The following is a 108,269-nucleotide window of genomic DNA, read 5'->3' as shown; positions in this document are numbered from 1 at the left end:
AACTGATACATCATATCGTGCTGCTGTCCTTCCTGTTTTCTCTCATCGCCTTTTAGGTCAAGAGAACGGCCGCGGGGGAAAGTCTGAGGCGTCTCATGCAGGCTGTTGGGATTTTCCTATAAGATGGGGAACCTTTGGATCCCAGCTTTTGTTGAACTCCACATCCCAGCATGCCCTGCTACAGTTTTGCTATTTGGAGATGTTAAAACAGTTGCAGGGCATGCTGGGATGTGTAGGTCAACAGCAGCTGCAAAGCCAAAGGTTCCCTATCCCTGTTCTATACAGATGTGTTAATCCAAGGTCAGTAATTTTGAGTAAAGATGACCTCTATTGGTTTCTCCCAGTCGGATGGAGAGCCCTTTCTGATGCCAGTAGGAGCTCTGTTTCATCCACATTGGGGGGGAGGGGGGGGGGGTGGCACAACAGAGGCCGTAGCTGTATCTACTACTGGAAGCCGAGGCGGGAGGCATGGAATCTGCAAAGATGGCTTCCCAAAAAGCTGCCGCCTTCGAAAAGACAGACACTAGTCCTACTAGGCCTCTAGCGTCTGTCAGGGAAAGGCCAGCACTACCTGGAAGTGCAGATTCCCAGGGCACTGTGCATTCTGAGCAATAACCGAAACGAGCAAGTAACGCCTGGCAATGAGCATGAAACCCCTGGCAATGAGCACGAAACCCCTGGCAACGAGCATGAAACCCCTGGTAACAAGCATGACACCCCTGGCAACGAGCACATAACTCCTGACAATGAGTATGAAACTACTACCAATGAGCACGAAACCCCTGGCAATGAGCACTAAACCCCTGGCATTGAGCACATAACCCCTGGCAACGAGCACATAACCCCTGGCAACGAGCATGTAATAACCCCCTATGCAATTTACCTGTCTACACCAGGGTGCATGTATCACGATGATAAAAGGCAATACAGAGCTCTGTACATACTGTACATTGGTTAATAATGTCCTCAATTCCTACTAACGTTTCTATTGGAAAATAATGATATCACTGGCAAATAATGACATCACTGGCAAATAATGACATCACTGGCTAAATGTCAGGCAATGTATTCCTTCCCTGTATCTTATACTGTAAATAAGATTCTTTGTGTATTTGTCACCATTGTAATATACCAATACAGTGGCGCGCACATGGGGGGGGGTGTTTGAGTACCAAGAAATCACTCTGCACCCAGCCATATATACCAGTGTGTACTGTCACCATTGTGACATAGCAAGGGCCCAGTGTAACGGGGGCACAGATTTCTTTTCCCTCATATCTCTGTTACTGCCGTGACAAACTTTTATTTTGGTACCTACCTGGGCACAGAAACATGTAAGCTACACTGCCCGGCTACTGCTTCATGTCACTGGAGAGACCATACCCCTGACTATTGAGTTCAGCATGTTGCAGCGTACAGTACTTTATAATTTATGGCCTAATTCAGGTTAGGTCGCTAAGCAGTGGTCATTCACTGCTTAGCGAGCACCTTAATGCCGCACCACCAAAAGGCCACACCCCCCCCCCTTCCCCGGCACGCGAATCTCTTCCCTGCCATGCAAGGGAATGTGATTGCCTTTTATTTCCTCCGCAGATCGGCAAAGACAGGGCCGAATTAGTGCATACAACACTACATGCAACTCTGTACAAAACTGAAATCTCCATCTCTGCCTTGTCTGTGGCGCACATTTTTAAAAGACGTACAAACATTATTGTTCTGTGAGAGTACTGTATTTTATTCAGTATATATAATGTGTAGAATTTTTCAGTGGTAACTTGTGGCGTTTTCTGGGGGTATTTTTGCAATTTTTCTTTGCATTTTTCTTACTATGTTTTCATTGATTTTTTTTACTGTATATTGAATTAATCTAAAGCAGTCACGAGACACAACATACAATTTAAAACAAACTTTGCTATGTTTAAAAAAAGCACTGTGACTATGCTAAGAATTTAAAGAATGACATTAAATTATAGTGAAAAGTCAAAATGTTACCCAAGATGACGGATAACAGAACAAAAGATAACAAAAGAATGCAACGCAAAACACAAAGGCCCTTATTCAGGTTCCCTCACAAAGGCACATTCCTTCTCAAATGGACAAAACCATGTGCACTGCAGGGGGGTAGTTGTAACATGTGCCGAGAGAATTAGATTTGGGTGGGGTTTTTCTTCAAAGTGAGATCTATATTGCAGTGTATAAATACAGCAGCCAATATTTTCCCTGCACAGAAACAAAATAACCCACCAAATCTAACTCTCTCTGCACATGTTACATCTGCCCCATCTGCAGCGCACATGGTTTTGTCCATTAGAGAAGGAGTTTGCGTTTGCAAGCGAACCAGAATTAGGGCCACAGTGTATTACTGGAATCGTAGCCAATATTAAGGCATTATAGCATATTTATTTATTTAGAGTTTCTTCTATAGCGCAGCAAATTCCATTGCGCTTTACATTTGGAAACAACAGTGATAAAACAGACTGGGTAGTAGCAGACCGATATAGAGGTAGGAGGGCCCTGCTCGCAAGCTTACAATCTATTGGTAACAGGTTACGAATTCTGCGATGCAGCGAGATCTCTGTGATCAAGGTTGTAGATATAAAGAGGTGATTATATAAAAGCCGAAACAAGGTTGTGTCCATTATTCTAAGGAATCTATTAAATGATATATTGTAAATCATTGCCATTTTCAATATTTAAGTTATAATTATGGGAGTAATTATACTTTCAAAAAATTTCCGCATGGCGGTTTCACTGAGTTTGCACCCTAGTAAATATACCTCATAGGGGAGAATTCAATTAACTTCACAAATGTGTACTGTGTTTTTTTCCCCAATATATTCTTTTTCGGACAATGCAATTGTAGCCAGGGCCCCCAGCACCAGGCCAGCGCAGCAAGCCTGCAAGGGACGGCGTTGCGCTCGCCTCCTGTTGGGATTGTGTCCGTCGGGATCCCAGTGTTGGTATTTCAACTGGCAGGATTCCAACCGCCAGGATCCCATACCGAACCCCTGTGTATAACGTATGGAAATAGGTAGCCTACAGGTGATAAATAGTTGATATCTTGTCTCTGCTCCCCCAATGTACCTACAGTTCTGTGTGCGTCACACCGATCCCCGCTCTCCTGTCACATACACTCAGGGATATAAATGTCACACACAGAGACCATACATCGGGGAAAGGTCAGAACACAACACAACAGCGTAGTAAAGGTTACACAGGTAAAATCACAGACAGGAGACATTAGAAAACGGTGCGACGTGTCATATATCTACACAACTGAATAACAAAGTGCGGCTGAGATGTCACGGATAGGAGGTTTGGGGGCACATCCAGAAACTGTATAACACAGAATTTCTATTTCCAATTCATAAAATAAATGCTACGGAATATGCTGGTGCTTCTAGCTAACAAAGAAAATGTCATGAAAGCAGGAAAATAAACAAAAATAAAGGGAGCACAAAATATTACTGCCCCCCTTGGTGTACAACACCCGCCTGCCAGACCCGGCCAATTATATATCTGCCAGCCGGGCATCGTGGACACTTAGCAAAACAGTTTTCAAACTTAACTAAGTGTACAATACAAAAGAACTGGACATTTAAGTGACTTTTTTTATAAATTGGTCTTTAACCCTTTGAGAGCTCCGTGAGAGATGTGCGAAATAAAAATAAATAAATAAATAAAAATGCCGGCGTCGATCCCATTTATTATATAAATTCAAATAAAAAATGTATAAAAAAAAGAATATATTTCCCATAGGGGGTAAACATTACAGGTCATTATTAGGAATAAAAATGTTTGCTTGGCAATTTTCGCACCTATGCTGACAAATTCACTTGGCACTTAAAGGGTTAATGTTTTTTTATTTATTACTTTTTTATTGTACATAAACCGAGATGTGTGTAATGTACAGGAGATAATTGGTTCTGCTTTTTGCTTGGTAAAAAGTTGATCTTAAAATATAAAAGGGCATTTATTATTATTATTATTATTATTATTATTATTATTATTTAAATATGAATAGCAGAGAAACGGCTTTATTTCTACGACTTATACCATGATGACGTTGCCTTAACTGAACATCATAAACCAAATGAAAGCTCTCGGTCTTAGAGTTACAGAAAAATATTGGTGTTGTAATCAGTTGCTTCATTTCAGAGTTATATAGCGAAACGTCCACCTGCCTTTACAATTCATCACCATTGTGCTCTGTAAATTGTGACACTGTGACTCCCTGTGCACCTGTTGAGTGACCAGGAACATGTGACCTGTTGGGTGGTCTTGAAACTGTGACAGTTATTTGCAGCCAGTCACTAAGCAGGGATTTTTCAAAATTCGACTCCTAAGCAGGTGAAAAGGGTAAAATGTTCCACCCAGAAAACTTCTGCCTGGTTAAAACTGGGCACATCCAGGGCGGCACTCGAGAGCAGGTCAGCGGTGGTTGCACAATACCCCCCCTATGAAGCAAGGTGACAAGGTGAGTGGTGCCCGCACCCCACCCAAACCCTCCCAAAAACCAGTTGAGCCCCACCACTCACCCGCACCACGGGGGTGGGGGGGGGGGGGGGTGTTGGTCGTACTGCTGTCGCTGACTTGCTCCGGTGCCCACTCCCCACTTCGCATCCGCCTGGGGCACTGAGGTGCCTTGCACCGGCCCTTGGCACACCAGCTAGTTAATATTATTTTTATCATTCAGAACTTTTTGTGCCACGTCACTGTGTTTGTGTATAAACGTTAAATAATGTTTTTGAGCATTTCAATCAACAATATATTTTGACTCATTCCATTGGTGGTACTAAAACTTAGTGATTTATTATTATTATTATTATTATTATTATTTTTGTGGCAGCACAAGGGTTGTACATAAACAGTACATAAAAGTAGTACAAACAAATCAAGAAAAAAAATTACCGTCGCAGTCCGGACGTAGAACATTTGTGTCGGTCGTGTTTGTTTTCTAGAGTGCGGGATGAGTTTATTAAGTGGTTGCACACAACCCAAGGCCAAATTATATTCTGGTCTGTCCTCACCCCCATTGCCTATTACTTTACATTACTATAGACAAGACAAAGACATCTAACTCAAACCGGATGAAGTCTGAAAAATCTAAAAAAAATAAAATTAAAAAATCTCAACTGTTCCCCAACAATTGTTATATTATCTGTCCCAAACAAACCCATAAGTCTCTGTACTAACATTTAGTACAGAGACTTGTAACATTTGCTTGGCAATTTTCACACCTATTTCGACAATCAAAGGGTTAAGGACCCAGGTGATTGCATTATTCTCAATTTGCAGCCATGTCTCTTTTTGCATCTACCCCCGGCCTTCTTTGAATTAAACAGTATTCATATTGTTGCCCCAAATCCTGGTGTATCTGGTCAGCAAGTCATGAAACTAATCAATTCTATAGCAAAACCATCCCTGCAGCACATACTGTACATTCCTATAGATTAGAGCACAGGTTCTCAAAGTCGGTCCTCGGGACCCCGCACACTGCATGTTTTATAGATCCCCTCGCAGAATCAAGGGAAATAATTAGCTCCACCTGTGGATCTTTTAAAATGTGTCCGTCAGTAATGAGTGCACCTGTTGGGTGACCTGGAAAACGTGAACTGTGTGGGGTCCTGAGGACCGAGTTTGAGAACCGCCGGATTAGAGCTTTCGTTTAAGTTTGTAGAAACATTTGCAGATTCCACCGTCACCTCCTCTGAGGTCGCAGAAGAACCAGGAAAGTCAAATACAAAAATAATAGGGAACTAACAATGAGAAGTAGAAATCGTCAGCTACAAAGATGGATGAAATAAACTGTCGGGTTATCTTTGTGCTTCTTACCTGCAGGATCTGGGGCACAGATGTCTCTGCTCCTTGTAGTCTCTTCCCTTTGGGTTCTCATCTTTTGTCTCCTCCCCTCGCTCAGCGGAAGCATCTGATCTGGGGCATCACATCGTAAGGTGTAATCTGACAAAGTATCTGCAGAAACAAAGTGACACTGACAAAGTTGTGAGATGCACCAAGAAATTGTTGAAACTTTGGGCAGTATTCAATGAGGCTGATCCGCCATGTTCTACGGCAAATGTGTGCTATTTTCATGCTCTAAGGTGAATCTTTTTAGTGAAAAAGTGAATCACCCTATTCAATGTGCAATATTCGCCGACGGCGAACAGTGAATGAGGGACAATTCGCCGTCTGATAGTCTCCGCAATTCGCTGTGGTTTTTCAATGGGTTTTTCAATGTGATTCGCCGTGAGTGTATTCAATGAGAAGATGGTGAATTGCTTTCTAAGTGATTTTCGCTGTGTGTCACCGTGTAGCAATCGCCATCTTTTTATGGTGAAGTGGAATGTGAACTTTTAAAATAAAGGGGGCCGAGAGCCGCTCATTACATATTCATATATTCACTGCTCCCGATCATTACATATGCACGATCGGGAGCAGTGCTAGCAGCTCCCTACCCGGTCCCCTGCTAGCTCTCCCGGGGGGGGGCAGCTTGTGCTGCCTGGGTCCCGGGGAGCCCTCCTCCCCCCCACATACATTCTGGGGCAGGCAGGGAAACTTCCATCTCCCTGCCTGCCGCCGTCCCCCAGCTCCCTGCGGCGCAAAATTCTCCTGAGTGCCTTCCTGGGGTAACAGTACATTCCTAAATAGCCACAATTAAGGAGCAAACAGCTCCATCAGTTAGGTGTCAGCCTCCAGTATGACAGGTTCTGGGTTCTAATTCCAGGTATCACACTTGTGATTCATATCATCTATATGTTTAGTGTCCGTGAGTCTCCAAAACACTGCCATCTGCTGGCAGAGAGTGAAGCTACATCTCTTTCTCACACACGCACAAACACAGAAGGTAGCAGACTAGCTTTCGAAGCCTCTATAATAAAGAGGTTATGTGCGGAGACTAGAGGGGGAGCTGGCACAGAAGCAATAGTCCCGGCTATCAATTCATTAATTGTTAAAAAATATTAAATAAATGTTGTAGGAGAGGTGCCACCCGTGGAGCAGGAGCCCGGCGGCTGCTGACGTTATTGCCTCCTAGACCGCACCTGAGGACCACTTTAAGCCCATGGCAGAACCCACTTTTTGGGCACATGGATGGCTTGACCACGCAGGAGTCTTGATTTGATTATCTGGGATGTTGGGAGGCGGCATGTAACATTATTAAAGGATTGCAAGCACAGCTGCCCCTGCACAGGTGCAATAATCAATCGCTTTGGTAATTAAGGGGTGATTCTGGTGTGCTCTCACAGTTTACTGAGCACCAGAGACGCCGCCCTGTCGTATACCCAACCCCCCTGCCACCGCCGATTCCCCTCGGTACCATGCGAGGGGATGTGCATTGAAGACACGCCCCCTCACATGTGCAGAGCCCCAAACATGAGAACAGGCACCACGAATTCACCCCGTTCCAATCAGATCAGAATGAGGGCCTAAGTATCCACCAAGGGGTATGGGCAAAAACCAGACCAGGACAAGACCCCCGGACCACAACACCGGACATCAAACTCTGCATTTTGGAGCTTGTAGCGTCCGGTCCGGGGGTGTCCTGTCCGGGGGTGTCCTGTCCTGGGGGGCAGCCTGTCACTACTGTCACCAGGGAGAAGAGGAGGGGGACAATAAAGCCTCCCTGTATGGTCCGGGCATGTAGCAAAAACCGAACGGTCCAGACCACGCGGGGAGGCTGTAATCTCCCCTTCCCCATGATCCTGGTGACAGCTGTCACAGGGACCCCCCCGAACAAAACACCCCCCGGACGGGACACCCCCCGGACCAAACACTACAAGCTCCGGCCTGCAGATTTTGATGTCCGGTCCGGCGGCCCAGGGTCTTGTCCCGGTCCAGTTTTTACATAGTCCCTCCACCACGCCAACTCTGCTCCTGATGTAGTATCACAAGTATCTAATAGTAATACACTCTATTAGAAAGTAAGTCTAATGTAGGATGAGATTATATTTGCACACACACACACACACACACCAAGGGAAAGGATTATGTGCCCAATATTCTATATGTCTACATTATTATGTAGCACAGGACATGTGACATTGGTAGAAGCTGCACTCTCCTGTCTGCCAGCTGCTGTCATCTGCTCATTCCGCTCTCGTTTATTCATAGGATTAAAACCAAGATTAACTGCACTAAAATCATTAGTGACGGGGAGCAGCATCGCTGCAGTGTAAAGCAGAGACGAGCCCCCACAAGCCGGCCAGTAATTAATTGCAGGAACATCCAGTTTATGTGAAATGCGACTTAATTCATAGAAACTCCTCGCCATCTGCCCGTCTCTGGTTCCCCCAGCTCGGTCCGAATGAAGCGCTTGTTCAAGCACATTGATGCTGATCCAGGTTGTTTTATTTTAGCTCACGTTAAATGTCATGAATCATGTTGCACCTCATTTTGGAATGACAGGATAATATTATAGATTTGGCTACTGGAGTGTATCTTATCCTATGTATACATTCATTTGTCATATTCCTAGAAATATATTTACAAAGCCTTTTGGCTTTGCAAATGTAACAGGCCTACTTGGGTGCAGTACTTAGCTGCTACCGCAGGGGGGTGTCAAATCCCCTATATCAGTAGTTCCCAAACTGTGCGCCTAGGCTCCCTGGGGTGCCTCGGAGCACTTGCAGGGGTGCCTCAGGTTGCTGGTCCAGAGTGACCCAATTCAAATTGTTCATGGTCAATGTAATGGGCAAAATAAATGCTTGGGGCTTCCACTTATAAAATATGTGGATAAACAGAAGTGAATCATGTTCCTCACCACATAACTGGACCTAAGGATAACAATTAAGCACAACTTATTTCATTTAATTTTTTATTTTTTTTATTCTTTGTAACAAACTTTTGGCCTAGGGGTGCCCTGAAAAATACTCTAATACTCTAGGGTGCCGTGATTCAAAAAAGTTTGGGAACCACTGCCCTACAGTATATGAATACGGGAAAAGAAAAAAGAAAAATTATTTATGATAAATTGGGTATCACAATATTATATTTTTATTTTGTTAAATTAAAATACAAAGTCGTCTGGCAGAACGAAACATGTCAGGAAGCACCAGCACTTTTTGAAAAATACCTTGTTGTACTCTTAAGGTTTTATTGGACTACCTACTCCTAAGCAGCCACCTGAGCTCACTCCTGAGTACTTTATTGGGACTCCACCACCTGCATAATCTGGATACAAACACCGCAATATTGTGAGGATGCCAATATCCCAATAACTGAGGACTACCATTACCCTCCAGCGGCCTACCCTCAGGGCCACCACTTGGCAGGTTTAGCCATTTGCCTAGGGCGACAGCCACTGGAGGGTGGTAGTGAGCTGCAGGTCAGCAGCAGCAGAGGAGAGCCAGAAGAAGGAGGCGGCATCTACCAAGCACTTACTCACAGCTATTCGATAAGTGATTCAGTGCCCGGCAGCATCGCATCCCCCCCCCTCCCCAGAGCAGCATGGCAGCCACATCGCGGACCCCCTGCCCCCCAGCAGTGCGCCGGCAGCATCGCACTCTCCCCCCCCCTCCAAAGCAGCATAGCAGCCGGGTGGCCACATAGCGCGTGCGCACCCCCCCCCCCCAGCAGCACGGTGGCCACATCGCGGAACCCCCCGGGTGCCCCTCCCGCCTGGGGCGCTCCGGTGCCTAGCACCGGCCCTGCCTACCCTGCAGGTTTATGGACCACCCTAAGAAATGTCCTTTTTATTAAGGATACCCAGTGGAAAAGTGAGACAAAACAAGAAAATAAGATCTGTGAAAGTGGGACTCCAACTCAATGAGTATACAACCTTATTATACCTGAATTTGATTATTTCAATTAGTGCACTTGCTATTGTCATTTGACCTTTTCTTTCAGTTTTTATATATATATTTACAGTGTTATTATATTTTATTTTAATTTAAAAAAAATATATATATTATTATGATACCCAATTTATCCTAAATAATTTTTTTCTAGCGCTCCACCATCTTTTTTCTTTTCATTTGTCATATTCCTCACTGTCCCCAGTTCTTTGAAAGGGGGCACCGCTACAATATCACCTATCCCAGTGACCTCGTTCCTCCACTTGCAGCCCCCAGGTCCCAGCGGTGTAGCTAGGTGCCACGGTGCCCGGAGCAAGGGCATGTTTCGCGCCACCCCCCGATTTGTAGTAGGCGGGGCTCTTTCGTGGCGAAAAGGGGACGCAGCCTAACATTATACCGCACACCGTAATGCCCATTGCACATAAAGCCACATGCTGTAATGTCAATTACACATAAGGTCACACATGATGCCCATTACATACTATATAACAAACCGTAATGCCTATTACACATCTGACACATAAGTGACACTTACCTACATGCTCATTGCTAGGAACTTTATGCTCGATGCTAGGGGCTTCATGCTCGATGCCAAGAAGCTTCATGCTCGTTGCCAAGGGGGACTAAAATTGCTCGTTGACTAAAATTGCTCATTGCCAAGGGGGGCTAAAGTTGCTAATTGCCAAGGGGGGCTAAAGTTGCTCGTTGCCTAGGGGTACTAAAATTGTTGCCAAGGGGGACTAAAATTGTTGCCAAGGGGGCCTAAAATTGCTAGCAGGGAGTAATAGTGCAGATCAGGGAGGGTGGGAGTGATAGTGCAGAGCAGGGAAAGAGGGTTGGAGGGAGTAGTGTGGAACAGGGAGGGAGTAGTGTGGAGACCGCCCCCTCCCCCCCCCTGTCAGGGGAAGTGTGCGGTCGGCACCCCCACCCGCACCCGGCTCCCCGCTGTACCTGGGAGACGTGCACTGCTATTTAAAATTCACATCTCCCGCTGAACTGCGCTAGCCAATAGGCGTTCGCGGTCCAGCAGCCACCAGTTGATTGGCTGCTGGACCGCAAGCGCCTATTGGCTAGCGGTCCAGCGGGAGACGTGGATTTTAAATAGCACCAGGCCGGGAGCTAGCGGGGGAGATGGCGCGGCAGAGAGAAAGTGCAGGGGAGCGGGTGAGCTGGCGGTGCATGATAGCTTCCAGCGCCCGGAGCTGATGCTCCACCGGCACCGCCCTCGCTACGCCTCTGCCAGGTCCTTCCTGGTTTATTGTCAGGTCGTTTTATTATGTGACCTATAGTAAATTATTGCACAGTTGGGAGAGATTCAGTGATCACCTCTGCTCTGCACATGCCATCTATCAGAGCTCGGGACACTCTGGGCACACCCACAAAATAATGAAAACAGGGGGTTGTGGTGCTTGACCACACCCCTTCTATCAGAGGTCCCGCCTCTCCTCCTGTGGCGCTGCCATCTTACACAAGAAGACACTGCAAAAACGCCAATCCATGCACTGCGAGGCTGATCTTCTTTGCTAGACGTTCAACGTCTGCTGATCCACTCTGTCAGTCCCTCCATTGGTTGCCTATATTCCATAGTATTCAATATAAAATACTTCTACTCACATACAAAGCTTGACTACAACGACTTTTATCTCTTTGCTTAGATCTGCGTCTGTCATCCACACTCATTACTAGATCCCATTCACAGTTGCAGGAATTTCTTTGGGCAGCACCAGGGCAGCCGAAAGTTATGCCGGGCCCTGGTAAAAATTTTGGAGCGTGGCCTAATTGCGGGAGGTGTGGCCAACTCTGTGGTTGGGCCACTCCCAAAAATGTTTAGAGGGAGTGAAAAAAGTCGAGGGGGGTGTTATTGGTCTGATACGCCCCCTTCCCCATTTGTCCCTCCCGGGCAGGTGCACACACCTACTGCATGTGCTGTGCTGACAGCAGGCTCAGCATGAGTTCTCACACTGTCAGTGAGAAGCTCATGCTGAAACTGCTGTCAGCACAGCACATGCTGCAGGTGTGTACTCCTGCCCGGGAGGGACAAATGGGGAAGGGGGCATATCAGACCAGGGCCTGGGCCCGGGTAATTTGTACCCACTCCCCCCCTCTCTGCGGCCCTGGGCAGCACCCACCCTGTGGAATGCCCTTCCATGCACAATGAGACTCTCCTCTAGCCTCTAAACTTTCAAGCGTTCCCTGAAAACTCATCTCTTCAGGCAAGCCTATCATATTCCAGAACCCCCACATAACCTCCAGTAGCATTTATATCTCTATATATCCTGGCAGATGCTCAATTAGTTTATTGATCACTCAGCTGCTTGATAGGGCGGGGTAATCTTGAGCAAGAAAAAAAGCATTTTGTTTCCCCCACTACACTGAATGAGATCAGTAACCAGATTTAAATCTACATGGTAATATCATTCAGAGATCTTGGTTACATATATTTGCAAATACTGTATATGGAAAGCCCACAAGCCAATCGTCAAGGCTTCCCTGAGTATAGGGGCTCGTATTACTATATATCTAATTGCAAAATTCCAAAAATCTCCAAATTCTATTACCATGTAGATTTTAATCCTGGTTTCTGATCTCATTCAGTGTGCTGAGGGAAACATTTTTTTTTTTTACCATTCATATCCCACCAGGACTGTCTTGTAATCTGGTGGGACTGCCATGCTATGGAATTCTAACCTTATGTATCCCTCCTATTAGCCCTATAGATTGTAAGCTTGCGAGCAGGGCCCTCCTACCTCTATGTCGGTTTGTTTCTACCCAGCTTGTTGTATCACTGTTTCCTATTGTAAAGTGTAACGGAATCTGCTGCGCTATAGAAGACACTGTAACGGAATCTGCTGCACTATATAAGACGCTGTAACGGAATCTGCTGCGCTATATAAGACGCTGTAACGGAATCTGCTGCGCTATATAAGACGCTGTAACAGAATCTGCTGTGCTATATAAGACACTGTAACGGAATCTGCTCCGCTATATAAGACGCTGTAACGGAATCTGCTGCGCTATATAAGACGCTGTAACGGAATCTGCTGCGCAATATAAGACACTGTAACAGAATCTGCTGCTCTATATAAGACACTGTAACATAATCTGCTGCGCTAAATAAGACACTGTAACGGAATCTGCTGCGCTATATAAGACGCTGTAACGGAATCTGCTACGCTATATAAGACGCTGTAACGGAATCTGATGCGCTATATAAGACCCTGTAACGGAATCTGCTGCGTTATATAAGACACTGTAACGGAATCTGCTGCGCTATATAAGATGCTGTAACGGAATCTGCTGTGCTATTTAAGACGCTGTAACGGAATCTGCTGCGCTATATAAGACACTGAAACTGAATCTGCTGCGCTATATAAGACAATGTAACGGAATCTGCTGCGCTATATAAGACACTGTAACGGAATCTGCTGCGCTATATAAGACACTGTAACGGAATCTGCTGCGCTATATAAGACCCTGTAACGGAATCTGCTGCGTTATATAAGACACTGTAACGGAATCTGCTGCGCTATATAAGATGCTGTAACGGAATCTGCTGCGCTATTTAAGACGCTGTAACGGAATCTGCTGCGCTATATAAGACACTGAAACGGAATCTGCTGCGCTATATAAGACAATGTAACGGAATCTGCTGCGCTATATAAGACACTGTAACGGAATCTGCTGCGCTATATAAGACACTGTAACGGAATCTGCTGCGCTATATAAGACACTGTAACGGAATCTGCTGCGTTATATAAGACGCTGTAACGGAATCTGATGCTCTATATAAGACACTGTAACGGAATTTTCTGCGCTATATAAGACACTGTAACGGAATCTGCTGCGCTATATAAGTAACTGTAATGGAATCTGCTGCGCTATATACGACACTGTAACTGAATCTGCTGCGCTATATAAGACGCTGTAACGGAATCTGCTGCGCTATATAAGACACTGTAATGGAATCTGCTGTGCTATATAAGGTAATGTAACGGAATCTGCTGCGCTATATAAGACACTGTAACGGAATCTGCTGCGCTATATAAGACACTGTAACGGAATCTGCTGCGTTATATAAGACGCTGTAACGGAATCTGATGCTCTATATAAGACACTGTAACGGAATTTGCTGCGCTATATAAGACACTGTAACGGAATCTGCTGCGCTATATAAGTAACTGTAATGGAATCTGCTGCGCTATATAAGACACTGTAACTGAATCTGCTGCGCTATATAAGACGCTGTAACGGAATCTGCTGCGCTATATAAGACACTGTAATGGAATCTGCTGTGCTATATAAGGTAATGTAACGGAATCTGCTGCGTTATATAAGACGCTGTAACGGAATCTGATGCTCTATATAAGACACTGTAACGGAATTTGCTGCGCTATATAAGACACTGTAACGGAATCTGCTGCGCTATATAAGTAACTGTAATGGAATCTGCTGCGCTATATACGACACTGTAACTGAATCTGCTGCGCTATATAAGACGCTGTAACGGAATCTGCTGCGCTATATAAGACACTGTAATGGAATCTGCTGTGCTATATAAGGTAATGTAACGGAATCTGCTGCGCTATATAAGACACTGTAACGGAATCTGCTGCGCTATATAAGTAACTGTAATGGAATCTGCTGCGCTATATACGACACTGTAACTGAATCTGCTGCGCTATATAAGACGCTGTAACGGAATCTGCTGCGCTATATAAGACACTGTAATGGAATCTGCTGTGCTATATAAGGTAATGTAACGGAATCTGCTGCGCTATATAAGACACTGTAACGGAATCTGCTGCGCTATATAAGACACTGTAACGGAATCTGCTGCGTTATATAAGACGCTGTAACGGAATCTGATGCTCTATATAAAACACTGTAACGGAATTTGCTGCGCTATATAAGACACTGTAACGGAATCTGCTGCGCTATATAAGTAACTGTAATGGAATCTGCTGCGCTATATAAGACACTGTAACTGAATCTGCTGCGCTATATAAGACGCTGTAACGGAATCTGCTGCGCTATATAAGACACTGTAATGGAATCTGCTGTGCTATATAAGGTAATGTAACGGAATCTGCTGCGCTATATAAGACACTGTAACGGGATCTGCTGCGCTATATAAGACACTGTAACGGGATCTGCTGCGCTATATAAGACACTGTAACGGAATCTGCTGCGCTATATAAAACACTGTAACGGAATCTGCTGCACTATATAAGACACTGTAACTGAATCTGCTGCACTATATAAGACACTGTAACGGAATCTGCTGTGCTATATAAGACACTGCAACGGAATCTGCTGCGCTATAGAAGACGCTGTAATGGAATCTGCTGCGCTATATAAGACACTGTAACGGAATATGCTGTGCTATATAAGACACTGTAACGGAATCTGCTGCGCTATATAAGAACCTGTAACGGAATATGCTGCGCTATATAAGAAGCTGTAACGGAATCTGCTGCGCTATATAAGACACTGTAGCGGAATCTGCTGCGCTATATAAGACACTGTAACGGAATCTGCTGCGCTATATAAGAACCTGTAATGGAATCTGCTGCACTATATAAGACACTGTAACGGAATCTGCTGCGCTATATAAGAACCTGTAACGGAATATGCTGCGCTATATAAGACACTGTAACCGAATCTGCTGCGCTATATAAGACAGTGTAACAAAATCTGCTGCGCTATATAAGAACCTGTAACGGAATATGCTGTGCTATATAAGAAGCTGTAACGGAATCTGCTGCGCTATATAAGACACTGTAACGGAATCTGCTGCGCTATATAAGAACCTGTAACGGAATATGCTGTGCTATATAAGAAGCTGTAACGGAATCTGCTGCGCTATATAAGAACCTGTAACGGAATATGCTGCGCTATATAAGACACTGTAACCGAATCTGCTGCGCTATATAAGACACTGTAACGGAATCTGCTGCGCTATATAAGAACCTGTAACGGAATATGCTGTGCTATATAAGAAGCTGTAACGGAATCTGCTGCGCTATATAAGACACAGTAACGGAACCTGCTGCACTATATAAGACTCTGTAACTGAATCTGCTGCGCTATATACAACACTGTAACGGAATATGCTGCGCTATATAAGACACTGTAACCGAATCTGCTGCGCTATATAAGACACTGTAACGGAATCTGCTGCGCTATATAAGAACCTGTAACGGAATATGCTGTGCTATATAAGAAGCTGTAACGGAATCTGCTGCGCTATATAAGACACTGTAACGGAATCTGCTGCGCTATATAAGACACTGTAACGGGATCTGCTGCGCTATATAAGAAGCTGTAAATAAATACATTTGCATAGATACACCTGAAAACATATGGAAATTATTTTTAAATATTTATTAGCATATGTACTATCAAAGATGACTTATAATGTACATATAAGGCCCAATTCACACCTGTGAATTCATAGCCCAAGCGATTATCGTATGACTGCGTAATCGCGCGATACGCAGTGTTTGGGAATGGGGCATGGGGTCATTAGGGGCCTCCTTCACCTCACAGCCATCACAGTGCTGAGTACGACTTACTCAGCGCTTATGAGCAGGGGAAAACCATTCTCAGCCGCCTACAGGGGCGGGACTTGGCGTGGAGGCATTTACCTGTTTGCTTGGCTCCGAAGCAAGCGGGTCTGAATCGGGCCCCTAGTGCCATGAGTTGCAGTATAAAAATACATTTTTTATATTTTATGTTATGAGCTGGGAAATCCTCACGGACTCATCTGTATAACGGGCTGGGTATGCAGAGTAGGTGTCTGCCCAAGCTTTGGATGCTGTGCTACTGCCACCTGGTGTCATGATTAAATATTGGCACTTACTTTCAATTTAAAACATAATACGCAGAATGGAAGTGCTCGTTGTACGGTTACCACCTTTGTGTTGAGAGCTTCCCGGGCAGTGGCCTACCACCTTGACCCACCCACAGCACACACATTGACCCGTTCCCAGCCCCACCCCTTGACCCGCCTTATTCTGTTTTTTTTAACCTTTGCTTCAATTCTATTCTTGATTTTGATTTTGTACACCGTAATGCCACTTACACATTACGTCACACACTGTAATGAACATTACACATTATGCCACACACCTGATGCCTATTACACATTGTGCCACACACCTGATGCCTATTACACAATATGCCACACACTGTGATGACCATTACATATTATGCCAAACACTGTGATGACCATTACACATTATGCCACACACCATGATGCTCATAATACATTATGCCATGCACCATGAAACCCATTTCCACGCCCGCTGGGCCCCTGTTAAAAGGGTGTTGCCAAAGGGAGGGGCTGGACGTTCCTATGGTAATTTGTCCATGGCGCGGGTGCCATGGACGAGCAGCTGAGGTCACCTGGGGAGTGAAAGATTTGCAAGCGCTCTAGAAATAATTTCTGCCCCGTTTAAGCTGTGAATGGATGTTTATGCGAAACATGGCGTGTGTTCGGCTGTTGTTCGTGCGGGCGGCGGTTAGTTGACTTACAAAGCTGCGAGTTTCACAGCTTTGCAAGTCAACCAGAATTACTTAGTGTGGAAATATCTCTGGATGTTATGATGTGGAGAAACTTAGGGCCACAGAAAGGGGCCACATCCCTAAGGGTTAATCGGTTCACAGAGTACAGTATAAACAGGTGGGGGAACATGTACAGTCATACAGAAAGTTATTCCGAGGGGACACCGTGTTAGATTATGTGCAAAGGGTTATGGCGCGACTAGACAGTGAGGAGTTCATGAGTTCATGTGTCAACAGGTGAACCGCTTGAGGAAAGAAACTTTTTAGGCTTATGGTGGACCTGGTGGGAATAGCCATGTAGCGTCTGCCTGATGGCAGCATGGCCAGGATGTAGTTGGTCCTTGACTATCCTCGTTGCCCGCTTTTTTGCTCTGGACAGGCACAGGTCCTGGACAGAGGGAAGGTCCGTCCCGATTATCTTCTCTGCAGTTCTGACTACCTTTTGGAGTCTGCATTTGTCTCTCTCGTTGGTGGAGCCGTACCAGACCAGTATTGAGGAGCACAGTACAGACTCCACAATCGCGGAGTAGAAGAGGAGCAGAAGCTTCTGTGTGATATTGAACTTACTCAGTTGCCTAAGGAAGACTAGCCTCTGCTGCGCTTTTCCAGCAATAGTATCAGTGTTGGGCCCCCATTTAAGGGCCCGGGAGATTGTGGTTCCTAGGAACTTGAAGTAGTCCTCTAGCGACACCACACTGTCAGCAATTGTTAGCGGAGGAACAACAACAGCCTTCACGAGTTTTAGTCAGAAAAAGACCTTGATTGTGTTACTCATAGACCTTCCCGTAACTGTGTAGGCAATGACACTTCCATTCTATAAGAAACCCAGAAACACACTCTGGTTATTACACGCTATTTCTCTAGAAACGAACGATATTGGTTTAGTTTTCTCAACTTTATTGAACCTTTTATTTTCCATACATCTATTTGCGCATTTACAGCTTCTGTTCTAATAGTGTTAATATATACCATACATATATACCATACATATATACCATACATATATACCATACATATATATACCATACAGATATATACCATTCATATATACCATACATATATATACCATACATATATACCATACATATATACCATACATATATACCATACATATATATATATATATATATATATATATATATATATATATACCATACAATATATACCATATATATATATATATATATACCATACATATATACCATACATATATACCATACATATATATACCATACAATATATACCATACATATATATACACCATACATATATACCATACATATATACACCATACATATATACCATACATATATACCATTCATATATACCATACATATATACCATACATATATACCATACATATATACCATACATATATATACCATACATATATATATACCATACACATATATACCATACAATATATACCATACATATATACCATACATATATATACCATACAATATATACCATACATATATACCATACATATATACCATACATATATATACCATACAATATAAACCATACATATATACCATTCATATATACCATACATATATACCATACATATATACCATACATATATATACCATACAATATATACCATACATATATACCATACATATATACCATACATATATACCATACATATATATACCATACATATATACCATACATATACACCATACATATATACCATACATATATATACCATACATATATACCATACATATATATACCATACAATATATACCATACAATATATACCATACATATATATATACCATACATATATACCATACATATACACCATACATATATACCATACATATATATACCATACATATATACCATACATATATATACCATACAATATATACCATACAATATATACCATACATATATATACCATACATATATACCATACATATATACCATACAATATATACCATACATATATACCATACATATATATACCATACATATATACCATACATATATATACCATACAATATATACCATACATATATACCATACAATATCCAGATATGCTGTGTGCAGCCACGTCTTATTCCATGCCACAGACTATGTGGCCCCTCTATCATAGTTACAATCTTAGTGTCATACTAATGCAGTGTTTCCTAGACTGGGTGTCATGGTAGAAGAAAACAAGAATTTGCCAGTCGCACAGGAAAATAATATCAATGTATAGCCTTGAAACCAATCGTTGGTATGTATTCACCACACTAAGGCCCTGCGTGTGCAGTCCGATGGCCGATGTTTGGTGTTTGCGAATGTGCAGAGGCGTTTCGCGCGTCCGAACACGGCGTGAGTTGCATGCAGAAAACGATCATACGGAACCATCCGAGCAGTAGGTGGAGAGGGGCGGGAAGGGCTGTTTGGGCTCATTACCATATGCGTACACCCACGTTTCATGGGCGTTCCCATGAAAACGCTGGGCGTACGCATGGTAATCTGGCTGTGACGCACGTGTGGGGAGTGGACAGCTGACATAGCCGGATGTCAGCTGGCCGCCCATATACCTGCTTTCATACGGAGAAATGTCCGAGTGGTCTGGAGCACTCGGAGCTGCCTGACCGCTCAGTCCATCATTCGATGGTCGACAACCATCGGAGAATGGGGGAGGTTCCCACAGATGGGGGAGATGTTCACATGAAACATCCACTCGCGGTCCGTTCCCTTGGCGTCTTACCGCATACTGATACAGGTTGAGAGGTCATACCAGAGACAATAACAGGTCCCAACCTCTGTGCTGGGTCTTCTCATAACAAAACCCTGTTTTTCCATTAACTTCTGTGCTAGAGTCAAACAGAGAATAACTGGGGGTGGAAAGAACATGATAAATACACAAGATGACGAGTCATAATGAGACTCAACAAGGTTTCATTCAGTGCATTAACGCTAGATGGTGGAACACACTCAGACACTAAATGATAAAATACACCCAGGAATCCTTGGTGTGTCGGTGTCAGGCATTATTTATCAAGCTGTTTCAGCATGTTAAAGCTATTTCTCAAAGCTAGAAAGCAGTAGATATCCATATATATATATATATATATATATATATATATATATATATGTATATATAGGCTAACTACTCCTCACCTCTATGAGGTGAAGTACTGCAAATGACCACTAGATTCTGGACAGACCAAAGTACCCCTTTGTGTACTAAAAGATGTCATAACACAATGTGAAGGCATTTTTTGCAGGGACACTGATCTGTTTCAAACTCGCTGGATATGGAGAGAGGGAGATGTGAAGACAGAGATTGGAGGTAGGAGCCGATAGGGACTGGTGATGGGCTTTTAAATAGTGGGAAATATCCCCTGCATGTGATCACCAGCGCTCGCAGCGTCTGTCACATAGTATAACTGGTTTACCAAACGGGGAAACACTGAGCTGGTCACATGTGCAGCCGGAACGAAAACTGGACGCAAAAAGGTAGCGCCGGCTTCAGTTCTAACTCATCATTGGGATTAATTTTTCTTGGTAAATTGGTAGAAATAAAACACATTCCACTGCATTGTGGGATAAGAATGTTAATTTTATGACCAATTACACTAGATCAGTGATTTTCAACCTTTTCACCTGTTGTGTTGTGCTTGTTTTTTATATGGGGGCCAATAGTTTTGTTTTTTTTTCCTGTGGGGGCTAATGTGTTTTGCCCTGTGGGGATCTCATAGTGCGCCTTGGCAATTTTAATATCTTATGTAGTGTGCCGCACACTACATAAGATATTAAAATTGCCAAGGCGCACTATGAGATCCCCACAGGGCAAAACACATTAGCCCCCACAGGAAAAAAAAAAAAAACTATTGGCCCCCATATAAAAAACAAGCACACTGTTCCCCACAAGTAACAAAAAAGAAATAATACATTGCCCCTTTACATGAAAAGAAGAGACCAGTAAATAACAGTTGACTGTAAACTGGTTTGGGCATCTCTAGATCTGGGGGCACACTTAAGAACAGCTCAAGGCACACTAGTGTGCCACGTCACAGTGGTTGAAAAACACTGATCTAGATGGTAGAACATAATCAGGAATTCTTATGGTATCAGACACTAGAACAGTGGTTCTCAACCTGGTGTATGTGTAACCCTGGGGGGAAGGCCGTCTTAACTGCAATATGGGCCCTAGGCAAGCAATGCTCTGGAGCCCCTAGAATTGTGGGGCCCTAAGGCAGCTACCCAGTAAGCCCATGCGTTAAGAGATGGCCCTGCCTGGGGGTAAACTGCAGATCAGTTGAGTGTAATTGAAAATAATATTGGTAAAGGCGGAAGAAGAGGAAGAAGTCTACGGTACTCTTTACTTAGAAGGGCGCCCATCTCGGCCATCTCGGGCATTGAATGCACTAAAAAATCAGGTGCGATGCGACAGACGAGATGCCCGAGATTTCCCATAGGGAACAATGTTAAATTTCTCAATTGACCCGATTTTCCTGTTCAATGCCTCAATTGACCCAATTTTTCCATAGGAAACAATGTTAAATGGGCCACAGAGGCCAAATAGGCACCCTGAAGTGAATAATGGCCACCCGAATTGTTAACGCCACCCCACGATCAACGTCAACCCGAAGCGTGGCGAGCGCAGCGAGCCCACGAGGGGCGGCGGTACGCGTCCTACGACCTTTTCATACCCCCACTATCCACGTCGGCGTGGAGTTGAGAATAGAAAGTGTGGCGAGCGCAGCGAGCCACCGAGCCCGAAGCGTGGCGAGCGCAGCGAGCCCCGCGAGGGGACGCGGATACCTTCACAGGTATCCGCGTCCCCTCGCGGGCTTCACAGCTGTCCGCGTACCCTCGCGGGGCTCGCTGCGCTCGGGGGATTTTTTTGTCCCTCACGTAGTCGGACAACGTGACTCCGTGGAAATAATAATCTGTCTCCCTTCGCTTCAAGTTGGCCCACTCATGATAAAGCTGTAAATGGTCAGGGGGAGCATGGGTGGATGCAACATCGATGGAGAACAACACTCTGTCGTAGTCCGAATCAGAATAGCTGAAAGTGGAGCCCAGTGTCAGCTCAACCCTGGATTGTGACTGCTCCTGTGAGGAATATGCTGCGGAGGCTGAATCCATGTCGGTGGATGAATGGTGGTTCTTACAGCCGGGGACAGTGCTTACAGCACCCTTATAGTGTGTTCACCCGTGGGGGAATCCGTGACCCACCGTCACCGTGCACACGCTGGTTCTGCAGAACAAGGTAAGGTCCAATTGAAGTGACCAGGATTGGGTGCCCTCCTGCCGCTGATATCTGGTTCAGATGTGAGAGGCTTAATGTAGGGATCCGTGAGGAGGCACTCCGGTTGAAGATGGTAATAAAGCCTTGAAAATAATACTGAAATCTGGTGCCCTCCGGGCTGAGCCTTGGCTATGTGCCAAATACGTAGAGGGGGGATGGCGGCACTCAGAAATAAATACAGACCACGCTTGGTTAGACCGACGTTTCTGTGCCGTTTGGCACTTTTATCAAGGTGCAGGAACAATAAACAATACAAAAGTGAACATTTAAATACCCTTACCTGATCCGTCCGTGCCGCCCGCAGCGTCCTCCCGAGACGGCGTCTGATGATGACGTCACGCGCCGGGTGACGCGTCGGGACACACGGAGAGACCGCATGTGCGTCTAGTTGTCAAGGTAACCTGGCAACAAATGCCGGCACCTTCACAACAGCCTACAAAACAAAACAAACGAGGAAATTACATACAACTCAAAGAATGATCAAATTACCAGTGAAACATAAAAACACATTTACAAGGTCCGCATGACACTGTCACCTTTGCTGCCCAATACAAATTCATCTAAAACCAAGTGCTAGAGGTTCCCAAACACCTGGATAGCCCTAATCACCATTATAAAAGGGCATAATATTACAAAAAATATTTTACATAAAATGCTTTTTTTTTAAAAAAGACTATTTTATATCGTGAGTGTCCCGCATACATGAATGCAGCAACTACCGGTCGTTGCTAAATGTGTAAATACACAATATATTTCAAAAATCACAGGGCTAAAACAAGTTTACCAACATGAAACCTACTGGACTAATTAGTTGCCTACTTTGATCATGTAGGGGGTTTGCATGTGATCAAAGAAAGCATGACAAACCAAGGTGCTCATTCAGCCCTTTAGGGCTGAGGGTTTCTAATGTAAAAATCCAGCGACATTCGAGCTGGAGCAGACGCAATGACCTGTCGCCCCCTCTTTTTAGGGGGGGCACATGATCAATTACTCTGTAGCGTAGTGAGGAGAGGTTGTGCCTAGCCTCGGCAAAATGCCGGGCTACAGGTTGTTCATGGTGCCCGGCTAGTATGGCAGCCTTGATTGCTGACCGGTGGGCAGCGGCCCTCTCTTTGAAGGGTCTAACCCCTTGTACACTGGGCCAGAAATTAACTTTTTTCTTGATTTGCTAAAATTGACCCTTACCCGCAATTATTTTGTGTTTAATGGAGCGTTCTTTTTGCAGCAACAAGGTTGCGCAATGGGGTCCTCGGTGGCCCCGTCATTTGCCAATTCTTACATGTTTGTGGTGGAGAGGGCCCTGTTCATTGACAACCCAGCAACCAGGGGGTCGTTACTATTGTACACGCGGTACATAGACGACCTCCTGGTTTTCTGGGTCGGTGATATTACTATACTACATGACCTTATCAATGATCACAACAAAACAAGCTCCCCCATCAAATTCACTTACGAGTCTGATGGTGCTTCCATCCACTTCTTGGATGTCAAAATCTTAATGGTGGGTGGTAAGATAGAAACTCAATTATATAGCAAACCAACAGACAGAAACAACATTTTGCTCAACTCAAGTTTTCACCCTGTCCCTCTTAAAAAGGGCCTTCCATTCTCCCAAATGCTCCGGGCTCGGAGAATTACTAGCAACCCGGGAGAATTGGAAAAATCTTTAACAGACATGACCACAAAGTTCAGTGAGAGAGGGTATGAAATGTCAGCACTTCTTAAGTCCAAAGCCAGAGTGCTAAATTTGTCTAGGGATGAGTCACTCATTCCGCGTGCTTCAGCTAAAAAAATCGACCAAAAACTAATCTGGGTCAATTCTTTCCATCCTGAAAGTTCTAATATAGGCAAAATTTCAAAAAAATATTGGCCAATTGTGGCCACTGACCCTTCCCTCCCATCACTTAAAGGAAAATCCCTGATGCACTCTTACACAAAGGGTAGGAGTCTCAGGGATTTCTTAGTGAAAAATGATGTCATCATGCCCCAAGAGAAAAATGTTCCGTTTTGGGGAAAACCGAAGAAAGGTTGTGTAAAGTGCACAGGCTGCATAACTTGCAGCTACATGGTGCCCGGTGAACATTTTTTTCACCCATTTTCTGGGAAAAAGTTTCACATTCGTCATCGAGTAGGGTGTAACACCAAATTCGTGATATACCTCATTAGTTGCCCGTGTGGCAAACATTATGTGGGGAAAACGGATAGACCCTTCAAAGAGAGGGCCGCTGCCCACCGGTCAGCAATCAAGGCTGCCATACTAGCCGGGCACCATGAACAACCTGTAGCCCGGCATTTTGCCGAGGCTAGGCACAACCTCTCCTCACTACGCTACAGAGTAATTGATCATGTGCCCCCCCTAAAAAGAGGGGGCGACAGGTCATTGCGTCTGCTCCAGCTCGAATGTCGCTGGATTTTTACATTAGAAACCCTCAGCCCTAAAGGGCTGAATGAGCACCTTGGTTTGTCATGCTTTCTTTGATCACATGCAAACCACCTACATGATCAAAGTAGGCAACTAATTAGTCCAGTAGGTTTCATGTTGGTAAACTTGTTTTAGCCCTGTGATTTTTGAAATATATTGTGTATTTACACATTTAGCAACGACCGGTAGTTGCTGCATTCATGTATGCGGGACACTCACGATATAAAATAGTCTTTTTTTAAAAAAAAGCATTTTATGTAAAATATTTTTTGTAATATTATGCCCTTTTATAATGGTGATTAGGGCTATCCAGGTGTTTGGGAACCTCTAGCACTTGGTTTTAGATGAATTTGTATTGGGCAGCAAAGGTGACAGTGTCATGCGGACCTTGTAAATGTGTTTTTATGTTTCACTGGTAATTTGATCATTCTTTGAGTTGTATGTAATTTCCTCGTTTGTTTTGTTTTGTAGGCTGTTGTGAAGGTGCCGGCATTTGTTGCCAGGTTACCTTGACAACTAGACGCACATGCGGTCTCTCCGTGCGTCCCGACGCGTCACCCGGCGCGTGACGTCATCATCAGACGCCGTCTCGGGAGGACGCTGCGGGCGGCACGGACGGATCAGGTAAGGGTATTTAAATGTTCACTTTTGTATTGTTTATTGTTCCTGCACCTTGATAAAAGTGCCAAACGGCACAGAAACGTCGGTCTAACCAAGCGTGGTCTGTATTTATTTCTGAGTGCCGCCATCCCCCCTCTATATATATATATATATATATATATATATATATATATAAACACAGTCCAATCGGCACTCACGTATAGAAATGAGAAGTTAGCTCCGGTGCCCTCAAAGTAACCTGGGATGGGGGTCACACAATATAATTCCACTTTAGCGGCACTCACGGATATAAAGTACAGTTCACTCAGCTGTAGTTACCAACGTTTCAAAATTTTATTAATTTCCTCATCAGGGTATAAAAACATAATGCACACACTTACCTTATATACCACCAGCACCAGTACACCCGCGAAAAGTTGCAGACGCTACCGGAAGTGCGCGCCCACTAGTGACGTCACACGCATCGGAGCCTGTTGCTCGGCAACCTAAAAACATATACACAGTGGACGATCCTCATATGTCAAAATCATCCGCAAAATATTAGAAAAAAACACACCAAGGTGAAAAAAAACTTAATAGGGCTGCCAGAATTATTGTGCTCATCGATGACCCGTTCAAAATCCTCCCTCCCACCGGACCAGATAATGAACAGGTCATCGATGTATCTGGCATAAAAATAAATGAACCTATTAATCATTCAAAAAGATGTCTTGCTCTGCACTAAACATGTAGGCATTGGCGTACGATGGGGCCCCATCGTACGCCAATGCCTACATGTTTAGTGCAGAGCAAGACATCTTTTTGAATGTACCATCGATTAATAGGTTCATTTATTTTTATGCCAGATACATCGATGACCTGTTCATTATCTGGTCCGGTGGGAGGGAGGATTTTGAACGGGTCATCGATGAGCACAATAATTCTGGCAGCCCTATTAAGTTTACGTATAACATCGATGGTTCGATGGTCAACTTTCTTGACGTGCAAGTGGTGATTAATGATGGAGTGCTAACGACGTCATTATACAGTAAACCGACCGATAGGAACACAATTTTACATGCTGACAGTTTCCACCCTAAAGCATTGAAGTATGGCTTGCCCTATTCTCAATTTATTAGGGCTTGTCGTGTATGTAGTGATTCCACTATTGCAGCTAAACATATAGATATAATGATTGCAAAATTCCTGGACAGAGGTTATCTACAAGACCAGCTCCTATGTGCGAAGGAGAGGGCCTTGAGTATACCCAGGGAAAATCTCTTGGTTGCTAAGAAGATTAAACCGCAACAAAAGAGATTCCCATGGGTCAATCATTATAATGAAGCTAGTACTGCCATCAACGCCACCACAAAACGATTGTGGCCGGTTGTCAAGACCGATCCCTTACTTAAGTTGAGTGACACTGACATTATGCCCTGTTACAACAGGGGCAAGAACATCCGTAGTTGGGTGGTGAAAACGGATGTCACAGGTATGGGTGACCTTGCCAACACTGGTTTTTTGAGTCTGCGTCCGGGCTGTTTTAAGTGCATCAATTGTATAACTTGTAGAGCACTTGTGACTGGCACCACGTTTAAACACCCCTCCTCGGGCAGAGTGTTTCAGATCAGACACCGTGTGACATGTACTACACAGTATATTGTATACCTAATTTTGTGCCCATGTGGAAAGGGTTACGTGGGGAAAACGGACCGCACACTGCGTGAACGGATGGCGGGGCATAGATCCTCCATCCGAGCGGCAATCGAAACGGGTCAAAGTGACCAGCCAGTGGCTTGTAACTTTGCCCTGAATCGACATAATCTCGCATCTTTGAGATATACTATAATTGACTACATCGCCCCGTTGAAACGGGGTGGAGACAGGTCTAAATTGCTATTACAGAGAGAGGCCACCTGGATCCATAGATTGGGAACCTTTTCCCCAATGGGACTTAATGAACAGCGTGGATTAGGGGCTTTCTTGTGATATTATTTGTACAACCACTTACTGTATATAGCATATAGATTATGATGCTCAGCATTGACTAGAATCATTTTTATGAAAACATTGGTCAGATTTTTCTGTGTGCTATAGTTTCAGCGTGTGATGTAATGTTTATGCTGTTAAATTTTGCTACTGTCTTTAATCAATTTTTGTAAACCTTGTAGCCATCAGCACCATCATACAAACCTGCTTTTTGCCGGAGCGATTTTTTCAATTTTTATAACTTTTCTTAGTTTTCTCTTTTTTATGATTTTTTTTTTTTTTTCATTTTTTGTTTCACCTTGGTGTGTTTTTTTCTAATATTTTGCGGATGATTTTGACATATGTGGATCGTCCACTGTGTATATGTTTTTAGGTTGCCGAGCAACAGGCTCCGATGCGTGTGACGTCACTAGTGGGCGCGCACTTCCGGTAGCGTCTGCGCCGGCAACTTTTCGCGGGTGTACTGGTGCTGGTGGTATATAAGGTAAGTGTGTGCATTATGTTTTTATACCCTGATGACGAAATGAATAAAATTTCGAAACGTTGGTAACTACAGCTGAGTGAACTGTACTTTATATCCGTGAGTGCCGCTAAAGTGGAATTATATATATATATATATATATATATATATATATATATATATATATATGTATCTATAGGCTAACTACTCCTCACCTCTATGAGGTGAAGTACTGCAAATGACCACTAGATTCTGGACAGACCAAAGTACCCCTTTGTGTGCAAAAAGATGTCATAACAGAATGTGAAGGCATTTTTTGCAGGGACACTGATCTGTTTCAAACTCGCTGGCTATGGAGAGAGGGAGCTGTGAAGACAGAGATTGGAGGTAGGAGCGGATAGGGACTGGTGATGGGCTTTTAAATAGTGGAAAATATCCCCTGCATGTGATCACCAGCGCTCGCAGCGTCTGTCACATAGTATAACTGGGGAAACACTGAGCTGGTCACATGTGCAGCCGGAACGAAAACTGGACGCAAAAAGGTAGCGCCGGCTTCAGTTCTAACTCATCATTGGGGTTAATTTTTCTTGGTAAATTGGTAGAAATAAAACACATTCCACTGCATTGTGGGATAAGAATGTTCATTTTATGACCAATTACACAAGATCAGTGATGTTCAACCTTTTCACCATGCGGCACACTAAATAAGAGTTTAAAATTGCCAACATGGCGCACCATGAGATCCCCACAGGGCAAAACACATTGGCCCCCACAGGAAAAAAAAAAACCTATTGGCCCCCATATAAAAAACAAGCACACTGTTCCCCACAAGTAACAAAAAAGAAATAATACATTGCCCCTTTACATGAAAAGAAGATGTAACGAGGGCCGCATAGGCCCGAGTGTAATTAAGAGCCTGTGAATTTGCAGAGGTTAAATAAAGTTGTAAACATCAAGATAAGGCCGGAGGCAAATAATGAGTGGCAGTTAGATCTGCCCTATCGGGTAGCTGGGGGGCATCAGCTTAGAGAGGGGTACTTATAGGCAAGCAAGCAGGAAGGACTTCCTCTTTGAGTCTGGATTTCTGCTGGGACAATCCTGTGTGACCAAGCGCAAGGACAAACGAAGCTAAGTATTCTTACTTTTTGGGTACATCAGCTAGTTACCTTACATCAAACATGTCAGGGCATCCTAAGCGCAGCGCTCCCCCCCCCCCGTTGGCTGGCGGACGCCGCCCGCCCCCTGAGCACTGTAGCAGGGCGTGGGGGTGGTAAATCACCAGCTGCAGCACAGTATATGGCGGCCACAGAGCGCCAGCGCGACTCTGTGCGCCCTCTCTCCCCGGCGCTGCAGCGCGGAATTGTTCCCCTGTCAGCAGCCAGTCCCAGCAGCAGCGGAGCTTCCGTCGCGGGGATCACGCGGTCCCCGGCGGCTGCCCGTTTCCAGCACCAGGCCGCGTCTAGCGCGGCTGGTGAGGTCAGCACACCAACACGCGGGGGTATGCCAGGCACCTCGGCTGAGGCGCTGGCTGCCCACGCAGCTCAGGATAGGTCGCCAGGGACCAGGGTAGGGGTGCACAGAGTGCAGGTGCACCGCGAGGAGGACCAAGGGGGGATGAGTACACCTCCTCCGGCTACTGGGGCCCCCATTTACGCGCTGCCTTATGAGGGCAGGGGGGGGGCATACACCCCGCCCGCAACCAGCGCCAGCCCCATGCAGGTGATCACAGGAGGCCCAGCAAGGCCGCCTGCAATAATAAGGGGGCCGCCGCTGGTCACGCTGCAGGCCTCCCTGGCACACACCGTGGAGCCTCTACTGCAAGGCAGTTTTGCCACGCAGACGGGGGCGTTTACTGGAGGGCCACCAGCCTTAACCCGCGGCAGCGGAGATAGCACGGGGCCTACCACAGCACAGTTTTACCCGGGGCAGCAAGCAGCGTGGCACCAGGGCCTGGGGCAAAACCAGGCACCACAGGGGATGTTCCCTCCCTCGGTGCCCTTACAGCATGGGCACCAGGGACTGGGTCAGTCAGCATTCTACCCGGGTTTCCAGCAATTTCAGCAGCCCCCGGGCAATCCACACCAGCAGGGGGTCTGGCCTTTTCCTACGGCGGTATCAACCGGCCAACCAGGGTACACACCAGCGCAGCAACACATGTCACACCAGCCTACCTGGGGACAGCAGCCCTCTTTCCCATATTTCCACCAGCACAGTGGGACTCCACAGGGGCCCTACGGGTCGGCTTGGCCGTTGTTCCAACAACAACCCACTGCTAGCTGGGGGTCAGGGCTGCAGCATCCATATCAGAGCGGGGTTCAGCCACACCCATATGGGCAACAGCCAAACTACACCCCTCCACGTCCGCACTATACACCCACGGGGAGTGCAGAAAGGGGTAGGGCACCCAGGGGCGATGCAGCTTTTTCCACAACGTCAGGCTCCATGGGTAATGCCTTGCATTTGTCTCCTGAAACATCTACAGGTTCGGACGGGGCCAGGAGGGCCATGAGCTCGACACAGAGTGCCACACAAGGAATCCTGCAAGTTTCGGGGTCGGGTCAGAGGTCATCTACTCCGGCCGCCACAGCAGTCACGAGCGGCAGGGACCCCGGGGGCGCCTCCGGGGACGAAGGGCAATCTGGCAGGTCGTCAAGGCCCAGGCCTTCAGAGCAACCTGGGACACAAGAGGCAGAGGCAGAACCTGAGGACGGGGCTGAATCCACGGATGGTGAGAACACTGACAATTCGTTATGTGAATCCTCATCTTATCACTCCACAGCTAGTAGCGGGGAAGAGGGTCAGTATGGGCGCCCGCGCAAGCTTGCAAAGTTGGTTGCGCGAGCCGTGGCTAAGAGGGTCAGAGGCACAAAGCGCAAACAGAGGGACGCGCCCCCCCCCCCCCGTTACAGATACGGCTGGGGACAAGGTACACTGCTCCAACACAGCCATATCCAGAGGGCTCCGTAGGGGAGTGAAAGAGAGGATTAAGAAGGGGAAGTTTGTGGATTTCTTCACTTTGACGGCCGATATGAAAAAGGAATTTGACAAGGCCAAGAAGTCCTCAGCCAACGAGCAGCTCGCTTCCAAGAGCTTCCACAATTGGCTCAGGGGTTTCCTCATCTTCTCCTCGTGCTACCTTAGCACCAGGCCAGATGAGCACTTGAATGTTCTCCGCTACCTATTTTTGGTAAACGAAACATTCATCAGCTACAGGACAGGGGCTTGGCGGGACTATGACGAGAAGTTCCGCCGGGCTCACGAGGGGTCCACAAACATGCCCATGGGGTGCAAGCATGTAGAGATATGGCTAGAGGTCATTGGGAAAGGTCAGCCATCCACTGAGCAAGCGGGCAAGAAGCCCTTTCTCCGGGGGAAACCCGGGGGGAAGGCCCCGGGCAAGGGTAGATGTTTCGCCTTTAACGACGGCAAATGTGAGAGAGGAGCAAAGTGCCGATATAGGCACGAATGCCGTTGGTGCGGGGCAGGACACTCAGGAAAGGTCTGCAAGTCTGGAAGGGCCCAGGACCAGGGTGACGCAGGGCCTAGCAATAAGTAAGGCACACTCTCCCATAGTCCTAGAAGAGTTGGCTCGCCGCCTAGCCTCTTACCCCGATAGGAAGGCGGCACAGTTCCTATTTAGTGGTTTTAAGTACGGTTTTCAGTTACCCATACCTGAATCAATCCTAGTGAGATCCCATAAAAACCTCAAATCGGCGAGGGATTTTCCGGGGGTGGTGAGACAGAAAGTGTATGCAGAGATAGACCTGGGAAGGATGGCAGGCCCGTTTGCTGCCGAACCCTTGCCCCGCATGTGCTTCTCCCCTTTAGGCGTAGTCCCTAAGAAGACGCCGGGGAAGTACAGGTTAATACAACACTTGTCTTACCCCCCCGGAAGGTCGATCAACGATGCCATACCGGAATCACAGTGTAGCGTGCAATACCAGCTCTTCGATGAAGTTCTGGAGATTGTGAAGGGCTTTGGGCAAGGGGCACTAATGGCGAAACTGGACATAGAGTCCGCTTTCCGGCTGCTCCCTTTGCACCCCGCTTCATTCCGCTTTATGGGTTTTAGGCTAGAAGGGGGCATATATATAGACAAATGCCTGCCCATGGGGTGCTCGGTCTCCTGTTCCTACTTTGAGAGATTCAGCACTTTCCTGCATTGGTGCATACAGGAAGGTGCGAGCTGCAAAGGGGTGGCTCATTATTTAGATGATTTTCTTTTCGTGGGACCAGGAGATGACGGCACATGTAAGCACATTCTGGAAGGGGCCAAAGACATATTGACAGCCATGGGGGTGCCCATAGCAGCTGACAAAACCGAGGGCCCCACCAGGGTGATATCATATTTGGGTATCGAAATAGACTCCGAGGGCGGGTGTTGCAGGCTGCCGGAGGATAAGGTGGCGAAGCTGCAGGCGCTAATCGAGGAGTGCCGGCGAAAGGGGAGGGTCCGGTTGCGACTGATTCAGTCGCTGCTGGGATCTTTAAATTTTGCTTGCCGCATCATCCCCATGGGGAGGGTGTTCTGCAGGAAGCTGGAGAGGGCCACAGCAGGGGTGAGAGACCCACACCATACAGTCAGGCTAGGGCAGGAGATAAAGGGCGACCTAACGGTCTGGTCCAGTTTCCTGGAACATTTTAACAGGGAGCTGCTGTGGCCGGTGGAACCAGCCTCCAGCGTGGAGCTACAGCTCTACACGGACGCGGCAGGCTCTACGGGATTCGGGGCCTACTTACAGGGTGAGTGGTGCTGCGCGCTATGGCCACAGTCATGGATCGACCGGGGGTTCACGGTCAATCTGTTGCTGCTGGAGCTCTTTCCCATAATTGTGGCGGTCGAGTTGTGGGCCAGCCATTTGGCAGACAGGAGCATAGTGTTCTGGTGCGACAACATGGGAGTTGTTCACGCGATTAACAACCAGAGGGCCACATCGCCAGAGGCATTACGCTTACTAAGGCACCTAGTCTTGCATTGTCTGCAGCACAATATCCACTTTAGGGCCCGACACGTCCCGGGTGTCGACAACAGCATAGCAGACGCACTCTCGAGGTTCCAGTTCGAGAGATTTCGCGAGCTGGCACCAGAGGCTGCTAGCACAGGGCTCAGCTGTCCCCCTTTTGTATGGCAGGTCATAGAGTCGGCATGAAGTCACTGGCCCTGCTATCTTTGGCCCCGTCCACACGTAGAGCTTATGGGGCGGCTTGGAGGGATTGGTCAGCCTTTCAGGTCTCACCGGAGGCAGTGGGTAAGTCGGTCGAGGACCGGTTACTAGCCTTCGTCTGGGAGCATTATAAAAACGGCAGGTCAAAGTCGGCTATGGCGGCGGCTTTGGCAGGAATAGCTTTCCATTCCAAGTTGCTGGGCGAGCCAGATCCTACTAGGTCTTTTGTACTGACTAAAGCTCTAAAAGGGTGGGCTAGGGCACAGCCAGGAGTTCCGGACTCCCGTCGCCCAGTGGATGAGGGCATGCTGTGGGGCCTTATGCAGTGTTTAAACAGAGTAGCAGAGAATAGATATGAGGCGGCGCTTTTCAAGGTGGCATTTTCCTTTGCATTTTTTGGGGCCTTTAGGGTAAGCGAGTTAGTGGCAGCTAACAAGTGCGCGCTTTCAGGGCTCCTCAAAGAAAATGTAGTTTTCCGTGAGGGAAAGATACTCTGCAAGATAGGGAGGTCTAAGACAGACCAAGCGGGTAAGGGCGCCTGGATTACATTGAGAGCGCACTGCAATAAGGCGATATGTCCTGTATCCCTGGCTGAGGAGTATGTCTCGGGCGGACCGGGCACCGCAGCACAGTTCCTGGCACACAAAGAGGTGGGGCCACTTACCCGATTCCAGTTTGCGGCTGTGTTTCGGAGGTGTGTCGCGGCCTTGGGTCTCCCCGAGAAAGAGTATGGAACGCATTCGTTCAGAATTGGGGCGGCAACTTGCGCAGCCGCAGCGGGGCTTCCACCATCCTCAGTTCAAGCGGTGGGGAGGTGGAAGTCAGCCGCATATAAGAAATATATAAGGTTAGATAAGTTGTAAGTAGCGCCTGTTGCGCTGACCCGAAAAGAGACTGTTTACAATCGGTTTGGGAACTTTAGCGTTCTGGAATCGACGGTGTGAAGGGAATTTTTTTACTTTTTCCTCTGCAGGGGACTTAATTACAATTGGCCTCCCCCAACAGTCCACCAGAGGTTTTTTAAGATTTTTCCCCTTCACTCGGGTCTATAGTCAATGCATTCCAGTTGTGTCTTACAGTATAAGGTTATATGCTAACCTTAGGTTTTCTCTTTTTCAGCCCCTTCCCCTTCCTCAATGACTCTGGGCAGGGTTTGGTTAGTGGGGCACTCATACATATATTGGGCTGCTAGGCACCCATTGGCAGCTGCGACCACGGTGCTGTCTCAGGCAAGGGAGGTGCACTGGCTGGGCATTAGGGGTTTTCAGTGGGATGGCCTGTGCGACCTGCTAGTCTCCAAGCCCGGAGATCAGGCAGACCTGATGTCTTAGTTATACACCTGGGAGGCAATGACTTGGTCAAGCGGACGGGCATTGCATTAACCATTCAAATTGAGAAGGACATGGCGAGGATACAGGAGCGTTGGCCAGGAATATTACTGGTTTGGTCAGACATAGTGCCCCGTTTCACATGGCGGGGGTGTCGGAGTATAGAGGCTGTTGAGAAGGCCAGAAAGAAAGTGAACCACGCCGTGTCCAGATACATAGTGGCAAAGGGTGGTAAAGCAGTCAGGCATCCCACCATTGTGAAAACCAACCCCAAGTTGTATAGGCCAGACGGGGTTCACCTATCGGACCCCGGTATAGCTATTTTTCTGCAGGACATTCTTGCTAGTTTAGTGTAGTTAGGGCGTAGGTAGTTGTTTTGGGGTGGCGGGCGTGGAAGCACAGGTTAACCCGGCAGGGTAAGAGTGCCAAGGCAGTGGCGGTTGAGCGCTCTCGACCAGCACTCAAGTGTGGTGTCAGGTGGTCTCCGTGGGGTATGGCCCGCCCCTCTGCCAAGAAGGTAGGCGAGTCCCGACTCAACGCGGTGGGGCGCTGGACACTTCCTGGAAGTGCCCGCGTCTGACCCTAGGAGGGGCGTGGCATGCCGCTGCGGAGCGGGCTGTACACACAAGTTGTTTTGAGTGATGCCAGCGAGTGGGGCGACCTGGTCGCCGCCATGAGGGGCATCCGCGTTTTGAGGGTGCTGGTCTCAAGTGCTTCTTCTTGCCATCCCTAAACAATTTAGGGTCATACCATCTTTAAATAAATATCCCAGATGACCTTTAAACTTACGCAGTTGGTGTCCGTGTCTTATTTATTAGTTAAGGTGTCAGTGTCATTTATTTCTAGGCTTAAGTGTTAAGTAATAGTATAAGATAAAGCAGCATAATTCTCTAGGCGCCTTAGAGACCAGTAAATAACAGTTGACTGTAAACTGGTTTGGGCATCTCTAGATCTGGGGGCACACTTAAGAACAGCTCAAGGCACACTAGTATGCCACGTCACGGTGGTTGAAAAACACTGCCCTAGATGGTAGAACATACTCAGGAATTCTTATGGTATCAGACACTAGATCAGTGGTTCTCAACCTGGTGTATGTGTAACCCTGGGGGGAAGGCCGTCTTGACTGCATTATGGGCCCTAGGCAAGCAATGCTCTGGAGCCCCTAGAATTGTGGGGCCCTAAGGCAGCTACCCAGTAAGCCCATGCGTTAAGAGATGGCCCTGCCTGGGGGTAAACTGCAGATCAGTTGAGTGTAATTGAAAATAATATTGGTGAAGGCGGAAGAAGAGGAAGAAGTCTACTGATGGCGGAAGAAGTTTCCCGTTGCCATGGAGATGACCCACATTGCGTTAATTCCGGTTCCATCTGCAGCGTCATCAGCATCTCTTCCTGCTTTTGCCAGACCTGCAATCCATCGGGAGCTACCTGCGCTGCCCTCAGTCATCAGCGTTCATCTGCCCTGCACTGACTTGTGTGGATGAGGCAGCGGCATTAATCCTACAGGTGTTAGCGAGAACCCTGTAGAAAGTACACAGCCAGCGGCCAGACACATAGGAACCTGATTCCTGACCGCACACTACTCCTCCGCTACTCCTCAATATAAGGACACGCATACCGCTCCCTTCCACTCCACTTGTAAGTACTGTGGATATTTAAAATTAAGAGGAGGTGGTACTTATTAATGACAAGACTAATCAAGGAATTGCGGAGAGAAAAAAGGTTGGGAACCGCTGGTGGTTGATGGAAACGCATACTCAGGAAGTGCTGGTGTATAGGACACTAGATGGTAGATCATACTGCAGAAGTCCTGGTGTATAGGACACTAGATGTAACCCATACTCAGGAAGTCCTGGTATATCAAACACTAGATGGTAGAACATACTCAGGAAGTCCTGGTGTATGGGACACTAGGTGGAAGATCATACTCCAGATGTCCTGGTATATCGGACACTAGATGCATAGGCAAATGCAGGGGGGTTTCTGGTTGCCCCAAAAAAAACCCTTCTCTTAGCAAGTGGCTTCAATTACGCTCGTATATAATATGATCAATAGTGCTGCAACCGGGACAGAGCAGAGATGCTGCACAAGTCTAGTGTTCCAGCTTCTTCTACCACATTTGGTTTGTTCTCCTTTCCAGCTTTTCTTCAAATATTTACTTGAAAAACAAGAGAAAGCGGAACAGCCAATAGTGTGATACGTTTCAGACAATTATTTCTAAATGTTAAAATTTATATTTTTAACTGTACCCCAAGGTGTGGTCTACTAGTTAATAGCAGACATGCAGTCCTGTTTGAGCGGAGGAAGGACTCCGGATAGATATCTTAATCACTCCAAATAAATCCCAGGTTCTCACTCAAAAGAAAAGAAGACCGCAATGGTGTGATACCTTCAACACACTTGATGATATCTAATGTATTTACAGTAGGAACCGTACTGTTGGAAGTGGTCTACAAATTTATAGTAGATATATAAGTGTTAAGGGGGCAGAGTGTCTCAGTGGAGGATCTCGTCTCACACCGACCAAGTAATATAGAAATATAGCTCCAATAGTGTAACTGAATTCGCACAGGATGACACAGTTATTCCCATTTTGTTGTTGATACAGTAGGGCTCCCAGTCCTTGATAGCTAGCGTCTGTGCTGACATAAAAAGGTTGTTCATAGTCAGGATAAGCCAATAACGGAGCTCTCAATAACGATGACTTCAACTGCTCAAAGGCTTCTTGATGCTTGTCAGTCCATCTCACGGGGACATTGTTTTTTTTTATCTGCACCCGACTTTCCCTGTAAAAGTTCATGTAGTGGGGTAGCCATTTTGGCAAACCCTTCAATAAACTTCAATAAACTGCAACGTGAATTTCTCGCCACGCGGAGACGAGCCAGCGAGGAATTCACGTTGCAGTAACTGAATTCGCACAGATGAGTCATCTCGCTGTTAGGAAGAGTCGCCGTCGGCTGGCTTGTTCTGCTTCAAAGTGCTATGTAGAAGAGCCTTCAGCTGCTTGTTCTCATTGGACGCCGATTCCCACATGACTTCAAGTTCACCTTCCACTTGCCTTTTCTGCTGCAATACGATGTTCAGGGTTTTGTGCATGTCTCGCAGAAGCCAGAGGAGGTGCTTCATTTCACGCTGGTACTGGGCAGCCTTGCCAACAAAGTCTTCCTCCTGCTCTGTCAGCTTGTGAGCGATGCCTTTCACCACGCTCGCACAACGCTCGCCTTCTGCTTGTACACCTTCACCTTTTCTTAAAGTCTCCCCAAACGCACATTTCCCCCACCATCTTAGCCAAGGCTCCATGCTGTTCTGCTTCCATTCCTTTGGCCATGTGAATGAGTTGGTCCCATTCCCCTGTGATGCTCTCGGAGAGAGTTATTAGATTGCCCAGGTACTATTGAGACGCCACCTCCTTCTCCATTGCATCCTCCAAGTGCTGCTTGAGCTGGCCGACCCACCTCTGCATCTTCCTGTTTGATTTTTTTACTTTCTCCACCTTGACCTCCAGGACCTTGTTGTCCCCTGAAAAGTCGCTCCTCTGTAGGAGGAGAGCTTTCTTCTCTGCTTGCAAAGCGGAGATCTTGGCCATCAGATTGCGGACTTCGTGCTCGCTATCGTCCTGCTGGTGCTGAAGCTGGCTTTTTAAGTTGTTGACCTCGGCGGCGGCTCTGCCTTCCATGTTCGCTAGTTGTACATGGAGCATAAAACTTCCTGCTGTTCCTGAGATTATAACAGCTCTTCCTCCTGTCTCCGCTTTGTAGCTTCTAAACTCATTAGCTGCTTTGTTAATTGGGAGACCTCCTGGATGTGATCTCCGTGAGTCTCCCAGCTCTTCCCACTGAGCACCTCCAGCTGCTGGCTCAGGACACTGTTTTCCTATATGAGGAGCTTGTTCTGAGCTTGCAGCCGCTCCCATCCTTTATTAATTACAGGTCTGTCCTGGGACAAAAGTTGGTGAAAATTCTAATTTTCTTCTACGATCTCATTAATGCAGACTTTGAAATTCTTTATTTCCTTCTCAAATGTCAGAATCAGATGGTCGTTCTCCTTCATGCAGTCTTCATAGGCGATCAGCAATGGCGATAGGTATTTCATATCCAGCAGCCAGGTCGGAGGGGTTCCCCGGGAAGGTAACCCACCGATCTTCAAACTCTCCTCCTTGGACAAAGGCCGATACTTGGTCTGGTAGCAGCTCAGCTCCACATTCAGCTGGTGGATTGTCATATTTAAAGCGTCGTCATCGTTCACTAGTTCTTGTGCCTGCTCCCTCAGGGAGAACAGTTCCGCTGCCTGCACTTCTCCTTGTGATGTCCGGCAGATCTCTTCCAGATCCTTCTTTTCATTCTTCAAGTTCTTCATCTTCACCCTCATGGCCTTCATCTGCTCCCTCATGGCCTCCACCTGACCACTCAGCTCCTGATTTTGGCTGCCTAGTTGCAGATTTTCTGCCAGCAGATGTTGGTCCTCATCCCACTTGGTTACAGATGGGCTTGGCATCCCAGTCTTGGGTGCACCTGATGTGACCTATTCTGCCACCTGCTTCCGGATGCTCTCTGGGCCAAGGCAAGGAATCGGAGGCTCCATCCCTCCATCAGCGCTTGATTCTTCTGTGTGAGGGTGCTTAGACACTGCTGGGTGACTGTCTCCTTCAGGGGATGACATACCATTGCCATCAACTTCATCTGTCCCTCTAGCAGCTCTGACAAATATGTCCTCCCTCTATGTGGAACAGCATAAATTGGTTCATTTGATCACCGTTCCGTATTCCGCTCAGACAGTAGTTTTGTATGTTCTCTCTCAGTGTCCTACACCTGCTCCTCTGTGTCCTCGTCTTCAACTCGAAAGACATGATGGGGGAGCTCACGTTCCTCCGACTCGCATAGGCTTTCCAGTTCTCTTCCAATCCTAGATCTCTGGCAGTAGCATAGGGCTCAATGGCTTCTTCCACACGTGTGCTATCATTTTCAGAATAGGATCTTTGGCGCGGCTGAGGTATAGAAACTGTCCGTCCCGTCAGAGAAGTCATCAAAATGGTGGCAGCAAGAGCAGATCTGGGTCTCTCTGGAGAAGGATTGGGGGTATGTGGAGAAGGGGTGTGAGGAACAGAAGACCGGGGAGCTACGGTAGCGGCAGGGATGAGGCCATGGGCTATGTGTTTATACTGGTTGGCGTCTCTCCTCCGGAATGGGAAGGATATGTTGCCACCTCCTGGGAACCACTCAGCTCCTCTGTTACCTTTTCAGTGTTGCCAAATCTGGTTACCACGGGCTCTTCTATCTCCTAACTTCCTTCTTACCAGTCCCAGACTCTACACCTGGTCACCGAACCTCCGTTCTCGGTGATCCAGCGTCTCTTCTTTTAGGTAAGGATCACCTCCGCAATCCTCTACAGCCCGTCTGTCTTTCTCCACTGTCAGCAATGGTCTCCTCACGTCATCTTAACCTGCTCCTTTTATCACTTCTCATTAATATGGACAGAACCGGGGGTCTCGCGGGGGTCTCATGGGGTCTCGGGGGTCCCGGGGGTCTCATGCGTACCCCAACTTTATTAGCCTCAGACACTTCAGGAGGCTCCTAAAGTTTTCCTCTTTTCTGTAGGAGAAATTGTTTAATCCAGAGCCTTCCTGCGTTGGCTCACTAGTATGGTAGATCCAACATGTTTATACTGAGGGGTGTATTAGTTCATGTGACAATCACTGTTAAGACTTAAGTCCTTTTCTGTGAAAAGCTGTTTCTTTTTGATTATTATTCCCTCTAGGAGAGATAACAGTTTATTTACTTATCTTTTTGCTATAATATACATTCATAACATTGTGAATAATAATAACATAACACAATTGTACTAACACATGTTCTGGGATATTACATGCTTCCCTCCTGGAACTTTGCATGTCCCCACGCACTATTACATGGGTTATTCCAACACATAACTCACGTTCATAACAGATGTACATAAAATCTATTTTCTATAACATAAGGGTAAGGTACCCTTATTATTTCTTTCGGACCTTCGTAACTTCGTAACATTTAATCTTCATCCTCATGGCCTTCATCCTCTCCCTCATGGCCTCCACCTGACCACTCAGCTCCCGATTTTGGCTGCCTGGTTGCAGATTTGCTGCCTGCAGATGTTGGTCCTCATCCCGCTTGGTTACAGATGGGCTTGGCATTCCAGTCTTGGGTGCACCTGATGTGACCTATTCTGCCACCTGCTTCCGGACACTCTCTGGGCCAGGGCGAGGAATCGTAGGCTCCGTCCCTCCATTAGAACTTGATTCTTCTGTGTGACAGTGCTCTGACACTGCTGGGTGACTGTCTCCTTCAGGGGACGACATACCATTGCCATCAACTTTATCTGTTCCTCTAGCAGCTCTGCTTGTCATCCTCCCTCAATGTGGAACAGCATAAATTGGTTCATTTGATCACCGTTCTGAATTCCGCTCAGACAGTAGTTTTGTGTGTTCTCTCTCAATGTCCGACATCTGGTCCTCTGTGTCCTCGTCTTCAAACTTGAAAAACATGACAGGAGAGCTCACGTTCCTCCGACTCGCATAGGCTTTCCAGTTCTATTCCAATCCTAGATCTCTGGCCGTAGCATAGGGCTCAATGGCTTCTTCCACACGTGTGCTCAGGGCCGTCTTTTCGTATGGGCTTAATGGGCACTTGCCCAGGGGCCCCAGGTGTATAAGGGTCCTATGCTGATAGCCGAGGATCCCCTTTTTCCAGGGATACCAGAATTTTGAAAATCGGCCCTGGGGAACTGGAGATATCCAACTTCAAAGCAGCAGTCCACATCCGACCTGTTAATTGCAATTCCCAGTCATATTTCTCAGGTTCTCTCTGACTTAGTTTTTCTGAGAGTATATTCCAAAAGCTGGGACTCTCCCCTTTCTGTCGACACTAGCGGCTTGTCTCTATCATGCCCAGAACCAGAGATATCAGCCTTCCAGCAGCCGGTCCTTGCTCCAGCTCCAAACGTCTGGTGTACAGTTTTATATTTTTGTCAATGGATTGCTCCGACTCCTGATCTCTGATCCCCAAGTTCCCAGCACCTCCTGAAAGTTGGAACTCTAGGTTTTTATACTATTGAAGGCTAAGAAATCTATTTCCAGATAATGGCAATATCTGCAGTCAAACAAGCTGCCCTTCCACCGGAAAATGATGAATATTAAGCCCACTCCATTATCCAACCCTCCCCTGCGTGTAAAACACCCTACCTCCCTGGAAGTAATTTACAAGGGGCCCTTCATTCAGCTCAATGCCCTCTTCCACACGTTAGTGTTCACCCTCCCACCACCTGTGCAGTAAAGGAGTAATTAGCAGAAGTTACTGCTCCAGGTCCTACATGTTGAATGGAAGATAGAGCACCCTCTGCCACCCGTGGGACATCAAAGCTGCTGCTGATAGCACCCCCCACCCCTAGGAGGGGAGAATGGGTAAGGGCCCCAGTGCATTGCTTTGCCCAGGTGCCCACACTGCTGTTAAGACGGCCCTGATGAGGCCTACCCTTTGCGCTAAGCAGTGATAATATGTCAGAAGCAGCAACCATTTTGTCAGCTACGAATTGCATAAAACATTACACTGAAAGAGGTGATTTCTTATCAAGAATTGTTTTGGTTTTCTGGGTTTAAGATTGTAATATTGATAGAACAGAAGACGAGGGCAGACAGTCAGTCTGCACAGTTTTTTCTACAATAATAGGAAATAGTCAGATAACGGGGTACGTATACGTAGACCCCAAGGCCTCCAGGTCGAGACCTTGAAATTTCTCTGCCTAGTTACCAGTCCGAGATGACGTGAACTATTATAATATCATTAATATCATTAATTTAATGTTGACTGGTCCAATCACATTTCAGCCCATATGAATAATGGAGTAACCTAACTGAATAAAGTATAAATATTGGGCATAAAGAGGGAGTAGCGAGGCGATTGAGGAAGCAGTTCAGAGGACGTGATTGGAGCTGGGGTTGCAGGTAATTATCCCTGAGGTACTGGTTGATTCTGTCCCCGTCTTCTGTTATTGGGTTAAGGTTTTTTTTAATTAAGGAATTAGTCCATTAATATTATATCTTTTAGTGTGTTAAGTTTGCATTGACCTTTGTAATACATGTAATCAAGTTATCTTTTACTATCTTTCATTATTCTTCAAGTAAAGCATTTTTCTATATTTTAAAAGTTGGTGTTGGAGTGAAATTATTTTAGTGTTTGCAGTTATATTTAAGGGTTATAAAGTATACATAAACTAGGTGATTCATCGCGCCCTACGGGCGCTCTTCACACCGGCGTAAGGGGCTACGCCCCTTAATTTGTGAACATTTGTATTGTGAGAAATATGGTTAGAATTGTATGAAAGATGCCCTGTATTGCAGCTTCTGGCAGTGGGTGAGGGTCCAGCGTGGCAGCACAGGAGTACCGGACGGTGGCCCTGAGTCAGTGTCTCCTCCTACTGGGTGGGAGTTAGGGTGCATGAGAGCAGGAGGCTGGGCTATGAGGCATGATAGGGGTATGTGGGCAACACAGCGTCAGCGACTCCCCAGTGGTGGAAGTTACGGTTCAGGAGAGCAGGAAGCTGGTAGTGATAGGGGTGTGTGGGCATATGGGGGACTAAAGAGGGTGGTGGACACTGTGCAGCTTCTGCCAGTGGGTGAGGGTCCAGCGTGGCAGCACAGAAATACAGGAGTCAGTGTCTCCTCCGACTGGGTGGGAGTTAGGGTGCATGAGAGCAGGAGGCTGGGCGGTAAAGCATGATAGGGGAATGTGGGCAACACAGGGTGAGCGGGTCTCCACTGGCGGAAGTTACGGGGCAGAAGAACAGGAGGCAGGGCAGTGTCCTCCCACATTGATGGCAAAAGTATTCAACATCGGCCATAAACCATCGATTATTTGAAAATCATTGATGGTCGATGGGCATCCCTAGAACTGGAGGAGGGTGGGGGACAGTATGCAGCTCCAGGCAGTGGGTGAGCGTCTCCTCCCACTGGGAGGGAGTGAGCGTGCATGAGAGCAGGAGGCTGTATAATAGTGGTATGTGGGCAAGACATTGATAAAAGTTGTGGCGCTGGTGCAGAGGGCAGTGGGGAAACCTGCAGTGCGGCAGCCAGGGCCGGATTTCCCACCTAGGGGCGGTACCTGCTTGTGGTGGTACAGGATCCCCCATTGTCACGGGGGTACGTGAAATGCGGGAGCGGGGGCCGCGGTGGTCCGCTGGGGGGTGGAATTGCCGGAAGGGAGTCTGGGGGGTCTGCAAATTGCGGGAGGGGTGGTGGTGTGTGGGGATCCGCGGTTAGCGGGAGGGGGCGGGGGTCCGCAAATCGTGGGCGGGGGCGCGGGGGGGCTTGAATCGTGGGAAGGGGGGTCCGCAAATTGCGGGAGGGGGGTTGTCGGGGTTAGTGAATTGCGGGAGGGGGGGTTGCGGAGGTCCGTGAATTGCGGGAGGGGCGCGTGGGGTGCCGTGAGTCAAGGGGGGGTGGTGCGGGGGTCCGTGAATCACGGGAGGGGTCATGAATCGCAGGAGGCGGGGGTCGTGGGGGGGCTGCGAATCGCAGGAGGGGGGGTGTGGGGGGTTGCCGTGAATTGCATGAGGGGGGCGTGAATCAAGGGAGGGTGGGCGCAGGGGGGTGGTGCGGGGGTCCGTGAATTGCGGGAGGGGGCATGAATCGTGGGAGGGGGGGTCGTGGGGGGTTCCGAATCGCAGGAAGGGGGGTATGGGGGGTGCCGTGAATTGCGTGAGGGGGGCATGAATCGCGGGAGGGGGGTCCCCGGATGTGTGAATTACGGGGCAGTCGCAAATCGCGAGAGGTGCCGAGGGGGCCCGCAAATCGCGGGAGGGGGGCGCTACGGGGGGTTCCGTGAATCGCGGGAGGGGGCGGCGCGAATTGCGGGAGGGGGGTCGCAAATCATAGTGGGGGGGGGGGGGTGCCGTGAATCGCGGGAGGGGGGGTCGCGGGGGGCCCTTTTAATGCCGGGAGGGGGGGTCGCAGGGGTCCCGCGAATCGCGGGAGGGGAGGATGCAGGGGTCCTGCGAATCGCGGGAGGGGGCTCGCGGGAGGGAGGGGTCGCTGGGGTCCCGCGATTTTCGGGAGGGTCGCGGGGGTCCCGCGTTTCGTGGGAGGGGGTGGTCGCGGAGGTCCAGCGAATCGCGGGAGGGGGTGGTCGGGTCTGGGACGGATATTAGACAGCACTTACATCGACAGCCATTACATCGACACCATTAGTTCGACAGCTCAATAGGTCGACATGGTTTTAGGTCGACATACCATTAGGTCGACATGTCATTATGTCGACAGCTCATTAGGTCGACAGCTCATTAGGTCGACATGTTTTTAGGTCGACACTGACATTAGGTCGTTTTTTTGCCGAAATGTCGACACAGTCGACATGGACACAGTTTGAAGTGTACCGCAGCCGCTCGCTATGCTTCGGGCACGGTGCCTCGCTGCGCTCGGCACACTATTTTATTCTCCCACCACGCCCTAGTGGATAGTAGGGCATGAAATACCGCCTGTCGGCTCAATAAACAGTGAAAAAACCCATGTAGACCTTTTGACTGTCGACATAGACACTGTCGACCTAATGGCAGTGTCGACCTAAAAACATGTCGACCTAATGAGCTGTCGACCTAATGAGCTGTCGACATAATGACATGTCGACATAATGGTATGTCGACCTAAAACCATGTCGACCTATTGAGGTGTCGAACTAATGGTGTCGATGTAAGGGCTGTCGATGTAAGTGCTGTCTAACAATAGTCCGGATACCGGGGTGGTCGCGGGGGTCCCACGAATCGTGGGAGGGGGGTCGCGGGGGTCCCGCGAATCGCGGGAGGGGGGGTTCGCGGGGGTCCCGCGAATCACGGGAGGGGGGGTCGCGGGGGTCCCGCGACTTGCGGGAGGGTGGAAAGCGGGGGTCCCGCGAATCGCGGGAGGGGGTGTGCGGGGTCCTGCGAATGGCGGGAGGGGGGGTCACGGGGGTTCTGCAAATCGCGGGAGGGGGGGTCGCGGGGGTCCCGCGAATCGCGGGAGGGGGGTCGCGGGGTCCCGCGATTCGCGGGAGGGGGGGGTCGCGGGGGTCCCGCGATTCGCGGGAGGGGGGGTCAGGGGGGGTCCCGCGAATCGCGGGAGGGGGGGTCGCGGGGGGGTCCCGCAAATCGCGGGAGGGGGGGGGTCACGCGAATCGCGGGAGGGGGGGTCGCGGGGGTCCTGGCAGAGGGTAGGGATGTGCAGGAGTAATGGTGGATGGTGGCTGTGGAGTAATGGTGGATGGTGGGCGTGTACTGTAGCCCTGACTGGGCGGGGGGAGGTGATGTCAAGGGGGTGGAACGTCAGACACATGAAAGTGAAACTGTTCTACACAGGAACGTTCTCCACAGGGGTTGAGTGACAGATCTGGTTAAATATATAAGAGATAAGACTGTGTCATCAAGATCATACTCAGGAAGTCCTGGTGTATCGGACACTAGATGGTAGATTATACTCAGGAAGTCCTGGTGTATCGGACACTAGATGGTAGATTATACTCAGGAAGTCCTGGTCTATAGGACACTAGATGGTAGATCATACTCAGGAAGTTCTTTTATATCAGGTGTTAGATGGTAGCACATACTCTATATTGATGACATTTTCTTTGTATAGCAGGCACCCACTTCAGTTAAAAACAAATATTCCGTCCTCAAAACCTCAGTGAATTCTACAAAATAACTCTGATGATTCTATTGTGGAGTTGCACATCTCTGAGAGGAGTACTACATTTTTGGATTGGGTCTAGAAGGATGACGTCATTGTGTAATGTCTTGGTAAGGCCTGGATGATCTTTTATGGCAATAGTATCTGGGAGTGACAAATCAATTCAAAGTATTTATTTGTTTTCCCTACCATGCTTGACACCACCAGTCCTATTATATGTGATGCCATTAAGCAGCTCCGGTCAGGATGGGTATGGATCATTGGACAGAGAAGCATTAGGTCGACAGTCGCTAGGTTGACATGCATGATGGTCGACATGACTGAAGCTCGACAGCTTCATTAGATCGACAGGGCCATTAGGTCGACTTGGGGAAGTTCATCAGTCAAAATGTCGACATGGGATTTTTCACTGTTTTTTTACCCTGATGTTGACACAGTCAACATGGACACCAAAACGTAGCACCACGTCCCCTCACATAGCTCACTGCACTCGCCATGCTTTGGGCACGGTGCCTCGCTACATTCAGCATACTCTCCATCCACGCCCTAGTGGATGGTAGGGCATGAAATACCGCCTGTCAGCACATGTCAGCTCAAACAACAGTACAAAACCTCATGTCTACCTTCCCCCTGTCGATCTAATGGCCCTGGTGACCTAACCCCATGTCGACCTATTGCTTGTCTTCCTAGTGACCGTATCCCGGCAGGATGTTGCCTCAGACCCTTCCATCAAAAAGGAATTGCCAAAAAGTTGCGAACTGGTCCCGAACCTGAAGGATATCCTCATGGTACTGATGTATCAGTTTGAGCTGACCTTGTCCTCTAAGACCATTCTGTCCTTCCATGAAGGAACGGCTGTTTATGGATCTTACATGTGGTCAATCAGGTAAGACAGTGGTGAGACACTTCTTTGATGCAAAACACCAGTCGGGCTCTCTGAAATGTATGATAATTGTCTGGATCTTTCCACCAAGGTGACGGGGTGACCATGCTAGATGCTCCTACACAAGGAAGTTCAATGGATTCATAAACTGAACACTCTTTGGCTTTGTGGTTTTAATGAACCAATGCATGTTGGCATCTTTTAGGATTGATTTTAGGATCAACATATACCACTAATTTACTTGGGTGCCCTCTCAGGTTTTTGTCATTCCTTTTCTGAACTGGGAACTGCAGTTAAAATACTGGCAGTTGGGATCCTGACGGTTAGGATCCTGACACTAGAATCCCTATACAGTCCGGAATCCTCACACCAGAATCCTGACAAGGGGCGGGATTCTCTAAAATCCGCAGCCCTCTTCGCCGGCCACTGCATTTCTAATGAGAGCATATTCTCTAAAATATGCGGTCATTAACGCAAGGGACAGCTCTTGCGGTAAGAGCTGTCCCTTGCGATGCGGCACCGTTGCTGGACTTCCGGGTCTATGACCCGGGAGTCCGTCTGTGCATGCGCAGACTGACGCGCCGGCCGCAGGGCATGCTGGGAGGGATCCGTGACGGATCCCTCACACACCGCTGTGGTAAGAAGCCCATAGGCTTCTGCAGGGAACCGCCAGCTTTTTCTGGCGATTCCCTCCGCAGTGGTGACACTGCGGAGGGACGTTAGAGAATACAGAAATGCGGTAAAAACCCCGATAACGGGGTTTTTACCGCATTTCTGTAATAGAGAATCTCGCCCAAGGATTGGGACACTGGAGCTGAAATCCCAAAAGATGAGATACTGGCTGCCACGTAAGGGGAGTATGTAGCCGGGGATGGGTGGTTAGGTTTAGGCGCATACTAGGGGTTAGGCTGATGGATGGCGGAGGTTAGGGTTAGGCTGATGGATGGCGGAGGTTAGGCACTAAGGGTGGAGGGTTATGTTTAAGCTGCAGGAAAGGAAAGTTAAGGTTAGGCAATAAGGGGCAAGGGTTAGCAACTAAGGGGAGAGGCTAGGGTTAGGTTTCGGGAGGGGAAGGTAAGGCACTAAGAGGGGATGCTAGGGTTGGGCTGCGAGAGGGGAGAGGAGGGTTTATGTATAGATTTTTTTCTATTTTTTTTTATTCTTGTTCTATTTTAAATGTCTTTTTCCTGTTTATGTGGTGTGTTTGGTTCGTCTATACTTTGGGAGAGAGAACGTGGAGTAGTCGCCCAAAACAATCAACAGCTTCAAGCTGCCATCAAAGACTGTGCTACAGTAGATGCGGATTGGATTCTCTGGGCAACTTCTGCACTTTATCTCTTGCCCATCAACCACTGGGTGGGAAGTGGGCATAGGCATGGAAGAGATTTGCATTGCAGGCGTGTCGTGGTGGCGGGGAGGGGGGTAAGCCAGAGTCACACTGTGCACTGCGTTTAAGGGGTGCCTATTTCAGTCCTATCTCATGCACCCATCATGGGGTGAGATGATAAAGATGACGGCTAATATCGCATTGGGCCAGAATGAAGGGCATATTAGGACAAACCTAGTGTTTCATTGCAATTAAAAAGTATTTGAATAGATTGGTGATGAAAAATAAATAGGAAGCCCTATATTTTTGTTTAATGACATTGCATATTTATTTATTACCAGTTTCTTATAGCGCACACATATTCTGCAGCGCTGTACAGAGAATATTTGAACATTCACATCAGTCCCTGCCCCAGTGGAGCTAAGTCTATATACAGTCCATATACCCTGCCACATGTACATGCACACTCATTCCTTTTAGAGTTCATTTTTGTTAGAAACCAAATAACCTACCAGTATATATTTGGGATGTGGGAGGAAACCAGAGTACTCGGAGGAAACTCACGCAAGCACAGGGAGAATATACAAACCCCGCACAGTTAGGGCCATGGTGGGAATCAAACTGCCCATTAGCATTGTGTAATATGTAGATCATACTTGCTTACTTCTGAGATCTCCTCTCCGAGGGAAGCCCAGAGAAGAGACCAAGCCTCGCCCCCCATACCAATCAAACGCCACGATTCCCAGATCTCCTGAGAGGGGGTGGGGCTAAAATGACATGAAATTTGGCACGATTTGTGCCATTTTAGCCCGCCCCCTCTCCAAAGATCCAAGAATTGCGTCATTTACCTTAGCCGGAAGGGGCAAGTGGCAAGTGGCGACTCCTGGTAACATGCTGAAGACTTGGCTACCTTGGTGGGGGTCCAGTAGGACCACCTGATTTTTGGGAGTTTAGATGTTGTCGATTTTTCAGAAACAGAAAAAAAGTTACCACTTGAAGCGGAAACAAAACAAATAATGTTTATTAAATTTATTAAATAAATTATTTGACTTTTTTGCAAAGTTAGAATTTAACTTTAAATATCTTATTAAACTTATATACGTATAAAATGTCATTGTGGTACAATTCCTAAACATTTCCAGGTGCGGACTGTTTTATTAGGAAATCATCCAGAAAGTCAAAGAAGCTGCTGCTCAGTATTTATGTCACCCAGAAGGATATAACTTGGATGCGGTCGGCTTCCCGAAAGTCCCAATCCCGACCGGCAGATTACCAGCAGTGGGATCCCGACAGGTGAAAATGCTGACAACTTCTGGCGCTAAATACAAGGGTTAGAGTTAGGCCGCAGCAATGCCAGCTATACCATGTGGCAGCTGTACACAGCTACCTGGGGTTCAGGAGCTGCGTGGGGGCTACACAGTCTGACTATCACAAAATTAGGCCGTGGGAGGGGAGGTTTAGGGTAAGGCTGCAGGTGGTGGGGGGGGGGGGTTAAGCTGTAGGAGGGGAGCTTAGGGTTAGGCTGATGGAGGGGGGGTTAGGGTTAGGCTGCAGGTGGGGGGGTTAGGCGGCAGGAGGAGAGGTTAGGCTGTGGGAGTGGAGGTTATGATTAGGCTGTAGGAGAGGAGGTTAGGGTTAGGCTGCAGGAGGAGAGGTTAGGCTGTGGGAGGGGAGGTTAGGGTTAGGCTGCGGGAGGGAGGTTAGGGTTAGGCTGTAGGAGGAGAGGTTAGGGTTAGGCTGCGGGAGGGGAGGGTTAGGGTTAGGCTGTAGGAGGGGAGGTTAGGGCTAGGCTGCGGGAGGGAGGTTAGGGTTAGGCTGTGGGAGGGGAGGTTATAGTTAGGCTGATGGAGGGGAGGTTAGGGTTAGGCTGATGGAGGGGAGGTTAGGGTTAGGCTGCGGGAGGGAGGTTAGGGTTAGGATGTAGGAGGGGAGGTTAGGGTTAGGCTGCAGGAGGGAAGTTAGGGTTAGGCTGTGGGAGGGGAGGTTAGGGTTAGGCTGATGGAGAGGAGGTTAGGGTTAGGCTGCGGGAGCGGAGGTTAGGGTTAGGCTGCGGGAGGGAGGTTAGGGTTAGGCTGCGGGAGGGGAGGTTAGTGTTAGGCTGCGGGAGGGGGGGTTAGGCTGGGGGAGGGGAGGGTTAGGCTGCAGGAGGGAGGTTAGGGTTAGGCTGCGGGAGGGGAGGGTTAGGCTGATGGAGGGGAGGTTAGGGTTAGGCTGCGGGAGGGAGGTTAGGGTTAGGCTGTAGGAGGGGAGGTTAGGGTTAGGCTGTGTGAGGGGAGGTTAGGGTTAGGCTGCAGGGGGGAAGTTAGGATTAGGTTGTAGGAGGGGAGGTTAGGGTTAGGCTGCGGGAAGGGAGGTTAGGGTTAGGCTGCGGGAGGGGAGGTTAGGGTTAGGCTACAGGAAGGGAGGTTAGGGTTAGGCTGCGGCAGGGGAGGTTAAAGGTTGGCTGCCGAAGGGAGCAGTAAGGGTTAGGCTGGGGGAGAGAAGGTTAGGTAGGGCTAGGATGTAGTAGGAGAGGTTAGGGTTAGGCTGCAGGAGGGGAGGTTAGGTTTAGGCTGCGGGAGGGGAGGGTTAGGCTGCGGGAGGGAGGTTAGAGTTAGGCTGCGGGAGGGGAGGTTAGGGTTAGGCTGCAGGGGGGAAGTTAGGATTAGGCTGTAGGAGGGGAGGTTAGGATTAGGCTACAGGGAGGGAGGTTAGGGTTAGGCTGCGGGAGGGGAGGTTAGGGTTAGGCTGCAGGAGGGGAGGTTAGGTTTAGGCTGCGGGAGGGGAGGGTTAGGCTGCGGGAGGGAGGTTAGGGTTAGGCTGCGGGAGGGGAGGTTAGGGTTAGGCTGCAGGGGGGAAGTTAGGATTAGGCTGTAGGAGGGAGGTTAGGGTTAGGCTGCGGGAGAGGAGGTTAGGGTTAGGCTGCAGGAGGGGAGGTTAGGTTTAGGCTGCGGGAGGGGAGGGTTAGGCTGCGGGAGGGAGGTTAGGGTTAGGCTGCGGGAGGGGAGGTTAGGGTTAGGCTGCAGGGGGGAAGTTAGGATTAGGCTGTAGGAGGGGAGGTTAGGGTTAGGCTACAGGGAGGGAGGTTAGGGTTAGGCTGCAGGAGGGGAGGTTAGGGTTAGGCTGCGGAGGGGAGGTTAGGGTTAGGCTGCGGCAGGGGAGGTTAAAGGTTGGCTGCCGAAGGGAGCAGTAAGGGTTAGGCTGGGGGAGAGAAGGTTAGGTAGGGTTAGCTGTAAAATACTTAAAGATCGCCAGCATTTTCACCATCAGGATCCTATTGGATCGTTCTAATGGTCCGGGTTTTGTACCCAGTCCATGCAATCAGTCACTGAGAGGAGCAGTGCTACGTGAAGCAATACGGAGGGGTACACAACGGCACTGAGAATAATCTCAGGAATAATCATATTTTCAATATTATAGGTAACATCATCTCAGTGGATATCTAGAAATCACAAAATAAGGACAGAAAAAAACAGCAAAATATAGAAAACATCTGCCACAACTTGTTCCTGAAACTAGTCAGGGGGGGCGGGAATATACAACGCACCCAAATACATTGCAATACCACAACATTGTCTTCACAGGATTTGGTCATCCACGGCATGGTGTGACATTCAGCATGGCGATGACATCAGAGTGGGCACTGCAATGTCATCCATTACATCATTCACACTCCAAGATCTTCTTTGGGGGAGAGGCTGGGGGTCTCTCCATGGATGTCAGAGCGGTCAGATGAGACAGGCGCCTCTGGAATAAAAGAGTGAAGTGAGAGGCGCAATAAGAGGAACACAACAGGAAGAGATGTGGTGGCTGAAGTGGAGCGAGAGACAGAGACAGGTGCAGGAAGAGATGAAGTCACAGAGACAAACGGTTACAGCAGAGAGAACATCAGACGTGAGCATATGAGAGAAAGAGACAGGGAAGGCAGCAAAGGCAAAGAGACATCACAGAGGAGAGAGATTACACTGAGAGGAAGAGACAGAGATAAAGGCGGAAACAAAGGGAGAGACAGAGAGAAAGAGACAGTTATAAACCACCAGCCAATCAGCTCCTGCCTGACATTTTTCAAACATAGTCAGTGACATGGCAGGAAGGAGCTGATTGGCTGGTAGTTTATCACTCTCCATTTTATCACTTTTGCAGCTCAGAATAAACCAGGGTTGCCTACCCTCCCGGATTGGCTGGGAGGGTCCCGGAAATTGGGTCGGCCTCCCGGCCCCCCGGAAAGGTGGGCAATCCTCCCGGATTCTGCCTCACCCTCTGGATCTCCCCTGCACTGCCTGCAGCTGCCCCGCCGCATCGTTGTATTACCGCGATTCGCGGCTATTCGCCGGGAGGGGGCGGGGATAAATATGCAACTAGCGTCATTTAGCCCCACACCGCGAGGCCCTGCAAATCGGGGGGTGGCGGGGGGATTTCCAGTGCTGGGGGAGGGGCTTGATGACGTCTACATCAGGCCCCCACCCCCACGCGTGATGCTGACAGACTCCTCTCTGGGCTTCCCCTGGAGAGGAGAATTTAAAAGTAGGCAAGTATGGAATAAACCCACGCAAGCATGGGAAAAATATATACAAACTCCGCACAGTTACGGCCATGGTGGGAATTGAACCCATGACCCCAGTGCTGTGAGGCAGCAATGCTAACCATTACACCGTCCATGCCGCCCAATGATGATTTTGAGTTGGGAGCAAAAGTAAAACAAAAACAGGTAACTGGACCTGGGCAGAACCACGTGACACTGCAGAAGGGGGGCTTATGTAACATTTCCAGAGACAGAGGTTCCAAACTCAGTTCTAAATTGCAGTGTAAACACAAAGTTGGCCAGCATGTGTGGGCTACATAAAAGAGCAGCCAATATTTACCCTGCATGCAAAAAAAGTATCATCCCCCCCACCCCCTTCCAGTGCAATATGGTTTGTCCAGGTGCAAAGTTACTTACTTTTTACGTTTTGATGCCAACTCACAAGAATAAACCACAATCGGGTTTATTTACTAAGATGAGAGTTTTATTGAATATGGAAAATTGCTATAGGCAACCAATCAGATTCTGGGCCAGGTGCACTAAGCTTCAAAAGTGATAAAATGGAGGGTAAACAACCCTCCAATCAGCTCCTGTCTGACATTTCCAAACACAGTCTGTGACATGACAGGTAGGAGCTGATTGGCTGGCTGTTTATCACTCTCCATTTTGTCACTTTTTGCAGCTTAGTGCATCTGGCCCTCTATTATCTTCAAGAAGGTCCTAAATAAGAAGGTGCTAAACTCCCATCTTGGTAAATAAACCCTCAGACCATAAAGGCCCCTATACACTAGTATAGTGAGCCTCCGAGTGACAAAATTCGGATCCGATTTGAGGTGCACGGGATGTCGCATCAGATCGGAATCGTAAGTAAATGACATCCGTTACGACCCTTTTCCAACGATTAATTGGGTTTTAAGCTTCTTCGAAACATACTGTATATAGGAATGAAGAGGAGACAGAAATAAGATGGAGAAAGTCCTCTGTGGGTGGAGTAGGTGAGGTCCAGAGGTGCTGACGGCTCTGCGGGGCCCAAGTACTGAGAGGGGGTGTGGCCAGTAGTGGAGGTGTGGCCAGCCCCTGCTGCTTGCAAATTAAAAATATACAATATCTGTGCTGAGCCGGGGAGAGGGCTGCTACAGCAGCTGTCATCCCTCTCATCTTGCCAGATGCGCAGCTGTCAGCGGTGAGAAGGGGGAGGGCAGTGGGACCCTCCAATGGGCTCAGGTAAAGAATACCTGCTCCCCCCTTCTTAGCGCCACTGGGTGAGGCATTTTGGGAGTAAAGAAACAAATCAAATATAACAGAATTCTGATTTAAGAAAGAATAGACGCAGACAGGCAAGGGACAGGTATCCATATAACAGCTAGAAAGAGAGGTACAGATGGAATATTAAACATCTCACTAACATTTCTCATTTAAATTGACTTCAGTCAATTTCTATAAAGAGCTTTTCAAGAAAAGATGAAAGGGAGAAGGATTCTCATCAGCACTTTGTCTCGGGGCCTTATTCTGCACGGATCGCATGTGAGAAACTGCTTATCATATGAGATCCATAGCAATGCAAATGCAGGAGGAGCTCAGGCTGCCTGTCGGAGGGTGCTCAAAGTGGGAACATAAAAGGGGGTATGGAAATTTGCCCCTGCTTCTATCCTACCTCCCTATCTCACCTCTCTTGTGCATCTTCCTACCCCTACAAACACCACATGTGCAGGCAGAGACAGGTGCAGTGCAGAAGTTCCCAGCTGGCAGGCACAGTTTAGAACATCCTGGGCCGGTTGCCAGTCAAAAGAAGTTAGCATTTTTTGAATCTGGTGCCGATTGCGCACCAATCATCAATCGTGGACAGCCAGCCAAAGAAAAGCTGCCGCGTACCGTGCCCGCAGCGTGGTGAGCACAGCGAGCCCACAAGGGGCTTAGTTGAGCTCACCATGCTGTCTGGGACCGGCCAGTCCGGATCCCGACGGCGGGATAATGACTGTCGGGATCTCGACTGTCGGACCCCTATACCACACCCGAACAGAACCACCTTAATCAAATACAGAGGACACCAGTGGATGGAGATAGAAGAAAAACCTACCTGTCGGTTTCGGAAAGATACAACAGCAATAGCAGCTAGGCCGAGAACCAGCAGGAGAGAGAGCGGGAGGATGTACCGCCATGATGAGAGCAATGGTGCACTCGCAGTTTGAGCAGCTGGAAGGGAAACGGTGCGACAATTAGTGGAAGGACATAAAACAATAAGTGATGATTTAACAATAAAGAATGATGGTGGGAAGAGCAGATGATAAAAGACGAAGCAGATGGAAGAGGATAAAATGATGGTATGGGGCGGATTTCTCGGTAGGCACGTGAGGCACCATAAGATAATATGGTGGAAAGGGGGAAATATATATTAAACAGAGGGGCAGATGTACTAAGCCTTCTAGAGAGATAAAGTAAAGAGAGATTAACTTCCAACCAATCAGCTCTTGTTGTTTTTTCAAAAACAGCCTCTAACATGACAGTTAGGAGCTGATTGGCTGGTGCGATATGACTCTCCACTTTATTACTTTTCAAGGCATAGTACCTCTTCTCAGTAGGGGCAATAAAGTGAAATTAAGATGTACAAAGTCAAGCAGAAAGTGTGTAAAATAAGACAGGGGAAAGCAAATAAAAGAGAGGTGGAGTAATCAAGAAAGGAGCAGGAAGAAGGTGGAGTGGTGGTGGTACCAAGTAAGTGACAAAGGGTGGGTGGAGTGGAAGAGGTTCCGAGTTAGAGACAGGAAGAGGGTGGAGTGTTTGAGGTTCTGAGTAAGGAAAAGGAAGAGGACAGAGTGGTGGAGGTTCCGAGTAAGAGACAGGAAGAGGATAGAGTGGTGGAGGTTCCGAGTAAGTAACAGGAAGAGGACAGAGTGGTGGCGGTTCCGAGTAAGAAACAGGATGAGGATAGAGTGGTGGAAGTTCTTAGTATGGGATAGGCAGAGGGTGGAGTGGTGGAAGTTCTTAGTAAGGAACAGGCAGAGGGTGGAGTGGTGGAAGTTCTTAGTAAGGGACAGGAAGAGGGTGGAATGTTCAAGGTTCTGAGTAAGGATCAGGATGAGGATAGGGTGGTGGGGGTTCTGAGAAAGGAACAAGGAGAGGACAGAGTGGTGGAGATTCCGAGTAAGGAACAGGGAGAGGGTGGAGTGGTGTTAGTTCTGAGTATGGGACATAAGATGGTGGAGTGGTGGTGGTACAGTACCAAGTAAAGAACATGAAGAGGGTGGAGTGGTTGAGGTACAGTACTAAGGTAGGTGCAAGAAGAGGGTTGAGAGGTGGATGTACAGCATCACGTAAGGGGCAGGAAGAGGTTGGAGAGGTAGATGTGCCAAGTAAGGGGCAGGAAGAGGGTGGAGAGGTGGAAGTGCCAAGGGGCAGGAGGAGTGTGGAGAGGTGGAAGTGCCAAGTAATAGGCAGGAAGAGGGTTGGGAGGTAGATGTGCCAAGTGAGGGGCAGGAATAGGGGGGAGAAGTGGAAGTGTCAAGTAAGGGATAGGAAGAGGGTGATGAGGTGGAGGTAACAAGAAGGGGACAGGAAATTGTACCTAGGCAGGTTTGTCTATTTACTTTGAATAAATTATTTAATATAATCTGCTTAAATGACCTTTAACTTTTGCTCAATGGGTTATCACGCCTATTTGATTGGTTACCATGAACATAGATCCAGTGTTCAACTTTTCCCAGAGTCCCATCCTTCCCATAAACTGAGCAGATCCAAGTTCCAGAGTCCTCTGCATGCACAATGGGCAGGTCCAGTACTGCCCCGCTTCGCACTTTATGTCGTCTTGTGAGATTAGATGGTCCCGTCCATTCAAACTGGTCTTCTCCAGATAATCCACTGATGTTACACACCAACTGGTGGGAGGAACCCACTCTGGCAAATGTAGGGCCTGGAGGAAACACTGAAGACAAAAGAAAAAAGTATCTATAAGAGGCTTGCAGCTGGGGAGGTACACTGGTCATAAGTAGGAAAAACTCATCTATTTCTAGACGTTGCAGACCTGTTCAATAGCGTGGCAAACTAAAACTCAAGTTGTGGTTCTGATGAAACTACTCACTATCCCCTACACAACATTGTAACAGGTGTGTCAGTCCACACCAGAGAACGTGTCAGGGAGTCAGTCCACACCAGAGACCGTGTCAGGGAGACAGTCCACACCGGAGAACGTGTCGGGGAGACAGTCCACACCGGAGAACGTGTCGGGGAGACAGTCCACACCGGAGAACGTGTGAGGGAGACAGTCCACACTGGAGAACGTGTCAGGAAGTCAGTCCACACCAGAAAACGTGTCAGGGAGTCAGTCCACACCAGAGACCGTGTCAGGGAGACAGTCCACCCCGGAGAACGTGTCAGGGAATCAGTCCACACCGGAGAACGTGTCGGGGAGACAGTCCACACCGGAGAACGTGTCGGGGAGACAGTCCACACCGGAGAACGTGTGAGGGAGACAGTACACACCGGAGACCGTGTCAGGGAGACAGTCCACCCCGGAGAACGTGTCAGGGAATCAGTCCACACCGGAGAACGTGTCGGGGAGACAGTCCACACCGGAGAACGTGTCGGGGAGACAGTCCACACCGGAGAACGTGTGAGGGAGACAGTACACACCGGAGAACGTGTCAGGAAGTCAGTCCACACCAGAGAACGTGTCAGGGAGACAGTCCACACCAAAGAAAGTGTCAACTTTTTTAGGTGAACTGGAATGTGATCTTTTAAAATAAAGGTTTTTTGTTTTTTAGGGTGTCAAAAAAATCAGATTTTTTATTCTGTGAAGGGCCATGCTATTTTTATTCATGTGCTTGCTGCACATGAATGTATATTGAATTTTTTTTTATTTATTTTTTTTAAACAATTTTATTTTTTATTTTTTTACAATTTTTTTTTTACACTTTCGCCAGCAGGGGGCCTGGAGCCGGGAGCCGCTCATTAATATTCATATATTCACTGCACTCTGGTCCCGATCATTACATATGCAGGATCGGGACCAGTGACTGCAGCTGCTCCTTATCCCCTTGGTACCATGCGATGGGATGTGAACGAAATCCCAAACACAGCTTTTCCAGGTAAATAAAATGAAATGCATTGTCAGTGAGTTAGGGATCACCCTGCATCCTGTAGGTCTGAACCCTGACCACCCGTCCTGTTCACCCTGACTGCACCACCTTAGCCAGCCTCTAGGTGTGGTCACACACGGCTTTTGTTCTCTGAGCCCCACACCGAATCCATGTGTCAGTAGTGTCATTTCCCTTCATACTCTCACAATTGATTATTCCAGAATGACAGACGTCACAGAGCACAGATTTTAATGTACATTTTATAGGGCAGCTTAAGAAAATTAAATAAAATTATTGTGGCTGCTGTAGGTTACTGTATGATGACGTCCCATTATCTGTGGACAGTATACTCTAAAATGATAAATGAACCCACTGACCTTGGATGATCCTCAGCTTGATGTGTCTTGTCATCTGTTGTCCTCTATAAGTAATGTCACATCTGTAAGTCCCAGCATCCTCTGGTCTCACGTGGTTCAGAAGAAGCACTTGTTTGTCATTACCAATGGGGCCTGTAGTTCTGCTCCAGCGAACTCTCAGCGGCCACTCCATGGGAAGCTCAGTGATGTTACACGGGAGCGCCGCAGAGGAGCCAGCGGCGGTGTAGACAGAAAGTGAGGATGGACCAGAGATTCCTGGTGGAAGCACACAGCAACAAACAGGTTACTAATCAAGGCTGTGTGGTTATGGGTTTTGATATTTAACCCTTTGAGTCAACATTTCTGTGAGAGATGTTCAAAATATCCACTAAAAAAGCCAGCGTCACTCACATTTGTTATATAAATTCAAATAAAAAATGTTGTGTAAAAAAGGTAACATTACAGGTGATGAATAAAAAAAGGTTTCATTTTCATGCCTATTTTGACAAATTTCCTTGGCACTCAAAAGGTTAAGAGAAGCAAGACTGAATCTTATGGGGCATGTTTAGCAAAATAATTTTGTTGGAAATCCCAGCAAGTGATATTGATATTTTCCATATTTTACTCATTTATTATTGGTGCAATATGCGGCGGTGATACTTTTTTTTTAATGAGCCCAAATTAATGATATTGGTAAATATTTAGCTATAGGGTAAGTGTATAAGATGGAAAGGTCATACATTGAAGAGATACACTGGTTATGGCCATCTTACTTTATAGGCCAACTGGGCAGCAGCCCAGGGCCCCCACTATTCTAGGGGCTTCCGGCAGGGGTGGGTGGTGGTTACACAATTCAAGTGGCAAAGCGGCAATCTCTGCTCCCAACCAGAAGCCAGACAGTGAGCGGGAGCTATTAACCATTCACTGCATGAAAGCATGTGGAGACAACGGGAAGCCAGGATCGGCATTTTATGGTTTCGTCCAAAATTGGTTCCAGTGAATGAGTGTATAAGAGCCCCATTGTTTCGACGGGGCATACATTGATAGTATTGCATAGAATTAGGAGAGAACTGTCCAAGGCTGTTCGACACTAGTAATAGATTTAATTGTGGATTTTATCCAGAAGGGCTCAATGTATGGAGAGAACCACCAAATGTCAGATGATGGCTTCATGGTCAAGTGGAGAGACGTGGGTACTAAATCCGAGTGAAAGTAGAAAGAAAGAAGTAATAATGCCACTGTATAGGTCATTGGTACAACCTCATCTAGAGTACTGTGTTCAGTTCTGGAGGCCATATCTCCAGAAGGATATAAATACATTAGAGACTGTACAAAGAAGGTCAACTAAAATGGTGCATGGCCTACATCACAAAACGTACCAGGAAAGACTAAAAGATCTTAATATGTATACTTTAGAGCAGAGAAGGGAAAGGGGGGACATGATAGAAACTTTCAAATATATCAAGGGTTTTAACAAGGTACAGGTGGGAGACATTCTTCACAGGAAGAGGAGCAGCAGAACACGAGGACATGCACTGACACTAGATGGAGGAAGGTACAGATGGGAGACATTCTTCACAGGAAGAGGAGCAGCAGAACACGAGGACATGCACTGAAACTAGAGGGAGGAAGATTCAGGGGAAATTTGAGGAAGAATTACTTCACAGAAAGAGTAGTGGATAAGTGGAATAGCCTACCATCAGAGGTGGTAGAGGCAAATACAGTAGAACAATTTAAACATGCTTGGGATTGGCATATTGATATCCTTACAAAAAATAAGGATCAAATATGGTTTGAGGTAACATGTTTAAAAAGGGGCAGACTAGATGGGCCAAGTGGTTCTTATCTGCCATCAAATTCTATGTTTCTATGTTTCTATAAAAGTAGACTTTGTAAGGCTTTACGTGTTTAGAGGTAGAGCTCTTGCCAACTTTCAGTATTATTTCAGACCACTCCCCAGGAATTTAGTATGGAAATCCCATGTGCATAGTCAAGCGGATGGTTGGCAGTAGTTGGGCGGCTTGGGGGCGAGCACCATAGAAGACTGGATGGGAAAGTAGACAGATAAAGTGGGAAATTTACTAAAGGAAATTTGTAAAAAATAGGTGTATTTGTATCCAGAAATACACATATTTTTGACATTTACTATCCCGAAAATACTGCAATTCGTATTCGTATTGATAGCACATGAATACGAATACGAATTGCTGTATTTTCGGGATAGTAAATGTCAAAAATGAGTGTATTTCTGGATACAAATACACCTATTCTTTTACAAATTTCCTTTAGTAAATGTCCCCCAAAGTATCAGCCTCAATAGCTGTCCATATACCTTGCTCAGAGGTGGGTCGGTGGGGGTTGTCATTGTATAGATGGGGCAATGAGATCAGAAACTCCAACCCCACCCAAGGTGTGGTGCTCCTGAAGTAGGCACATTCTGACTCTAGGTTATTTTTACCTGCCCAGTCGATGAGATCACCTTGTAGGATTTAGGTGTCTTTGTAGGAATATTTATTGAGAGTGTCTGCCATGGATAAAGAAGACGGGATAGAACGGCCAAACCACGGTATAAATTGTCTGTTCCAAGAGGAGAGATCTGATCTGTCTGAGGGGAGCAGATGATTGACGTTTACAGAGTCCTGAATATGATCTCGGAAGTTTGTGAGACCGCCATCAGAATGGGTAGGAAGTTGGAAGAAAGGTGAGATCTGCAAGAGGGATATTGAAATCTAACATTTCGGATTTCTTGCCATTGACTTTGTAGTTAGAGAACGGACCATAACAGTCTATTCTTGAAAGCGAACTGCATTGATTAGTCAAGGTCAGAATGATATCATCAGTATACATATAATACCAGAGATACCTGACATGTTCTCTCAGCCAACGGTTCCATCAACAAAGCAGATAGGAGTGGGGATAGTGGACAGTTTTGATTTGTGTCGTCTCTAATGGTGAAAGGGTCTGATAATAGACCATTTACTAGTACAGAGGCAGTGGGGCTATGATATAACGAGGATATTCCTTTAAACAAAATGATTGTGATCATTGAGGTTCAACCCCCAAGTCATCTAGGAATTGCAGAGGTACTCACCGAGTACCCTGAGCCTCAGACTGGATCTCACCCCGTTCTCCTCACAGCTCCATTCGCCCTGATCATCCTGAGTAAGACTGAGGATGGACAGACCGGCCCCGGACACCAAAACTCTGTTGGATGACTGGACGAGGATTCCACGGTGAAACCAGCGGATAGATGGAGAGGTTCGTTCTGGATCCACAATAGAGCATTTCAAGTTTACGGAACTCCTCTCAGGAAGAGTACCACGAGGAGTCTGTGTGACTGAAGAAGAAAGTGGTGTAAGCATCATAAAAATTATGGTTTCATCCTTAGGTACTGTTAATAGCAGTGGCAAATCCAGAGGTGGGGCTGCAGCGCAGTCCAAGATTCAAAATAAAGGAGCTGCACCAACTGCAACCCTAAACTGCCAAACATTGCCAGCCAGTGCGGCTCCACCTTTTGAATATTGGTTTACACTCTTGCCCCACCTCTAGATGCACCACTGGTTGCTGGTGTTTCCACGGCAATTCACCCCCGTGAGTCATCTAAGAATTGCAGGGCTGTACGCCTAAGTAATATTGCACTTTTGACAATGGAGTTGTACCATATGTTGCAGCTATATTCTGTCCTGTCCAGGCCTGTCTGAGCTGTGCAATGTTTATGTAATGGGTATTAAATGGGCATTAGGTCCCTGTGCCTGTGGACGTCATCTATACTGATCTGGCCCTCTTTGTACCTAAAAATACAATTCTCAGCAATTTTGTATACTGTATTCTTGTTTTTATATTCTGTCATCATATACAACAGTGCTGTACAATCAAATATGTTTATTAACCCTTTGCAGTCCAAGATTTTTTATTTTTTTGCAATTCAAACAGTCTGGTTTAAATGTTTAAATTAATTGTAATTTTATTAAAAAACATTTTATTCAAAAATGTTCTACATTGAATGTTGCACGATGTTAATGTTCTTATTTTAAAGTGGCTCACCACTGGATCTGCTACTAGCGCTAGGGCTGTTGAGCCCGACTAGACGTTGGACCTGAAAGGGTTAAGCCACAAGAACGGGGAGCTGGTGGAGCTTTTCCTCTAAGTTCCCTATTGCGGCCCATATAAACACAAACACCAGGTCACTGTTAGTCACAAGCCACTTGGACGGCAGTATGTCCTTGGGATATAATAGAATATGACATTATTTGGAGGAAAACACTGGTAGTATGGACTCTTGTCTCCAGAACACTATGGGCCTCATCCTCAGTCAGATGCAGTCACATCTCTTGGCTATGTGGGGTAAAAGCTTTTACTGGTGTTGATGGCATTTTAGTGCCAAGATCCGCTGGGATCGTATAGATGCAAATGGCTCCATCTAGGACTTATGATCTCTTTAGGCATCTGGAATTGCATCCGCATTTTGTACAAATCAGAACCAGACCCTATGCACAGATAACCTATCTAAAACATTGGGGCAGATATTTAATATATCTGCCCCAATATTTAATATATCTGCCCCTGGTGAAGTGATAAAGCGGTGATAACGCAGCAGCCAATCAGCACATAGCAGTTATTTTTTAAACCAAGCCTGCAACAGTTAGGAGGTGTTTGGTCGCTGGGTTATCACCTTTGACTTTATCACTTCCCCAGGCTTAATACATCTGTCGCATAAAAATGTGCAAGCCCGATATGTGCGGGAAAGATCATCTGCAAATCTGATTAGCGATCTGTATATTATAGTGGTATTATAGTACATTAATCAGTGCTATTTACTAACGTATTAGTAGAAAAAGCAAAGCCTTAAATTCCACCTAAGCTGGCATTTAAGTCACTTATAAAATAAATAAATATTATTACATGAGGCGGTTTTGTGCCGTCACCCGCCTCCTGCGCTCTTCTGTAACGCTCGCTGGCATTCTCCCACTCCCCCTCTTTCTATACTTTCTGTCTATTTGTTCCCCTGGCCGCCCTTTGTCTCCTCATAACAGTGATTATTTTTGTTTTACATAAGGGAAAGTGTGATACACAGATGTGGGACCCCCGTACTGTTCATTTGACTTTCTCGGTTATGCTGCATCATTTGGTTTCCTGAATCCCCCCCGCCCCCCTGTCTGTGAGTCACCGGAGACCCCACTAGAGACGCTTGATGATAACAGGATGTGTACAGTCGGTGTGGAAGAACCCTCACTACACTATCTGTAGCAATCTATCTGCCAGCGAGTTCTGCTCATGCCCACATTGCTGCTGCTATTGTTAGGATTCCTTTGTAGAGGACCAACATATTCCATAGTGATGTACAGTGGGATTTATAGCTATGAGGGTGAGTCACCATTTCCATATTCCCCAAATCTCTGTCTGCCCATGCACTCACCCCGTCTATGACTGGTTACATCCTACATGCTGTTCTAATACTGAAGCAGGCAGAATAACAGTGCACGTGTACATTACCATAATCTATGTCTACTGGGTATTATAGTGGGTAATATGTGGACAGTTAAAGCTTTGTCCTCATTGACCAAACTGAATGGCTGTAAAACAATATTGAAGAGCCAAGTCAAAGTCTATTTTTTAACCCCAATGAGATACTATGGATAGCAAGATGGTGTGTGTAAATATAGATCCATGATGCGATCAGTACAGATCCGCAACTCTCTGTGCGATCAGTACAGATACCCAACCCAACCAACCATGTGATCAGTAGATATCCAACCGGTACTTGCGATGAGTACAATTACCAAACTGACCAGATCACCAGTACAAAGTCCCACTGACCATGTGATCAGTACAGATACCTGACCCAATTGACCATGTGATCGGCCTAGAGTCCCACTGACCATGTGATCGATATAGAGTCCCACTGACCATGTGATCAGTAAATATACCCACCTGGACGTGTGCCATAAGTAGAGATAACCTACTGGATGTGCATACAGTTGAGATACCCAACTGGATGTGCGATAAGTCAAGATACTCAACTGGACATGCGATGAGCAGAGATACCCAGGATGTGCAATCTGTAGAGATACCCAACTGGGTGACCGATCAATGGAGATACCTAACTGGGTGACCGAGCAATAGAGATACCCAACTGGTTGACTGATCAATAGAGATACCCCATTAAACATGCGAGCAGTAGAGATAACCAAGAAGAGATATAAGTAGATTATAAGTAGAGATACCCAACTGGATGTGCACTCGGTAGAGATACCCAACAAGACATGCAATCAGTAAAGATACCCAACTGGACATGCTATAAGTAGAGATACCCAACTGGATGTGCGATCAATAGATATACTCAACTGGATGCGCTATAGTAGAGATACCAAACTGGTCAATCCTTCCATTGATAAAATAAATGTTCAAATGTCCATTTGATGAGCCGTTGCGGTATCCTTCCAACCAAGCAACCAACCAGCTAATCATTATTCACAACAGCCAACCAAATAAATCTATTAGGTGTAGAGTCCAGCTGCTCAGCATTGACATAAAGCATAGAGATATACCAACCATCAGATGGGATGTAGGCAAGTCCTACAATTAGATCAATAAAATCTTATGTGACAAAACAATGGCCTTTACTGTCATTGTTTTAATCAAGAGCAAATAAACCAGCATCAGGGAGCCATGTGTGACAAAGAAATGCAAAGTTGTGACTCACATATGACTAAAAAGTGAATTTAAACCAGGTGCTGCTAATCAGGTGTGCACATTACAGAACTTATACAGATAACTTATTGGAATTTAACACGACAGTCTCGTAAGACCAAAGCAAAAAATATTGTAATTAATCCTCGGGGGTTTCATTCAGGCTAAACTGGCATGAATCTGAATCTGCGGGAGAGGTGTGAGAGAAATACTGGCTCCTTCACCATCAGTCACATATATGTGCCAGGGATGCCAGCGAATATGGGGAGAAGAGGGTGTAGATGAGTAGGGGGCATAGTTAGTTTCCATAAGAAAGTGATTGTTTGTTTTCAAGATGGCTTTTAGCAGTAGTGGGGAGGTAGGTTATTTCAATTGCTGGGCCAAGTTGGCACAAGCAGAGATGAGGATGTGGCCTAGAACATATTTCTTCTCAGGGGGTAGATATTGCGTGGGTAGATATGAAGCAGCGCAAGAGCAGGGTCTGGCGTGATATCTGTCTTGAGAACTGCAGAGATAAGAGTGAAGAACGCGGACCAGTATTTCAAGATATATTCGGATGTGGGGATGGAGAATTGTTGTTGTAGGGAGGAAAAGGGGAGTAGGGAGTGTCTATTTAGGATGTCTCTAAGGAAGGAGATGCCTAGGGTTTTCCAAATAGTCAGGTTGAGATTTGGGATTAGTCTCGCCACAGTGGTGATGGATATGTTGGATAGTGTACATGCAGGAGTGGGCAAGATGGTTAACAATTGACCCCATGCCTTTGTGGTTGGTAGCAGAGTCAAATAGTTTGGTCTGAAGGGTCTAGGGATTCTAAGCAGGTCAGCAAGGGGGATAGAGGCTTGTTCAATATCAACCCATCCTATAGCTAAGTTAGGGTCAGTGTAGAATTTGGGAGGGGCTAAAAGGCAGGCGCTATGGTAGTGATATAGACCTGGAAGGTCTAATCCACCGAATGCCCTAGGTAGAGTCATTTTGGAGCGAGCTAGCGTGGGAGGTTTGGACGACCAAATGTATTTGGTTAGTATGGAAGTACAAAGCCTTAGGGCATTTTTGGGGAAGGTATATATATATATATTTTTTTACACGTTGCCACATAGATAAAACTTCTACAATAATCCGAGAGGCATTTGGTGTTGTCCTGAATCTGGAACCGGTTAGAAGGTCATCTCGAAGTTGAATGATTTCAGGTTGTTTTGCAGATACTTAACCTTGGTGGTTTTACCATGATCTATTTTTACTGGGTATTATAGTGGGCAATGGGGGTTATTCTGGTTCATTCGCAAGTTGACCAAAGACCAAATCCCACCAGCCATTGCCAGGTCCCGCCCCCTTCGCAGCGTGTGTTCTCACACTGGCTGCAGATGCTATACTATGGTGGGATCTTACCAAAGTTGGGGAATTAAAGGTAGACCCTTACAAGCTCTTCTGATGAGGATATACACATTGGACTGTGGGGTCTTTATGTTGACAAATCAATCTGAAATATAAAATCTCTCTTCTGGAACCACATTAAAAACGCTGTGGCCCATTTATCACTGAGAATTAGGTAGTTATAACTAGTTGTGTATGAGAACCGGTGCTCCAACCAATCAGCTACTAGCTGAGGCATGCAAAGCATAACCCCCAATCAGCAGCCACCTGGCCCCACAATGGGACCAGGGACTTATCCCATGTGTTATTGCCCGATTGCGGGTGTATTTTTGGCTGCTGATTGGATACCGTGATAATGACCAGCCATTTTTATCAGCTGAAATGGCATTGGGGCCAATAGCGGCTTTTAGTACAGTCTGACTGTAGATGCGTCTGATGCGTCTTGGTATTTGTAGTACTAAGGTTGTGACCAGTGGCATAAATATAAAATTTGCTTCCCCCTGCCAACTTTGTTTATGGTGACACCCCCCCCCCCCCCCCCCCAAAAAAAAAAAAGAAAATGTCCAGGTACCATACACTCCAAACCTGCTCCCCACGCACTCCAAAAGCAGCTACCTATGCAAGGTGGGGGGGTCAGAGAAGCGACACAGAAAATGGCAGACAGGAGGGGACATAGGAGCCCTGTAACAATGATGGGGTCACTATCACTGATGCCGAGCCATGCATGGTGGATTGGGGCCACAGATGCCGGGCTGTGAGGGGACAGATGTCGGGTGGGGTGCTGGAGCAGCCAGACATCGGCGGGAGTGTGGGAGAGCAAGGGGGGATGGGGGCCACAAATGCCGGCTGCATGGGTTGGAGTGCGGGAGAGGGAGACACTTGTTGATGGGGCAGACAGGCTTTACAGAGCTTCTCACCTGTCTCCTTCATCCCTCCACACGCCTGATGCCGGGATCCCGCCTCCTTCTGCTCCATAACCTGCTTACCCAGCCATTCACTGTCATGCATGGTAGGCTGCTGTGTGATACATGATTGGACAGCTGAGCCGTCGCTCAGCTGTCCTGTTTTTCTATACAGTCGGCGTCTATCAATCCCGGGAGCAGGGAGCTGGGGGTGGGGAGCGCTGCACTGACTGCACTGTGACCCCTCCCTGCACAGCAGACAGCAACTTGGCGGCGCTCCCCGCAGACCCCGGCGGTGCTGGCTCCCCAAAGCCACCGAGGGGTATGCGGCAGTACTGCCCCTAGCTCCCCCATGTCACGGCACTGGCGGCAAGCAATGTTAATAATTGACAGTGTCCTGGGCGGGTGCCTGCGCCCACACAGCCCCCGATGCCTCTCACTCCCCCAAGCATCGGTGAGGGCTGCCTTACACTAGATTCGCCACTGGTTGTGACGTCACTTCCGGTCACACGGCTGGCCGGGCAGTCAGTGTTAGCTTGAATAAAGACGCACCTGTTTGAAGCTGCCCAGTTGTCCGTGAGTTCATTTGATTCGCACACATCTACACTGACTAAATAAAATGCCCACATAACTCATCTATATGTATATACAGTATTATATATATAGTAATATATGTCTTAGAGGTTGAGGTACATACGTTTTATGGTTCGCAGTATTACTGAGCATTTCTTTTGTCTGTCCCCATATTTTGCCTTCCCACGGTATATCCCAGCATCCTCCTCGCGCACACCTGTCAGGTACACTGAGAAAATGCCCTGGTCCATCTCAGACAGATGGATATCGACACGTGGTATCATTTTTTGAGCTTTGAAAGGAAGTCCACTACTCTCGAGCACTAAGACCACCGTCCTCTTCCTAAGATGAGAGAGAGTGAGAGATATAATGGGAGTGGGAGTAGATGCCACAAGTCATTATTGAAGGCTATATACTGTATAAGAATATATAAGAATGTGAAGAGTTGTTAAGAGACATCTATTATTTGGATAAGGAGGAAAACAAGCGCAGGACAGAACAATACAATAGGACCTTATGCTGAGACTGGGTAACAGGGAAAGGGAGGACAGAGTGGGGGCAGAAAGAGGTAGGGTGGGGACAATGGAGAGCTGGAGGCAGTGTGGGGGGAGAAAGAGGTAGGGTGGGGATGATGGAGAGCAGGAGACAGAGTGGGGGAGAAAGAGGTAGGGTGGGGACGATGGAGAGCTGGAGGCAGAGTGGGGGGAGAAGGAGGTAGGGTGGGGACGATGAAGAGCTGGAGGCAGATTGGGGGGAGAAGGAGGTAGGGTGGGGAGGATGGAGAGCTGGAGGCAGAGTGGGGGGAGAAGGAGGTAGGGTGGGGAAAATGGGAAAGAGGTAGGGTGGGGACGATGGAGAGCTGGAGGCAGAGTTGGGGGAGAAGGAGGTAGGGTGGGGATGATGAAGAGCTGGAGGCAGAGTGGGGGGAGAAAATGGTAGGGTGGGGATGAGGGAGAGCTGGAGGCAGAGTGGGGGGAGAAGGAGGTAGGGTGGGGATGATGAAGAGCTGGAGGCAGAGTGGGGGTAGAAGCAGGTAGGGTGGGGACGATGGAGAGCAAAAGATAGAGTGAGAAGGACAGAGCAAGAGGACGAGTGGGGGGAGAAAGAGGTAGGGAAGGGACGATGGAGACCTGGAGGCAGAGTGGGGGGAGAAAGAGATAGGGTGGGGATGATGGAGAGCTGGAGGCAGAGTGGGGAGAGAAGAAGGTAAGGAGGGGACGATGGAGAGCTAGAGGCAAAGTGGGGGGAGATGGAGGTAGGGTGGGGAGGATGGAGAGCTGGAGGCAGAGTGGGGGGAGAAGGTGGTAGGGTAGGGGATGATGGAGAGCTGGAGGCAGAGTGGGGGGAGAAGGAGGTAGGGTGGGGGTCAAGGGAGACCTGAAGGCAGAGTGGGGGGAGAAGGAGGTAGAGTGGGGATGATGGAGAGCTGGAGGCAGAGTGGAGGGAGAAGGAGGTAGGGTGGGGGTCGATGAAGACCTGAAGGCAGAGTGGGGGGAGGAGGTAGGGTGGGGATGATGGAGAGCTGGAGGCAGAGTGGGGGGAGAAGAAGGTAGGGTGGGGATGATGGAGAGCTGGAGGCAGAGTGGGGGGAGAAGGAGGTAGGGTGGGGATTATGGAGAGCTGGAGGCAGAGTGGGGGGAGAAGGAGGTAGGGTGGGGATGATGGAGAGATGGAGGTAGAGTGGGAGGGAGAAGGAGGTAGGGTGGGGATGATGGAGAGCTGGAGGCAGAGTGGGGGGAGAAGGAGGTAGGGTGGGGATGATGGAGAGCTAGAGGCAGAGTGGGGGGAGAAGGAGGTAGGGTGGGGATGATGGAGAGCTGAAGGCAGAGTGGGGGGAGAAGGTGGTAGGGTGGGGAGGATGAGAGCAGGATGTAGAATGAGGGTAGAAGGCGGTATGGAGAGGACGATGGAGAACTGGAGGCAAAGTGGCAGAGGAGGTAGGGTGGAGAGGATGGATAGCTGGAGGCAGAGTGGGGGGGAGGAGGTAGGGTGGAGAGGATGGAGAGCGGGAGGCAGAGTGAGGGAGAAGGAGGTAGGGTGGAGAGAATGGAGAGCAGGAGGCAGAGTGGGGGAAGGACAGAGCACAAGGCAGAGGAAAGAAGGGGGTAGGGTGGTGAAGATGAGGAGCAGGAGGCCGAGTGTGGGGGGCAGGATGGGGAAGATGGAGCACAGGAGTTAGAGTGGGGAGAACATCAATTTCTATCTGAGTTAGGATGGCCATATGAAGGAGACAGTTATCAATGAAGCGAGAATGGTCAGCTAGAGGAGGAGTAAGGATGAACAGCTGGAGTTGGAGTGAGAGTGGAGAGCTTGTGGTGTAGTGAGGATGGATCGCTGGAGATGGAGTGACGGTGGAGAGCTTAAGGTGTAGCAAGGATGGATAGCTGAAGTTGGAGGGAGGGTTAACATTTTGAGGTACAGTGAGGGTGGAGAGTTGGAGGTACAGTGAGGGTGGAGAGCTGGAGGTGTAGTGAGAGTGGACAAAGATGGAGTGGGGTTGGAGAGCTGGAGGTGTAGTGAGGATGGATAGCTGGAGTTGGAGTGAGGGTGGACATCTGGAGGTACAGTGAGCGTGGAGAGATGGAGGTGTAGTGAGGATGGATAGCTGGAGGTACAGTGAGGGTGGACATCTGGAGGTACAGTGAGAGTGGAGAGATGGAGGTGTAGTGAGGATGGATAGCTGGAGGTACAGTGAGGGTGGACATCTGGAGGTACAGTGAGAGTGGAGAGATGGAGGTGTAGTGAGGATGGATAGCTGGAGGTACAGTGAGGGTGGACATCTGGAGGTACAGTGAGAGTGGAGAGATGAAGGTGTAGTGAGGATGGATAGCTGGAGGCACAGTGAGGGTGGAGAGATGGAGGTACAGTGAGAGTGGAGAGCTGGATGTGTATCGAGGATGGATAGCTGGAGTTGGAGTGAGGGTGGACATCTGGAGGTACAGTGAGAGTGGAGAGATGGAGGTGTAGTGAGGATGGATAGCTGGAGGTACAGTGAGGGTGGAGAGATGAAGGTACAGTGAGAGTGGAGAGCTGGATGTGTATCAAGGAAGGATAGCTGGAGTTGGAGTGAGGGTGGACATCTGGAGGTACAGTGATGGTAGAGAGTTGGAGGTGTAGTGAGGATGGATAGCTGGAGGTACAGTGAGGGTAGAGAGATGGATGTGTATCGAGGATGGATAGCTGGAGTTGGAGTGAGGGTGGACATCTGGAGGTACAGTGAGAGTGGAGAGATGGAGGTGTAGTGAGGATGGATAGCTGGAGGTACAGTGAGGGTGGACATCTGGAGGTACAGTGAGAGTGGAGAGATGGAGGTGTAGTGAGGATGGATAGCTGGAGGTACAGTGAGGGTGGACATCTGGAGGTACAGTGAGAGTGGAGAGATGGAGGTGTAGTGAGGATGGATAGCTGGAGGTACAGTGAGGGTGGACATCTGGAGGTACAGTGAGAGTGGAGAGATGGAGGTGTAGTGAGGATGGATAGCTGGAGGTACAGTGAGGGTGGAGAGATGGAGGTACAGTGAGAGTGGAGAGCTGGATGTGTATCGAGGGTGGATAGCTGAAGTTGGAGTGAGGGTGGACATCTGGAGGTACAGTGATGGTGGAGAGCTGGAGGTGTAGTGAGGATGGATAGCTGGAGGTACAGTGAGGGTGGAGAGCTGGAGGTGGTATAAGAATCTAGGAACATATTATAAAAGAGGGAAATAAATCTACCACAAAAGACATAATGCAATAAATAGATTAAAGTAAAAAGGTAAACAAATAGGAGGCAATATAGTATAACACTAGTATTAAGTCTTAAGGAGATCTATTGAAAATATCCAGATCAACTCGTACATATATGAGATATACAGTATGTGTCAGTAAGAGCAGGAGAGTGCCCAGTATTTACCCGTCCTTCTGCCAGTGCACAGACCCTGCCGGGTAATTAGACCGACGTCCAGTGTCCAGCATATCCTTGGTCATGTTACATGGAAGTGTTACCCGGCCACCCACCAAACCGGTAACACGCACAGCACAGACTGTAGGAGAAATAGTGATTGCATGAGATCATTCCACGCGTGTTCCTACATTTACATGGTACATAGCTCACACACGCAGACAAACCTGTGCACAACATGCAGCCGACATACTCAGATCAGGGAGATATATCCACCTGATACTAGCGATCATCACTGCAGACATCTAGACCATGTCGACCTAAGCCATGTCGTCCTTGACCCATGTTGACCTAGAACCATGTCGGCATTGACCCATGTCGACCTATCTCCATGGCAACCTAATGGTGTCGACCCAATGCTTGTCGACCATCATGCTGTAGACCAAATGACCGTATCCCGAAATTAAATAGGATGAGAGATTCAGAAAGTGAGAGATTTGGTAAGAAATCTCCAGGTTTTTTAAAGCGCCAATCATTTACACAGCAACACCAGTGTGATTTTGCAGTGTAAATGATTGCCGCTTTAAAAAACCTGGAGATTTCTTTTCAAATCTCTCACTCTCTGACTCTCTCATCCTATTACATTTCACCCGTTATTTCTGATGAACCAAGTCTGACAGACAAGAGAGTGCTGTGACAATGGGGGCTAGCTGTGTGCTAATAGGGCTGAGACACCAGAGGTGACAATAACATTCTTCATGGATAAATGTAGCCTCTACAATATACTGAGACGGAAACCTGACATTAAATGTATTTATGTGATATAATTCTACATACAGTATGACAAGATATTATATGTGTGTGTGCGTGCATGTGTGTGTCAGTGACGTGCGGACAGGTAGGTGGGCAGGCAGAGCATTACTGTGCAGTGCACACTGTCAGCACTAGATATGTACTACTGTGCACACTGTCAGCACTAGACACACATCACTGTGCACACTGTCAGCACTAGATATGTACAACTGTGCACACTGCCAGCACTAGACACACATCACTGTGCACACTGTCAGCACTGGACATATAATACTGTGCACACTGTCAGCACTGGACACACATCACTGTGCACACTGTCAGCACTGGACACATATCACTGTGCACACTGTCAGCACTGGACACAGCACTGTGCACACTGTCAGCACTGGACACAAAATACTGTGCACACTGTCAGCACTGGACACAAAATCACTGTGCACACTGTCAGCACTGGGCATGGCACTGTGCACACTGTCAGCACTGGACACATAATACTGTGCAAACTGTCAGCACTGGACACATAATACTGTGCACACTGTCAGCACTGGACACAAAATCACTGTGCACACTGTCAGCACTGGACACAAAATCACTGTGCACACTGTCAGCACTGGGCAAAGCACTGTGCACACTGTCAGCACTGGACACATAATACTGTGCACACTGTCAGCACTGGACACACATCACTGTGCACACTGTCAGCACTGGACACATAATACTGTGCACACTGTCAGCACTGGACACATCATTGTGCACACTGTCAGCACTGGACACATAATACTGTGCACACCGTCAGCACTGGACACATCACTGTGCACACTGTCAGCACTGGACACATCACTGTGCACACTGTCAGCACTGGACACATAATACTGTGCACACTGTCAGCACTGGACACATCACTGTGCACACTGTCAGCACTGGACACATCACTGTGCACACTGTCAGCACTGGTCACACATCACTGTGCACACTGTCAGCACTGGACACACAGCACTGTGCACACTGTCAGCACTGGACACCCCTCTCTTACCTGTGCCTAAGGTGTGGAGCAGTAAGAGGCAGATATTTGTCACATACATGTCTGTACATCAGATGCTGCCAGTGCCATCTCCCCTCACAGTCACACATATATATAAGTGTGTCACACGTCATATGCAGATGAATGTGCTGACTTTCTTCCCGCCTGCGAGTGCGCTCAGCTGAGAAGTGACACTCTCTGTGAGACCGCTCAGCACTGGAAACTGTCTCTGACTGTCTCTGCGAGTGGAAAATGTGAAGCTGCTGTTTACTAGAGAAAGAGGAGCAATGATCACATCTAACAGGCACCATCTCTATCATAGCCATCCTGGAACTACAAGTCCCAGCATGTCCTGTCAGCCAAAACTGAGCATGCCAGCTTTCTGACTTCGCAACTGACCCCCCAAAAGCATGGCCCTGAGACTGGTTGACTGCAAAGCTCGCAGCTTACTGAGTCCCAGAGTGCCCACCCCACCGAACTGGGAGCTTCTGGCCAAAAACAGGGAGGGTGGCTGACATCCCCGGCACACCTACTCCCAACCGCAATACCATGGAAACGCCAAGATTCTTCATGGGGACGTCCATGAAACGCTTGGAGTTCCCATGGGCGTCACCCAACTCCGTCGCCCCACGCCCCCGGGCCCGCATCACTCCGTGCGCACTGATTGGCGAGTCCATTCGCCCAAGGACCCCGCACATGCACATAAATCATTATGCGCATGTGCAGATTAATACACATGCGGGGAACAGAACGCGCGGGGGACCTGCTGCCACTGGGGGCTGTCGTGTCTGCCCCCATTAATAATGTCCCTCACAAAATGGCTGCTGCTTTTACTAGCATCCATAATAACTATTTCCGCTGAGGTAGCAGCCATTTTAGGAGAGACATTTTTAATGGGGGCCGACACAATGTGACTGAAGGCAAGTATCTGCATGTCCAGGCAGTGGTAGCAATTGCTCCTGTAGACCCCCAGCACCCACAAGCCACCCAGCACCTCCACCTGTGCACTGCCCCTTTTAATGTACTGTACATGGTGCGGTTTACTTGCTGAAGATGTACATCACTAGGCTGGGGCGGGACTCTGCAGTGCGGGCCCCTGTGAGAGGAAGGATTGCGGCACATGCTGGTCATAATGAAGAACCAATCAATGGTGGAAGTCAGGGTACCCACTTAGGACTAGCACCCGGAGTGGACCCCCTTCCACTGTCTCCTGTATTTATGCTGCGGCCATGCCCTCTCCCAGGTGCACATGACTGCTAGAATGCCCAGTCTGCCCCTGCCTGTTACTGACATATATCATGCACCTAATATGGGGTAAGGGATACTAATGATGATGAGGAAGATATATACGGAGAAATAGTGGGCGGAGCTTCTCCCTACTTGAATCTGCACAGAAACACCAATTAGACCTACAGATTAGGGATGGCTATTGTTGCCATGGCCATTAATAGTTGCCATCGTTGGCAATAGTGCAACTGGCCATCGATAGTGTCATACTATGCAATGGATGACCATTGATGTTTTTACCTATCGATGGTCATCCTTTTTCTTTGACTGATTGGTCTGTGGGCCAATCAAAACACAGGGGCAGGGCTGCATGGGTGCCAGGGGCGGAGCTATACTCTGTGTCCCAGCCCCTTGGGGAAAAAAGTTAAACAAAACTATTAGTTTATGCTTGACATCGATGGACCATCTGGTTCCCCCCCATTGATGGCAAAATTATTTTACATAGGCCATAAACCATCAATAATTTTAAATCATCGATGGTTGATTTCCATCCCTACTTCATGTCCTGCATTGCACTATGGAGAATGGTGTGAGCATAAGGTGGCAATGTACGCTTCAAAATCAGCACCATTTATAGACAGGGCCGGTGCCACCACTAGGCAGCTCTAGGCATTTGTCTAGGGCGCCGGCCACTGGAGGGCACCAGTTTGCAGCAGGTCCCCCTCCCCATGGAGGTGAGTGGCACCGGCGGCGGACGAAACTCCCCCCACCCCCTCCGGAGCGACTAGGCGGCAGCCTCCCTACCCCTGGGCCACATCACCCGACACCCCCTGCCAACCGCCAACACCCGCCACCGCAATCACCGGCACCCCCTGCCCTGCGCAGCGGCCGGGGGGCGGGTGAGCCCCGGAGCGCCCCCGCCTGGCACCGGCACTGTTTATAGAGCCTCTATTATTCCATTTCATAAAGAAAGGGGATAAAGAAATGCCCTCTGTTTTCCACCAGCACCTACTGTCATTGCACCATACTGATAGTAATTGTGTGTTGCTGTAAGCATTGGTCATCCTTAACGAGCACCAGTGCAGCCCTCTGCTTACATGTTCCAAAATAACCCGCCCAGGTGGAAAGAGCCCGTCAGCCTGTATGTTGTTGACAGTGACAATATCACGTCTCATACCGGGCGGACACTGACAGGGTGAACATTACACCGACCTCACTGTAATAAAACATAATAGGAAAAAGCATCTGACACTGCGAATGTCACATAATGTAATGAGACCACCTCTAACACTGCGAACATCTATCTCATTATACAACATGCTTTATAGCCTATAAAACAACACATGTAGATTTCTGATCTCTCTCAAATACATAAAGAAGAAAAAGACGGAAAAAGTAGCGCTAATATACCAATGAGGAGTTTAGACATGCAATATACATTTAATGGTGCACATGAACATACATAAGACAAATAATAAAGGAAACTAAAAACATCACATTAACCCCTTGATTGGGGTTTTTTTCTGGGGCAGGACAAACCTACCAGCCGCCAGTCACAGTCAGCATTGACCACAGGTGGCAGGCTTTGGGATGTTCGTGGCGGCTCGGTAGGACTCGGGCGTCTGAACTCCTCAGCGCTCCCGAGTCTCCCCGAGCCGCCCTGAACATCCCAGAGCCTGCTGCCTACATCACTGCTGTAAATGGTGAATGGCAGCTGGGGAAGCGGCAGGGGAGCTGGAGCGGAGGGGGTGGGGGAGGGGCCTAGAGGTGGCACACATCACTATCATTAAGTATAATCATTTTTTTAATTCAAAAGAAGAAATAATAAAATATACTGGGTGGTCACCACTTAATTAATAACAATGACAATAGTCACATATATAATTGCATCATATATTATACTGAACAGTACAAAACTAGAATAAAAGTGCAACAATATATTAATAAGAATACTATTGTAATCAATGGCTACTGATTTTATACTTGTGCATGCAGCTGACAGTTCAATTAGAGTCTTAATATGCTGAATATTGCAGAAGTTTGAACAATGGTGCTGCTGGTCACTGCCACGGCCGCCGAGAGTCCTAGACTGTCTCTGACTCACTCTGAACTTAGCAAATTGATGAATGATGTCATGCGGGGCAGCAGCACTGGGGACTTGAAGTTGTTTGTGCGCGTGCATGAACTGGTGCGTACACTCTTTTCCTTTCCTTGGCTCGGCCGGGAGACATCTGTGACGTCACACAGTTGGACTGGAAGGAGGAGCCGGCCGGGTGCGTGTGCGGCGCGCACAGGCACAGAAGAAAACCTTATTATTCAGCACGACTAGGTAAAGTTCTATTGCGCATGCGTGTGCCTCCCGGCGGCGGCGCCTGCCCCGTTTCTCTGCGCATGCGCAAGTAAGCGATGGTGGGAACCATCGATGGCTGGCGATATTATGGTTTATAGCCATCAATGGCTCCGTTCTAAAATAAGCATCGATGAGGGAAGCTTCGATGGCCATCCCTAGTTCTCCCCCTATGCGCCACGTGCAGATCGGTAAAGACTAGATCCCCTTCAGTTTTGATTACCGGATATGATGTTCAGTGAGGGCGGAAGTTGTTAGATGCCCTCACAACGTTTTTTATTTTATCTGTAATTCACTCAGGTGTAGGTTATTTTGTTTTATTTTAGCTACATTGTACCTTCGCGGGCTCACTACACTCACACGCTTCAGGCACGGTGTCTAGCTTCGCTCGCCACAGATTTATGTTCCCTCTCCAGGTATACGTGGACCCAGGGCATGTTGGGAAAATTGTCAAAACTGAAGAGGATCTAGACACTACCGTGCTGATAGCTGGACTTCGCTCCCAGCGGCAGAAACAAGTGTCTGGCTGATGGACGGTGAGCAGTGTTTCACCATGAACTTAGCAGTTGGTTGCCAGAGTATGCACAAAAAGTAGTTTTAAATGTCCAGTGACATAGAATGCTGCTGTCAGTGTCAGAAATGGGTCCCCTAATGTGTTTCATTCATAGGAGCTTTTATCAAGCGCGTTTCGCTCATAGTAGATTAACCAAGCGGGTTTCGCTCATAGTAGATTTAACAAGCGCGTTTCGCTCATAGGAGCTTTTTCAAAGCGTAAAAAAAAACAATACAATTTGCAGCCTTCTTATACCTGATCTGAAATAGAAATCCGCTTTGTCATTGGTCAGATACATATTACCTTCAGGCGTGGTCTGATTCAATTATTTTCACAGGTTAGGTGCATTTATTTTTTATATATAAAAATAAGCTTATACTTTCTATTATTTATTTATAGGAGAGAGCAAACATGGACAAAGAACATATCTAGATTATTATATATCCACTCCGCAGTTTTTTTATATATATATACAAAGAAACAGCATAAACATTAATTTTATACATTTTTCTAGAGAAACAGCATTTTTCTAGAGAACCCTAGATGTTTATTTCCCAGGAAGGTTATTTCGCCACTACCCTACAGGGAGGTATATACTACACACTTGCTTTTTTAGGTTTTTAAACATAAAGATCTCTATGGAGGACTATGATAACCACATTGAACCAAATCTCCACTATTTATTATCAGTTAAACAACGCAGTGGCTAGAATAGACATGGAGTGACTTAAACATAAAAGCTGGGTGTGGCCCAGATGGGCATGTGACATGGAGAGCCTATGGCAGTGGCTCTTGGCTTGTTAGCTGTTGGGATAATATCTCAGGAGAAGGGAGGAGTCTCCCTCTCTTCCTGGAAAATTCCCCACCCTCCCGTCCCTCGATCTTATAGGCGGTTAGGATAGTTGGGGGTTGTTTTTGTTTAATCGCGTTAGCTGATAGGCGGGAAAGAACGGCAAGTTCAGAGTTTTTAGGCGTTTATGGAGTTAAGTTTATGGCGTATTTGGTATCTTTCGGTGCGCTTGCCCCTCATTGGCTTAGGCCTTCGCTAGATTACCCGACCGGGGATAGCGAGCCCACCCGGCTGGGTGGGTAGCCAATGTGTGGGTTGAGTGGAGACCGCTTCCTGTTTTTAGGCCAAATTACGTATGTTAGTTTGGGGGTGGAGCTTAATAATAGCCGTTCTTTCTTGGCCACCATTTAAAATAAAATAAAAACAAAAAACAAAATAAAAACAAAAAACTTAGTTTAAAAATTATTTTCAAATAAATTTCAGCTAACAAATTTCTGCCAAACCATGTCTCCGTGTCTTTATTTACTTATAGAGTTTTAAGATTACTTATGTCAAATGTAACACGCAAGGGTCACACATCTGCTATTGCAAGGTTTAAATTTAGTGTGTGCAGAGCCCCTCCAATGTCTGTTTAAACAATGTGGTCACAAGCCATAGGGCACCCCAAAACTAGGAAAGGTGAGTGCCGATGTTAAGTGTATATATTGTTTATTAGATTATTTTTTTTAATTAGTCTTATTGTGGTCACATTCTCTCATGCACCATGTTTTTAACTAAGATTCCATAGCTTATGTTAGCCATTTCCCTAGATGATTAGTGACAGGTGTGTTGGTAGCTGCTCACCTATAAAAGCACAGTCTGCTGTGAGTTTCAGACCAGATAGCATGCCTGGTATCAAACATTGATGTGATAGCTATGTGTATTGTAGCCATTTTCAGCGATAGTGGTAGGACCTGCAGAACAGTGGGGTCCCTTGACGGGGGCTGCAGGCTTAAATGCATTGATCAATTCATGAACCAAATCTCCACTATTTATTATCAGTTAATTTAGTGTGTGCAGAGCCCCTCCAATGTCTCTCTCTCTCTCTCTCTATATATATATATATATATATATATATATATATATATATATATATATATATATAAGGGAAGAAAAGATAGGGGTGCGCTAAATATACCACACTGTGGCTTTACATACAATGAATCAGGGGCAGCGGATCTGAACTATATGTGGCACATAAAATATCTGTGAAATGAAAACTGAATGCTGGACTTAACCTTTCAATAAATGTTACTTGCTTTTATTTATTTTATCTGATTCATTGTATGTAAAGCCACAGTGTGGTATATTTAGCGCACCCCCTATCTTTTCTTCCCTTATCCTATCCAACTTGTACCTTTATTAACAGCAAGGTACGACAGAGGTGCTGCTCTTAAAGCGCATTATTGGGGCCACATTTTTCTGTCCATATATATATATATATATATATATATATATATAAAGAATATAAAAAATTATAATAATAAACATAGGAAGAATGTTCTTCTTTATTTGGGATCAAACTCTAAAAATTTGGTTCTTAAACTAGTTTCTTCACCACTATCCCACGTAGGGTTACTTGATGTAATGAGCCCATAGGATATTATCAAATGGTCTAAATATAATAAAATAAAGGGAAAAAAATATACATAATTCCAATGGTTTTGATGGATTCAACCACAATGTTCGGTGAACTCTATCCAGGTGTTCCCCCCTCCCCCAAGGCCGGTCTTGTAAAGAAAAAGGCTCCCCCCTGTGCGGGCAGTCGCAATGCTCCCTAAATGACACCAACCATCACTGTGCTTTATTAATCGTGTCTATAAATGTATATATCATACAACACATACCTATAAACATCACACTATAGAAATAATTCCAAGTCGATATTTACATTCAGACCAGATGGCATCAAAGTCTGCATCTGGAATATCCAATGGGCTTCTTTTTCTGCCAATATTTTGAATCTATCTCACCCTTTTTTTTTGATGTGTTGGACTCCATAATATTTGATTCCTTCCAGTTTCCCTTGGTGTACTTCTGCAATATGTCTAGAAACACTTCTGCAATATGTCGGGAACTTTTTCAGAATATTAAGTCTGAATCTTGTTTTAAGTGTTCGTGTTGTGCGGCCTACATATTGGAGTCCGCACACACATTGGAACAACACATAAATGCAATATGCAGTATTGCAATTTAGAATTCATTTATCTGATATTTTTTATTATTTATAAAACGACTGTATTTCTGTGGTTTTATTGGGCATATGTTCACAGGTTATGCCTTTATTTTTATTGCATCAATAGCTCCCTTTCAGTATAGGGGAATTGAGTCAGGTGTTATTTGTTGAGATCTTTGACGTATCGGGACCTCATCATACTCGGAGCTAATATGGATTTCAAGTTTAGATTTTTTTCTATTATTACCTTATTGGTAGCTTACTAGGAATTATGTTATGTTTACAGTATATAGCTAGTCATACAGAAATTAAATATTTGCCAATTTAAGAGATTTGGCTGTTTTTAAATAGAGTGTATGGAAAATGTGTATTTGCATTGGCTGTGGTCTCTATCTGTAACACCTTAGTCAGAGGGACACTTATTTTCCATCCCACCATCACTGTGGGTCTCACAATAAGCAACTTATGATTTCCCATTTGGTAATATCTGTATTGTTCTATGCTTTGTGGTTTTATAAGAAAACTATTTCTACTAAATCATGTTACAGATTCGTAGACGATTATAAATACAAGTTACACAGTTGGTGACTTTTTTGATAACCACAATCAGATATATGTACAGTAAACATTGCAATATCGCTGTGTTATTATATTTCACATTGGAATAAAGATGTACAATCCCATCTGCCACCACACGGTGACAACGTTTATACATAGCTTGTTTCTCTCATATATTTGTATTTATATATATATATTATATATATATATATATATATATATATATACATGGGGTATCTCCTTGACAGAGAGTGGTCTGCACACCAGTTTTAAGACAAAACATTTTTATGTCATATAAAAAAGGTAAAGCACATGGCATTGCATTGGAATCATAAGGCAAAAAATACGGTGCAGGTTACTTATCCAAACCCATCACAGCAATGTAGTGTTACAGGGGAACCTGTCACCAGCTCCAAAGCATCAATACCCAGGGTATTGATGCTTTGGAATCTTTTATTTGATAAAAGATTTTTGCACCTTTCAACCTTGTGTGATCGTCTCTGAGTGCCGCCGCATCCTGCACGATATATATATATATATATATATATATATATATATATACAAACAGTTATCTCCCTTGGAATCAGGAAAGAAAAGAACCAGCACACGCATTAAATTTCAAAAGCAAAACGAAAGTGTATTAGAGGTACATTACAGTTAGTTGAACGAAGGTATACAGCGGCTGACCCGACAGCCGTTTCAACTGGCAACCAGCCAGTTTTCCTCAGGGGCTGGTTGCCAGTTGAAACGGCTGTCGGGTCAGCCGCTGTATACCTTCGTTCAACTAACTGTAATGTACCTCTAATACACTTTCGTTATGCTTTTGAAATTTAATGCGTGTGCTGGTTCTTTTCTTTCCTGATTCCACGGGAGATAACTGTTTGTATCAATTGCCTTACGAACCCTGCACCGCAATATTGAAAACCCTCTTAAACTGTGTGCCACCTTGCTCCAATCGCTATATATATATATATATATATATATATATATATATATATATATATATATATATATTGTGGTGAAACATGCTTGATTTTACCAGAGAGTGATACATTTAGCTGGTCACAACTGCCTAGAAGCCATCCATCCTCAGAGAAAGTGCTTAGCAGTCAGGTAACAGAACCTGGTTCACTGCAAAGCCAGGACTGGGGACGCACGGAGCGCTGAATGGACAAATATATGAAGCTTTATTTGCCGTAAGGTGGATTTGTGGCTTGTATAGCATTAAATACACACACAAATACTGAAAACTGTCTGCTGTGTCCTATCTGAACAGCGAACCTTTTACTATATATATATATATATATATATATATATATATATATTGTGACGAGAACACTGGGATAGTGTTTGGGGGCAAGTATATTTGTCCCATGTTCTTGTCTTACACCTTTTAGAAACAGGAAAACTTCCATGAGAATGTTAAAGCTGAGTAAAGGCCCAGCTCAGGTGTTTGGCCTCACAGAGGGCTAATCAGCACTTGCAACTGTGCAAGGCCCATGTAGAGCTGCTGGACTGATCAGTGTGTGCAGACTGCCTAGGGAGGCTGCAGAATATGTGTCAGAGCTTTCTGATGCAAGTAAGACCATCCAGTAGTGACTGGAAAACTTGGTGTTTTGTTTAGAGATACTTAGGAATATCCTGTGTTTAGTTAGTGCCGGACAGGCAAGGTATTTTCTTTTGTTGTTTATTTTTATTTTCTGCTGAATAAAACTGGTTGCGGCCAGTTGCACCACAAAGACTGGACTTGTATGATTTCTCAGCTGCTGCGTGCTGCCTTCTACCCCAGGAAAAGGCATCCAGTTCCTCTACAGTGTTACAACTTGGTGAAGAATGCGAGCACTCTGTTCTGCGCATAAGTGAGAGCAACAGCATCAGGATAGAGAGGCCTTAGCTGATGTGGTGCGGAGCTTTGCTCAGTCCCCCTCCTCTGGCACTCGCAGTGGACGCTGTACGTAATTCAGCATAGTGCCGCTGGCAGCGCATCACATGGTTTCCCTGGTCCCCCAGCGGCACTACGCTAATTGCATACAGCGTTCGTGGCGAGTGCCGGAGCAGGGGGACTGAATGCGACTGCCGGGGAGTCACCATTGATCCCAGCGTGTCAGCGGGGATCGACGCGGTGCCCGGGCTGGAGGAGGGTAAGTATAGACCAGCCATTTTACCCCCACTATCCACGTCATACCCTCAGTATCCACATCGGCGTGGGGATGATTTTATTGAGTGTGGCGAGCGCAGCGAGCCGCCGAGCCCGAAGCGTGGCAAGCGTAGCGAGCCCCGTGAGGGGACGTGTGTCCTCGTCTCATCGCGGGGCTCGCCCCGCTTCAGGCTCGGTGGCTCGCTGCGCTCGCCACACTTTATAAAATCAACTCCAAGCTCACATGGATAGTGGGGGTGTGACGTGGATACTGGGGGGGTGACGTGGATACTGGGGGTGTGACGTGGATACTGGGGGTGTGACGTGGATACTGGGGGTGTGACGTGGATAGTGGGGATATTAATCATTCTGTATTTTTAGGGCTCCAGAGCCACTTACGTAGTTTACGTAGCCAGCATAGTGCTGTATTGGTATTCTGAATACACCACTACGTAAACTACGTAATGGGCGCCCTGATAATACACAAGTACCCTATTTTATTCTCCCACCATGCCCTAGTGGGTGGTAGGGTATGAAATACCGCCTGTCGGCACATGTCGGCTCAAAAAACAATGAAAAACCCCATGTCGACCTTTTTACTGTCTAATTAACCCATGTCGACCTAATTACCCTTTTGACCTAATGACCCTGTCGATCTAGACATGTCAATATTCCTACATGTCGACCTGGACACATGTTGACCCAAATGTATGTCGACTTAATGACTGTCTAACAACTTGCTGGTGACCCAATGACTGTATCCCGTACACACTATATCATCAATGATTTCTGCTTTGAAATCCCAAGCGAACACTATACACTGAGCGTACGCACTAGACGATATTATAAACGATATCGCTCGGAAGGCCCAAAATGAGCGATATGGTTTTGGCGCTCCCTCTCTGTGTCCTAGAGTCTGCGCTCTGCCTGGCAGGCGGCTCTGTGATTGAAGTAATCTTCCGGCTGGGAAGCACAGTGCAGCGTGGAGGGGGCGCTCTGTCACTGTCACACCTGCTGCATACCTCCCAACAGTCCCGATTTTATCAGGACAGTCCCAATTGTCAGGGCCTGTCCCGCTGTCCCACCCGCGGGCGGCAGTGTCCCGCGGTGTGGGGGGGCTATTGGGAGTCCCCCCTGTCAGCTGCTAAGCAGCGGGGAATAAACGCTGTGCGCATGCGCACAGCGTCTATTCCCGCAGCCAGGGGGCTGGGGGCATGGCTAGAGGCTCACAGAGCCTCTGGGTCATGCCCCCATAGCGGCAAAATGTATATGTATAGGCCACGCCCCCAAATTAGGTCACACTCCCCCCCCCCCCCCCCCGAAAAAGAAGGTATGCTGCTGCAGACTGGGTGAGGAGGGGCTCTGTCACTGTCACACCTGCTGCAGACTGGGTGTGTGCTAGTGGTGCGCCCACAGTACAGCCTGGACTCGGGGGTGCATTTAACATTGGAATCAAGGGTGCCTGTACAATGTAATATCGGGTATAATCATGTCGCATCGCATTATAATGGCATGCAATACGATGCAATATTAAAATTGTATACTCTGCCCGAAAAAGCCTCAAATCAGATCCCATCGCATCGCATGCCTTAATTAGTGGCATGCGATGCGATATATCGGGTGCCCAGATAATACACAAGTACCGAAAGGGCCTCTGACATCACAAGTACGGGACAGAGGAAGAAGCAAAGGTCCAAAGTGGAGCATACCTCCTAACACGACACTCTCCAGGAGGGACACAATGCTCTATTCCTTGACTTCCCTCTCAATCTATGATTGCCATCACCTGTGCCGAAACACCTTTCTTAGCAATTAACCTGTTCAACACAGGTGATGACAATCATAAATTAAAAGGGGAGTCCAGTAACAGAGCCTTGTGTCCCTCCTGGAGCGGGTCATGTTGGGAGCTCAAATGTACCCTCGATGGCTTATCACGCTGTGGCATGGTGGCTCACTCCGCTGGTTACTAAAGGCAGTAGATGGTGGTGTTGATAACAGGGCCGAAATGAGGGATTCTGGCGCCCGGGGCAAGGCAGTCATTTGGTGCCCCCTCCGACAACATACATACCTCCCGTGTGCAGCAAGCGGGGTTCCGGGGACAGGCAGCGGGGTTCCGGGGACTGGTGTAGACGCTGTAGCGGCAGCTTGACTCCGTCCGTCTCTCCTACTAGTGTGGCGGCGGGAAGCGCTGATGACTTTGAAAAGACTTGGCGGACGCTGATTGGCTGAATTCAGTCTTTTCAAAGTCATCACCAGCGCTTCCCGCCGCCGCGCTAGTAGAAGAGACGGACGGAGTCAAGCTGCCGCTACAGCGGCTACCTGGAACTCCGCTGCCTGTCACCGGACCTCCGCTGGCTGGCCCCGGACCTGACAGCGCCCCCCCCCCTCCAGCGCCCGGTGCGCGTGCCCCCCAGCCCCCCCTAGTTACAGCCCTGTGGATAGTGTGGGTTACGGCATGCTGGCGTTTACCCACCTTTATTTTATATACCAGAATTCTGGTTTTCGCTACCTTAACTGTTTATGCTTATCAGGATCTTTATTTCATTTTATTTATTTCATTTTGCAACACAAACAATTTGCTGTTTTGCACCACAAAGAATTTATTGACCATAGGCAGACCAAATCATTTTGCTTTCCTCTTTAAAGAATTACATTCAAACTAAGGTGTTGTTCGTGTAAGCTTTTTATGTTAGGGCTGGTATAAATTCTTACCTTATGAGAAAGCATATTAAGCTCAAGCCTAATATTCATTTTTCACCGACTTTATATTACGTAAATGATTTGTAATGAATTGCTGCCTTATACTACTTAGTGGTTCCATGCAAAATTGGTGCCTCTGGGTCCATGAGACTTTTGGCCTTATTCTAGTTCACTCTTTCTCACAAATTCCTTCTTACATGGACAAAACCATGTGCACTGCAGGTGGGGCAGATGTTACATGTGCAGAGAGAGTTAGATTTGGGTGGGGTTTTACTTCAAAGTGCGATCTATATTGCGTGTAAAAATAATGCAGCCAGTATTTACCCTGCACAGAAACAAAATAACTCACCCAAATCTAATTCTATCTGCACATTTTACATCTGCCTCCCTGCAGTGCACATGGTTTTGTCCATCTGAGAAGGATTTTGTCAGAAAGAGTGAACTAGAATAAGGCCCTTTGCATCCATGCAATCTATGCAGTTAAAAGGCATCTTATTTTCATCGCAAGGCAAGGTTTGTCTGCTTCTCAAATAAATTTGGTAATTGTGACCTTACTTCAGAAAATGGAACCTCTAAAATGGAGTGTGTGGCATAAAGTGTAATGGGCATGTAGTATACTTATGTGATGGCTGTGTGACGTATAATAGAATGCTCTGGTGTAAGTTTTTGGCGTGCACAGTCCCTGTTGTCCTTATTTTTAATAAAAATTGAGCCCTGGCATAACTCGTAATGGGCATTATGGCATGTGGTATAATATGGGTGTGTGACGTGTAATAGGCATTATGGTGTCAATTTTTTTCGCGCACCTGCAGCGCACACTGGCCATCACTGAGGCCACCTATTGATTGACGGCCTTCTAACTGTTGACCTAACATCCGGCTGGCTACCTCTTACGACACTCAACAGCAGATGCTGGGACTTGTAGTTGCACAACAGCTGAGGGGACAGAAATTATTCTAACACTGCACTAATTATTGCAGGGGCTAGTGCTACTACAGGCATAGGGCCAGCAATGGCGGCGTAGACATTCTCTCTCTCTCTCTGTCTGTGTAGAGTGAGACCCCTGGCGGCGGCACTTACATCTCCTGCCTATTACACTGGTCTGTGAATGGGGCGTGCTTTGAGAGACCCCCTGGTGGCCACAGTGGGAAGGAACTGCAGGCTAGCGGTTTGTGGGCATGATGACAAGACCGTTATGTGGCCACGCCTACGACCACGCGTCACTGACTGCGCGGTGCATGCCGGTTGGGGGGAGGAAGTAGACGGGTTTCTCCCCGTAATGGCAGAAAGCCTCGTCTGACGTCACTTCCGGTGTGAGGCTGTATTATTGTTGTGTTACAGCCGGTGGTGTCGGTGGTGGCCGCGCTGTATGCCGGGGAATAGACGGGCGAGCGCCGGGTGAGTGCAGATGGGGGGCCGGGGGCTCTAAATGCGGGCACTGTGCTGTCCTTATGGGGTTGCGGGGAGCTGTCTGTATGGGGATGGCAGGTGGGATGCGGGAAGCGGTCTGTATGGGGATGGCAGGTGGGGTACAGGGAGCTGTCTGTATGGGGATGGCAGGTGGGGTGCTATCTCTATGGGGATGGCAGGTGGGGTGCTATCTCTATGGGGATGGCAGGTGGGGTGCTATCTCTATGGGGATGGCAGGTGGGGTGCTATCTCTATGGGGATGGCAGGTGGGGTGCTATCTCTATGGGGATGGCAGGTGGGGTGCTATCTCTATGGGGATGGCAGGTGGGGTGCTATCTCTATGGGGATGGCAGGTGGGGTGCTATCTCTATGGGGATGGCAGGTGGGGTGCTATCTCTATGGGGATGGCAGGTGGGGTGCTATCTCTATGGGGATGGCAGGTGGGGTGCTATCTCTATGGGGATGGCAGGTGGGGTGCTATCTCTATGGGGATGGCAGGTGGGGTGCTATCTCTATGGGGATGGCAGGTGGGGTGCTATCTCTATGGGGATGGCAGGTGGGGTGCTATCTCTATGGGGATGGCAGGTGGGGTGCTATCTCTATGGGGATGGCAGGTGGGGTGCTATCTCTATGGGGATGGCAGGTGGGGTGCTATCTCTATGGGGATGGCAGGTGGGGTGCTATCTCTATGGGGATGGCAGGTGGGGTGCTATCTCTATGGGGATGGCAGGTGGGGTGCTATCTCTATGGGGATGGCAGGTGGGGTGCTATCTCTATGGGGATGGCAGGTGGGGTGCTATCTCTATGGGGATGGCAGGTGGGGTGCTATCTCTATGGGGATGGCAGGTGGGGTGCTATCTCTATGGGGATGGCAGGTGGGGTGCTATCTCTATGGGGATGGCAGGTGGGGTGCTATCTCTATGGGGATGGCAGGTGGGGTGCTATCTCTATGGGGATGGCAGGTGGGGTGCTATCTCTATGGGGATGGCAGGTGGGGTGCTATCTCTATGGGGATGGCAGGTGGGGTGCTATCTCTATGGGGATGGCAGGTGGGGTGCTATCTCTATGGGGATGGCAGGTGGGGTGCTATCTCTATGGGGATGGCAGGTGGGGTGCTATCTCTATGGGGATGGCAGGTGGGGTGCTATCTCTATGGGGATGGCAGGTGGGGTGCTATCTCTATGGGGATGGCAGGTGGGGTGCTATCTCTATGGGGATGGCAGGTGGGGTGCTATCTCTATGGGGATGGCAGGTGGGGTGCTATCTCTATGGGGATGGCAGGTGGGGTGCGATCTCTATGGGGATGGCAGGTGGGGTGCGATCTCTATGGGGATGGCAGGTGGGGTGCGATCTCTATGGGGATGGCAGGTGGGGTGCGATCTCTATGGGGATGGCAGGTGGGGTGCGATCTCTATGGGGATGGCAAGGTGGGGTGCGGGGAGCCGCCTGTATGGGGATGGCAAGGTGGGGTGCTGTCTTTAGGGGGGTGGCAGGTGCGGGCAGCCGCCTGTATCTGGGGGTGGCAGGTGGGGGCAGCCGCCTGTATCTGGGGGTGGCAGGTGCGATGCTGTGTGTCTGGGAATGGCAGGTGGTGAGGGGAGCTGTCTGTAGGGTGATGGCAGCCATTATAGGTATTACAGAGGTCAGGGCTGACTGGCGTTTATAGGAATAGAGGGAGTAAGGAGGACACCCCTGGCCACACAGGAGTAGCGAAATGTAGTGCAATAATTGAGCTGCATCTCTAGGGCTAGCAGAGGGGCTGCAGAGCGCCATCTGTAGGGCTGGCTGGTGGGGGGGGGGGGGTTGCTGAGGAGATATGGCAGTCATAAGCTTCTACAGCACCATGGACAGCGCAGATTTCTATTACCCCGTATACACCCTTCCTGTGGTATTGGAATAAAGGATGATACCCAGATGCTCGATGATATAACCGTATGGAGGATAAGTACACCAGCCATCATAGGGATAGCAGGGGAATAGAGGGAGCAGAAAGCACGCCCCTGGCCATGCAGGAGTAGCAGAATGTAGTGTAGTAACTGTCAGGTAGATTTATTAAGCTCAGTGAAGTGATAATGTGTCTGGTCTTTATCACCGGCCAATCTGCTCCTACCTGTCATTTTTCAAACACAGCCTGTAACTTCACAGTTAGGAGCTGATTGGCCGGTGATAAAGTACCAGCCACATTATCACTTCTCCGAGCTTTATAAGTCTGCCCCTGAGACTCTGCATAATGCACGGTACGGGGGCTAGCAGGTGACAGTTACTGTAGATGGCAGCGTACGAGGGGCTAGAGATGGGTGCAGACAGTTATTGGATCTGCCGCTGAGACTCTGCATAATGCACGGTACGGGGAGCAGCAGGTGACTGTAGATGGCAGCGTATGAGGGGCTAGAGATGGGTGCAGGCAGTTATTGGATCTGCTGCTGAGACTCTGCATAATGCACGGTATGGGGACTAGCAGGTGACCGTTACTGTAGATGGCAGCGTACGAGGGGCTAGAGATGGGTGTATGCAGTTATTGGATCTGCCGCTGAGACTCTGCATAATGCACGGTACGGGGACTAGCAGGTGACCGTTACTGTAGATGGCAGCGTACGAGGGTCTAGAGATGGGTGCAGGCAGTTATTGGATCTGCCGCTGAGACTCTGCATAATGCACGGTACGGGGACTAGCAGGTGACAGTTACTGTAGATGGCAGCGTATGAGGGGCTAGAGATGGGTGCAGGCAGTTATTGGATCTGCCCCTGAGACTCTGCATAATGCACGGTACGGGGACTAGCAGGTGACCGTTACTGTAGATGGCAGCGTACGAGGGGCTAGAGATGGGTGTATGCAGTTATTGGATCTGCTGCTGAGACTCTGCATATTGCACGGTCTGGGGACTAGCAGGTGACTGTAGATGGCAGCGTATGAGGGGCTAGAGATGGGTGCAGGCAGTTATTGGATCTGCTGCTGAGACTCTGCATAATGCACGGTACGGGGACTAGCAGGTGACTGTAGATGGCAGCGTATGAGGGGCTAGAGATGGGTGCAGGCAGTTATTGGATCTGCCGCTGAGACTCTGCATAATGCACGGTATGGGGAGTAGCAGGTGACTGTAGATGGCAGCGTATGAGGGGCTAGAGATGGGTGCAGGCAGTTATTGGATCTGCTGCTGAGACTCTGCATAATGCACGGTACGGGGACTAGCAGGTGACAGTTACTGTAGATGGCAGCGTATGAGGGGCTAGAGATGGGTGCAGGCAGTTATTGGATCTGCCCCTGAGACTCTGCATAATGCACGGTATGGGGAGTAGCAGGTGACTGTAGATGGCAGCGTATGAGGGGCTAGAGATGGGTGCAGGCAGTTATTGGATCTGCTGCTGAGACTGCATAATGCACGGTACGGGGACTAGCAGGTGACTGTAGATGGCAGCGTATTGGATCTGCCGCTGAGACTCTGCATAATGCACGGTACGGGGAGTAGCAGGTGACTGTAGATGGCAGCGTATGAGGGGCTAGAGATGGGTGCAGGCAGTTATTGGATCTGCCCCTGAGACTCTGCATAATGCACGGTATGGGGAGTAGCAGGTGACTGTAGATGGCAGCGTATGAGGGGCTAGAGATGGGTGCAGGCAGTTATTGGATCTGCTGCTGAGACTGCATAATGCACGGTACGGGGACTAGCAGGTGACTGTAGATGGCAGCGTATTGGATCTGCCGCTGAGACTCTGCATAATGCACGGTACGGGGACTAGCAGGTGACAGTTACTGTAGATGGCAGCGTATGAGGGGCTAGAGATGGGTGCAGGCAGTTATTGGATCTGCTGCGGAGACTCTGCATAATGCACGGTACGGGGACTAGCAGGTGACAGTTACTGTAGATGGCAGCGTATGAGGGGCTAGAGATGGGTGCAGGCAGTTATTGGATCTGCCGCTGAGACTCTGCATAATGCACCGTACGGGGACTAGCAGGTGACTGTAGATGGCAGCGTATGAGGGGCTAGAGATGGGTGCAGGCAGTTATTGGATCTGCCGCTGAGACTCTGCATAATGCACGGTACGGGGACTAGCAGGTGACAGTTACTGTGGATGGCAGCGTACGAGGGGCTAGAGATGGGTGCAGGCAGTTATTGGATCCGCCGCTGAGACTCTGCATAATGCACGGTACGGGGACTAGCAGGTGACAGTTACTGTAGATGGCAGCGTACGAGGGGCTAGAGATGGGTGCAGGCAGTTATTGGATCTGCTGCGGAGACTCTGCATAATGCACGGTACGGGGACTAGCAGGTGACAGTTACTGTAGATGGCAGCGTATGAGGGGCTAGAGATGGGTGCAGGCAGTTATTGGATCTGCCGCTGAGACTCTGCATAATGCACGGTACGGGGAGTAGCAGGTGACTGTAGATGGGAGCGTATGAGGGGCTAGAGATGGGTGCAGGCAGTTATTGGATCTGCCCCTGAGACTCTGCATAATGCACGGTGCGGGGACTAGCAGGTGACTGTAGATGGCAGCGTATGAGGGGCTAGGGATGGGTGCAGGCAGTTATTGGATCTGCTGCGGAGACTCTGCATAATGCACGGTACGGGGAGTAGCAGGTGACTGTAGATGGCAGCGTTTGAGGAGCTAGAGATGGGTGCAGGCAGTTATTGGATCTGCCCCTGAGACTCTGCATAATGTACGGTACGGGGAGTAGCAGGTGACAGTGACTGTAGATGGCAGCGTATGAGGAGCTAGAGATGGGTGCAGGCAGTTATTGGATCTGCCGCTGAGACTCTGCATAACGCACGGTGCGGGGACTAGCAGGTGACTGTAGATGGCAGCGTATGAGGGGCTAGAGATGGGTGCAGGCAGTTATTGGATCTGCTGCTGAGACTCTGCATAATGCACGGTACGGGGACTAGCAGGTGACTGTAGATGGCAGCGTATGAGGGGCTAGAGATGGGTGTAGGCAGTTATTGGATCTGCTGCTGAGACTCTGCATAATGGACGGTACGGGGAGTAGCAGGTGACTGTAGATGGCAGCGTATGAGGGGCTAGAGATGGGTGCAGGCAGTTATTGGATCTGCCCCTGAGACTCGGCATAATGCACGGTGCGGGGACTAGCAGGTGACTGTAGATGGCAGCGTATGAGGGGCTAGAGATGGGTGCAGGCAGTTATTGGATCTGCCGCTGAGACTCTGCATAATGCACGGTATGGGGAGCAGCAGGTGACTGTAGATGGCAGCGTATGAGGGGCTAGAGATGGGTGCAGGCAGTTATTGGATCTGCCGCTGAGACTCTGCATAATGCACGGTACGGGGACTAGCAGGTGACTGTAGATGGCAGCGTATTGGATCTGCCGCTGAGACTCTGCATAATGCACGGTACGGGGAGTAGCAGGTGACTGTAGATGGCAGCGTATGAGGGGCTATTGGATATTATTATTGGATCCGCCACTGGGGTTGGGTGATAACGGCTGGTTCCCTCTGCAGGTTATAGTACAGAATCAGACTGCCGCTACTACAGAAGATCCACATAGTGCTGGGGACACCATGTTTCGCTTCATGAGGGACGCAGAGCCGCAAGATCCAGCCATGTTCCTGATGTAAGTGTATTGTGTTGTGTGTTCTGTTGGGTAACCCTCTCTGGGCGCATGCACCACTAATGCCCTTATACCCATTCCTATAGGGATCCTTTCGCGTTGCACCGCCAGCACATGAGACGCATGTTTTCCGGTGGCTTTGGAATGTCCCCATTCCTAAGTCTCACAGATGGGAATGTCCCCGCTCTTCCTCGGACTGCAGCACCACGTGACATGCAGGTGAGATCGCTGACCCTATTGGGGTGTCACTCTGGTCCCGCAGCTCTATGATCTATGATGATTGTTTCTATATACTGTGTACAAGCCCAGCTCCGCCTGCTCCCGCCCCGATCACTGTATAATACATAAGCCCAGCTCTGCCTGCTCCTGCCCCGATCACTGTATAATACATAAGCCCAGCTCTGCCTGCTCCCGCCCCTATCACTGTATAATACATAAGCCCAGCTCCGCCTGTTCCCGCCCCGATCACTGTATAATACATAAGCCCAGCTCCACCTGTTCCCGCCCCGATCACGGTATAATACATAAGCCCAGCTCTGCCTGCTCCTGCCCTGATCACTGTATAATACATAAGCCCAGCTCTGCCTGCTCCCGCCCCGATCACCGTATAATACATAAGCCCAGCTCTGTCTGCTCCCGCCCCTATCACTGTATAATACATAAGCCCAGCTCCGCCTGCTCCCGCTCCGATCACTGTATAATACATAAGCCCAGCTCCGCCTGCTCCCGCCCCGATCACTGTATAATACATAAGCCCAGCTCTGCCTGCTCCTGCCCTGAACACTGTATAATACATAAGCCCAGCTCTGCCTGCTCCTGCCCCGAACACTGTATAATACATATATTCCCAGGCGCTTTCACATAAAACCCGAGTTGCACATTATACAGAGTAGGACCTGGCTTTCACCCTTCGTATAACCCGGGTGGAACTGCCGGGTTGGTAGACCCAGGTTAAAAGCTGTTGTGCTTTCACATACATTACCAACCAGGCAATAACCAGAGGTACAATGTGAAAGGGGTATTTTTCCACTGAAATCTCTGGTCCGATCCAGGTTTTTTTTCTGTTTCCACTGTCGCCTTGACCCTGGTTATTCCTAGGCCAGCCCCTTTTGCACCATTCTTGGGTGCAGTGAGTTTCTGTTCTGCCAGCGCTTGGTGGCAACATCTCAAAGCTCCAGTGAGGTCTCTACTGTGCTTTAACAGGACCCGGCTCAGATGCCCCAGATCACCTGTTTGCACTGCCCTGTGACCTGGGTATTTCCTTGGTCCAATCCTGCTTGCTCACCCAGGTTCTATTCCCAGGTCACTGATCCCGGGTTATTTTTTGGGGGGCATCTGTTTTGCGCTGAGCCACAACCCGGGTATTGCGGCAGTGGAAAAGAGCTGTAAAGGTGCATTGTCTGTCCTGCTCTGTTAGGTGATATTATTATTATTATTATTATTATTATATTTTATTTATAAGCCGCCACGTGTTTCGCTGCGCATTGGAACAGTACAGGGAGACAGAACTTAACATTACAGTAAATCAATAGCAAAAAAAAATAAGTACAGGTAGCAAAAAGCACCACAATTCAATACAGCTTAGATGGGAGTAGTTGGCATATTACTAGGGGCTAGTTGCAATGGGAAGGACGTGGGCATTTACCAGCAGGAGAGTATGCAGGCAAAGATGGTCACTAAGTAGGAGAGAGAAGTAAGTGAATTGTGAGGAGACGAGGGCTATGACAACAAGAGGGTCCTGATCTGAGGAGCTTACAATCTATTAGGAAGGGGTGACAGACAGATGACATGAGGTGCAGCAAGTCGGAGGTGGCCTGATGGCAGGATGTAGGCAAAGAGATGGTCAAGGCAGGGGTTGGGGGACCAGCCTCAGGACTAGGTTTTGTAGCAGAAGGTTACACTTTGATGAAGTAGTGGGTTTTCAGTGCCCATTTAAAGCTTTGCAAGGTCGGGAGATTCTAATGGAGCAGGGGGGTGCGTTACACTAAAGAGGTGCAGCACGGGCAAAATCTTGAACTCAAGCATGGGAAGAAGTGATCGGGGTGGAGAAGAGGGGACCGTCATCGGCTGACTGTAGAAGGCAGGAGGGAGTATATAATATATGGAGATGGAATTAGAGATGGCCCTGTATGTGAGTGTGAGGAGTTTTGAAGAGGATTCTAAAGGAGTATGGGAGCCATTTCAGATTTTGTTGAAGGGGAGTGGCAGAAGTGGAGCCTAGCCGCGGAGGACAGATTGGAGCGAGGTGGGAGGAGAACGTTGCAGTCATTGAGCGGTGAGATAACCAGTGAGTGGATGATAAGTTTAGTTTAGAGAAATGGCCTGATGTGGGCAATGTTGTGTAACTTGAACCTACAGGATTGTGCCAGAGCTTGGATGTTGGAGAGAAGCAAGAGTGACACTAGAACAGCAGAGTTGGGGAATGGGGAGATGATGGTGTTGCCAACCGTGATGGAGATATTAGCGGGGGGTGTTACTTTGGCTGAGGGAAACATTATGAGTTCAGTTTTGTCCATATTGAGCTTGAGAAAGAGCTCAGACATCCAGGAGGAGATGACGGAGAGGCAACTGGAAACCTGAGAGAGGACCGTGGGGGACAGATCAGGAGAGGAGAGATAGTTGTGTCTCATCAGTATAGAAGTGGTATTGGAGGCAAAAGGCGTTAATGAGCACACCCAGGGAAGAGGTGTACCAGGAGAACAGAAGGGGGCCAAGGACAGAACCCAGGGGACACAGACAAAAAGGATGGAAGGTGGTGAGGTGGAGCCAAAGGCAGAGACTGAGAAGTAGCGGTTAGTGATGTAGGAGGTAAAGCAGTGGCACCTGTCCTGTCATTCATGTGTCATCTCAGAGCGGTTAGTGATGTAGGAGGTAAAGCAGTGTCACCTGTCCTGTCATGTCAGCTCAGAGTAGTTAGTGATGTAGGAGGTAAAGCAGTGTCACCTGTCCTGTCATTTGTCAGCTCAGAGCGGTTAGTGATGTAGAAGGTAAAGCAGTGTCACCTGTCCTGTCATGTGTCAGCTCAGAGCGGTTAGTGATGTAGGAGGTAAAGCAGTGTCACCTGTCCTGTCATTTGTCCGCTCAGAGCAGTTAGTGATGTAGGAGGTAAAGCAGTGTCACCTGTCCTGTCATTTGTCAGCTCAGAGCGGTTAGTGATGTAGGAGGTAAAGCAGTGTCACCTGTCCTGTCATTTGTCCGCTCAGAGCGGTTAGTGATGTAGGAGGTAAAGCAGTGTCATCTGTCCTGTCACATGTCAGCTCATGATGTTTTTGCTCTCCCCAATGTATGACGCGTGGTGCAGGCAGGAGCGGTCACACCTTTCGGCATGATGGGAATGGTGAGTATAACCCAAAAATAATTTCTACAAATTAACAAAAAATTTCACATTGATAAAGCAGATGATAACCAGCAATGGGTATAGTGGAAGGGGTCATTCTCAGAGAGGGGGGTTCCTCTGTCTCCCAGGGCGGCGGCTATCTGCTCACTGAGCTCTGAACCCTCAGAATCAGGCCCACAGAGCTTTGTATGTTTAATATTATTACTATCCCCATTCAGATTTCTGAGTCTCATAACTGTTAGATCCACGTTCCATGACACCCCCCATCTGCACAGCCCAGTATAGACAATGGGCAGTATTCCATGGTCTTTGTGAGCTGTGACAGCGAGCAGTGCTGCCTGATCGCTGTCACAGCTCGCAGGGTCAGTATTCAACTGACCCCCTGCACACGCCATTACCCCATCGCTAGGTTTTTGGAGCGAGGGGAAAACGGCATGTGTGGCTGCTAAACGCAATACAGTGAGTGGCCGGCGCGGGGGTTAAACTGCGAGGGTCACTTTGAGGTGTGACAGGTTTTTACTTTCACTTTGAGCTGTGACCGTTTTAGCCCACAAACTTTCCACCCTACCCCCAGTTCCTACCTGCTCCTACCTCCAATTTCTGCCTTCACAGCTCCCCCTCTCCATATCCAGCAAGCTTGAAATGGATCAGTGTCCCTGCAAAAATTGCTTTCACTTCCTGGTCACTTCTCAAAGTATGACCTGCAGAGATCATACTGCCTACTGGTGGTGGGAAGGTTTAATGGGCAGGACCTGCATCTGACCCAGCTCCTACATTGATGGACGCTCTACATCACCCACTGCTGTGCTGGGCCTGAAAGGGGATGGATTCCCCACCAGGTTCTCTCACCATGGAGGAGAGGTGTTACTCCCATTTGGAACTTGGGTTATTGAGGAATGTGTAGGTGGCTTTTCAATTACAGATGAGTTTCCTTCGTTTAGATTCCCTGACAATTCATGACCAACAGCTTTTCCATGGGGGTGTGCAGGGGAAACTCTAGTTCAGACATGTCCAAACTATGGCCCTCCAGCTGTTGTGAAACTACAAGCCCCATCATGCCTTGCCACAGTCTTGGTATTAGAGGATGCAAAAACTATGGCAAGGCATGCTGGGATGTGTAGTTTTACAACAGCTGGAGGGCCATAGTTTAGACATGCCTGCTCTAGTTACTTTATCACATTTGCTGGTATCTAGCATTACACATAGGCCCTAATTCTGGTTCACTTGAAAAGGCAAATTCCTTCTCAAATGGTCAAAACCATGCTGCACTGCAGGGGGACAGATGTAACAGGTGCAGATAGAATTAGATTTGGGTGAGTTATTTTGTTTCTGTGCCGGGTAAATACTGACTGCTTTATTTTGACACTGCAATATAGATCTCACTTTGAAGTAAAACCCCACCCAAATCTAATTCTCTCTGCACAAGTTGCATCTGCCCCCTCTGCAGTGCAGCATGGTTTTGTCCATTTGAGAAGGCATTTGCCTTTGCGAGTGAACCAGAATAAGGGCCATAGCGGAGATGGGGTGGCTGTCATGGGAGCACGGTGTTTAACAGTGTGTGATATTTCTTTTGTCAGGGTGGAGGATTCATGGACATGTTTGCGATGATGAATGACCTGATGGGAGGTGTGGTGAGTATATACACATCGGCTTCCCTGTGCGAGTATATACACATCGGCGTCCCTGTGCGAGTATATACACATTGGCGTCCCTACGCATGCTTCCCACCCCCATCTCCCTCCGCACTATGGGACTCATTTGTTCATTATAAGGTTTTAGTCCCTGATCATTAGCATTTATCGCTGCAATAAGAATTTCCTGTACCGTCCAGATGCACGGATCCTGCGCCACTGCACCTGTGGGGCCGTTATTGGGGAGGGATCTGGAGATCTGCCATGCATAGCCATAAACACCAACCAGGTTGGCTGCCAACGCCAACCACCTTATACACACAGAATGCCATTGGGGGAAACGCAGCAGATACAGTGTATACAATACCCCCATGTGCAGCAAGGGGGATGTGTACACTTTCCATCTGTATCAAGGGCATTGTTTAATAAACCTGGCCCAAACTGAAGTTCTTCCCATTTGTTCCCCCCCCCCTCCCTTGGCCGTGTTGCGTCAGTAGAATACCTTATCCCAGCCTGTTGTAACGCTCCGGACGTCTGTTTCCTCCCCAGGAGCATCTGACCAATGCATCGAACTGTCAGACGTTCTCTTCCTCCACGGTCATCTCTTACTCCAATATGGGGGGCAGCGGAGCCCCTAAGGTCTATCAGGAGACGTCGCAGACCTGCATGGCACCTGGCGGGGTAAGTGATGAGTTAATGACGGCAGATGCGGCGGGAGTGTGGTGCCGAATGTCACAGGTCAACTTGGTTCATACTTTATTATCCAAGCGTAGCGAGGCACTGGGCCCGAATAATGGCGGGGGGGATACATATACCGTCCACAGGGGCCCCTTTGACTTTCGGCACCAAAAGAAATGTGAAAAACTCATCTCAACCATTTAACCGTCGACCGTGCTGGAACGCTGGCATCTAACATCCGTTACTGTCGCTATAGATGTGGTCGGTCATGCAGTGTGCTATGGGGTCCGTCCGGCGAATGGGAAGTCATCGGCGGGGTCCCTGCGGCAGATGGGAACTAGCAGCGCTACTAGTTCCCATCTGCCGCAGGGACCCCGCCGATAACTTCCCAGTACCAGATGAGGGGGAGAGAGGGCACACAAGCTGGCAAGTACCCGGGGGGGGGTATATTACTGAATTACCGTTTTTGTACCTTTCACAGCGGGTTCAATGTGAAAGGTACAAAAACAATAATTAACCAGTAATATACCGTTTACAACATGCAGTGTGAAAGGGTCTTTATGGCTCAGACCCGGTTTAAGTCCCATTTATAAATACCGGGTCTTTACCCGTTTCTGCAATGTGAAAGCAGCATAAGGGTGTCCGTCTGCTGTACCATAACCAGGCCAAGGAGTAGGTACGGTACTTGTGTATTATCACGGCGCCCATTACGTAGTTTGCGTAGTGGTGTATTGAGAATACCAATACACCACTATACTGGCTACGTAACTTGTTCTGGAGCTGTGATAATACACAATGCTTCATACCCCCAGTATCCACGTCCTACCCCCAGTATCCACGTGGGCGTGGAGTTAATTTTATAAAGTGTGGCGAGCGCACGCGGATACACGTTGCCTCACCACGCTTTAGAAAATTAACTCCATGCCCATGTGGATACTGGGGGTATGATGTTGTTAGTGGGGGAAATGTGTGTGTGTGTGTTGTGCTTTATACTTGCCCTCCTCCGGCCCAGCCACTGCGTCCATCAGGATCCTCGCTGACTCCCCGCAATCCACCGATGCGCGATCACTCCCCGGTGGCAGTGTTCCGTCCCCCTCCTCCGGCAGTCACTCCCCGGCGGCAGCGTTCAGTTTCCCTCCTCCGGCACTCGCAGCAGACAATGTACGCAAATTGGCGTAGTGCCGCTGGGGGAGCAGGGAAACCATGTGATGCTCCCCCAGCGGCACTACACTGAATTACGTACATTGCTGTCGCCGGGGAGTGACTGCCGCAGGGGGATGACTGAACACTGCCGCCGGGGAGTGACTGTGGATCGCGGGAAGTCAGCGGGGATAGTGATGGACGATGGGTGCGGTGGCTGGCCCGGAGGAGGGTAAGCACAAGACACACACAATATCAACAACTGTATTATCACGGCGCCGGCTACGCTGACAATGTACCTTAGGCTACGTTGAAAACGTAGCGTAGCCGGGCGCCGTCCTAATACACAAGTACCGTAGGTACTAGATTGTTACTATCTGTAATTTGCTGCATTGTACCTAACCTGGTCACGCCACAGCTAATAGTCTGTAATGAAATAAGTTTTCTGGTTCCACACACTCCTGTCCTGTTCAGTCACCCTCCTCTGCTTGGTTCCCAGATCCGCGAGACGAGGCGCACAGTGCGGGATTCCGATAGCGGAATGGAACAGATGAGCATCGGTCACCACATCCGAGAGCGGGCGCACATCATGCAGCGCTCCCGCAACCACCGCACCGGAGACCGAGAGGAGAGGCAAGAGTACATCAACATGGATGAAAGTGAGTACATAGTACACACTGTGCCCTCATTCCCAAATATCCTGATACTTCGGGTTAGCAGAGACTTCTGGCGGCTTCTGTGAACCGTAAAGGAGCAAATGATCCGAATGAAAGGATAGAGCTGGTTTCTCAGTGGGGATAAAGCGGCTGATTCTGTGTTGCCCACTGCTGCAAGCGCCTGTGCGTCTTTTGTTGTGGTTGCGTCGGCGGCTAATGCTGGTCTTAGCCCTTCCCCTGTTGCACATCAGGGCAGATCAATGTGCAACGACTGAGATGCTCGCTTCTGCCTGTAGATCCGCCCCCATACTCTCATTGGCTAGTTTCATGGGAGTGTGAGGACGGGTTTAGAAGCGTGAAACTGTATTCCGAGTCCCCGGTTTTGCATTGCGGTTGTGGTGTGCAGTACCGCTGCCAAACCCAGGTAACTACCAACACGTATATTTGGTGGTGCACATATGTGGTCCATTAGGTTTGCTGGTGGTGCACAAATCTTATCCGTATCCATATAACAAATATGGGAGTAGATCTTACTGTAAAATGCTATTCAGTGGCGTAACTACATTTTGGGCGCCGCCCCCCCCCCCCTGCCGTTAAAGGGAGGGCGCCCAGTAACCCACCCGCCCCTCCGCCCGCCACACCAACCCCCGCAAACCCCCCCATCCCCCGCAGTCTTACCTAGGTTCAGTACGCGCTGGTCCCGGCTCCCTTCTTCTGCTATGAGGACTACCACAAAATGTCCGCCCCCATACAGCAGACAGTTTCAGAGAACTGTCTGCTAAATGGGGGCGGACATTTTGTGGTGGTCCTCATAGCAGAAGAAGGGAGCCGGGACCAGCGCGTACTGAACACAGGTAAAGACTGGGGATGCGGGGGTTTGTGCGGCGGGCGGCGGGGTGTAACTATAGCACTGGAGCCCCCGGTGCCCACACATGCATAGCGCGCGGTCGCGGGGGCTGCGGTGCTATAGTTACGCCACTGATGCTATTATAAAGCCTGTGGGTAGCATCTTTGCAGTATACGTAAGCTTTCTCTGTACGTCTATGTTCCTCTCCGACCACACTACGGTCTCTTGTTTTCTCCTTGGGTCTTTGTACGTTTCCCACCATGTGATGTTTTTGCCCACAGATGACGCTGCTGACTTCGATGAAGAATGGCAGAGGGAGACCTCCCGTTACAGAAATCAGAGGGGGATCGCATACAGAAGGAGAGGGGCCCCAGAGGAGAGACTTGCCATCCAGGGACCCGAAGACAGCGCGGCCAGGCCATCTCGCCGATATGACTGGTGATAGGTGGGCAGAAGTGAGGGATTACCTGCTACTGTAGTGCTCATTCTGGAACTCTGCATCTTTGAAAACCCGTGGGGTTCTTCTTCCCTGCCTGGGGTGTCCCATTCTGCTGTTGCTTCTAGCACAGTGTGGTCTGTACTTCAGCACTTATATGCAGACCAGACTGTGCTAGAAGCCTCACAGCAGAAGGTGACACCCCAGATAGGGAAGAGTAACTGCACGGGATGCAGGGTGCTAGACTGGACACTGTACTGTTTCCATTGCTCCTATCTTTCATTCCATCAAGCCATCTGTTCCCTCTAGTATTGTCGTCAGCCTCCAGCAGGTGCACTTCATGGTTGTGTTATTCCTGGGATCAGTGACTGTGGAGTCTGGGGAGCGTTTTGTATTGGGGTGACTTGGTGCAGTGTGGTTGTATGTTCGAGTGTTTGCGCTCCTGGGAAGCCTGCTTGCTGTTCTCTGGTCCTGCTGGTCTCCTCAGTGACTTATCACCGGGTTCCAAACATCTGCCGGTCTCCTCAGTGACTTGTTCCAGGCATCTGCCGCTCTCCTGTGTGACTTGTCCCCGGGTTCCAAATATCTGCCGGTCTCCTCAGTGACTTGTCCCCGGGTTCCAAACATCTGCCGGTCTCCTCTGTGACTTGTCCCCGGGTTCCAAACATCTGCCGGTCTCCTCAGTGACTTATCACTGGGTTCCAAACATCTGCCGGTCTCCTCAGTGACTTATCACCGGGTTCCAAACATCTGCCGGTCTCCTCAGTGACTTGTTCCAGGCATCTGCTGCTCTCCTGTGGGACTTGTCCCCAGGTTCCAAACATCTGCCAGTCTCCTCAGTGACTTGTCCCCGGGTACCAGGCTTCTGCCGGTCTCCTCAGTGACTTGTCCCCGGGTTCCAAACATCTGCCGGTCTCCTCAGTGACTTGTACCCAGGTTCCAGGCATCTGCCGGTCTCCTCAGTGACTTGTACCCGGGTTCCAGGCATCTGCCGGTCTCCTCAGTGACTTGTCCCCGGGTTCCAAACATCTGCCGGTCTCCTCAGTGACTTATCACTGGGTTCCAAACATCTGCCGGTCTTCTCAGTGACTTATCACCGGGTTCCAAACATCTGCCGGTCTCCTCAGTGACTTGTTCCAGGCATCTGCCGGTCTCCTCAGTGACTTGTCCCCGGGTTCCAGGCATCTGCCGGTCTCCTCAGTGACTTGTACCCGGGTTCCAGGCATCTGCTGGTCTCCTCAGTGACTTGTACCCGGGTTCCAGGCATCTGCCGGTCTCCTCAGTGACTTGTACCCGGGTTCCAGGCATCTGCCGGTCTCCTCAGTGACTTGTACCCGGGTTCCAGGCATCTGCCGGTCTCCTCAGTGACTTGTACCCGGGTTCCAGGCATCTGTCGGTCTCCTCAGTGACTTGTACCCGGGTTCCAGGCATCTGACGGTCTCCTCAGTTACTTGTACCCGGGTTCCAGGCATCTGTCGGTCTCCTCAGTGACTTGTACCCGGGTTCCAGGCATCTGTCGGTCTCCTCAGTGACTTGTACCCGGGTTCCAGGCATCTACCGGTCTCCTCAGTGACTTGTCCCCCGGTACCAGGCATCTGCTGGTCTCCTCAGTGACTTATCACCGGGTTCCAAACATCTACCGGTCTCCTCAGTGACTTGTCCCCCGATACCAGGCATCTGCTGGTCTCCTCAGTGACTTGTACCCGGGTTCCAGGCATCTGTCTCCTCAGTGACTTGTCCCCCGGTACCAGGCATCTGCTGGTCTCCTCAGTGACTTGTACCCGGGTTCCAGGCATCTGTCGGTCTCCTCAGTGACTTATCACGGGTTCCAAACATCTACCGGTCTCCTCAGTGACTTGTCCCCCGGTACCAGGCATCTGCCGGTCTCCTCAGTGACTTATCACGGGTTCCAAACATCTACCGGTCTCCTCAGTGACTTGTCCCCCGGTACCAGGCATCTGCCGGTCTCCTCAGTGACTTGTACCCGGGTCCCAGGCATCTGCCGGTCTCCTCAGTGACTTGACCAGGCGTCTGCCAGTCTCCTCTGTGACTAGCCCCCGGGTTCCAGGCATCCGCCGGTCCTCTGTGACTTGCCCCTAGCTATACAGTCCTTATTTGGGAATGTCCAATATTTTTTTTTCAGCGCTTTCGTCAGTCCTTAGAGGACTTGGTGACAGAAATACTATTGATACCTTCAGGGACTTGTGGGTTCTACACCAATTCCTTGGCAGTCCCTTTGTTCAGGGATGTGGCCCATTAGAGGTGGCATTTCTGGCTTTGCGGGACACATGGTGACTTATCGGCATAGTCTCCTGTTTGGGAGCACCAGTGCTTATCCTCTACGCTTTCTGGAGCTCCCTGTCAGTGTGGGTTCTCCTTCTTGGCCTGTTGTTGGTGTAACACATATTCACCAAAGTCTGTGCTTCTATGTCAGTGTGACATAAGTGTTCCCTTTATAGAATGTACCCTGGTGAAGGCCAGGTCCATGGTGCTGGCAGTCCGGAATATTCATATGTAGCGGCACAGCTGGATCATACCGTGCCCTCCGTCCTAACAGGATTCTTTTTGTCCCGATAAAGGCACCCAATATGAATTATCCACAGAATCCAGTACTCCCAATTAAGATCTAGTGTTCATTCTAGAACCCTGCACCTTTTAAACCCCCATGCAGTTCCTTTTTCCTGCCTGGGGTGTCGCTCTCTGGCTTTGGTGCTACTAGCGCAGCCTGGTCTGTATATAGGTGCTGTGATACAGTCCAGAGTGCTAGAACCACTTGTGCACTACCAATCAGGGTCATAAGGAGATGGTGGTCCACCTAGGCAGCAGTCAGTGCCAACCTAGTGCAGCGGGGTAAGAGAATGAACAGTGAATGCCGCTACATGTAGAGGGTGCCCTGTTCCTAGCGGAGTTGTAGTGCTCAGCGAATCAGGCGGCTGCATTCTCCTCCTGTCTTGGCTGGGCAGGTGTCTGCTCTCCTCTCCTCCATCCCGACACTAATCTTCCAGCAACTTGTTTTTGCCATTTATATTAAGCAAATAAATGTCAGACATTTGTAATAAATTTAATGAGGCCGTTTCTATATACAGCTGAATGACTCTCCTTCAGCGCCCGCAATTCGCAGCCTACCTTCCCTAAGCTTTCATGCCGGCGTACCGGAGAGACCTCATCACTTAGCAATTTTCATTAGAAATAAATTAGGTTTATTGCTAAGTCATAAGGTATGTAATTGACACATCCTGCTGCAAACAGAACGGCGGTGCTGCCGCTGTAATCCCTTAATGATGAGTGATTTATCTCTGCGTGGCTGCGGCTGCTGGGCGGGGAAGTGTGGGAGCTCTGTGGTCTGAACCATCATTTATGAGCATTCTGTCTTTCCAGTGACGGGAGGCGGTGACATCACCGGGCGCTTACTGACCGGCCGGACTGATGTTACTGACATGTCTGGAGTTCTCCCTGCAGCTATACTGCAGTCCCCCTGCCTGGGTACTTCCTGGTTCCGTTATCTGGGTTTCAACTAGACCTCTGCCAGTTTTGGGGTATATGGGTAGATCCTCTTCCACCTAGCTGCTTGGCATTCACAGAACTGTATGCGATTTGGTGACCTCATCCCTGCATATATCTGACCTTGAGAGGTAGTTGCCTGCCCTTCCAGGAGTACAGGGGGGGTGTAACTGGGGTACAGTAGGCAACTATGAGCTGTATTCATTCAGACGAAAACTGCCAACCATGGACCACAAAATACTCCACCCCTAGGAGAGTGGGCTGTTGGGAGGAGTGGGAGGAGCCGATCTGACTGCTCCTCCTTCAAGTTCCCCCAACCTCCAGGAGAGTTCACTCCAGAGTTTGCTTTGGGATAAAAGGTGGGTAGCTCTTATTTTGAAGACTTTTTGTGGAGCAGCCTCAAGTCCCAGAGCTACAGCATGCAGTACTAGTCTCATCTGCTTGGTGGTGGTTCTGTGGGTAGTCATGTGAGGGTCCTGCCTGTCTGACGTTTCCTCCGGTCCAGGATCATAAACCCCCCCCCCAAAGTTGGTGGTATGAATATCTGGCTGATCTATAGAAAGAAATACACGTTTGTTTTGATCTTCTCGTGGACCTGGGGTCTGTCGAGGTCCGGGTTCATGTCATGACCAGCTTGGGTTACTTCCCATACTGGCAGGGCCTGATTAAAGGTTCCAGGTGCCATACACATGGTGCCAACCTTGTAATGCTGATAAACACACGTGTATGGGCCCTCAGGTACCCGCCAGCCATACTGCCCATGTGCATGTAATGAAGGTCATACAACTGGCATGTATGATTTAATGCTTGTGGCGTGTGAAGGAGACTTATTCTTCAGCTGTCACCTGCAAGGCGAAAAATACTGCCAACAATGGCTAAAATACAATGACCGATCTGAAATAAAAGGATGTGGAAACCGATATAAAACAGAGACTGAAATACTGCAACCTCCCAGGGGAAGAGGAAAAAAATTTGGGACGAGCCTTTGTATCTCTTACAGATTTTTAGATAATAATTGGCAGTATATACTTTATATGTGTAGGCTACTTCCCGGCACTATAGGCCGGTGGGCCCAAAAAAAGAGCTTTTAATGGGCGAGCAAACATTTCCGAAATATCCAGCACTAAAGATACTTTATGTGGGTTTTGCTCATAGCTGACACAGCATCACATCGCAGGGAGCCGTTATTGGGCCTCCGGTGGGAGAGATCACAGAACAATCACTGGATGCAGTGTATTAGGCGCATTGTTTTGTGATTATTGCCCCAGTGTGTATTCCGCCAACTCTCTCTCTCTCCCCGCTATGTTGTCTTACAGAGGTGCAGATACTGTAAATGCGGCAACTCCTCTCTGAGCAGGATTCAGTAAGGCAAAAAACAGAAGTAACTGCGTCTGGGACAAACCATGTTCCCAAAGGGGAGCTAAATACATTTATATGGTTTCTGCGCAGGGTAAAATCGCATTCCCTTTGCACCGATTACATCTACCCCCCCTGCAGCGCAGCATGCTTGCTCATGTATATCAATGTTTTCTTAGCTGGTTTATATTGAAGTAATGTCAATGTACTGTGTTGTTCTATCTCAAACTACAGGGTCACCTGTAACCCACCCTCTCCTTCTCTTCCAGCGACTACCTGCACAAATGGGACAAGATTCCAAATATTCCCAAAGGGACCACTCCCTCCTCACACCGCTCCATCATCTCCTGACGCTTCTCGTTATTCCCTCCCCACACCGCTCCCCCCTCATTTTTTGTTTTGTCCCCCTCCCCCCCCATGGGTTTCCACATCTGCACTTTTTTCCCTGTAATCTTGAATTCCATAAAGTATTCTACTATACAAATGGGAGCTTCTGTAGGGAGGGGTGAAACATTCTGTGGGGGGGGGGAGAGGGGGGGTTGTAAATGGGGGTAGATGGAGGAATGAGTTCAGGGGTGGGAAATGGCAACGGGGTAGAGGGAGAGGCATCCTGTTAGGGAAGAGGGTTTAATATTTAAGTTCTCTAGGCGTAGTTTTTAATGTATATAGGCAGACATGACAGTTCTGTGGCGGGGGGGGGAGTTCACGCAGGACGGATCGCTAATGTTCAAAGCGAGCGGCGATCTGTGGACTTTAACAGATCGCCTTAGACGGGAAGAGAGCGGAGAAGAAGGAAGCCATCTTGCGTGTGGCGTTCTGCAGGAAGAAGGGCGGTGAGGCGCTCTGCAGGACAATGAGGGTGTGGCGACACCAGAACTATGCTCTACCTAGTAGGGGGTTGTAGTAGAACCTTTTTTTTTATTTTATTTTTTTTATTTCTTTTTGTTTTGTTTTGTTTCACAATGTTTAATAATATTAATAATAATTGTACAACTGACTTAATTAAAGGAGAATGTGTTCTGTTATTACTTGGTTTCCTTTCCTTGGCCGATCCTCTTAACTTACAGCGGCATTGTGGGTTTATTCCTTTAAAGTAGAGGTTGCCTTGGCCGCCGCTGTCTCTGTCTTGAACCTTCTGACTTTCCACGATCTCCCAAACACCTGAACCGCGTTTGCCTGTCGCCTGCATTTCTTTTCTGACCGGAAGTTCAGGAAGAGTTCTGTGACATCACTTCCGGTTGACGGCGATAGCAAATCAAACGCATTTCAAGTGGTATGCTCTTTGTCAAGGATAAAGGGGTAGGGGATAGGGGTATACTGCTGTTCCTCATTTATAGTGTCCATATTGGAAAATATTTATTGAACGAACAGAGGGGACAGAAGGTGGCAAGTGCATGGTCTGGATGTGAGTGGCTGATTATAGCTGAAGGTTTAGAGAGCGACATTGAGATTGATTTCAATGTTTTGGGATTTTGAAAGGTGTACGGTGCTAGAATGACTACTAAGCGTGAGTAACTGGTATTCTGCATACTGGTGT

General features: G+C 48.1%; 2 protein-coding genes and 1 pseudogene across 3 annotated transcripts; 1 reads left to right on the top strand and 2 right to left on the bottom strand.

Moving 5' to 3' along the window:
- Positions 1–37,521: 37,521 nt before the first annotated feature.
- Positions 37,522–40,750, bottom strand: LOC146009773 (centrosomal protein of 89 kDa pseudogene; annotated as a pseudogene).
- An 8,833-nt stretch (positions 40,751–49,583) lies between these two features.
- Positions 49,584–73,738, bottom strand: LAG3 (lymphocyte activating 3). Its single transcript, XM_083145643.1, has 8 exons — positions 73,662–73,738; positions 71,828–71,957; positions 68,064–68,281; positions 61,495–61,740; positions 58,425–58,679; positions 56,643–56,894; positions 55,053–55,168; positions 49,584–52,200 (listed from the first exon to the last, which is right to left on the bottom strand). Exons 1-8 carry the CDS (start codon positions 73,708–73,710, stop codon positions 52,117–52,119), a joined length of 1,350 nt encoding a protein of 449 aa, XP_083001769.1. The 5' UTR covers positions 73,711–73,738; the 3' UTR covers positions 49,584–52,116.
- Positions 73,739–87,418: 13,680 nt separating this feature from the next.
- MLF2 (myeloid leukemia factor 2) lies at positions 87,419–107,757 on the top strand. 2 transcript variants are annotated; one of them, XM_083149700.1, is made up of 9 exons: positions 87,419–87,574; positions 93,041–93,153; positions 93,237–93,369; positions 96,452–96,487; positions 98,065–98,118; positions 98,668–98,799; positions 100,436–100,595; positions 101,721–101,884; positions 107,002–107,757. In XM_083149700.1, the coding sequence occupies exons 2-8, from the start codon at positions 93,101–93,103 to the stop codon at positions 101,879–101,881; spliced, it is 729 nt and encodes a 242-aa protein (XP_083005826.1). In that variant the 5' UTR covers positions 87,419–87,574; positions 93,041–93,100; the 3' UTR covers positions 101,882–101,884; positions 107,002–107,757. The 2 variants fall into 2 exon arrangements, with proteins under 2 accessions (XP_083005826.1, XP_083005827.1); XM_083149701.1 differs by having other exon boundaries at positions 106,967–107,757.
- The last annotated feature ends 512 nt before the right edge of the window (positions 107,758–108,269 follow it).

The sequence above is a fragment of the Crinia signifera genome, chromosome 6 (assembly GCF_055691185.1).
Source record: "Crinia signifera chromosome 6, ASM5569118v1, whole genome shotgun sequence".
NCBI classification, from domain to species: domain Eukaryota; kingdom Metazoa; phylum Chordata; class Amphibia; order Anura; family Myobatrachidae; genus Crinia; species Crinia signifera.
The sequence above is the reverse complement of the archived record's forward strand: the minus strand, read 5'-3'. Positions and strand labels throughout refer to the sequence as shown.

Bases quoted from the DNA above. Each gene is read 5' to 3' on its own strand.
- LAG3 (XM_083145643.1), bottom strand. From the start codon at position 73,710: ATGTATGTGACAAATATCTGCCTCTTACTGCTCCACACCTTAGGCACA. The intron at 61,741-68,063 runs GTATGTACCTCA...TTTCTTCTTCAG, and splicing joins AATACTGCGAACCATAAAAC to TCACACAGACTCCTCGTGGT. The intron at 52,201-55,052 runs GTAGGTTTTTCT...CTTTTATTCCAG, and splicing joins TATCTTTCCGAAACCGACAG to AGGCGCCTGTCTCATCTGAC.
- MLF2 (XM_083149700.1), top strand. From the start codon at position 93,101: ATGTTTCGCTTCATGAGGGACGCAGAGCCGCAAGATCCAGCCATGTTC. The intron at 98,119-98,667 runs GTGAGTATATAC...TTTCCTCCCCAG, and splicing joins ATGACCTGATGGGAGGTGTG to GAGCATCTGACCAATGCATC. The intron at 100,596-101,720 runs GTGAGTACATAG...TTTTGCCCACAG, and splicing joins GTACATCAACATGGATGAAA to ATGACGCTGCTGACTTCGAT.